This window comes from Martes martes, assembly GCF_963455335.1.
Source record: "Martes martes genome assembly, chromosome: 18".
Lineage (NCBI taxonomy): Eukaryota > Metazoa > Chordata > Mammalia > Carnivora > Mustelidae > Martes > Martes martes.
The window spans coordinates 31,937,427-32,063,898 of record NC_137906.1 but is presented as its reverse complement, the minus strand read 5'-3'; the positions used below and the strand labels follow the sequence as shown (position 1 = coordinate 32,063,898).

The following is a 126,472-nucleotide window of genomic DNA, read 5'->3' as shown; positions in this document are numbered from 1 at the left end:
ATCATGGGTGTGGCTTCCTCCAGCTTAGGGTCACATGGGCTGCCCCCCCCCCCCGGTGTCTGGCAGGCTGTGGTCTCATCCGTAGGCTTGGCTGGGGAAGAGTTTGCTGGGAAACTCACTCAGTAGATGTTGGCGGCGCTCAGTTCCTTGCGGTGTGGGTCCCTCCAATACGGCAGCTCACAACATGGCAACTTGTTTCATCAGAGTGAGCAAAGGGGAGAGAAGGAGCCAGGGGGCCGTGGGTCTCAGGTGTGTGTGCACCAAATTCAGCTGGAGGAACTGCTGAAACGCAGCCTGATGGGCTCCAGCCCCGGAGCTCCTGATTCAGTAGGCCTGGGCGGGTCCCGAGAATGCACATTTCTAACACATTTCTAACAAGTTCCCAAGTGACGCTGAGGACCACACTCTGAGAACTACTGAATTATAGGGGCCTCTTCCCCTTCATCTTTAATTTCCTCATGACATTTTATCTGTTGATGGGACATTTAACATTCCCCAGGTGAGAACCCTGATTTCAAACCTGGCTGTGAATAAGAATTATTTGGAAAGCTTAAAAAAATACACTTAAAGGTTCCCATTCCAGACCTACTGAATCAGGAAATAGGGTAGGGGGTTCTAGAGGGTTTTTTTTAAATGATTTTATTTATTTGAGAGACAGAGGTATGCATGCGAGAGAGCAAGAGAGAGAGAAAGAGAAAGCACAAGTTGGGGGGCAGGAGCAGAGGGAGAGGGAGAAGCAGGCTCTCCGCGGAGCAGGGAGCCCAACTCAGGGTTCGATCCCAGGACCCTGGGATCATGACCTGAGCCGAAGCAAACGCTTAACCAACTGAGCCACCCAAACTTCCCTGGAGGTATGTTTTTAAAGTTCTGCGTGAGATCCCTCCGGTGAAGCTAGGGTTGAGACCCACTGAGCTAGGAGAACAAGGCGATAGCCCTGGAAAAATCCCTTTAAATACCCACAGCTGTATCACCCTCTGATGGGGGTGGCACTCACACGACAGGCTCTGCACTTATATCTTCTTCTCTCCACTTCCCAAAGGCCCTGTGAGGTAGGCGCTAGGACTCAATACCCCCATCCCACAGATAAGGAGACTGAGGCTAACACAGAAGGGACTTGCCCAGGGTCACCCCATCTGGGGATTTTTAAATAGACCCACAAATTCCTTGACATCCCTTCCTTCAAAAAATGGAGCCTTCCCTCGAGCGTGGGCTTTGGTCTCAGTGACCCATCTCCAGGGAACAGAATACGGTGGGAATGAGGGAGGGTGACTTGTGTGACGAGCTCATATGAGGCGTCCTTCTTGGTCCCCATCTGGAATCACTCAGCCATGTTGTGAGGACGCTCAAGAACGGAGGCCTCCTGCCCACAGCCCGGTGACTGAGCCACGTGGAAACGGGTTGTCCAGCCCGTCGGCCCTTCCCGGGACCACAGCCCCGGCCGGCATCTTGTCTGCGACCTCATGAGAGCCTCTGCGCCAGAACCAACCAGTGGGGCTGCTCCTGAACTCCGGGCCCACAGAAGCCGTGAGGGAAAATGTTATCTGCTGAGGGTTGGGGTAGTTTGTGATATAGCAATAAACTTAAACATGCTGTAAGACAAAAATGGGTCTGTGGGACCCCAGCGGCTCCAGGCTTACCCCTGCCCCTCAGGGAGGGCCTTCCAAGGGGCAGGTGTAGGGGGTGGGAGCTCTGTGCAGTTAGTTTCAGGCATGGGTGTGCATGAGTCCTCACCCCAGCCGGGGGAAGACCTGGGAGCCCTCTGGCCCCAGCCCATGTCGCAGCCTGGCTGTAGACTGACCCCCACCCCATCCCGGGAGGTCTTCTCCTGGCAGGACCCTGCGTTTCCTGGGGCGCAGAACTGTAAGTGCCGTGGACACGAGGACATGATTGTTGGTCACCACTGAAGCTTGCAGGCACATAGTAGGTGTTCAGTAAACAGCTACCCCACGACTCATCACCCTGAGCCAGCTTCTATGGGGGGACGTGTTGGCTGATTAGAAGCCCTTTTTGCAGGCAGCACACTGGGGGACTGTCTCCTGTAGGAGACACACCATCTTGACACCCTCAGCAGGTGACACAAACCCCCAGAGTTGGGAATGTAATAATAGTAACTCTAGTGAGCAAGCTCGGCTGCGGGCTACTCATGCCTCCCGCGTAGATTATCTCCACAGCTTTCAGCAAGGAAGAGCTAGTACTTCCAGCTTACAAATAATGAAATTAAGACTCAGTAAAGGTAACTGGGAGGTGACAAAGCTGGGCTCAGAGGCAGCTCAAAGCCCTTTGTCCACTGGTGGACCACAGGCCTGGAGCGCATGCTGGAGTCTGCATCCCCTTTTGGTGGGAAGCCCCCAGCGGTCTGATCTAGAGAAGAGGGGTGTGTGCACTCAGGCTCAGCTGTGGATAAAAGCCACTGAGAGCCGGGCCTTGGGAGTAATTCCCGCCTGACCCCAAAGCAGCCCCGCCTGGGCCCAGGATGGCAGCTGTAAATAATGGATGACACCCAGGCGGGGGGGGGGGGGGAGCATTAGGGCCAATGACTCATCTCTGTGGCCTCCAACTGCCCTTGAGGGAGAGGATGGATAGACATTGCTACCAGCCTCTTGCCAGCTTCAGGATCAAAGGCAGGGGCCACAGGGGAATTGGGGGAGTGGGAAGGTCAAATGCACTGCCTGCCCCTCCTCCATTTCAACCTTTAGAAATTTCCTCCAGGAGAGACAGCCATTCCCCTCCCCAGGGACTGGATTCTGGAGGCTGGAGGCAAGGTAAAGAGATGGCTTTGATGTGTGATGGTGATGGGAGCATTCAAGTCCTCTGCCCCGTGCTAGCTGTGTGCCTTTGCAGGATTTACTCGCTCCTACTGAGATTCAGTTTCCTCATCTGTAAAGGGTGGGGAAGACATCTATTTCATGGAGTTGCCAGGGGCTTCAATGAGTTAATAACACAAATAAAGTCCTTGCCAAGTTACCTGGCACATAGCAGGTGCTCAATAAATGCTAGTCAGTGTTCTTATGCTATGTACCAAGCAATGTGGGGAACATTCTGCATACTTTAACTCATGCAATCTCCAAACCAGCCAAGGGCATTAGCCACTAGGACTCCTATTTTACAGATGAGGAAACTGAGGCTCACAGGCATGACAGGTAAAATCTCATGGGCAATCCATGAGAGAAGCAGAACTTGAACTCAAAACCCAGTGAGCAATTTCTAGTATAGTCAAGAGTCCCAGTGAGTGTACACCCCCCAAATACACCTGTCACCCTACAAAAGCTCCTAAAGTTACACAACCAATCCCTACCTCACACCATATATACAAAAATCGACTCTGGATTGAAGACTTAAAGGCCAAAAACAAAACCACTTAAAGATCTTTTGTAGAAATTACAGGTAAATATCCTTTAGAACTTGATGTTGGGAAAGATGAGAGATTATGAACTCCTATGTCTAGAACAATGCTTCAGAACCTTAGAAGAAAGTACAGGTGAATCTGTTTTATACCTTAGGTTGAGAAAGACATTCAGCATCATGAGTGATCACGGAAATGCAAATCAAGATCTCAACTGGAAACAGTTTTCTACTCAACTGGCAAACATTTTCAAATCTAATAATACTAAGTGCTGGAGAGAACATGAATCCTATGCCTTGCTGGTGGGAGTGTAAACAGTACGATGACTTTAACAAGCTATTTGCTATTGTTTCCTAAAGTTGAATGTTCACATATTCTCAGTCCTGGTGATTCTGTTTCTAGGTAAACACCCCAGAGGAACTCCCGCATGCATGTAGCCAGAGCCATTCACAGGAACATCCAGACAGCACTTCCAAGTAGCAGGCGCCTGGACGCCACCCAAAAGGCCATCCACAGGAGAGCAGCAGTACACTGATCTGGGGGAATACGACGGGACAGTTAAAACAAGTGAACTGGTATGGGTCGATCTTAGTTATGTACTATCACATGAAGAAATTAAGCCCCAGAAGGTTCCTACAACTCGATACATTTTTTTTTTTTTTTTGGTTGTCTGGATGCCCTTGTCATGGATGGAGTCGTGTCCCTCCTCTCCAAATATACTAAAGTCCTAATTCTTGGAACCTATAAATCTGATGTTATTTGGAAGTAGAGTCTTTGCAGATGTGATTAATTAAGTTTAGATGAAGTCTTATTGGGTTAGAATGGAACTAACCCATATATGATTGACTAGTTTTTTTGACAAGGTTGACAAGAATACCCAGTGGTGAAAAAAAGTCTCTTCAATAAATGGTATTGGGGGGCGACTGGGCATGTCAGATGGTTGAGCGTCTGACTTGATTTCAGCTCAGGTCATGATCTCAGTGTCCTAGGATCGAGCCCCATATCACGAGCCCTCCATTGGTGGCCTCCGGGTTCAGCTGGGAGCCTGCTTCTCTCCCCTTGCCCCTCCACACTTGAGCTATCTCTCTCTCTTTCTCTCTCTAAAATCAATCACTCAATCTTAAATAAATGAATAAATAAACGGTATTCGGAAAACTGGATATCTGCATGCCAAAGAATGACAACAGACCCCTGTCTTATACCACTCAAAAAAAAAAAAAAATCAACCCAAAATGGATAAAAGACTTACATACAAGATCTAAAACCACAGAACTTGTGGAAGAAAACATAGCAGAAAATCTCCTTGACATGAGTCTTGGCAATGATTTCTTGTATGAGATACTGAAAGCGCAGGCAACATAAGCTAAAATAAACAAGGGGGGGCTACATCAAACCCAAGAGCTTACACAGAGCAAAGAAAACAATCAGTAGAGTGAAAAGGGAATCTATCTACAGTAGGGGATCCTAAATATTTAAAGGACTCATACAATCCAAGAGCAAAAAATACCCAAACAATCCAATTAAGAAATGGGCTAAGGATCTGAACAGACAATTTTCCAAAGAAGATACATGAGTGGCCAACAGGGAGATGAAAAGATGCCCAACATCACTCATCACCAGGGAAATGGAAATCAAAACCACAATGTGATACCACCTCCCATCTGTCAGGACGGCTGTCATCAAAGACAAGACATAACAAGGTTTGGTAAGGATGTAGAGAAAAGACCCTTTGGGTGCACCATTGGTGGGAATGTAGATTGGTGCAGCCAGTATGGAAAACAGTGTGGAGGTTCCTTAAAATATAAGAAAAAGAACTACCATAGGCTCCAGCAATCCCACTTCTGGGTATAGATCTGAAGAAAATGAAATGACTATCTTGGAATGATATCTGCGTCCCTATGTCACTGCAGGATTATTTATAATAGCCAAGACATGGGGACAACTTAAAGGTCCTTCAGTGGATGCATGGATAAGGACAATGCGGTACAAACAAACACACACGTACACACGCGCACACGCCCGCTGAAATATCATCCAGCTGTACAAAAGAAGGAAATCTGGCCGTCTGCAACATGGATGAAGTCAGAGGGCATTACGCTAAGTGGAAGAGACCAGACAGAAAAAGACAAACACTGTGCGGTGTCACTTATACGAGGAATTAAGACAAAAGAGCGAGTTGCATAGAAACAGAGAACAGAATGGCGGTAGCCGGAAGCTGGGGGGGAGGGGCAGATGGGGAGATGTAGGTCAAAGGGTACAATCTTTCAGTTAGAAGGTCAAGAAATCCTGAGGATCTCACGCATACCATGATGACGACAGTTTCTAACTCAGTACTGTATACGTGCAAATCGCCGAGGGGAGACCTTAGGCATTCTTACCACACACAAGGACACACACACACACACACACACACACAGGGAAGCACACGAGGGGATGGATTCATTATCTTGATCTGGGTAATCATTGCACAATGTGTATCACATCATTATATTGTACACTATAAATACATATAATTATATTCGTCAGCTATTCCTCAATAATGCTGGGGTGGGGGGGGGGACAGGGCGCGAGAAGAACTCACGTGACAGCAGGGGCAGAGACCGGAGTGATGCATCCACAAGCCAAGGATTGCCAAGGATGGCGGCCAGCCACAAGCAGTCCGGAGAGGCAGGGAACAGATCCTTCCCCGGAGTCTTTGGAGGGAACACGGCTCTGCCGACCCCTTGAAAGCAGACCTCTGGCTTCCAGGGCTGGAAGAGAAGACACTTCTCTCTTCAGTCAGAGCCATCCAGTTGGTGGCCATTTGTCCCAGCAGCCCCGGCAAATGAAGATCCCCTTCTGATGAAGTTAGCAGGGAGAAACTAAAATTAAAAACACAGGGGTAACTTGTTTGATTGCGCTTTGCTTCACCCGCTTCACGGACACTGCGTTTCTCTCGGGAATGGAAGAAGGTCTGAGGCAATCGCGTGGCCAAGCAAGTCTACAGGCGCCATTTTCCCAGCAGCACCTGCTTGCGCAGAGTCTCTGCGTCCCATGGTGGTATTTCTTGCAATCTTTCAAACTTTTTCATTATTTTTTAAAAATTTCTCATTATTTTTCATTATTATTCTATTTGAATAACCTCCTGATCCGACTTGAAGGGATGAAGAGTTGCACGAGGACGAGCAAAGGAAGTGGTTTCCGAAGATGGAAACTACTTCCGGTGGAGGTGCCATGCAGACTGTTGAAAGGACAACAAAGGACTGAGACTAGGACATAAACGTAGGCGATGAAGCAGCAGCGGGGTTTGGAGGATTGACCCCCCATTTGGAAGGAAGCTCGACGCTGAGGGAAATGCGATCAAGGAGCATCACATGCAGCAGAGAAGTTGTTCATGAAAAGAAAAATCCATCCATGTGGCAGACGTCCTTGCTGTTTTAAGAACCCACCTTGGGCAGCCGCCTCCCAGATCAGTCGGCCACCGTCAACATCGAGGCAAGACCCTCCACCCGCAAAAGGATTACAATTCACTGAAGGCTCAGATGATGGCTAGCGGTTTTTTTTTTAGCAATATTTCCTTTTAATTAAGGCATGCGCATTGTTTTATAGACAGAATGTTACTGCACACTTAATAGACTTCAGTATCGTGCGGACATAACTCGGACACGCACTGGGAAACAAAAAAAATTTATCCGATTCGCTTAATTGCGTTATTTGCTTTACTGCATCGGTCTGGAACAAAACCGACCCTATCTCCAAGGTGTGCCTGAATACTTGTAGGAGGTACGTATGAGAAAACTGCCCCCACAGGAAAGTGGGGAGTGATGAAGACAGGATTTGAGGCAGGGGTGGGATGGGGGTACCTCGGGATTAGATGTTGGCCATTGTGAGGGTCGTAGCTTTTGATCGATGGGCTACGGGGTATCTATTACATGATTATAGTTCTTTTAAATGGACATTTTTTTAAAAGAGCAGGTCATGCATAGACCAAAGAGAATACACTGTGATTTGTATTACAGTGTACCCATAATTCTACGTACCTGAAGTTCATGACCTGACTTGTACCTGTCCAGCTCATGCTGTCTCCCCAGTGCCAGCACAGGGCTCAGCACATAGTAGGTGCCCAACAATGACTGGGTGGACGGATGATTTAGTGAATGAGTGATTAACGGGCTCTAGCAGTCAAGTGTGTGGGGGCCAGGGTGAATGCCACAGATGAAAACATCAGGCAGCCCAGGGAGGGGTGTAGGGGGTGTGCTGATACCCCTCCCTTGGTCTGGTCCTCACCACAGTGACATCACAGACCCCAGGAACGAAGACCAGAGCTGACCCAGGCCCTAGGCAACCCATGACCACCCAGAGAGCGTTTTCTTACGGAAAGAGGAGCCCGGGGGCTATCTCGGGGCCCTGCAGTCTGGGGATGGTGGGGTGCCTGAGCTGTGAGTGGTACAGCTCTAAGAGGCACCCCACCTCATCCAACCATCTGCCACCGGCCCCAATGCTTCCGTGTCCCTATACCCCCTCTACTCCCATCATACGCTGCTTCGAGGTGACTCACTTTTTTCCCCCCTAAATAGATTGATTTTAAAAAGGAAGGGCTATGTCACCACCATAAATGGAAAAGCGATACCTGTGCCACCAGTAGAAGGTGACTGTAAACATAAACAGGCAGAAAAACAACAGGCTGTAAAATTCTAGATCCAGAGTGTAGACAGAGCAAGATTCGGAGCCCAAGGCCCGCTCTCCCCTGGCTGGCAGGAGCTGAGCCAGCGCCAGGAGGGATGTCAACGCTGCAGAACAGTAAACGAAGCTTTCTCCCCTTGAAGGAGAATTGCCGTGTGATTCAGAGCTAGGTGGTGCCTTCTCTGGCACCCACCCTAACCTCACCCTCCAGGACTCACCAGTAGGTCGACTCTCAGCCTCTGGGAGACTCCCCTCTGGCCAAGCAGTTTTCATTTTGTTTTGAGGCCTTGAACCCTTACTGAGATGGGGGGGTGGGGAGCCTCGGGAGCAGAGGCCGGCCCGGGCTGAGAGCTGTGGCTAGGCAGGGAGGCCCAGCTGCAGGGAGGTTCCCCGAGGCTGGCCCGAGACTGCTCTACTCCCCAGCAAGCCCCTCCTTTGCTCCAGCCCCTCCGGCCCCCCAGGGGAAGCAGGCACAGGGCCGGGCTGGCATGGGGCAGGCCCAGCTGGGTCCCAGCAAGCCCCAGGGAGCCAGGGTGAACTCATCCCTCGCCCTTAATTATCTTCCTGGCTGCTGAACTTGTGAGAAGCTCCATGCCATCAACAGGGAGGACCCCTGGGATGCTCGGGGCTGGGAGGTTCTAAGGGCCAGATGTCACCTCAGAGGGAGGTGGCAGGGGCCCTGGGAGAGGAAATGGGCTTGGGGAGGGGAGCTCTGCTTCCTGCTTCTTCTCTGTAGGGGAGAAAGCTGGAGCCAGGCAGGCAGTTGAGAGCCGAGGTTAAGGGCAGGACTCTGCAGCCTACCATATGGGGATAAAACCAGGCTCAGAGCTCAGCACTTTGGGTGACCTCTAGTGAGTGCCATAGCCCTTCGGGGCTCCAAGTGTGGTTCACAAAGCACCAGCATCACTGGGAGCTTGTGAGGAATGTAGAACCTCAGACCCAGACCTACTGAGACAGAACCTTCAACAAGACCTCCAGGGGGCTTCTGTGCCTTGGTTTCCCCATCTGTAAAATAGGATTAAAATGTGTTTGTGCCTATGTGGTGCTTGCTGTCCGCTATTATCATCACTTAGCATTCTTGTTGTTATTGAAACAACTCACTCTGGGCAAGATGGAGGCTGGTCGCAGGTCGCCTACTCCCAGTCCCCCCACACCTCAGCCTCCCACAGGTGGGTTTCATGGGACAAGAAGCCTGGGGCTCAGACAGGTGCAGTGACTTGCCCAAATTCTACATGGGGAAGCCCAAGTTCACTCCACACCTGTCTGACCCTGTTACTAATGTTAACAGTGAATAGGGAGGTTTGCGTCCTCTACACCAGGCACTTGATGGGACTCCCAACCACCCCCTGATGGCGACCTTCCTCCTGCCCCCAACTTCAGATGATAATGAAGGACAGAGAGGGAGCGCTGCTTTTCCAAAGCTACCGGGCAGGAAAGGCTGGATCTGAGCCCCCTCTATGTCACGTGGCATTCCCCACCCCCCTGCCCCAACACACACACACACACACACACACACACACACACACACGCAGTGTCCCTGCCTCTCCAGTCATCTGCCAATCCTGGCTCTAGGGTTCTGAGCCTGCCCCTCCCACGTCCTCACCACTAATGAGGTCTTTGCCAACCTAACGCTGGGAACCTGGGAACGCAGAGAGCTCTGGAACTGGCTCCGTGGGAAGAACCTGCTCCCCCCTGCTCTGGGCTCCCAGGGGTGGCTGACCGGAGGGGAGCCTTTGAAGGCAGGGCTGGGCAGAGCCAGGAGCGGGCACTGTACTGAGACGCTTGATCTGGCCTCAAGGATAGCCGGCCTGGAGCTATCCTCCACAGTGCGTGGAGAGGGGGAATAATGACGGGAACTGCTCTTGGGTGGATATCTGGGAGATGAAGGGCAAGAATGTTGCAGTGGGACTAAGCAGGGCTGGCCAAGTTCGGGCTGCAGGGCAGGGGTGGGGGAAGGGAGCAGCTTGGTGCAAGCGAGTAAAGGAAAGAGGCCAGCCATGCTGGAGCGGAGAGAGTAAGCAGGACCTGGCCACCAGGCCTTATGAGCTGGGCTCTCCACCTTCTCCCAGAGGCTTTGCTTGAGGCTGGGAAAGACACGGGAGGCAGATGAATACTCAGCTCCCAGGATGATGGCTCTACCTGTATTCCTCCTGCCTTCCCAGCTGTGGAGGACCTGGGGCACAGAGGCCTTCAAAGGACCCACTCTCACCCCTCCTGAAGGCCCCAGCTGGCCACAAAGGGGCTGTCATCTCTCTGGACTGCCTTTCTGGAAGGACAGGTGGGGATTAGTGCACTAACAGGCACCTTGGTGTGTCCAGGCTACAAGGCCTGGCCTGGAATTCTGCCTCCATTACGAGGAAGCTGTGTACTTCAGCATTCTGGAGCCTCGGGTTCCTCATCTGTAAAATGGGTCGAGTGGATAAAATGTGTTGAGCCCTAGTACAGCGCGTAGCGGTGGGGGGACCTAATCACGGACTTACTAGGTTAAAGAGCCATGATTACAAGCGGCCAAGGGACTTCAAATTGCCCGCAGCCCCAGCCGGCACCTGAAGGAGAGCTCGGTGCCGGGAGGGTCCTTGTTGGTCCCGTTCGTAGCTGTTCCTCGGCCACTGGCGACCCCGGCACCTGGTGGGTGTTCCTCAGAGTGGAGTGAACAGACGCACGAATGTGGAATGAATGCATGAACGAACGAATGAATGACCTGCTCCGTTCCCAAACTAGGACGTTCAACTCCAAGGTCCCGCCTCTCCCTGCCCCCGCCCAGGGTTCCGCAGCTCCCCGTTTCCAGACAACACTCCTACCTGCGGCGCGCCTCAGTTTCCCTCTCTGTGAGCGAGCGGGAATAACGGCAACCTCGGGGAGCTGGAGGGAGGGCTGCCGCCGGCGCCCCGCACCCCCCCCGCGCCCAGTCCGCGCGCGCCGAGGCCGCGTCCGCCCCCCGCCCCCAGGGCCGCCAGCTGCACGCAGCCCCAGCCCCGCCGGGGCCGCCCCGGCCCCGCGCGCACGTGACCCCGCCCCGCCCCGCCGCCCCAGCGCGGGCTTCCATTGGCCGCTCCGAGCGGGCCACGCCTCCGGCCGGGGCGGAACCGGAGATGCCCCGCCCGCCGCAGAGCCGGGCTCCTGCGTCCCGACGGTGCGCGGCGGCCGGACCGGGCTGGCTGGCGGGCGGAGCCGGGCCCGCGGGGCTGCTGCGGGGCGATCGCGCCGGGCTGCGGGCGGCGCAATGGTGAGCACAGCCGGGCGGGCGGGGCGCTCAGGCCGGGCGGGGACTCGGGGGAGGGGAAAGAGCGGCCCCCGGTGGGCTGGGGGCGCGCGCGGGGAGGCTCGCCCGCGGGCCGTGGGAGGGGTGGGGAGGTGGGGGGTTGGGGGGGTGTCTCTGCGGCGGGGGAGGGGCAGCCCGGGCGGGGGCGCGGCTTCGGGAGGAGGGTCTGTTCCGGGGGGCCGCGCCCGCGGGCGGGGGTTCTTTGTCCGCTGCGCTGCGGCGAGATCGGGACAAAGGAGGCGGCGGGGGGCGGCGGCCGCTCTGCGGGGAGCGGGTGTCTCCCCGCCCCCCCCCCGTGCCAGCCCGCCACCGCGGCCCGCAGTTCCGCTCCCCAGGCCGGCCGCTGGAACGGGTCCTCGGGACACCTCGGGGTATTTAAAATCAACGGAGGAGGCGGGCATCCTAGCATCCCCCAGGGTGGTCCGGCGGGCTCCGGGGGTCAGGGGTAGGAGCGCGGGTCCCGGCGGCGTCTGGAGCCCATTTCGCAGGTGGGGAACTGAGGACGGGCCGCGGCGTTTGGTGCCGAGTTTCGTCGGCGGTGACTGCGCGGCGTGGGCATGATTGGGTATCGTGGTCCCCCGTCCTCCCGCGCCCCTCCCTGCCTCAGTCGGGCCGGCCGGAGTTGCTTCTCCAGCTGTCGCTCCCCCTCCAGCTGTCGCCCAGGGGGCTGAGCCCCTTCCTCCCTCTAGCCTCGCTCAGCTCCTTGGTAGAGTGGGGGAGACGGCGTCGCCTGGCAGGGTTAAATGAGAGGGTGCGTGGAGCTCGCCTGGCACCGCGCCTGCACGTCGCCCGCGCTCAGCACGCGGTAGCTGCCGGGGCGCCTGTCATCCCCGTGCCCCCAGCATCGAACCCTTGTCACTCAGCCTGCCCCGGCGGGGGCTGCACCGGGGTTTACCAGGCTCCTGGGCCTGAAGCAGGGGAGTAGGGAGGTGGGGATCAAGAATATGACATTTTTATGTCAGGGTTGAAATCTGGCATTTGGAATCCAGGCTGCCTGGGTTTGACTCCCTGGGCGGCTACTTTTGAGCTGTGTGACCTTGGGCAATTGACTTAACTTCTCTGAGCTACAGATTGTTTATCTGCAAAGTGGGCTTAATAATAACCCTACAGTTGTTTGAGGCTGGAAGGAGAAGGGATCCGTGTGAAGTGCGCAGCTTCTCTGTGTTTGGCACATAGAGTATCATTGGCAACTTTCGTTGGGCATCTTCTGTTATTACCAAAGTTGTTTGGCCAAGTGGGCTGACCCTGTGAGAATGGCCAGTGGCTGATTCACAGGGTGGGGGCATGAGCCGCAGGCTGGGCCCCAGGAGACCCAGACTGACCTTGGGGCAGTCCCTGGGCTCAGTCTGCACCAGCTTCCTCTTCTGCCCTCAGGGACCCTGGGGGGTTTCTGGTGTGAGCTTCCTCTTCTGGAGGATGGGGTGTGATTGGGCGGGTGATGGGAGGTCGAGAGGACCCTGGCTATATATATGGCTGTACACGGTCTCAGCCCCGTGATGCTTTTTCCCATCTGCATCCCTGCTGTTCTCGGTCCTGGTTTTTGGAGGGCGGGAGGCTTGTGCCATGCGTCCTTGGGTCCCAGCGCCTGCTTGGACCTGGCACAGAGAAGACGTCCCATCTGCATCCTGACTGTGCCCAGCAGTATCCTGTCCACCCTCTACCATACCATGTTCCTAATCAGAAACCAGGCAGGAGATGTTTCTGGTGTGTGAACTGGGGTCCCCTGAAGGGGCAGAGCCTGGCTTGTTGGCACACCTGGCAGATGTCTTTGTTGCCCAGGGGCATGGCTTAACTCCTGGGGGCACTGCTGCAAACCCCTGCTCCTCCGATCCCCAGGGAGGGGTTGGCTACCCTATAAATAGGGTAGTTCCAGGTGGAGGGTGGGAGTGGTGAGCTGGTGTCCTGCTGGGCACGGTGACACTAGTGATATGCCCAGTTAAGCCAGAAGGTGGCAGGTGGCCTTGAGGAAGAGGTTGTTTGTGGTGATGGGCCTGGACTGGGCTCTCTACCCTCCTGGGAGGCAGGTCCTTTGTGGTGGGAGGCGGAGGTGATGCTAAGGGCTCACTGTCCTCCCTGTGATACCAGGAAGGTGTGGTGCCTGGCGACATGCAAACCCAGTGCCTCCCCACCACCCATTCCATTTCCACATTTCTTATCACTGCTTATCCTCCCCGTAGCCTGGCTGGAGAGGTGAGGGACTGAGTACACATTTTGCACACCGAGACACCAAGGCCATTAGGAGCAGTTTGCTGGGACAGCCCGGAACAACTCTCTGTTCACAGTAGGGGCGGGAGGTGGGCTGGGGAAGTGGAGGGTTTGCATCTGCTCTCCTGCTAGCTGCGGCCCCACGGGGCCTGAGTGGGTAATGTCACCTGTGGACTGGGGTTAAGGCTCAGTTTCGGGGTCTCATAAAGAGGAGGTAACTGGGACCCAGTGTTACACCGAGGAAGACCTGAGCTGGGAACTCTGAGGGTCGGCAGGACAGTGGAAGGCATCTGTCTACCCTCAGCTGGCTGGTGGCTGAGGTGGGGACTGTCCTTTTGAACCCGCTAGTGGGTAGAGGGGCAGGGAGTGCGGAGCCCAGTGGGGTGGCCTCAGCAGACTGGCAAGACTGGGCTATAGAGCTTGCTTCTCCAGGAGCTGCGGGTGAGATCCAAGGTCAGGCCACCCTTGGCCCAGGGAGGCAGGACTGAGGGTCCACAGAGTTGGGGGGTGGAGGATCAGTCCTGTATGTTTTGGGGATCCAGATGGCCTCGGGCCTCCAGTGCTAGCCTTCACCCTAACGGAGGGGCTGGCCAGGAGCTGCTGCAGAGGTTGGGGTGGGGGCATATGTCCTGGTGCCCACCCCAGAGCGCCCGGAGCCTGCAGGCCCCTTCCTTTGCTCTCCTGGGCTGCCCTTCTGGGGTCACGTGCTGCATTCTGGCTCTTCACTCTCGGGCAGTGCACTCAAACTCTCTGTGCCTCAGTTTGCTTATCTGTAAAGTGGGACCGATACCAATGAGCAGTGTTCGCCGCGGGGTTCTTGGGAGGATGAAGGGAGTGTATGGAATGAGTGTTAAGCGACTTTGATGATTGTTCTCAACGGGTGTGGGTTTCTCGCAAGCCATCCTGGGCGTCAACCCAGCCCGGAGCTGTGGCCATCCCTGTCCCACCCTGGGCTCTTGCCTGGATCAGGGTGAGGGGGTCAGCTGACTTATAGGAGAAACATGGCTCAGAAGGGCATGAGGGACATCGGGAGAGGCAAACCGAGTGGGTAGGTTCCAGCCCGGGCCACGGGGGGTCAGGGGGAACCAGCCGGCCACCCTCATGCTTCAGATACCCCCTGGGGTCTGGTTCCCAGAGGCGCCCTCCTCTCCCTGCCTTCTAGCACGTGGAGACAGCTGCCCCTTCATGGGCTCGGGCCTGTTGGGAATCATCCTGCCCTCACCCTCGGGCAGCTTTCTGGAGTCTCTTGGGACAGGTGTGTGGACCCCTGCAGAGAGGTCCCGGGACTGGCTTTGGGTTGGAGAGCGGGCTCAGGGGTGGGAGCTGCCAGCCACAATCCCCATGAGGGCTGGGGCTCCTCTAACTCATCACTAGGTCTCTGGGCTTGAAACACTCAGCTGTCATTTATCGAGCATGATCACAGGGTTGGGGATCACCGTGGTCACAGTGGTGTACTGCAAGGCGATGGCAGGTGTGGGGTGGTGGGGCATCTGGAGCCAGGGTGGTCTGGGAAGGAACCCCACCCTCACCCCCCAGAGGCACCCACAGAGAAAGTCCCGAATGATAGGAAGGAGCCAGTCATGGGACAGTCAGGGAATAACATTCCAGGCAGAAGGAACAGAAAATTCAGAGGTTTGAGGTGGGAGGGCCTGAAGGGCGTGAAGAGGCCTGGGGAGGCAGGGAGTTCTGCTCCTCTGCTGAGGCCAGGGCGGGTTCTGAGCAGTGGATGATGTGAGCTGATTTTTTTAAACCATCATTTCTTGGGACATACTTGCTGAGCAAACGCGGGGACAGACAGTGCACTTGGGGGCGGGGGAGGGTGGCGCCAACGAGCACAGACCAGGCGTGCCCATGGCTCTGTGCACTTGGGGGTGAGTGTCCTTCTGGCCTAGGGGGAGGGCAGCAGACAGGGTTTTGAGGTCACCAGTCCTCTCAAAGTGTCCCTTTGAGCTGGGGCAGCCTCTGCCTCAGTTTCCCCATCAGTCCTAGGACCATGTGGCTTCCCCCTGGGCTGGTAGGTGCCTCCTAGGTTCCGTGGCAGGTTTGGCCCCTAGGGTTCCCCCCTGCCTCAGGTCTTGCCGCTGTTGTTTGATTTCCTACTTCCTGCCCCCAAACACACACATACTTCCCCTTCTGAATTGATACTACGTTGCCTTCCTGTCTGGGGGCCTGGTAGACGGGTAAGCACCCTAGCAGGCACTGGACACAAGAGGGCCAGGGGGAGGGACAAGGCAGGTGTCCTCCGTAGCAGGAAGAGAGGTTCACTGGGCACAACTGGCAGGTTGTCGAGGGGTGTGGGGGAGTACCTGTCCGTTCTGGAGGCCTGAGGGGACAGGCAGAGAGGGGCAGCCCAGCAGCGTGCAGGGCCCCTCCAAGAGTGCACAGCCCGATGGGGGAGGTAGGGGCCAACCAGATGGCTGCCAGGGAAGCCAGGGTTGCACACTGAAGCAAGTTTCTTGGTTGGTGGGGGGGAGCAGGTGTGGGCGCAGGACAAGGACCCCCTCCTGGGTCCAGGTTTGTCGCCCTCCGCACTGTTGATATTTGGGGCTGGATGCCTGTTAGTGGGTGCTGTCCCCTACACCATGGGATGTTTAGTACATCCTTGGTCTCTGTCCACTCCATACCACTAGAACCACCCCCCCCAACTGCCAGCTGTGACAACAAAAATGATGTCTCCAGACATTGACAGATGTTCCCTGGGAGGAGGGCATAGTGGCCCCAGCCGAACAAGGGTCGGGGGAGCAGAGCTTTGGGGCAGAGAGACCTGTCCGGCTAAAGGCCTGGAGGTCATTGTGGCCAGGGAGAAGCAGGGGATGGGGGTGCGGCCTCTCGGGCCCCGTAGGACTCGAGGCTTTTCCTCTGGGCGACAGGGGCACTGGCTCCAGTGGACCCACATGGGTGGACCAAGGAGCCTTTGGAGAGGGACAGCCTGACCCTGCAGGTGGTGAGAAGGGGGCAGACTTCAGGGATATCCCGCCCCCTCCTGCCCAGGACGTCTCTGCAGATGTGGGCACGGGTGGCAGGGCTGTACTCAGGGCAGGGGGCGGACGGCGGGTCCCTGGACAGACTCCAGGGACATCGACTTAGCGGTCTTTGACCTTCAGGCAAGCCGGGCCTTGGGTGGGTGGGGAGTCTCCTTGGTTTGTGTTAAGAATCACTTCTAATTAAGTTTGTTATTGCTCAAGGACGGCAGGTTCCATCCTGTATGGGCGGAAAGCCTTCCCTTCCACCACTCTCTCCCTGTGTTGACGTCCATCTTTCCAGAGAAATGAATTCAACAGCCAGCTCTTACGGAGTGCTGAGGGTGGCACAGGGTTTTCCCCACCCTCGAACACTTGGGTGCTCATTACTGCTACTTGCTTCCTGGGTGGTGAGGAGGACAAGTTAGAAAGTGCAGGGTCTTGGGACCCAGAGGAGCCTGGTTGCCTCAGTGACCTAGAGAGTCTGGGTTTTTTCAGTCTGCTGGGCCGCCCACTGCCGGCTCTCTGCGGCCGCTCACCAGCCCCATCCACAGAGGAGGAATCTGAGACCCAGCGAGGTGCAGAGGCTTGTCCAAGATGGGCCGTCGTGAGAGGGTGGTGGTCTGGTGCGTGCTTCTGGTGCCCCAGCTCCTGCATTGGCCAGAAGGCCCTTTCCTGCCTCTGAGCCTTCGCAGATGCCATTCCCCTGCCAGGAATGCACCTCCCCAGGGGCCGGCTCTTCCTGCCAGCTCAACCTCGGCCTCACCTCCCCAGACCCCTGCCTGCCCAACGTAGCGTCCTGGTCCCCTGTGTTCCTGACACGGCATTGATGCATTTGTAGTGACAGGCGTTGGTGTATTGATCTGTTTGCAGCCTGGGTCCTGCCCCTGACACTGAGCTCGGGGCGGGAAGGGGTCAGTCTGCCCCACTCTCTCGCCTGCCCTCCCCCACGCTGTCCCGAGTGCATCCGCGTCCCAGGACTGGGCTGCTGAGGGCTCTTCCCTGGCTGGTCGTAGTTTCCTTGTGGACAGAAGCTGTCATCGGCTGCACCCTCTCCCAGGTGTTCCAGAAGACTTGGCTGAGTTACCTATGTCGCTTGCCAGAGCGAGGGGCTGAGGTCATGTCCCTGCTTTCGAGTCTCACGTGTCTGGCCATCACAGAGATGGGCAGTTACTGAATACCTCGGCGGGCTGGCTTTCAGGACAGTCCCCTCGAACAGACCCTCTTCCAGCTTCCAGCGGGGCTGCGGTGGGCTTGGGGGTCATGGGCCCCCTTTCCTGCATCTCTGGCTCCCTGGCTGGGCAAGGGTGACTCCTTTTTGGTGGCAGGAGCACCGACGGTGTCCGGGGTAGAGGTAGAAGTGGGCTGTTGGGAGCCAAGAGAACACTCGTGATGTCCTGAGCTAGGAACGGTGAAAGCCGACCGGTGTGTTTTTCGCTAGGACGAGGGCAGGATGGTCAGACTGAATTAAGACCTGATCAAAAAGGTCCCCCAGTCCCGGACCCCCGAGCTTGGGAGCTGTCAGGGCCCCGTGGAGCCCCCAGTGGAACCTCACCCTGCTTTGTCTTTCAGGGCTCTCGTGTCCAGCCTGGGTTCCAGCCGCGCTGAGCAGACGGCGGCACGCGCTTCCTCCCGCGGAAGCCTCCCCAGGCGCTGACCATGTCTATTATGGACCACAGCCCCACCACGGGCGTGGTCACGGTCATCGTCATCCTCATTGCCATCGCTGCCCTGGGGGCCTTGATCCTGGGCTGCTGGTGCTACCTGCGGCTGCAGCGCATCAGCCAGTCGGAGGACGAGGAGAGCATCGTGGGCGATGGCGAGACCAAGGAGCCCTTCCTGCTGGTGCAGTACTCCGCCAAGGGACCGTGCGTGGAGAGAAAGGCCAAGCTGACCCCGAGCGGCCCAGAAGTCCACGGCTGAGTTGGGATGCGGAGGCCCCGAGGCCTGTCTGCCTCCAGCTGAGAGGCATGGGAGGGGCGACACCACAGACGAGCTGCGGAGGATGGTGTGACACCTGCTGGCATGGCCTCGCTGGGCTTCATCACCGCATGCACTGACTCCCGAGGTCTTGGCTGTCCTCAGTAGCCAGGAGGCGGCGGCCCTGGGTGCCCCCCTGGCCTCCCGGTGGGACTGCCCATTGCAGGCAGTGGGCAGGCCTGACCTTGCCGGGGCTCATGACCCCGTAGCGCTTTTGTTACTTGAATGTTTAGCTGAGCCTGTTTTTGATGGAGCTACTACTGTAACGCTGAACTCACAAACAGAGCTGTAAATAGGCCCTGGAAGCATGTGCTTAAGCCTTTTTTGCTGATTTTTAAAAAGACCGTGTAGAGCACATGGGACTGACTGTAGTCATGATAAGCTGACTCGAGGCTGGCGGGGGGGGCGGGGGGGAGTCTTAGACATGGAAGGCCCACACTGCACTTGGCAGGGGCCTCTAATATATATGTGGGGGGGGCGGGGGCGGGGGGGAAGCAGAGGACGTGACATGTCCGTGTTGTCTCGTGGCTGACCAGCTGGGGTGCTTCGATGATTTCTGCTTGGTTAGCAATGGATGCAAGAACCACGCCCCCCCTCTCTTTCGGTCCTAAATAACCAGTTCCTGTTGAGAGTGGAGTTATTGCAAGGAAGCCACCGCCACTGCTTGAAAGCCGGTGAAGGACGGGCCAGGGCCCACGTCCCGAGGGCTGCCAGGTGGCCTGGTAGCAGAGCAGTTTCTAGAGCACGCTGAGCACTCCCCCCACTGCTGTCCGCCCTCCACCCCCAGCCAGCATCACTTGGCATAGGCTTTGCTAGAAACACCAGCGCCTGTGGCTGCTACCTTTATCGGAAACCCAGCTGGCCCAGGAAAGAGGAAATCGTGTTGTTTGTTGTTGTATTTAATACTTTCTGCACTGGAGGGGCGGAGGAGGGGGCTTTTAGGGTCCCCCCTCCTCCTTTTCACACATTAGTTTCCTTTCTTCTCTGAGCAGCACCCACCTGCTGGGTATTGGACTTCACTTTTCCGGGCGGGTCACCTAAGAGAGTCTCCTGACCCTGCTCGAAGAACTCCGAAGGAATGAGCACCCAGGAGAGGCCCCCGGACGGTGGCCTGACAGCCCACCCTTAGTGGATCCCCGGGGAGGGCGCACGGCAGGGGCAGTGAGTTTCAGGTTAAGGACAGGGTCTTCATGGCGGCTCTCAGCCAGGCCCGCACCCCCACGGCCTGCATCTTCAAAGGCGTCCCTTGTGTACACGTCAGTGAACTCGCAGAGTTTGTTAATCCCACCACCATAAGCACACTCCACTATTGTGATGAAAACGTGGCCTGTGTGGGCACCCTTGGTCATAAACCAGAGGCCAGCGTGGGCTTATCACGGAGCTCCTCTGGGCTCACCCAAGTCTCTAACAAGCATGTTGAACTAATCATCTTCTTTCTGGAACCCCAAGGAGGGAGCTGAGGGACACTTCATCTTAGCAGCATACCCTTAAATGGGGGTCAAACACGAAGAATTAGCTTGGGAGTTGGGATTAGGGTAGCTGGTAGCAGTCTGAGCTGCCCCAGGGGGCTACTGAGGAGCCCCAGTAAGGCAGCTGGGCTTTGGCACAAGAGGGATGTCCCTGGCCCCTAAAACAGGGGTGACTGAACCTGAGAATCAGGCCAGAGACCCTCAGAGGGCCCATGGGCCAGAGGGGGCCAGCACTTTCAAAGGTGTCCCAGGGACGATCAGGGAGAAGGCTGGTTTTCTGATGAAGGACCCTTGAGACCAACACGGAGGGTGTAGGGATGTCTGATCCATTCCACTCGCATCTCAGAACTTCCAGGCTTTCTACCTCGACTTTCCGCAGCCAGCAGCACGCACCCAGGCTGCCTTCACCTGGGGAACCCAGGACCGCCCCCCCAGCCCCTGCCCCAGGCTGACCCTGAACGTGATCGCTTAACTGTCTAAGACGTGCCCTGAGGCGCCGGCGAAGTTGTTTTTGACATGACGAACCTTCACTTTCTCCCAGGTCTTGCTCCTGGAGGTTCCCTCATCCCGCCTACACCCTGGTTGCCAGGGGCAACGTCTTTGCCGGGTCAGGGTCCCAGCGCCCGTGGGGGGAGACCCACCGGTGGGGGTCTCTGCGAGGCGAGTGGGAGTGCCCGGAGAGGCAGCGAACAGCCACACAAGAGCGCTCAGTGTGCTTGTTGATCGATGGCTGCTTTTTTTAGCGCTGACGCCAGAGCCACACGCTCACATGGCTTAGTGAAGTTATGACCTCTCACTGAATTCTTTCTGAATGGCCCAACTGTTGTGTTCTGGTCTTCTGACGGGTCAGTCAGGAAATCAGCCTTTCATCCCGCATGTCATCACAGAAGCAACAGGCGGGGAACGGGGAGGGAACTCTTTGACACTGAGCCACGAAACTCCGGACTAACTTTTCAGACAGATGTTCAAATGGGCTGCGCTACTGTTTCTGTCTCAAAGCTACCAAGTTTGTGCAATAAGTGGAAGGGATGTCATCCCTGTTCAATAAACGCTGAATGACATTCAAGCTGATTTTCTAGACCACTGAGAAAATCTTTATTTACAATAAATTTCAATAAAATTTGCATAAATATATTCCCAATGTACAGTTCACCTCTGATTTCTTCGTGTCATTTTAAAAGTTAGTCTGTCCTGTTCTCATTGCTCCTTTCGGACGCCAGCGTGGAGCTGCTGTTGGAAGGCGGGAGGCTGCTGCCTGGTAGCCGGGGGGCACCCGGAGGCTCGGGCTGGTCAGAGGCGGCCTCCCGGGGGGGCGAGAGGGCTGCGGCTCCATCCCTGCCCTCCAGCTTCCGTTCCATGGTTGCCACCAGGATCTTGAGCCACGTGTTCTCGGTGAGGAGGTTTTCCGAGGCGTCAGCCAGCTCCTGGAGCTTCCGGGCCACCTCCTGGAGCTCGCGGGTCTTCTGCTCGTACAGGGCCTGCAGCTGCTCGCTGTGGCGCCGGAGCAGGCCGTGCTGCTTCTCCAGGGTCTGCTTCTGCCGAAGCAGCCGGTGCTCGTCCCTGCGCGCGCTCGACAGCTGGGCCTCCACCTGCACCTGTGCCCGCTGGAGGGTGCTGATTTCCGCCCTCAGCTTCCGGATCTCTCTCTCCAAGTGGGAGACGTGCCCCTGCTGGAAGACTGCCTCGCTCTGAAGACACTCTTTGGTAGGAGGGTTAGCTGAGTTCTGGGGGGCGGAAGCGGGGTCTGAGTGATGCAGAATGAACCTCAGCAGGTCAGGAAGGGTGATGGGAAGGTCTTCGGGGTATTTCACACTGCGGTCCTTTCTGGAGACAAAGGGAAACGGGTCAAAGGTGAGAGTCCCGTCAACATTCTTAGTCCAAAGCACACTGCTACCGAAGGCCGGGCTTCCCACCAAGAGACATGCCGAGGATTTTACTGAATGAGAGTCAGCAAGGAAAATATTTTCTGGGCAAAAACTTCTCTACAAAGCTGAGGATGTCGCATATGCTCGTTCTGTAATTAAAGTGGCTTATCTCAAGTATGTGTCTTCCTAAGGACAAAGAGCCCAGTTTCCGATAACCACCTTGCGAGAAGGACTAGAAGCTCCCAGGCCCAAGCCTGGAGCCGGGGATGGAGGTCACTGGCAGCACGTGGGCAAAGTGGCCTTCGCAAGCTCTGAGAGGCCCAGTGGCGTGTAAGGAAGGATGTCCTGGGGCAGGACATCACCTGCGTCACTCTGTGGCTGTTAACAGCACGTGATGCAACCGGAAAGACTGCACACTCAGCCAGATTTCTTCAGCCAACATTTATCACACATTATCCAAGGCAGGAGTTCTTAACTGGGGTAACTATAAGCCCCCAGGGGCATCTGGCAACATCTGGAGTCGTTTTTATTACCACAGTGGGGGAGGTATCCCTAAAGCCTGACCCCCAACAAAAAGACCAACCAAGGGACTCCGAGAAATTAAGGCTGCCCTGCCCTGAGAACACAGAATAAGGAAGGAAAGTGACGTATGAACGGGGCTCCCCCAAAGCTCTGTCACAAGTCCTGATGCAGAAAATTCCTTTCTAGAAGTTGTCATTTAACTGTCCGATGACCAACATTTCTAACACATACAGGCCCCAGAGCCGCCTGCTGGGCAGACTCACGAGGCTGCTGCTCACAGTTCTGAGCGTCCAGACAGGTGGCCCCTCTGTGCCCTTGCACTGCCTCGTCTGTAAAAGGGGTGGTAAGAGCACTGTTGCTCTCACGGGACTGCTGTATGGATGACACCAATTAAACTTCAGCTCAGGTCATGATCCCAGAGTCCTAGGATCGAGCCCCACATTGGGCTCCCTGCTCAGCAGGAAGCCTGCTTCTCCCTCTGCCACTCTCCTTTGTTGTGTTCCCTCTCTCACTGTGTCTCTTTCTATCAAACAAATAAAACCTTAAAAAAGAAAAAAAAAAAAAACCCAACCAAGAAACCACTCATTAAAAGCTTACACACCCTCTCCACACACAAAGCCAGTGGTCAAATATCTAAGAAAAAACAAAAGGTGTTCTACTGATGGACAGCTCTTTCCCAAGGAAATAAAAATCACAGGGAAATTAAAATCACACATACACCATTTTATACCCTTATGGAGACTTTCAGATACGTGGAACAGTCAAACATCTGGAGTAAGTATATAGCCACACCCTCCTTTAAAGCAGGTTTTTTCATCTGGAGAAGCTTGCTTCGAGTTGGGGCCTCCCAGCCTTTCAACAGACAACTGAAAACCTGGCCCTTATGAGGTGCGGGCAGGGAAGGACGAGCAGAGGCCGGCTCTGCCGCTGAGCTGTGCAGCGCAAACCTGGTCTCGTAGGGCAGAGGAACTGAACTCCCCGGGAGAGGGCTGCCCAGGGGCCTTAGCATGTGTGCAGACGTTTCCAGGGCCGAGAACGACCCCTGTCAGCACGCTATTCTGGAGTCCTGTCCCAGAGCCGTCTCTACAGGGTGTGCTGACCAGCTTCCCGACTTTCCAGAAGTAGTGAGAATGCAAGGTGTGAACAAACTTTCCAGAAAGGAATCATGTTGGAAGTGGAGCTGTAAAAGGCCCCGCGGTGTGACTCTGCTCTAAATTCACTAGGCGTGCGTTCACGCTTCTAGCACCTAAACCGCTAGATATGAACATGAGGAACAGGGTGTGAGGCCTCTACTCCAAAGAATGGGGTAGGAGAGTGGCGGTGGGCAGGCGGGCTGCTCCCCTCCCAGGCCCACACTACAGTAAAGCCACCGCACCCCCGGGATGTCCTCAGCCAGGCCTGGCCAGAGCACCTGACTTCCACAATGTGACGCAGAGCAGAGCGAGCAGAGCGGCTCTAACATGCTCCCGCACAGGAGAGCCGGGCCTGCCAGGGAGCACATCACGGGGAGGACAAGCCGTTCCATGTGGTTTCTCTTGTCCATGACCATAAAATACCGGCTCACCGGAGACCAGCTGCAAAGCAAACAAGCAGCATCCCTCCCATCACCGGTAATTCTCCTCCCAAATAACTGTCAGCGTCTTGACATGTCCCCTACTTACTGCACACATTTCAACCTAGTGGCATGAGCAAACTTCTATTTCATCAGAACCCATATAGTCTCTTCACTAAAAATAACCTATGCGTACACATCGTGAAAAGGCCTTTTCCATTTCCTCTCTTGTGGAGCGGTCAAAGCCTGCCCTTGGCCTATTTACGCCCTCTGAGCATGCCGACACTCAACTTGGACCAGCTGACAAGGAGCTTACTTCATTTCTGACTACTCTTTATTTTTAGGAAATAAGAAAAATTCCATTCCTGAGCAGTAAGCCCTTCGTTTCCCAAGCTCTGCGTGTTAACAAAGAGTGGGACACTCTCCTCATATCCGGTATGTACCTTCTTGACTTTTCAGTGGTGAGGAGCTGCAGGGAGCACCCACGCACATCCCACAGTGACCGCCTCCGTCGGCTTTCCGATAAAAGCTTTGTCCCCCACACAGCCCGACTCAGTCTCCCAAACACATGATTCTCTGTGTCTCTTTCAATGCGCACTCCCGAGTTCTAGCTGCTGAGAACGTCTCCATGCAAAGGCTCATGCTGGGTGTTATGACTTTACCACCTTCCCAAACTATGTTTGAAATTCTAAAACCATGCTTCATTGAACTTCGTGCCTGACCTCCACCCCGCACAGATGAAATTGTTAGGATTACTGCCCAGGATCCCTTGAACGTGTGGCACTTTAAATGCTTCTTAGAAAGAAAAAGGTTCATCACGACAGTTAACAGAACAGGATGAGTCACACTCCGTTTTTAGTGTGTGATGTGACAGGACCCTACCACCCCAGGAAGTATTCCAGCAAAAATTCCTTGACATTAAGAGGAAAAAACAAGGAAATGATTCAGTCTCTAGGAAGGAAGCACTCTCCTGGAAACACACAAAGTATGGCAGTGGCTACAATGAACAGAAGAAGTGAGTGCAGGAGATGAGAACAGGAGACATCACTTGCGGGACTCAGGAACCTCACTGAAATAATCCTGCAAATGCTTTCCCCCTGGAAAGATACCGTCAGAGCCGCGTGACTGGTCCCCGAGGACCCATTCTTTTATCAACAAAAGGGAATCTTTTTTTAAACAGGGAAAGTACATCTGGTTTATCAGGCTTTCAAAGGCCTAGAGTTAATTTCCCTTTTAGCGAAATATCCACATCCAACATTTACTAATTGCCAAGTCAAGCCGTCCCCTTTGCTTATGTCCCACCCCTGTCTGCTGGGCTTTCAAGGTAGCTGCTGTCATCACCGAAGCTGGAGTCTGCTTAGACAAATGTGAAGACATCAAAGTGACAGCCCCAGGGCAGATATTCACAGAAGTCTGCACACTTGGGGAGAAGGCTCCTTGAATCCCGGGAATGGGGTACGGTGGGGAGGAGAGTCTCCATTTCCAACTTGCACAAGAGGGACAAGGTCGTCATCAGCAGGACCCAGCAGAAAATGACACATATGAAAGCCTGGGGCAGGCAGGGTCTGACATCCGGGGGCTCAACAATGAGCACGTGTCCTGCCCCCCACCGTGAATGTGGGTCTTTGCTTTCCATCCACGGTACGTTCTTACGGTCAAGAAGGCAAACAAGTTCTGATGGCCACATTCGTATGCGTGAGAACACACACTCTGCGAGGGGCAAAATTCTTACCAAAACCACATCTGAGCTTGTGACACCAAAGCCCTTTAATCCTTGGTCCCCAAGGGCACATTTTTTGAACAATATATTTTATTCAAAACAGTTTAGTAATAGGTAATGATTTGCATTTCACTTCTGTGAAGTACCTTAAACACATTTCACTTTCGGCAAAAGAATCCCATCTGCCCAAATACAGAAAAAAAATCAGCTTTACCTGTTGCAGGGAAAAAATAAGACAGTGGGAAGACGGTCAACCATAAATTCCCAAGGAAGGTCGTTCTGAGACACATCAATCCTGGCAAAGGGAAAGATGAGAAAAAGTAAAAGATCAGCCCAAGACACTCCAACCTGAAATAACCTTCTCCAATAATAGAAGAGCCTGGAACACTTTCTGTGGCCACACTGACCAGCCCCTCTTAGTGGGTGCACGACCAACACAAGCTGGTTGCAACTCAGGCAAGAAGAACCAATGCTTCCAGAACATGCAACTTTCCACTACACTTGTGGAGTGGAAGTGGCATGTCCTGAGAGTAAAAATGAGCTTCCCCCCCAAAAAACAGTACAAAACAAAATACCTCACTGACACCTCAGGAGCAGTCCACCCACCTGACGGGGCCTGGTCAAGTACTTTAATTCCTGAATCAGCTCTGGAAAAAGGAAATCACTGCGCAAAATACATCAAGCCTCTGAAGACATAAGAAAGCTGGAAAATAAAGACTACAGACTATTTTATATTTTGTAAGTCTGGATGGGGCCACAAAACCTTTATAGAAGATTTTAGATTAATTTTCTAACACAGAAAATGATACCTTTGCTTAATTACCCACTCTGTGCTTTATTAATATTGAAGGAGGCAGCGGTCCCTCCTGCAGCCCACACTCAGCTAAGTGCAGCAGCCCCCCACCCCAGCCCGCAGGGATCGCTCAGGTGGTGCAGAAACAAACAAACAAAAAACAAGAAAACACCCTAAAAGGAGGGAGCAGACCGTGGAGGGCCACTTGGCCAGGTGGCTCTGATGTCTGTCATCACAAACAATGCACACAAAAGATGGCAAATTTTTGAATCATTAACTTGAGAGACGTTTCCAGAAAGTATAATGGGGGGGGGGGAGAATGAATCAGTGCCATGCATTTGCCCAGAAGGATGGCCGAATTACAATGGTTTTAAACAACTGAACAAAACAGAGCTCCTGCCTCTGCCTGGGACAGCCCACGTAAAATGTCAGACTTCTATTTTTTAAACAAGTGACACTGAATGCTTTCGTTATCATCAAATACTTTTCTTCTCCTGAGTGTTACTTCAAAAAAGCAAGAAAGATTGAAAGAGAAACATTATCATTAACAACCACTCGGAATTCCACTGGGCTAGTGGGAACCTTCTTTCTGGGATTCGCATTCGGGCTTGGCATGCAAACCTCCACGACGTGAAGAGCTGAAGAGCAGCGCTCAGACGTTTCATATGCGACTCCTTTCAATTAATGATGTGAAAAGCATTGTTCTAATAAATGGGTCAACATACCATCACACCGGAAGCCCCAATGTACTTAGCTGTTGCTCTCCTGCTACAATGACTGGCTCAGCTCCTCTCCAAATCCTAGTTCCTTAATTCCCCAAAGTGAAATTAATTGGGGCAAAACTGTGTAACCATTTTTGTACTTTCCTACAAATGTTGCTAACATGCTTTCCAAAAAGGTTACGCCCAACTCACGAGCTAGGTCTGACATTGCCAACTTTACTTTATCAACACAAGATGCTGTCACTTAAAAGCAACTGTTAGTAAGTGTAAATGATACTTTGTTATCATTCTAATTTACATTTATTAGACTGTAATCTCCACACTTAAGTTTATTTATACTCTCCTCCTCCAGGAGATCTTCAGTCTGACGCTCTCCCGACTGAGCTATTCCGGCCCCCCGCTCCTCCTCCAGGAGAAACCTACTCAAGTCTTTTCTTCCCCCAGGAGTCCCTCCCAGCTGTGGCTCCCCCTGCCCCCCCAGATGGTTTTTCAGTGTGGTAAAATACACACAAAATGTCCCAGCCTGACCACTTCCGAGCCCAGAGCTGAGCAGTGGTAAGTGCACTCATAATGGGGTGCAGCCATCCCCATCACCTAGCTCCACAACCATTTCTTCATCCTGCAAAACAGAGACTCTCTATCCATTCAACAGCCCCCCACCTGCCACCACACCCACCATCTACTTTCTGTCTCTGTGACTCTGACTCCTCTGGGGGCCTCATAACCTGGCAATCACACAGCATGTGTCTTTTTTTTTTTTTTTTGAAGATTTTATTTTTTGAAGACTTTATCTATTTGAAAGAGATAGAATGTGTGAGCACGAGCAGAGGCGGGGGCGAAGCAGACAACCCACTGAGCAGGGAGCACTGAACCAGGCTTGATTCCAGGACCCTGAGATCATGACCTGAGCTAAAGGCAGATGCTGAACTGACTGAGCCCCCACCCCACCTCCGGCGCCCATGCCCTTTTGTATCTCTGTACTTCATTTAGGACTGAGTCCTCAAGGTTCATCCATGCTGTAGCAGGTGTCAGAATGTTCCTCCTTTTCAAGGCTGAAGAACATTCCCCTGTGCAGACAGACCACATTCTCCTCTCGGCACTTCCTTAAACCTTTGTTCCTTCTCAGGGTCTGGAGTATGAGCACCTGATTCTGAGTCCTGGTCCCTTACTTACAGGCTGTGTGACTCTGGGCAAATTACCTACCCTCTCTGTGACTCAGTTGCCTCCTCAGTAAAAAGAGATCCTAAGACCTGCTTCACTGAGTGCTCCAGCAAGCAGGTCACGTTAACATGTATACAGAGAAATCTCACGGCACACAGTAGCTCCTCAAATCTGGCTCTAAACACCACTTACAGCAGATCCAGTGGGTGAAACACAGATGCTGTAAAATACAGCTACTGTTCTTTTTTAAAGCCTACTTTCCTCATTTCTCTCATTGAGCCCTTTCTTAGTGGAATCTGTTCGTCTTTAATTATTTTTTGTAACTGCTTCACTTTGCAAAGTTTCCATCTCTCAAAGGAACGAGCAAACCCAGTATTCTTTGTTCTGATATTCTGTCCTATGACTTAATCTTTTATGTTTAATTCTGTCTGGAAGGCTGAGGTCTAAACAAGCCCTGCCCCAAACAGTTTAGTACCTTTTCCAAAAACTCTTCATTTGACGCTTGTTTTTTACAAAACAAGGATTTAAAAATTGTTTTGCTTAGTACAGAGGCCACATCCAGTTATCCACAGAATCACAAAACTAGAACACATAGATATCAACCAACCCTTCCTCCTAATTTCAAGAGTGAGGAGGGAAACTAGACCTGGCGGAGAGATTTGCTCCAGGTCCCAGGGCCGGCTGGCAGCACATCGGGCACTGGGCCCCCTTCCCCTGTGCCAAGGCCGCAGCGCATGGAAGTCCGTGGGCACCCCTCCCATGCTGTTCTGGAGAGTCGGCCAATGCGGGGGTTGTCCTAGCAACCAGGTCAGCGCTGCTCCCACACTCACCCTCCTTGAATTCTATCAGGGCTAAACACACTCGACACCACGGAAAGAACGCATCAGGAAAGCTTCGGTTTCAGTGAGGTTTTGCTCATGGCTTCAAACTGACAATTCAATCGCAGCAAGTCTTACCCAAGGTTAACGAACAGCGGGCAGACCCTTGCAAACCATATGGCTAGGCCGTAAGGAGGGAAGACGGGCACAGGCCCGAAGCGCCGCAGGCTTCCTTACCTCGCCACAGTGAATGTATCCGTCGGCAGGAGGCGAGCGAGCTGGATAAAGACATGATTGAGGGATGGACAGAAGCCGCACCACGGAGCATAATAAAGCAGCAAAACGTCCTGGGGGAGAGAAAGACGGCTGTTATTGGCCCTAGGAAATGGGCTCATATCCTCACTGTGCTCAGAACCCAGCAGGCATTCAAGAAATGCTGCTTATGCACCAATTATGAAAAATTTCATTTTTAGATCTTTCCAATTACGTGCTTTCTTTAAGGACTTTTTGCAGTTAGAAAACCAGCATGTAACTCATGCGTGTTGTGCGAGAAGACTGCCATGTGATTAACCTGCATATCAAACCTGAAGGCTCGCCCCACAACCGTGGCTCTGGGGATTATTTCAATAGGGAGCAATGGTGTGATTTCTGCCTCTCCCCTGATTCCATACCTTTTTTTGGAGGACCACTTCCCAAAAGGTATCAGTTGTCACTTCAGTGATTAGATGCTGAGAAGGGAACTGGGCAGAGTCACTTCCAATGAGATGCCTTTTCAAGGGACTGTAAAGAACGCTGAAGTTTTGAATAAAAGACTCTAAAAATAAAGAGAAAATGAGATCAGCTCTTCGCCAAGTATGAGGAGAGTAGCTGGCCTACTTTAAAGGCTACATTTAAAAAACTGGGCTGGCTTCACAGGCTTACATTTTTAACACTTCACCTGCAGGTAAAACCCTGATCACAGCTGCCCGGCGTGGCACCGGGTATAGCTCTGAAAGGACTCCCCAGACAGGGATTTAGGTAACAAAACGCTATGCAGTGTCAGATGCGCTGGTATTTAGAGACTAGGAATTCTCTTTTTTTTGCTCAAGGGATCGGTCCACAGACAGACACCCGAGACTGCAAAGATCATCATGCCACAATCTTTAAGAGATTTCAATCTACAATCCCAAGACCTCTGAACATCACTACAAAGACAGCTACTACGCAAGCTGCCGCTAGTGGACAGGTGTCTCTCGTGCTCATTAGTTCAAGGACAGGGAGCTATGGAGCTGTGGTCTTTGTTTATTCGAGTTCTTCAAGTTTCCTTCTTGAAAGTTTAGGGAAAATAACTCAATTATATTTAGTGGGAAAACCTATAAATAAAACCCACACGCAATCCAAACACCTAACTTGACCTGACAGCTTTCCCCTCCCCATAAACTCCACTGTCCTCAGACTGCTTGGTTGTCCCCGCGAAGCAGGCCAGACCCGCTGCGTTCTCCCTTCTTTCTCCTTCTAAGTCTCTCCATTTTGAGGTCCTGATCAACAGTGATGTGTTCCACACAGGGAGGAGGAAGTGAAGGGTGGCACGCACATACTAAGGACAGGTCACCGTTGGCATCAGAGTTACTTACTTGGCTAAGTTTCTGAAACTTAAAAACAAATATTCTCTCCTCATGCGAACAAACCCTAAATCCCTAAACTGGCCCAGAGAAGCTGACTGAAGAGCCAACTCTGCAAACCAACGACACACAGGCATTTTTTAATGAGGACCCTTACAAATGTCACCGACTACAAGGACAAAGAAAAACTGCACTAGAGGTATGTTGCAGAGTAGATAGAGAAGATCACAAGAAATCCGAAGAAGGCTTCTTTCGGAAGACCCTCAATTCAAACTGAACACCATTATGAGCTCACTGAATGCTAAGTATATTACTGAATGGAATTATGAAGTCCAATGAAAAACCCTCTAAAAACAGGCTTGTTTCACTTTAAGAAAACTTGGGGAGGGGGTGGTGCCTGGGTGGCTCAGCCTGTTAAACATCTGCCTTCCGCCCAGGTCATGATCTCAGGGTCCTGATCTCAGGGTCCTGGCTGGGATGGAGCCCAGCAGCGGGATCCCTGCTCAGTGGGGAGCCTGCTTCTCCCTCCCCTCACCCCACCCCCCAGCTTGTGCTCTTTCTTGCTATCTCTAATAAGCAAATAAAAAAACCTTATTAAAAAAAAAAGGAACGGAAAGAAAACTTGGTATACCAAAATGTAACTAGAAAACACAAATCAAGGGGCACCTGGGTGGCTCAGTGGGTTAAAGTCTCTGCCTTCGGCTCTGGTAATGATCCCAGCGTCCCAGGATCAAGCCCCACATTGGGCTGTCTAGCTTAGCTGGGAGCCTGCTTTCCCCTCTCTCTCTGCCTCCCTCTCTGCCTACTTGTGATCTCTGTCAAATAAATAAATACAATCTTAAAAAAAGAAAACACAAATCAGGAGCAATTTGTAGTATCGATACAGAATGCAATTCAGAAAGGGACTGGTCAGAGGGTTCCTCTGAACACTCAAGAGTGTCACGTTTATAATATATAATTTGACATTATGTAAATCAACATTTACATAAGCCCCTCCAAAAGTGTCAAATATCAGAAACAAGCTTCACCTGGGCTTAAAAGAAGACAGTTAAAAGGACTATTATTTAGGGGTCTTCGAGTTTACTTTTGCTTTCATACCCTCTAAAACTTGGAAATAAAAGGTTTCCCTCCCTACAGAATTCCTTCTGTCTCCATTTGGCAAACACTGACTTTCCCTGTGTTTCCACTGAGGCTGAACTAACACGGCTTTTGAATTCTCACTTCCTTGTGTGGACATCAAGGATGTCAGCAAAGCCCTGGGAACAGGACAGCGTGGGTTAGTTTACTGCTGCTGCCAAGCGCCAAGGGCAGGTTCGAGATGCTTTCCCAGAATGGGTGCCCCCACCCCCAAAGTGATTTCTGCTGGTTTGCAACAGACACTTGTTTATTGCACTTGACACTTGTCTCTTACAATCTAGGCACCCAAGGTCAGAGCAGCATTTCTCAAGGAGGTAAAAACAGCAACCTAGCAAACTGGGTCTGGTGGCCTTGATACTTGTACATCCAGACCTGAGGCCAAAGGGAGGACAGGTGGTTCTACGTTTCACCACTTCCTGTTTAACCTCCTTTAGAATGGCGCTGCCATGGGGCTCCCGTTCATCAGCTCCCCGGGACGCTCCCAGCACAACAGCTCTCCACCCCACTGCCCTTCCGGCAGCCAGGGGCCTGCCCCACGCAGCTCACTCCAACTCAGAAATGGGACAGGCACTGCCCATGTGGAACATTGGGCTCCTATCCACCCCCCAGGGGTTACATGACAAACTTATCCCAAATGGGGAGTTAGGAAGTTTCTGTTTCCTTTAACAAAATTAGCTTCTTTTAAAATGGTGACCAAATACAGTCTAAAGATTTCAAGTGAGCTACAGAACTGACATCCCCCCAATACCAAATGTACTGAGATCCCTGGATAAAAGTTAGCGGTGTTAAGTTAAGCAATACTTGTAATGTTTGGGGAAGGAAACTGCCCACAGTACCTAGGGTGAACTTCCTAAGGGCTTGTTTTGGATCCAAGATATAGTGAGACTCTTCTTTCACATCAACAATTGCGGCAAACTCCTTCACCCGAGCGACGCTCGGAGCCCCCAGCCTCTCTGCATATAACCAAAATAAATTTGAATCCAAAAGGTAGATGTTCAGGGTCTTGTTGGTTCTGCAGCTCAGGCCTGTGAAGTCTGTGCTACTCACGTCCACTTCAGGAAAGAGATACCTGTTCTCCTCAATGTGAGGAACGGAGCCTGGGGGGTCGGCCTCACATTTCTTCTCGAGGGAAGAAAGCGCGATGGTCGGGGTTTCAAAGACACTGCGTCCAGCATCAATGAAGCCCGTCACGGCCCTGTTTATGGTCCTGCAACATGCAGTGTAGTAGCTGAAGGGGCTGTAGGAACTCAGAAAATTGCTGCACTCGATGCTGCCCGACGCCACGTGATAAAAGGTCTGCTCCTTGAGGTAGAAAGAATCCAGAGCTGCCGCCATCTCGAAAAAGCTGCACTGCGGCATGCCCACCGAGCTGGGCCGGACGCCCCCCGTGGTCTGATTGACACACAGCTCACAGACGTTGTGGGTCCTGGAGACGGAGTGCCAGTGAGGCAGCACCACGGTGTTACAGCAGGGGGACGCCGTGATCAGCGGTGGCTCGGGCAGCTGCGCGGGGGGCTCAGGTGCCAGAGGCCTGAACACCGGGCTGTCCACTCGTCGCAGGTGCTGAAGGAGCCGCTCCACCACCTGGTCCCCATGACAGTTGTTGTACTCCAAGGCCACTTCGGTGATCTGAAACACAGGGCAGAGCCATGAGAGGCGCAGCCATGGCGGAAGGAGAGACCCTCGGCCGTCGGGCCCAGAGAGCACCCTGGTCTGATTCACAAGAAGCCCCAGGCGGCTCTTCCTCTCCATGCATCCAAGAGGAAACCATTACACCAAGAGCTATTCAGGAAGAGGCTTGGATTATCTTTCAGAACATGTCACTCTCTTAACAGTGAGCCAACTGTGTAGAGAAGGAGGGGGCCTCAGAGGCAGACATCTCCGTCCACCACGCGACAAGAGCCAAGCTCCCCCTGCAACATACCTCCAGGCTGAGGGGCCGGGGACAGATTTTAAATCTCAGCTCCCAGGTGAGTGCATCTGCCCTCAGAGCTTTGTAACTCTCCCACAGGGATGACGTCTTCTTTCTTCGCCCTCACTAACGGTCTGAACACGTCCCAAACACCTAATGAGTGGGTCACAGTATTTCACGGCAATCCTGTTTCCAAATAACCCCCCACCTCACAGGAGGCTTCAAATTCAACCTGCTCCAAACCACACTCATCCATCCTGCCTTCCCCCATAACGTCCCCCTCCCCCTGTAGAAATCAGCATCACAGAGTGGGAACAGCTATCCCTCAAGCCCACCACCCTGGACTTCAGCAACAAAGCCGGCCCCTTCCTTCGAGTCCCCACGGCCTCAGTTCAGGCCCTCAGTCGTCACAGAACACCATAGCATGCTCTGCCCTGCCTCGCTTGGCCTCCACACTGTCACTATTGATTTTAAAATTACCACCCTAAGCTTACACAGCACTCTTCTGCCGAATGACATTCGATGGCTCCCTACTACCCAGAGGATACAACTTAACACAGCCTGGCCCGCATCTGCCTTTCCGGTGTCGCCCCACCTTCTTTAGAGCAGGCCTGGCCAGGACCTCCTCCATCCGACACACCTCAGTACTGCCGCCCAGGCCAAGGAGCAGGGTGGCTGCTTCCGGAGAGCTAACGTCCCCGCACCCTACCTCATCTGGGAGCTCCGCTCTGTATCTTCAGGGCCCCAAATCCCTTCCCACAGTCTCACAAGTGCCTGCTGAGACAGCCCTCCTCCCCACAAGCTTACAGACCCTCATGGGTTGGGACGCTGCTGGATTTCTCCCGTTCTCCCCAGAGCCAGGCACAGAACAAATGCACAAGATCTGGGGAATGAATGGCATCTCGGGGTAACATACACAACCCTACGTCCTGGGGAGATTAACCACTTTCCCCTCAGGTCAGTATCAGCCTGATTAGATTGACATTTCATTCTGCTTCCAAACTGAACACCTTTCACTACCCTCCCCCGGTTCATAAGAAAAACAAGCAAGTCATTATAATCCAAAGGCATTTACTCCATCTACTCTCTAAAATAGACTCACGTGCTAACTTGGATCAAATCTTGCCACTTAGTTAAAAGGTGTTAAGTCACTGGGGATTTTGTTTCATGAAAGTGTGTGTGTGTGTGTGTGTGCGTGTGCGCGCACAAAGCCATTTAATGAGTACTTTTCCAATTTGAAAAAAATCCCAATTCTATATATGGTATTCATAGAGATTGTTAATTCAAAACATATGCCTTTGTACAGAAAAATGAACGGAATAGTTCTCGGGCATAAAAAAAGACCACTTAAGAAGATAAACCAGTGTTTCATTTTCTTTCCTCCCCCCCCACCCCCCGCCACAAAAACATCTCAGGCCTTTGTGGCTAGGGCTCTGACAGCACACCACACTCACAAGGTCAAGCCCGTATGATTCATAGGAGCCCAGCGGCCCTCTGGCCCCATCTGGGCACTGTCTGACACCCAAAGACACCATGGATTACCATTCCCACCCGTGCCCCCTGCCCACCCCCCAAAATCCCACAAAAATTCAAGTATTTATGCAATTTTTTTACAAAAAGTCCAAGTAGGAGTATATTTACGACAGCAGGAGTCCTTAAAAGGTCTTCTCGGCTCTTTTCACAACATTGCTCATAAGCAAAGAAGCCATATAAAGGATATTTTTAATTGAAGAAACTATTTTGTATAGAGTAATGCTCTTAAAACGTGAGGAATTCTTATTTTTCTCCTATAAACTGAACTGGTTTTTACTTTTATGCCTCTTTCACACACTGGGCAGTTGTGGAAAGGCAAGTCCAGCTTCGTCTTCACATGTGAATTGCCTGAGGCCATACTTCATCTCCCATGAACTAATAAGGAAAATCTGGCACATAATTTTAAATGTGCTGCAAATGCTTTCTTCCGTCTTCTTTCATCAGACAAATTTTTAAGTCAGAACAAGACAACCATGACTTTGCTCACGAGGCTCGCACTCCGTGAGCGCCTCAGAGCAGCGCTGCGAGGGGCGCACGGACTCCTCACTGGCCGCAGGGAGCAGCTCTGCAGAGACGCAGGGGTCAGTGGCCTGACGCTGTGGTCTCCCGTGGGCGGGGGGCGTGCGTGTGTGTCAGCAGCTGCCGGGCCCAGACCGGGGCTCACAGCGGAGCCAGCGCACAGCCGTCCTCTGGTTTGTCCCCGCCACACTCCCCACTACGGCTGCCTCAAAACCCATTGCCTGGCAAGCTCCAGTGCTACTAACCTCATGTGACGCTGACCTCTCTCCACCATGTCAGCTTCCTCAACCGCCTGCCCCAGCTGGGCCTCCAGGTGGGCACGGGAAAAAGGCTCAAAGCGTAAACTCTCCTGTGGTTGAGGAGCTGATGAGTTCAGAACTCAGCCTGGGAATGTCCAGGTGCGGTGTTCAGGCGACCCAAGCCCGAGGGCTTCCTTACGTCTCTGCTCACACACCCCACTTCCCATCCCCGCCAGCGCCCAAGTTCCAGACTTTACTACTTCCCACACTCCTGGAGCAGTGCTGCCTGGAAAGTGTCTATCATGGGAACACACAGCTCAGCTGACATCTCTCCTCTGTCAGTGAGACTGTGCTAGCCACGATTAACCGTGAAGTCCTCAAAGTCACACCCAACCGCCTCTCCTGTTCAGGTTTCCAGTCTGGGTCTTCTCCAGGCGGCCCCTCTGGGGGCCACGCAACCCACACTACTTCCTAACATCAAACGCAGGAACCTCCCCGCCGCCGTGCCTCTGCTCAGGCCGTGCCTTCCCTTACGTTTCCCTCAACCCATCCACACCCTGGCGCCCCCCCACCCCCAAAGTCTGTCCCCCATACCTGCCCCGCCCACAGCCTCTCCTAATCTCGCCCCTGGCTGCCCTTAGCTTTCTGGGACACAGCCCTCTCTCCTCCAATTCCTCCTGAGCGGGGCCTGGGGCTGACCTTCCTCCACCTCGCATTAATTAAAAGCAAGCTCCTGCCGCGCTCCTGAACAAGCCTCTGAGACGGTGGAGAGTAAGGCTGCGTCTTCTCCATCTTTCTCACCCTCGGCTCCCTGACACAGTGCTCCATAAACATTTGCTAAAATGACCTCAAAGGAAGAGGGAAATGTACTGCACAGAACACTTTACTTGGCTAAGTAATTCGTAATACTGCTGAGATGCCATCTGGTTTTCAACAATCTCAACGATGCAGCGAGGTTAGGGGAATCCACTCATCTTGCAGGGACACTCTGAGCTCAGAGGAAAGGAGACACAGGAACGAAGTGGTTTAACAAAAAAAAAGAAAAAAGAAAAAAGAAGAAGCAGAAGGCCCGGCCAGAGATGGAGGAGTCAGGGCAGAGAAGAGAGACGCTAAGCCAGGGAGAAAGGCAGGAAAGCTAGCGTCCTCCCGCCAGAGGCCCGAATCCAACAACCCCCTAAACAGGGGAACTGGACTCCAGTCACAAAACACTACCCCACCCTGGTCCCTGACTTGCCCAAATTAGACAAGACAGAATTCTCCACAAAGAAATTTTAAAAGTCAAAGTAAAAACCCCAAACTGTAGCTGTGCCTTGGATGAAAACCCCACCTTTCCTACAAAGAGTCTTAAGGCCCTTAAGAGTAGATGCAGTAAAAGCCTAGGAAATTGGGAGAGTGTCTTCGTTCATAAAATACCTGCATAGTGAAGATTTTCTTCAGGAAATAAATCTTATTACTTCAAGTCCTCCCTAATCAGAGGAAAAGAAACAAAAGCCATTTCATTTCTCTCCTTTCTTCCTCGAAGCCAGGGTAGCAGCAGGAATAACAACTTTCACAATGAGGCTCCAGAGTATCAAAGTCAGGGGCCTGGCTGGGGAAGATCCCCGAGCCCCTGTCGCCTCCAGGCAGACCACCAGGCTGACGCAGAGAGGCCCGGGGAGAGGCCGTGTCTGGTTAGCCTGGCCAGTGCTACACTGGCTGTCTGAAATTGGTTTGGGCCCATTAAGGGATCCTTGAGGGAAGGAAAAAATAAAACCCCCCAGTAAATCCAATTTAGCAATCCCAGGCACACTCTGGTAATTGTTATTACTCTCTCTAAGTGCCTCCAAATGATCCGCATATAAAACAAACTCACACCCGGAGAGAGCGAGTGCACCAGCTGAAATAGGAAAAGCAGAAGGGAGGGGCAGACTCCTGACAGCTCTGTCTCTGGAAACGGCTCTGCTTATCTTCAGGACAGGAAAGGCTTAGAGAAACAAGGGAGCCCAGTATCCCCACTGTCGTTCCCTCGCTGCCTGCTGCCCCGCTGAGCTTGGCCAGGGCTTGCCGGCAAGCCCCCCCACCCCCGACAACAGCGTCTCCAAGTTCACACTGAACCCTGCCTGTGCTGCTCTCCATCCCCTCTATCCCACTCCCCCAATGGGTCACGGCGGGTCGGCGGGTGGAGAGACATCTGGTCCTACCCTGGGGAGGTGCAGCTTGGTCATGCCTGTTCACGCCGACTCCCCCAGACCCGAGCAGCCGTCAGTCAACGTGTCCAGTGAGGCCGCAGTGGATCCCATCTCCAGCACACACTCTCCTGCCCATTTGTGGGAGGAAGGAGTAACGCCACAGAAATGCAGCTGCCACTCCTCGCAGGCTCTTGGATCCTGGTGGAAATCACTCTGAACATGGAGTGAGACATCCAAGTTCATGAGGTTTTCCTGCTCCCTAGGAGATACCTTTTAACAGCAGGACTCTTACCTCATCTATTAAAGGGTGGCTTTCGGCTAAAGGATCGAAAGGTACAAACACAAGAAGCGCGGGTCCCTTCTTCAGTTCATTGTTCAGCAGGAGGCTCTTGCCGCCGTGTGGCCGCAGCCATCGGAGGAGCGCCTCTCGATTTTCTAAGGCCCACTTATGGATGTTCTCTGCTGTGTAGTTGAGCGCCTCCCTGGGAAAGACCTGCGAAGGACAACACAGGGAGGGCTGAAGGCAGGGCCGGCTCAAGAGGCCCCCACCACCCCACCGCCGCCCAGGTGCACACAAGAGGATGCCGGGCTGTGACCTGCCCCTGCTCCTCCAGACAGCGTTTCCTCCCAAGTGGCTGCGGAGAGCACGGGCAGCTCAGAGGGGCGACTCTCAGGTCACAGAGCCCTCCTGCTCCCTTCGGCAGACTCCTCAACCAAGGAAGAACTCTCCCGACCTGCTGCTGGCAACAATGGCCTCTTCCACCCTGGCCAAGGGGAGCTATTACATTTTACTGGGTTCTTACAAAAGAATTATTGTAAAAGGATCAATGAATACCCAAAGAATGGAAGTTATAAAGTCGAGGATAATTTAGATTTGTACACTGACTCCTCAAAACTTGGCTCGTAAGGGTGGGAGAAGATACTCCTTAGGGCAGAGCTTTGTATCTGCATCTTCTGGTCACCTGTACCCCAGTGACTAGAAGAACACCTGGCACACAGTAGAACTCAACTAATACTTGAACAAATCCACGCATGACCTAGAACTTGTACAAAGCCACAGATCACCCTTATGTGTATGGAATGAAGCAAAGAGACACGCAGATTTTGTGCTTTGTTTAAAGTAGGTCAACATAGGGGCGCCTGGGTGGCTCAGTCGTTGAGTGTCTGCCTTCAGCTCGGGTCATGGGCCCAGGGTCCTGGGATCGGGCCCCGCATCGGGCTCCCTGCTCAGCGGGGAGCCTGCTTCTCCCTCTCCCACTTCCCCTGCTTGTGTTCCGTCTCTCACTGGGTCTCTCACTGTCAAATAAATAAATAAAATCTTTTAAAAAAAAGGTAGGTCAATATAAAATTATGTTTGAAATTCCAATATGGATCACTGGGTTTCAAATGAAACTCCCCAAAAAAAGTGCTTTGGAGGGTTCCACAAAATGAGATCTTTTATTCTCTCCAAAACTGAGAATTAAATTGCCTCATGACAAGGATGTCCACCGGTTTTATTTGTTAAAATACTGGAATCCCCATAGTATTTCATTTGATAAAAGGAATTCTGGGGCACCTGGGTGGCTCAGTGGGTTAAGCCTCTGCCTTGGGCTCAGATCATGATCTCAGGGTCCTGGGATCAAGTCCCTCCTAGGCTCTCTGTTCAACGGGGAGCCTGCTTTCCCCCTCTCTCTGCCTGCCTCTCTGTCTACTTGTGATCTCTCGCTCTCTATCAAATAAATAAAATCTTAAAAAAAAACTATTAGAAGGAATTCTGCTAAACCAACCATCAACCTTCAGAACTACAGACCTGAAGCAGTAAGCCCAGTGCGTCTGCCAGGGCCATTCCCACAGCCCCAGCTTCTCTCTGTTTTATGCTCCTTCCTCAGTGCCCTCCCCTCTAAACCCATACGAGGTATGTTGGTTGTACAGCACGCTACAGGAGGAGGATGGAGGAAAAAGACCAACAGTGAAAGCAGAGGAAGTAAGAAGCAGCTCAGAGGCCCGAGGAGGGTGGGCAGGTGGCGGAGACACCAGCGAAGCAGTGACTCTCAAAGTGGGGACGGCAGGAGTTTGAAAAAACAAACTCAGACATCATAAACACATTTCTATTTGGAAAACACAAAAATACATCTGACTGCTGGAGTACAAATTACATGAAATACAGCATGGCATCTGGGCTCCTAGGGATTTTTAAAAACCAGGGGGACTGGCAACCAAAGAGGTGCCCCGGAGAGGGCCTAACAGTCCTCCTGCAGGCATGAGACTTGCACGTCGAGTCAAGGGGAGCCCAGGTTCAATGGGCTGGGTACACGGGTTACCCAGATACTGGTCTTCACTAAATCTGTAAGTCACACACACTGTCAGTGACATTAGAGACAGAATATACTTAAAAAAAATAAATAAACTCAGTGATAGGACTGAAGCAGCAGCAATACAGCAGAGGCAAAGGGTTACGCAGGGCACAGGTCAGCAGCTCAGAAAGAGCTGAGTTGGGGCTGCTTCACCGAAAGCAAATGAAATCAGGGAGCAAAGACAATGGAAAACCAAGGGCTCTCTGGGGTGAGAAGCCATCAGCTTCTCACTGTGACTTAACAAGAACCTCAAAATCCGTTTCATCAGCTAAGGAGAAGAGCATGCCACATGATTACTCCTATGAATGGAACAGATGAACGAAGAACATCACCTAATGGAAGCTTAACCTCTGAGAACATTATGCCCAGAGGAACAATTCTCCAACAGAATCATCCTGCAATTTCATCTGAGGAGGAAAGCAAACAAGGCCACACCAAAGTCGAAGAATAAAAACAAAGAATCGCTAGATGTTACAGCTGAAGAGCCCTCTAACGCATGGGTTTGCATACGGGGACTCGGGCTCTAGCGTGGGGTTGCAGGAACTCTCAATTTGCATACAAAAATCACATACACTTTCCTAGGGAGAGTGCCCATAGATCTTATCCAATTCTCAAAGAAGTCCATGACCTAAACAAGGTTAAGAACCACTGCACTAATATAAATGTGATTTCAAAATACTTACAAGTGATGTGTTGAAATGTCTATGTAAATACACACTTCCAGATTGTACTAAGGATACCAGTTTCGCAAGATGTTTATTTGTGATAACCCCAAATCGTATTGTTCCTAGGTAATCTGAAACAGAAAATTTGCCTTTATTAAAGAAAAAGCCTATGCCTTATAACAACCACAAAATGCAATGATCAAGTCTTGATGCACAAATCCCCAGAGCAAAGCTCTTTTTGGTCACCTAGCCTAGGCAGAAAAGGAGGAGCTGGAGAACCCTCCTCCGGAAACAGACCTCACATATCCTCCTGAGTAACAACCCTGACAGTCCCGCGCACTGTGTCTGCCTGCGATGATTTGACCTCATCTCCTGTGACCCCGTGCCCCTCTCTCATTTGCCCCACCGTAGAGCCTAGGGATATGCTGTTCTGTCTGGATACTTCCACTGCTGGCTCCTCACCATTCAGACCTCAGCTCCAGCCCCACCTTCTCCAAGAAGCCTTCCCTGACCACCCCACCTTAATGCAAATACTCCGAGGACGAAGTCTGTAAGGGGAAACAGGGGCTTCCTCTCCGCTCAAGCACTCTCTCTACCTTTACTCTATTTTTTAACAGCACTTATTAATATCTACATAATCTTGTTGATTTATTTTAATTTTCTTTGGTCCAACTTCCTCTTAACTTCTGTGAAGTTAGAAACCTTATTTATTGCTATTACCCCAGCACCTATCGCAGTGGCCAGGCATCTAAGAGATCAATAAATATTGGTTAAATGAATGAACCTAAAATGTACAAATAACTCACACAAATTAATAAGAAAAAGAAAGCAGTTAAAAATGCGCAAACCACAAAAAAAGTAAAAAGGCTAATAATTACATGAAAATACACTCAACCACCCTATTTCAGAAGAAAGCAAATTAAAACAAAGTACCTCTCTTTACTTCAAACTGCCCCAAATTTGAGACACAGGAAATACCAACTATAGGTGACCAGCAGAGAAAGGACACTCTGACATGACGCTGGTGGGACACATAAAGTGGCAGCCACTCAGGGGAGCAAGGGGTTGCACGTTCACAGTGAGACGTGGGCAGAGGCCGCGGCCCCAAACCCCACCGCGAGTCCATGCCTGTGTGCCCAAGGTCACCCGTATGGACAGTCACCAAGAAACACTCTGCAGGTGTTCAAAACAGTGGAGTGGGGCTACTATTTGACATGAACATTTTTCCTGACACATGTGAGGGGAAAAAGCAAACTAAAGAAAGGTAAAGTGTATCTTTTTGTTAAAAGAAAGAAAAACAACTCACACCTTATAAAACAACATACATGTTTTTCCTACAGGCATGTATGTTTAAAAAAAGTATAAGGACCCTGAAAGGATAATAAAAATAGTTTTGTGTGCGGGATAGAGATCAAAAGGGACCTTATCCTTAAGTGTAAGCTTTCTTTTCTTTCCCTCAAGGAGCAGATATAGTATGTGTAGCTAAAAATTGACTAAAATATCTAGTATTAGAGGCGAGTGGATAAGATGGTATAGGAAACGGTACCTTCTTTCCTAGCTCCCTTCTGTTTTATTAGCTGTTAAATAAGATACCGGTTACACTTTACAAATAACCAAGTTCTATCCAAGTAGCCCAAATATAAAACTACAAAGGTACAGAAGACACCAAGCTCCAGCTTCATCCCGAGCCCCACTCTGCAGCAGGGGTGTCACCTTGCTCTCGGAGGAGTGGCTGGTGGGGAGGGCCCAGTGTGGCAATCCCTGACACCACCTTTCATACAGATCTGACTAGTTTAATATGACACAAAGCCAAAGAAACACAGGAAGGATAAGCTAGAAAACAACAGAGATTGGCTACACATGGGGGGTAGGGGCAAAGATGCGAAAGGAGAGGTAATGGGGTCAGGAGAACAGGGGTGAGGCAGCCTGACCCTCCTCCTCCGGGGACACCTTTTCCTATGGAGGCTCTCAGAGCTTCAGCGATGTTTCACATCCTTCACAAACTCACCAACCAAAATCATTAAACCAACCAAGATGTGGGGGAGCCTAATGTGGAACACAAGCACTAACAAACAAGCTTCACTATCACACCACAGAGGAGGGCTGGAGGGCTGGGGAGAAAGAACTGAGTAACTGTAACAATATCTTGACTGAGTATCGTAAAACTAAGAGAAAAACAATGAGAGCCAGATTCTCAGGGCTGGGTGGGAAAAGTTACACACTAAGAGAGGAAAGCTACAGGCTGGTGTTAGATTGGAATCAGAGGAAATTAATATAAACTTATGGCTTTTCATGCACACACACACTCAGATAACAGAAAGGCAGCTACTAACCTATGTCGACGTGTGGGCGTCAATACATACATGTCCTGGCTCTACCTGTTGAAAGGGCCTACAAGTCATAACACCCGACACCAACCAGCACACCCAGCACCCTGATCTTGGTTTCTACATGCCTTTCTTCCATAAAAGAAACCAGGGCTCCCTGGAGAAGAGGCTGATTCCAGAGGTGGGGCAAGGGAAGTACAAAAGGAGGCGGGCCCACCTTAGTGTCACAATAAAGGACAGAGCATCTTCAAAGGGTATAGGAGCCGACCCCAGACGCTCTAATGGCCAAAGCTGGAGCTCTTTGAGAAACAAAGTGAACAACGCCCAGCCTTCCTGCGGGGCGTCAAGGTCACGCAAAACCTGGGAAGACTACGGAGTTGTCACCAGTCAGAGAAGACTAAGGAGGGGAAAAAAAAGAACTATATGTGATGTGGGATCCCAGACTGGATCCTGGAACAGAAAAGAAACATCAGTGAAGACACTGGCAAAATTCAAACAAGGCCTGTGGTTCAGTTAATGATACTGTACGGATGGTAATGTCTTAGTTTTGACCAAAGTACCGGCACAAATGGTTGGTTACATAACATCTTAACATTGGGGGGGGGGGAGCGAGGTGAAGGAAGAAAACCGAGGAAATCCCTGTCCTATTTCTGTAACTTTTCTACAAGTATAAAATTAGCTCAAAATTTGAATTTTAAAAAATGGTATAACATGTAAGTTCAGATCCCAAAGCCGTCAGAAGAAAAAAAGCAGGACATAAGAGAGGGTTCGAAGGCACCACTCTCCAGAAGAAGGCTGAATCTTGGTGGACGGCCACGGCTAAAAAGAGAGGAGGAGAAGGAAAAGCAGCCAGTGAGGAAATGCACTTGACAGTTGGCCAATGTCACCAACATGACTTATCAGAGCAGAAAATAAAAAGTGACAGGCTGATCCAAAAGTTGAAAGGGCCCGTTCAAAAACCTGTTTAACTACATTAAGAATGGACAGCCTGCTGCACACATTGGATCCGAACATGCCCAAACACGTCACAACTTTAAAACTTTACTTTTCACTACAGAGATATCTACGAAATTCACACATCTATTTTAAGTTCCTGCATGTAGCGGAAATCTTGCTAGAAGAAGCCACTTAAATCTGCACTGTCATGTGTACAAGGAGTACTTGAATTAGCAGAGGAAGTTTATACTGTAAGAAAGACCCAAAAAATAACACCTCTCACCTCCACATCTAGAACATTCTCTGTTAAGCAGGGCTCCAAGGCTTTCTACAGTAGGGGTCTCTGCCATTTCTAAAATGAATAATTTAATCCTAAAAGTAATAAAGCTTCAACATTTTAATTAAGGACTTTGAATTTGTTGAATTAAAAATAAATTTGGGGGACGACTGGGTGGCTCAGTCAGCTGAACATCTGCCTTCAGCTCCGTCGTGATCCCAGAGTCCTGATTGGGTCCCACATCTGGCCCCTTCCTCAGCAGGGAGTCTGCTTCTCCCTCTGCCTGCCACTCCCCCTATTTGTGTGCTCTTGCTCTCTCTTCTCTCTGATAGATAAATAAAAATCTTAAAAAAATAAAACTAAATAAAAATTAAAATAAATTTAGAATAATGCCTTCCCCTTCCCCACCAAAATAAGGTCCAACAACGACATACGTGATCCTGTTCAATTAATTTTTTTTTGAAATCTCAATAAACTCTTGTTAGCCAGGTAACTGGCCAGTTACAAGTGTCTATTAACCATCCAGTGAAAAGAGTTACAAAGACCGTTGCCTAATGTACCCAGACCAGGAGAGAACATCAGGGTAAAGGCAGTGGTTACAACCAGTTTCTGTAGCTGGTCAGACGGGAAACTAAAGAGGGCGAATTGAGCACAGCATGAACACTGGCGTATTGGCCACTTGGGGCAAAAGGTGCTAAGCCCTGGGATCTGGGTCCCCCAGCGACAAGGCAGCCCACCACACACTTAGCCACCATCTATGCCCACAGGGCATCACGGCCTCACGGCAGACCATCACTACTTGTGTGCTCTGAATAATAAAGAAGCTTGCTTCGATCTTAATCTTACCTACTTTCTGTACTTATGCATAGTTCACCCCTGGCTGTCTTTGAGGGTGGGGTTCTTCTCCACCACTAACCAAAAGCTCCACCCCTGCTTCCCACACTCCCCCTAGGTAACAGAGCTTCTGTTGACCTTCCATACAGCTCCGTCACTGTTCACCTCGTTGCAACCACCAAAGGCGCATCCAGGATGGAAGAATCTGAAATTCCATCTGGTTTCTACTCAGATGCATCTGGCTCTCTTTCTGGTTCGCATCAAGATTTTTCTTTTGGGGCTTTTGCTTAACATGTTAATATCAGATGATTTTATTTTGTTTAAATTTAATTTTTAACATCACGACTTCAGTTTACTATTGAGGTAAAACACACACATACTGAGGCAATATCAACTACCTCTGGGAGGCAAAATGTTAACATTCTCAAACATTCCAGAAAGAGTAACAATAGTTTCTCTGGTTAGGAAGGAGAACAGATTTTCAACTGCAGGGCGCCTGGGCAGCTGAGTCGGGTGAGCGTCTAACTCGATTTAGGATGAGGTGACGAGATGGAGCCCTGAGCCGGGTTCCACACTCAGCGTGGAGTCTGCTTAAGACTCTGTCTCTCCGGGCACCCGGGTGGCTCAGGGGGTTAAGCCTCTGCCTTCAGCTCAGGTCATGATCTTAGCGTCCTGGGATGGAGTCCTGCACCGGGCTCTCTGCTCAGCAGAGAGCCTGCTTCCCCCTCTCTCTCTGCCTACTTGTGATCTCTCTGTGTCAAATAAATAAATAAAATCTTTAAAAAAAAAAAAAAAAAGAATCTGTCTCTCCCTCTGCCCCTCCCCCCAACCTGGCTCTCACATATGCGCACACAACTCTCCCCTGCTCTCCCTCTCTCAAAAACAAAAACAAACAAACAAAAAAAACACCCAATAATAATGATAATAATAAAAATAATAAATTTGCCTGAAGCAAAATTACACAACTCACACTCACCACCTAACATATAACCAGGAACACAAATCTGAAACCATTTAACTCAGGGATGTGTGTGCAGGAGACTCAGTAGCTCAAGAAAAAATTGCTTTACCCTGGAACACTTGGATAATGAGGCCTATGTCTGTAGCTGCACGGTCCTACATGGTAGCCACCAGCAACATACAGCTAATGAGCACTGTTAATGTGAGGGGGGTGGTGGTGCCTGGGTGGCTCAGTCCTTAAGCATCTGCCTTTGGCTCAGGTCCTGATCCCAGGGTCCTGGGATCGAGTCCCCCATCAGGTGCTCTGCTCTGTGGGGAGCCTGCTTCTCCCTCTCCCACTCCCCATGCTTGTTCCCTCTCTCACTGTGTCTCTCTCTCTGTCAAATAAATAAATAAAACCTTTAAAAAACAAAAAAGTGTGTCCCCTCCTCTCCTTCAGAAAGGAAAAGGTGGGTCCCTAGACCTTGTGCCTCTAAGTATAAACTGCTGAGCTTCTGAAATTAATTCTCTCTCAGAGGCCTGAAGCTAACAGCACTCGGTGTACTGCAAAGTAAGATGGCCAAGGATACACTGAAAGAATGATGAGAAATGGTGCAGCCGAGCAGTGCGGAAATTTTTAGAACAGAACTAGCCATGTGCTAGCCAGGAGACATCTGTGTGAGCTAATCTCTCTAGGACCAGGGAACAAAACGGAGTATCAGGTCAAGAAAAATACTCATGAAGAGAACTGCTAATAAAAAGCATGATACTTCAAAACCAAATACCACTGGGTTAAGTCACGTGGCTTCTAATCAGCATGGCTAAGAAGTCCCGGACGCCCTGGGAAAACGTCTTTCACTTCTCTACCCTGGGAAGTAGTGACATTTCCAAAAAGCAAACCTGCATCGTGGCACCCTCCTGGAAACAATCCCCATTTTACTCTATACTCTGCCATTTTTATGAACTTCTGCTTTCCCACTCTTCTTTCCTAAGTTTTAGACAAGGCAGAAAAAGGGAAACAACACGATTACACAAAAAGGGTAACCACCCCCTCCCATGTTACTTAGCATTATGCAGTGAATCGTAATTCCTCAGTGGATGACTTCCCACATTTCCAATACTAAATACATTCACCCAGATGAAAAAAAAACCTTCAAACAAACCTAACAGACCACAGAAATATTTGTTTCCAACACATGAACTATAGCAATTACTTGCATTTTGTTACCAGAACTGTGACTCTGGTTTGTATATTTTCAAAATTCTTAATATAAAGCACAAAGCAATTATTCAGAAACTTTTCTGGCATTTGGGCACCACAGAGACAACATGCACATTCTGGTGCTGGCCACAACACTGCTAAATGTTAAGGAAACACAGAATTCCTTCAGTGGGACTTTTAATTTCTTATGAATCAGGGAGGAGAGAAATGTAGTTCCAAATACATTGTTTCAGGGGAACACAAACCGCAGAGCTAATCATGCACGGTCACTACACCAACGTGACAGTAAATCCCTCACACCGTCTGCCATTTCACCAAAGCACGGTATGAAAATGATCAAGTACTTCTCTTGTGTGTATTTCGATTAAAATTTTTTTTGTTTTTACACCTTCACGGAAGGAAAGACTTCAGCAAAGAAAGCCATCCGTTTACAAACGCCTCCTCCATCCCCATTTAAGGCTGTTCTTAAGGTCTAGCACAAAGGTAACGCGCTCTTTATTTTTTTCTTGCAAACAACCCTTAACAAATATAAAAGCAATTCTCACCTCCCAGGCCTACAAAAACAAGCCAAGGGCCAGTGCATTTTCAAACCGAAGTGTCTTTTAGAGGCGACTAGAGCACAGCTCCCTTATCTTCCAGACAGAGAACCTGAAGACCAGTTGGAAGGGGTCATGGGTAGGCCACGGTCACACAGGACACCAGATACTAAAATGACTTATTAAGGGACTCAGTCCGGGCCTATGGGAACTTCCCGTGAGGAAGATACTAATGAAGTTCAGGGGGAAATGAGAAAACAATGCTAGTCGCTAAGTGATGCCATGGCCACCTCGTGCAGCAGGAGCTCCAGGAAAGGACCGGTGGCGTGGAAATCTCCATCTGATGTCCGTAATGTGCCAGACATTCTATCAGCGAAGCAATATTTATAAACTGGAAAATTAGGGAGGTGGATATTAACTAGGGAGAGGCAATCTAGTTAAAGCAATATCATGAGCAAAGACCAGGAGGCAGGAATGACCATGCCGTCCCCTGCCCCACATCCGTGGAGAACAGAGCAGTAAACGGGAGCAACGTGGTCCTGGGTTCCTATCCCAGCTCCTCGTTTGCTCGTATGTGACTGCATTCGTCTGCTACCTCTGCTGTCACAAAATTACCACAAATTTAGTAGATTAAAAAGAGCTATGTTTATCTCTCAGTTCTGGAGGTCATAAATCCAAAACAGACCTCAGTGGACTAAAATCAAGGTGTCCATAGGGCGTGTTCCCTCTGGAGGCCTCCGGGGAGAATCAGTCTCCACAGGCAGCCAGCGCTCCCTGGCTTGGGGCCCCTGCCACCGTCAAAGACAGCAAGGGCTGGACAAGTCCTTCTCAAATTGTGTCACTCTGACACTGTTCTTTGCCTCTCAATTCCAATTTTAAGGATCCTCCTGGTGATACTGGGCCCACTCAGATAATCCAGGATAATCTCCCGTTCTCAAAGTCAGCTGATCAGCAACCCAATTCCTCACCCAACCTCAACTGTCCCTTGCCATGCGATGTACTATATTCATAGGTTCTGGTGATTAGAACACGGGCATCTCTGGGGAGCCACCCCAGTGACCTCGAGTCAGTTAACAGCCTCCTCACAGCCTGTTTCCTCACCAGAGAGAGTCACAAGGCCATATTCACAGTTCGTACTTCAAAGAGGGAAGACTGGATCATGCAGATAAAGGGCTTGACTCCCGGAAAGGCTCAGCCTAGTATCAGCTTACCATACTCAGCTTTATATAGAAAGTGGTGAAGTAGAGGCCAGAACTGGGTTTGGTGCAGAGTTGTTTCACTATAAGCTTGTGACTTTATTATAGAAGGTGATCCCTGAGAGTTTTTAAAGATTTTAATGTTTTTGGCTCTTTGCCTAGAGTCTTAGCTTCAAAACATCAAACACGCAAACCAAAAACCCTTAAGAAACAGGATACACACACACACACACACACACACACACACACACACAATCCTAAAAAGGACAATCCTCCAAAGGTAGAAAATATCACAAAACAGAAAGTAAAGATAGCGTTATTTTTAAAATACACAGGTTCAAAGAATCAAAGTATCTATAAATGACTAAATTTGATTCTGAGCTTCCTACATACCTTTTGCTTTCCCAGCCCCTCTCTATCTTCTCTCTCCTTGCTTGCACTTATCCGAAGGCTAACACCTCATTCTCCTGGGAAACCCTCCCCACGCCAGCACCATCTCCTCTGAGCGGTCAGTGATCTAATGTGAATGACCCGCCTCCACACTCCAACAACCTGGCATAAACCGGTCCCCAGACTTGCCTGTAGGTAAGCTTACCTGTCTGCCATCCTATCTGGTGGTATTACATGTTGGGGAACTAGTTTTATTCAAAGTTGGAGCACACAGTAGATCTTCAAATGTCTGTTCAATCAGTAAGTCGTGCTTCTGACTCTAACTTGAAGTGGGGGGCGGGGTGCCTTTGGCCTTAATTCTTCTCTAGCAGCATTTAGAAGGCTTAAGAGATAAGTCATAAGGGGAATAAAAACATCTCCTATGAAACATGGGGACATCTTGCTGTAACGACAGCAACATCACAAAGAAGTCAGTTTTGGGCACAGAACAAAAAGCATGGAATTTCTAACATACTTATTCTAATGTGTACTAATCAGTCCCCAGAGGGCCTCAGAACTCAAGGAGACAGCTAGGAAAAGATTTCCCTCTACAAGTACAGTGACAATGAATGTGATTATCCAAGAAAAACAAGTAATCCTGGAACCTGCTTCATTCACGGAGAACTGTTAAACCCAATGCCTGATCCAAACTCTCAAGAGTTAGACCCAGGAACTCAGGAAAAAAACCAATCTCAGAATGAACCTTACTTATCTAAGAAATCAGTCCCCTGTTTTCTCAGTACCTTTAAAAATGTCTGTCACTTACAGAATAAGAAAATCCTCCCCTCTGGACTTCTTGATGTTACATAAAAGTTCACAAGCTGGGCGCCTGGGTGGCTCAGTGGGTTAAGCCTCGGCCTTCAGCTCAGGTCATGATCCCAGGGTCCCGGGATCGAGCCCCACATCAGGCTCTCTGCTCAGCAGGGAGCCTGCTTCACCCCTCTCACTCTGCCTGCCTCTCTGCCTACTTGTGATCTCTCTCTGTCAAATAAATAAATAAAATCTTAAAAAAAAAAAAAAAAGTTCACGAGCTAACAGAAAAGCGCTCCAGAAAAAGCTTTATTCATGAATAAGGATATGGAGGAGTGCTCTGTATGCGCCTGGACTTAATTCTACCAGCAACACACAGCTCTGCCAGATGCCACCTGGCACAGTGGGCGACCCTACACTGGAATTAGCGGTTCCTCCACTAATAAATTCCTCTTTTACAAAATTCACTACTGGGTGCGTGGGTGGCTCAGTGGGTTAAGCTTCTGCCTTGGGCTCAGGGTCCTGGGATCGAGCCCCACATCAGGCTCTCTGCTCAGCAGGGAGCCTGCTCCCCCCCCCACCGCCTGCCTCTCCTCCTCCTTGTGGGGGGGGGTGTGTGTGTGTGTCAAATAAATAAGTAAAATCTTTTTTAAAAATTTTTTTTAAATAAAATAAAATAAAAAATTCATTACAACTGTAGTTCCCAAAGGGAGTTCCTTAGAAAACTAATGCCGCAAAGTTCCATAGTCAACTAACTTTAGGAATTCCTAACAGTGGCAGAAGAAAGTAGAAATGGCATCCTTAGTTAATGGTTCAGTGTATTTTCAAGGTTAACATTTAAGTACCATGAAATTTCAGTTCAGCTCATTAGGATTCCAGTGTCAGGGGACAGAAAGGCAGAAAGGTAGAGAAAGAAGAATGCATTAGGCAGGGGCCCACGCAGTCCTGTCATGAGCGATGCCTACACTCTGGTCTGAGGAACCAGCAAGGCCAGGCAACAGAAGTGGTGGTGGGAAGGAATCCAAGGCGGCTTAACATCTCACTGCTCCAATCGCTCTCACTTGAGCAATTTCAAGGTCAAGTGCCTTTATTATAGTCATTCATTCAACCTTTTAGCTACAACACTGGTCAAGCAGGGTGTTGAAGCTGGAGGAGGAGGAGGATAAAACCTGGGCCTCAAGGCACTCAATCAAAATATTATCTGAACAAAGCAGCTCATATCCTGGTGGGAAAGGTATACAGTCATCTCCACAGTGAGAAAACCATGCCATAGGAACAGAAAGTACAAGCAAAGGCAGGCCTGTGTCCACTGGTTGGTCAGGTTATACAATACCTTGTATAGAATTCTTTAAGGAAACATACATGATACTTAAAAGTGCTTTCAACCAAGCGGCTAATTGAGCTGCTACGGACATGAACACTATTACTTTATTCACAAAGTATCGTACAGAGGATGTAGCTACATAAAATAATCACTGACTATTCTCTCCACCACCTTCAATCTTACAGATACACAAACTCACACAAAGAAGAGTTCAATATTTTCTTCAAGTTTATAGCTCCTGTCCTTGGCACACAAAGGGTGCACACTAGGCAGTGCCATCTCCCAGACCACGGCTTCCCTCACTAGCCAGCACTCTGTCCCTCCTGTAGGCCAAAGGAAAAAAAAGGACTGAAATTGGTTGCAAATTTTCTTTTTTCAAAAAGTCACTACATCAGGGGTCTCTGGGAGGCTCAGAAGGTTAAGCAGCTGCCTTCAGCCCAGGTCATGATCCTGGGGTTCCTGGATCGAGCCTCGCATCAGGCTCCTTCCTCAGCAGGGAGTCTGCTTCTCCCTCTCCCTCCTTCCCCTGCTCGAGGGCACTCTTTCTCTCTAATAAACAAAAAATCTTTTTTAAAAAGTCACTGAATCACAGCGGAATATAACAACATTTTACCAGAACACGTTTATAGCAAATAATGAAATAGGCGTAAGATGGAAAAAAATCCAGTAAGCAACTTAAAAACACTGACCCCTATACCAAATTTTCTTTAGGAAAAAAAGAAAGCCTGCCTGCCAAGATCAAAAGTGGAAAGGTTCAAAGATGCTCTGCAGTCTGGGGAGAGGGGAGAACTCCAAGAGACTGGTTTCCCTCCCAATCCTGAAACACACAGAGAGACTGCTGGCCCACAATTAATCATTCGGCACTTTGAAATGATCAAACATTAATGAGGAATGTGTAAGACCTATTATAAAAAATTAAAAGGTCTGAATAAATGAATAATCATGCTGCAATCCTAGAAATGGAGGCGAAATGTTAGGAAGACATCCATCACCTTTAAGTCAATATACACCTTTAATACAATTGCTACCAAAACCAGCCAAATGATATAAAAGAGGATTCCATAGGACACAAGACTTAGGGGAGGCAATGTTCAGACTTTACCAGGATTATAATAACTTACAAAGCAAGAAATGAAATTATATTTACTCATACAAAAAGAGGTACCTAGACCAAAAGAAAACATAGAAACAAACCCGCTTACATGTGAAGTATTTTGAGATAAAACCGGCATTGCCAAGATGAGGGAAAATGGAAGCATTATTTTGTAAATGGTGCTGATTAGCCAGTAAGAAAGGGAGGAAAAAACTACTGTGCTCTGTATGTGAAAAAAGCCAGAGGAAATCCAGGTAGCATGAAGTGCTAAACAATTTTTAAAAATTAAAAAGAAAATGAACTAATTAGCGATCAGATTTTTAGGGAAAAAAAAAATCAAGAAAAAGAACCACAGATTAAACTACACGAAAATACAGAAGTGCTATATAACAAACGGTGACAGTAACACAGCTAGGAAAATAGTGGACAGAAATATGACAAAGCGGCACCGCCCACATCACCTAACAGGCAGGCCCCTGTCAACGGACAGATCAGCACCAAGACTGCGATCCAGGGGCGAAGGACCCAGACAACCGAGATGAAAGGCAACAATTAAAACCACAAAAAGAGAAAGCAGTCAGTATTAAGTGCTCAGGCGGAAAGCCAATTTTCCTTAATTTTCCATATGATAATGTATAAAAGTTATCAAATGTTATAGAGACGGTCTTGAGAGAGACAAAGCACCACGGAACCACATCCTAGAACTGAACTCACGCATTTCTGAGGCAGGCATGGACTCTTTTAGCACACTCCCCACACCCAGACATGAGGCTTCACGTCAGTACATTCTCAGAAGACTTGTCCACCGACGCCAGCTGGCTTCAAGACAAATGTCAGAGACTGTCCTGGCTATTTCTAAGACAATTAAAAAAAATTAAGGCAATGCAAAGAGAGGCTCATTTTGTAAACACTTGTGTCGTGCTGAACCAGGGCATCTGCTTTCTACAACAGACCAAGCACTTCTCTAGGTAAGCTCTCCATAAGCAACTGTTAAGTGAGGCAAATGTGTCTTAGGCTTAAATTTGTTGCACACGATCTAAACACAACCCTGACCTATAATTTGCATTTCAAACTATAACATTAAAAAAAAAAGTGTGCACACGTTTCTCTTACTAAACATCTACTATTCACAAGTAAAATACTGTCTGACTTCTGGGTATGAGAAAGGAAAGTTGGGGGGGGGGCGGAACCAGATGCTCAAAGCAAGATTTTAGTGCACATATTATGTATGGAAAGTCATCATTCTACACTTGTCTTTTTCCTCTAAAAGTGCTTCATTAAATTTAAGGGAGAGTTTACCCACAAAAATGAAGTGAAAAATGATGAATCAGAATGAATCTCAGCTCTTGCAAAGTTCATATACAGAAGGATTTTACCAGACCCCACTAGAGTCACAAGCTAGGGAAGAAATGTAGTCAAGGTAATCAGAAACTAGATTTATTCCGACAAGAAACTGCCTGGGATCATTTGTCAGTATTAGGGATTTGACCAAAAAGGTTCACTTTGTTCTTCCAAATAGTTTTTACCCATTTATCACCTTCCCTTGCTTAAAAAAAGAAAGTAAAAAACAGGGGAGAAAAGATTACTATCCTGTACTTGGAAAAGTTCTTCCAAAAAAGAAGTAATATTTTGGAAACTTCTGAATGAAAAAGTAATTTGAGAAGAATCACTAGCACACAATACAAGCTAACCAGATAATAACACATCCTTCCATCGTCCCGAAGTGTCCTCTGCAACTCAAGAACTTGAACACTACCATGAGGTCAATGAGTGGGTGACTGCAGACTAGCCTTTCACACACAGTTTTCACTTGAGATCTCTGAGGGGGCTTTCATTTCTAAGAACATTTCTGAGTATCGGCTTCTTAAGCTTTTTTATGCTGGCGGTATGCTGCTTTCAAAATTCAAACTTTAAGTCTTCGTAGTCACCTGAATCTGGGCAGCTCAGCGTCCTTCAGGTGGACAGACACATACTTATGTGACAACTTGATTTCCTCTCGTGATGTCCCCAAGGTGAAAAACACAAACGCAGTAGATACTCTATCCATACAACCCTAAGACAGGGTCTATCTCAAAACGGCCAGTCATATGATTGTTTGATTGTACTGGTATACTACTCTAATGCTCCTCCCCGCAAAATAATGGAAGCAATCTAATACCCAGTAATAGAAGGACAGTTATGTATTTTTGGTTGATCTACTGGGGAAAAGATGACACAGCCATCAATCTGATCGCTCACTTGGCAAAGAGTGCCTGAACCCTGCTATGCGCCAGATGCTGGAGGAAGAGGCACTTACAGAAGACACACAGGCCCCACGCTCAGAAATCTCACAGTCTGAGGAAGAAGACAGACATTAAAACAAATCTCATAACTTCATACATAAATACAATGTATGTTAAGTGCTATGAATGAGAACTGATAAGATACCCAACTGAGATCAGGGCAAACTGTAGAAGTGGTATCTGACCGGACACTGTAGGATGAATTAGGGTCTGACAGGTAGAGAGCTGGACCCTAGAGGATGGGGAGAACAGACCCTAATGTGAGGAAGAAGAGGCAAGAGGGGACACCAGCTGAGGGTCCACTGGTCTAGTCCAGGGGCCGGGGAAGGGGCCTGGAGCAGCGCAGCAACAGAAGACACAGACAAGTGAGCAGATGAAAGTGTATCCAACAGAAAACTGACAGGAGGTCATGACTGGTACAGAGAAGAACATGGAACAACATGAAAAGATGGGCAGGACACATGTTTCATCTAAAAGGTAGGCACCTCAAATAATACATGATTCACTTAAGTATAAATAAACAAAATAAAACAAAATTTTATATATATATATGTGTGTGTGTGTGTGTGTGTGTATGCTTATACTGTAATGTAACATGACTCTTATACTTGTAAAACTACTTCCCAAAGGAAATGTATTCCTAAATTATGGTATACCCAACTGGTAACATAACCACTAAAAACTCTGACCACAACTTGTATCTATACACTCAAAAAAGAGATCATGGCATATTAAATTTTCAGGCATAAAATACATATTTGCAGACACAGAATGATCAAGCTACAGTTTAAAAGGCTAAACATCTTAGAAACTGTATCTGAGATGGCGTAGTGTTTTGTTTGCCAACACAACACAAAACAGTATATTTTATATACATACAGAGAAAAAGAATTGGGACAACTAAAATATGTAATCATAAGGGTAACACACGTAAAAGAAGGTAACAATATACACACGTCTGCTGCAAGTACTAATGTCTGGATAGGAACCACTTTTACCTTTCTTTAGCGAGTGCAGCGCTGAAGTGAAGAAGGTCAGGTAACCAGGAGGCTGGGGCGAGCCACTGAACTCAAAGTAGCCGAGGACTCCGGGCTGTGGGAACAAGAGCAGAATGAGGTGACTGAGGGACCGGCGGCCACTGTGTCACAGGAATATTTTAAATCGGGATATGCCATTATTATTATTTGGCAACTGCAATTTGTTGTGTTTCATTTTTTAAGAAGCCTAACCACAAAATTGTGGGACAGGACAGAGCTTTCCCTCCATCTACACAACCTGCAGGGTAAGGGAGGGAAACACAGAGTGTTTCCAGAGGCACTGAGAGCTGAAACTTCCTTCCTTCTCCCTAAGTGGGTCTCTCCACCCTCAGAGCACAGTTCTCCTAGGTCTCTGACTAGAAACCTCACCATCAAGTTCAAGTACTCATGCCTTTTATCTAAGTGTCTCCAGGTAAACGAAATCAGTGATTTCTTCGTAACCTTTCTCAGATTTCTTCCTCAATCGCTTCCTCCCATTCACACCAAACATGCCTTCACACTTACGGAAATCAGGTTAAATGAGGTTGGCTCCACTGGTGTTCACGGTCATCCTTCCAGGGGCATTTCTCCCCCACATCCTGTACAATGGCAACCCTCCTCTCTGGTCAGGTCAGTCTGCAGAGGGCCCAACTCTTACCCTCTTGCTCCCCCAGTCCCACAAGCTTCTTTCCACCTGCTCATACCATTTCTCTAAGCTCTAGCACAGAACACTCCTACGTTCTGCCAAACCAATTAATTGTCCCCTACCAGACATAGTCTGCCTTCCAGGTCAGGATAATTGCTTCCTTCTCTGAAGGCCCTGTGGCACAAATTCTGTCTGAGATAATCATATCTGTCCAAAAAGCCAAACTGTGAGATCCCTGGGGAAAGAGTGCTGGGCCTGGAGTCTGACGCTGAATGGTCTTGGGTGGACGCTTCAATGGGAAGCCTCAGTCTCTTTCTCTGGCAAATGGGGACATTTCATCACAGGGTTATTGAGAAGAATGAGCTTGATAAAGCACTAGGCAAATGTAAAGACTCCTTTCTGGCCCTAAAACACGCTCTTAATAAGTAACTGAGCTGATTTGATCACTGGGACAAAGACAGATCCCAAAGGTAAAGCAGAAATTTAATCTGTTGGTAAAATTTTACATCAGTATATCGCAAAAAAAAAAAAAAAAAGGAAATTTCTGATCTGATCTGTAGTGGAACACACACTCTTTCAAATCTAAAGCACTTGCTTATTTTAAAATTCAATTTTAAATAAATCAACTGGTTTTTAGAAACTGACAGAGTCAGAATGATTAATCCTAACATCTAAAAAAAAATCTTTAGACATTCTAGTCAGTCAGTTAAATTGGGCATGAAAGATAACAAAAATGAACACAACAGAAAGACAACAAACTCATTCAAGTTTCTTTAAATTCTGACCAATCTTCCAAACCAAAATCAAGTAGAATAAATTCACCCCACATATTAAGAAATGCTCCGTGGCTAAAAATTAAAGGAGGTCAATGTCAGCCCTCTTCCCACTCACGTTAACAGGAGGGACACAGGGCCCAGGAGCGTGCACCTGTCTACACACATGGTACAGCTGCACGTCTCATGTATACATATGCACACGTGTACACCCAGTAATGGAAGGAAGGGAAATGTGAATTCAGAGTCTTCAAGGAAAACCCAAACTCAACGTTTCAAAACGAGTATGAGGCGGACCGACTGCAGGGGTCCTCTGTGCACACCGCCCCAGAGTAAGGGTTTACTCTTGTTGACAGCTTCGCAGCTGCGGTTTTTCAAGTGCCTCTGTAACTGGGATGAAGGAGCCTCATCTTCAAGACAACAGGCTTTGCAATTTTCAAGCAGTGTGGCCAAAGCAATCCCATAAAAACTACAAAGCAAACAATCTCATTTGCAAGGTTATGTTCACTTCTCTCTGCCAGAGAAATGAAGACCGTAAGAATCAACAACTTCAGGGGATGGTACAAAGCAACAGAAACTGTAAAAAAACTAGCCATTCCCAAGACAAGGAGCACGCAAAGTCTATTTCAAGTGTTATTTTTCAAATATTGATAATACCATTAGTGGTCTGTATTAAATTTTGAAAACTGGCAGGTTTGAGAACAAAACAAAGTATTTCAGACAAGAAAGTGCGTATTCACGCACAAGGACCTTTCTAGGTCCAGGCCCACAGTTTGCTCAGCAGCAAATAAACCCAGGGCCCACCACCAGGCAGACGACACTGTCCCGCCCTCGCACACCTGTGAGGCTCTCTCAGATGAGCCGGCAGGGCACGCAGGCCGAAGCCCTGCCCGTACACAGGCTGTGCCTCCTGACTCGGATGCTCACCAACATGTGAAGGTCTTCCTCCCCCAGTGGCCTACTGGTCTACTCTCCTGGATGCCTAACTGGCCCCCAGGGGAGCGCTCACAGGAGCTCAACTGCCCGCACACAACTGGTCAGTCAGGTGTACTCGGGACCCACGACAGGAGGATGCCTGTGTGACCTCCTCTCCTACCACTCTGCCGTCTGCTCCGGCTCCACCAGTCCGAGTCTTCCTTAGACCTCTAACTTACTGTTCCCTCCTCCCGGAGCCCTTCCTCGAAATTTCCTCAGGGCTGGTCACACACAGGCTTCACTGGAAGTTTCTGCTGCAACAGCCTTTCCTCAGAGAAGGCTTCCCTATCTTCTGAAACAGTTATACCATCCCTCCCTGCCCTTGTGCCTACCACATCACCCTCCCTGATTTCCCTTTGGGCACTGATCTGAAATGACCTTGTACATTAGTGTCCTAGAGCTGCCCTAACAAATTACCTCGAACTTGGTCTCGATCAACAAATCTGTTCTCCAAGTCCTAGAGGCTAGCAGTCCGAAATCAGGAGGGCAGCAGGGCCATGCCCTCTGCGGAGGCCCTGAGGAAAAACACTTCCTTGCCTCCTCCCCAGCTTTTGGTGGCTCCACACAGTCCCTGGCTTGTGGCTGCATCCCTCCCGTGTCTGCCCACGGTGTCACAGGGCCTTCAGGCCTGTGTCTGTGTCCTCTCCTCTTCGTCTACAGAACCAGTTATTGGGTTTAGGACCCACTCTAAGTCCAGGATGCTTTCATCTCGAGATCCTTAACTAACGACACCTGTCAGGACCCCATTTCCAAATAAGGCCAATTCTGAGGTTCCTGGCAGCTAGGAATTTTGGGAGGACACGACTCAACCCCCTGCACCTTGTCTGTGCTCCGGTCTATTGCTCATCTCAGTGTTTACCTCCAGAAAGCAGAGGGTCTCTCTAGTTCCTCACTACATAGCCGCTTCAGACAGTACCTGGCACTGAGCAGGCACAAAACAAACATTTGTTAACAAGTGACAGAATGGAGACAAAAAGATAAATGACACAAAGCTTCTCCTACAATTTAGCAAGAATAAAACATGAGGAGTACCGGCTTACAACCTGACCCAGTTTGCGTGCTTTTAATTCCATTCCGTGGGGGACAGTATATTCAGCACCTGCTCTAATGAGGGGGCTGGAAACGGGCTATTTATAGGAGGCCAGCAAATCCTCGTCAGCATAAAATATTTCTTCGCTAAGTGAACACCATTTGCAGCGCGGCTTGAATTTTAGCAGACGGTGTATACACCCTCTAGTGGCCGGAAGAACAGTGACCTCGGGGTGTTTCTACTCAACGGCACTTGAAGTGTTTCTGTACTGATGTTAACAAACACCTAGAAAATTCAAAACTGTCTAATTCACAGTGCTCTAAAACTATGAGTTGGCAGAGGCAGAGCAGACTTTCACTAACAAACAACAGGATAACAACAGGTGCCAGGCATTCTACTAGGTTTTTCTCCAAAAGGCTCAGGTTTTCTATCACTTGGCAATTTTCCTAAGCCCCTGCTTTCCCCTCCAAAAGATTCCCAAGATTCTTCCCCATCCCACTTCAATTTAAAACAACGTGGTTTTCCAAAACCGCTAAGAATAAATTAATGGATGTATGCAGAATCACTGATCTTAAGTGGATAAATTACAGAAAATTTGTGATAAGAATTAGGAACTATTTTAGCTACAAATACAAGATAAATGTTCTAAATAATACTGTTGGCATTTGGTGGGTAGGTTACAAGGCACAAATCAGATGATTCTGTCAAGTGCTTTAAAAAATAAAAAAGAAAACATTATTGATACAGAAGCTACTGATATCTAAGTCAAATAATTAAGAAAATACTAAAATGAGAAGAGTCATAGAACTCGTGACTTTGCAAGTGACATTTTCATCACTGAATGCTATTTCCTGCCCACTTGACTCAACACTCACCAAAATAACAACGACCCTGGCATATGTTTGTCTGTGTTGTCCACAAGTAATAAATGACACTTTCCTGTCTGTATCTTAAATAGGCAGGAAGAATCCTCGAGGAAGAGGGATTCTATGGTCGGCATGAATGAAGAAAGTAGCATTTCTTAACATGGTTTCCAACAAGAGGACTTCAAGCTCTTCTTCTCCCTCTACAGTATCCACTGGCAAGTTTACTTAGTTTTTAGCTGCATTCGCTATGAGGCAGGTATGATTTTATTTATTTACTTACTTATTTTTAAAGAATCTCTACACCCACCATGGTGCTCAAATTTACAACCCCCGAGATCAAGAGGCATATGCTCTACTGATTGAGCCCGCCAGGTGCCCCAAAGCAGATATGATTTCAGTGCATCTCTGAGAAGAAAAATCTAGACCTTATCCTGCCTCGATACTGTGATTATCACACATTGAACACCCAATCAATAACAGGAAATGGTGAAACCCTGCTGCTTTAACAGCAGGTCAACAGCCATGGCCCTATCTTCAATTACTATTTATTCTTAAAAACCATTCCTAAAAATGAAGGGGGAAAAGTTACAGTCAAATTAAGAAGCCAGCACCTTCAAAATTTTTCTATCCTGAAAGAGAAAGGCTGAAAAATGACATAAAATAGTTAAATGCCCAATGTTTTAACTTCTAGATCTACAGTGAAGTTTCAACTCCAAGACCTTCAACATTTCTTCGGATACAAGCGAGAATTTGGGGAGCCAGAAGCCCTGGGCTACAGGCCAGTCTCCACTGAGGGTTAAATTATACGCCTGGTGTCCCCCACCTTTTACTCTGTTCAGAAGGACCCATCATTTCTATCTCGCACGGCTATTAGGAAGATCAGAAGCAAAAGCACGTGAACACTGGAGGGCACTTTTGCAGTGCAGTTTACACATTCTTTGTTGGCTAATAATGAGTAAAATATGCTGGAATTTACAGAAACAAATATTTATAATATTTGCCCTGCAATGTATTTCTGTGATATTCCATAAATCAAAGGCAAAATCATTTTCCTAAAAATTGCATCCGGGCTCGGTGTCATCTTCTACATATAGAAAACTAGAGTTAATGATGAGCAAATGGGTTTGGGCAGGTTTGAGAGAGCAAGTCAAATACAATGTTTTACACTGGTTTACACATTTTACTGCTTTAGGTAATTCAATAACAAATCATCTGAAAGAAGCTTTTGGAAGGATTCATCTGTAGGACTTAAAAAAAATTCAAACCAAGATAAAATTAGAGCATTTTTCTTTAAAACAGCAACATAAGCATATGTACATATATGGTCAGGATACACATAGTAAAATAAAAATTTATGTTAAAAATTATTACTTTCAGATATCATCACTTCCCAAGTAACTAACACTAATGGCACAATTTTATGATGGTCCAAACTGCTCACAAATAAGTGGATTAGGGATTAATTAATTTACAATTATCAGTATAGTTTTTTTAATGAGGGGATAATTACCAAATGCATTTCCTCAAGGTGTCACAAACACACCTAGAGACATAAGCAAAAAGCAGTGCCATTCTAACAAACCTCAGAAGTGCCACAAAAACATGAAATCATTATTTTAGCCCAATTCTGGTAAACTTAAATTTAAATACACTTGATACTGAAATCCCTATTTAAAAAAAATATAAATTAGGAGATAAGGCTCTTGATCAAAAGATGTACCTTCTATAGTAAGATTTCTTTAAATTAGCAAGATCCTCAACATATCTAGGAAGCACGTTTTGCGGGGAGGGGCAGTAACAATTTGATTATAGGGCTGAACATCACGGACAGCTCTACTGATGACCATACAACTCATTCCTGTCTCTAGTCCCCCAGAGATAACGCTCTAGGATTTTCCAGTCAAGGCACTGCTTGATTTTCATATTCTCTCTGCCACTGTGATGAGCAGAAAAGCTTGCAACAATGAGGTTGTGGCATTCTGTGTGCTGCAAAAAAGATGTGTTTGTACTAACGCCTGTGAAGCATCTTCCTAAGGCCTCATTTGGGAAAACAGTAATTTACAACAGAGGTTCTCAAATGAGGCTATTTTGTCCTCCAAGGGGATATCTGGCAATGCCTGGCTATTTTTGGTTGTCACAGCTAAGCGGGGGTTGGGGGGTGCGCGGGGAGGAAGTGCTACTGGTATCCAGTAGGTGGAGGCCAAGAATGCTACTGAACATTCTGCAAAATGTGGGACAGCCCCACCTCCAAAGAACTACCTGACTCCCAACGTCCATAATGCCGAGGCTGGGAAACCTTAATTCAGAGGAATGTCCAGAAGCATACTGTGCTCTAGAGTGGGGCCTCTAAAAATTCCTTTACCTCTCCTCTTTATTCGACTCTCGAAGCCGTGGTGGGGGTTTCATTTCTGGATCCAGAATTTCGCCATTATGTTATCTTACAGAGAGTGTGCACGAAACCGAGACCATCTAGGCAGTGTCGGTATGTTTCACAAGATGAAGGGTTTCACAAGTGCCACGCTGGGCTTGCCTCCCGAGTTCTTTCACCATTAATCAAATATTGTCTCTTGCCAACCAGACAATTTCATCTCAGTGAGAAGCAGCCCCGTGAAAGATAATACTAACACGATAAAAGCTATCTACCACTTCAGGAGGAAGCCTTCTAAAGGCTGACAGGCCATACAGGGTCCCATCTTGGCCACACCCTCTTGGTCCTACTTTCAAGGGAGTCTAAACACTGCTGCGCATCATTCTAACTCAGCGGGCCACCGAAACACAACCTTCTGTAATGTGACCAGCACATCTATGAGTCTGATGGGAGCTCAGTGTCAAACTCAGAGCATCATCTCTGAAAGCACGGCTGACAAGCAGATTCAGAAAATGCAGAGGCTAAAGGTAGGAAACCAGCCTTGCTGCTCAGTCATAAAGGGGAACTCGCCTCTCTCCTGCAGGCCCAACCACAGAGACGCTACGGAGGCCATAAACAAAACAAGATCAGAAAGAGCTCTGATACGGATGTTCACGCGCATTGTCGCAAAAAAACAACAACAACTTCCCCAATCAATTACTGACGAACCTTCTTCTTCCTGCCTCTTTCCGCCTCTAAACCTCACGGAAGCCAAAACAGTCAGGAGGGATTACATAAGCCAATTCCCTACATTCGGAGATGAGAAATCTGTGCAAAACTCAGAAGTCAGAGACTTGCCTACGTCAGGGCTAATATCCAGGCCCCCAAAGTCCTAGCCGAGACTTACCCCTTGGATCACATGTCCCCTGCTAACAACTGGCTCAGAACTCTGGATACAAATCTCCAACAGGGCTGAAAATACTGAAGTTGCCTTTCAGTGCTCTTATTACAAGGCCAAATGATCTCAACTTTTTCCCATACGTTTCTTTGAAAGGGTAAACACATAACATACAGTGTTTATTGATGTGCCATTGCTCCTCTGCCATTTCTCCCTTTATTTTTTAGGAAAAACTGAGTGAAAATGTAATGAAAAAAAAATAGAGGGTTTCAAGTAAATCCAGGCACAGTGTCCCATGTCTTTCATGTCTTATTCAATCCCTGTCTATAGACGAAGGCACGGAGGCTTAAAGGGTTAAGCAGCCCATAGGCCACACAGCTAACAAGTGACAGAGTTGAGTGTCCAATTCCTGATTCTTCACCATTCTGCTCCACTGCCTCTGTGACCCCGTCATCTACGCAAACCTACGTGAACATCCACTTACCACACAACTACGGCAACTAAGAGTTAAATCCCCTGTTCCAGTGCCCTGATGCCACGCAGGTGAGTGATCTGGCCCTCGCCACAGAAGGAGTTAGTGTTGCCAAAGGGACCAGGCCCAGGCCCCCAGGGTGGTTCCCAGCTGCCAGCTTGTCCCGACATAACGAGAGACAAGCCTGTGAAGGGCACAGAAATCCATCCTGTATCCACGTAAGAGGAAGGACACATTCACTCTAATGTACACTTGAGAACTTACAAGCAGGATAACTAGACAGTGACACTGTTGCTTAGAGAACTTACAGACAGTTAACACACAGTGTTTCTAACATGGCTGAAAAGCTGTAAATGACGTCCCAGTGAAAGAAATTCATGTCCAATCTGCATAAACTCTCCCCAGTGCAAAAGGTAAAATCCAACCCAGTCACAATCACTAAACCCTCAGTGAGATCCGGGATCATAGGGTTTATGTCTCAGGTACCTATAGTCCTGTGTCTAAGTATCATTTTTACTTGCTGTACCCAAGTATGACTTACAATTGCTCCATTGAGTTTTTCTGTGGAACTGTACTTATAATTTATTTAGATTATTTTAAGCTTTACACTGGCCTCTCATTAATAAGTGGTCCTGAACACACACTGAAGATCCTATAAAAATAACTTATCAGGAGATGAAGCTGGTGATGGGAAAGCAGCAGAGAAGCCATGTTAGGAATCTTTCCATTAATAAGACCTGGAAAGGGTTATGCGCTTTATAAACCAGAAGGGAACATATTCCCAGTTTTTTTTTTTAAAGCTAAACTACAGCGGACAAGTAAAAACAACTATTCCGTAGTAACATGCCATAAAGCGTCAAATAAAATTTTTAGGAATCTGCAGATGCATATAACCTGTAAGTTAACTCTTACATGCTCTAAGCTCATCATAAGACAGACTGAAAGTCTTGGAAATTCCCAAACAAAAAATTCACAAGGTTTTATAAGTGTTCTATTCTCTTCAAACTCACTTGGTCAAACCATCCCTATGATCAAGTATCTCAAAAAGCATTTAATTGGGGCTTATCTCTAATGTAATCTTTTCATCGCTGTAAATCAGGAGGTATAAAAAACCCTTCCAATATACACAATCCAACACAACCCAGTGAAACCTTGGGGATGGGAGGAGATATGAAAGACAGGTACCTCGTAGTTTGAGAGAAAATCTAGTAACTCTGATTGAGATGGGATGTAGAGAAGTGGTTTCATCACCCGGCGGACAAACTTCTCAATGTAAACAGCACTCATGGGGCCTTTGTATTCGATTGGTCCAAAACTAGTACCAAAAAAATAAAAATAAAAAAATAAAAATAATACACCATGCATTAAACCTGTAACGTACAACTGAAATCATCAACCACAAGACGATCCTGACTGCTTCACAGGTGAGTAGCCTTCTGTGTCCCGGGAGGTGAATGGAGGGCCTGAGAATAGGCATCTCATGTGCCAGGTGGCACAAGCAGCCACGACTCTCCTGTGAGCTTAATTCAACCGCAAACTAAATTTCAAAGAACATTCATTCTAGCCTCTGGGGGGAAAAGGAAAAATTCTCATAACAATATTTCTTTAAAAAACAAAACCAAACAGAAAGGCGATCCTGGCAACTGACCAAATGCTAACGGATTCCAGGATCTTAACTACATAATCGATGGCGGGCGGGGCGGGGGGGGGGCAGACTTTCTTTTGCACATCATTCTGAAATAAAAAACAAGCTGAGCATTTGGCCCCTGGCCTACTAACAATTACCTATTAATATTCCCACAGGCACTTACACAAAGGATCACTAAATAACCTGAAACCTATTCAAAGCTTTACTTGAACAAAAAAAGATTATGGGAAGGGACAAAGTTAGGGACCTGCAAAAATGATCTTATTTCCCTTCCAGGTGTGCTTAAGGATACACAGGAATACGATTTAGCATTGCTAAGAAATAACACCGACTTTCAGTGACCCTCCTAATAAGCTAATCAGAATCCTCACATGGCTTTCTTCAGTCTTGCACAATGTAGTCGCTGCTCAAATACAACTGAATGGAATGTGGCAGGGTGGGGGAGTAAGGTGAAATTTAGTAACTCCATAACCATCCTTTTGTCTAAACAGAAACTGACATTAAGCTTCCTGTTAATAGCAACAATAAACAGAGCATAGTAAAGAATTCCATAAATGCTGTGATCCCAATACTATATGCTAACATAAATGCGCACACACACACATATAATGGGATGAGATACACACAATTCTTCTGGGTGCACTGAAAATATGATGCCAAACAAAAGAATGTTAGCATGAAAAAAGTAAAAACAGCGCTCTACATGCACAGCTGGAAGACAGAGTTAACATCTCTATCAATTCAAGACTTACGTAAGTTTAAAAATTACCACCACCACCAACCCCATCAGCCACCAACAATTTTTAAATTAAAGGAAGAAATCAAGGAGCACCTGGGTGGCTCAATGGGTTAAGCATCTACCTTTGGCTCAGGTCATGATCCCAGGGCTCTGGGATCGAGCCCCACATCGGGCTCCCTGCTCGGTGGGGAGCCTGCCTCTCTGCCTACTTGTGATCTCTCTCTGTGTGTCAAATAAATAAATAAAATATTTTTAAAAATTAAAGGAAGAAATAAAAAAAATCATCGGATAACTTATTTCGTTCGGCAAAAAAGAGGCAACAAATCTGGAAATCCCATCTACTCAGGCAAGCAGGCTCCTGGAGTGTCATTAGAAGGATCCCAGTGACTGGTAGAAGTTGAGAAGATCTCTAGAATGTAGGTGTAGAACACATTTCACCAACACACCACAGTCACGACCAGAGGACAAGCTGATCCAGGGCTGCTGAGCCTTGTAACAGAGCGTTAGAAGAAACCACTCCCTGCCTCAGAACCTTTAATAAACTTTCTCAGTGAGTGGTTATCAATACGAGCAAAAAAAAAATGGAATCTACTTAAAAGCAATATAGAAAGTCTATTAATTTCTCTAAGCAGCCACTAGTAAGTAAGCCATTACAAACACAGCAACAACAACAAAAACACACAGACGGGGGTTCCTGGGTGGCTCAGTGGGTTAAATAAAGCCTCTGCCTTTGGCTCGGGTCATGATCCCAGGGTCCTGGGATCGAGCCCCGCATCGGGCTCTCTGCTCAGCAGGGAGCCTGCTTCCCCCCCTACCCCCATCTGCCTACTTGTTGATCTGTCGAATAAATAAATAAAATCTTAAAAGAAAAAAAAAAGCTTTAAAAAAATCCCCACAAAACCACAAAGACAGCAATGGTCTGTCTGCCCCGTGATGAGGCTGAGGGGCCACATTTGTAAGCACTATCGATCAAGAGAACTTCAACACCACTGAACGGTCACAAAAGAGTTCAGTTAAAGAAACGCATTCATTCATATGTGTTATGGATAAAAGAGAAATTCTTAAATAGGATATGAAAAAGCTACCTTTCAGGTATCTCTGTGCCTTAACACTTGCTTGTTTTTGGTACACTAGAAATGGGGGATACTGAAATGAGTATTAAGCGGTCTGAACGAACTGAAAAAGTAAAACCCAATGGGCAAATATGAGGGGCGAGCACTTCGAGGAGACTATCAACCTCAAACTTCTCATCTGTGAAATGAGAAGGATGGACTAGATGTTTCTAAGGTTCCTTATACGTCCTTTCAATCTTTCCATAAATCTAAAAAAACAAACAGTATAAGACAATATACTGCAGAGCCATATACCCAAAAAGATATTTTGTACTTGATTCAAGGGAACTTTCCTGATTTTAATATCACGTTAAATCATGCCCACCTCTGAGCAGTGGCTCGGTTACCTACAGTGGCAAGGCCTATACTAGGCACCCGTGCCCTATTTCCTATCTCCAAATGCTGTCTATTTCCAAGAAGAGAACTGCAGGGACCTTCGTAGGGCAAGCTTATTTATCCCATTACAGAGCACAGAGCTTCAGCACCTTCAAATGCAACAGTTCACACTCTGAGAAGTACTCTTGTATCTAGAAGAGACTTTGAAGGTGGAGATGGGGTGACAAAGTGCATTTCTGCTCAAATATTATGTAATAGCTCTTGAGAAACAATACTACATGCCACACAACATTTTATGTTAGAAACATGAGGCGTGATGGAACGTGACAGATAACCCACAAATGAAAGGTTGATGTTTCTTATAAACCCTCATTGATTAAGGCCTAGGAAGTTCAGAGGGAGGGAAAAAATTAAGCATAAAGAGTAAAGCTCTTACTAATGAAACCTTCTTTAACATTTACCTTCATTAACAAACTTCGAGCCAATTCCATTGAACAAAGTCCAAAGACTCATCTGTCTTCAAAATTCTTCAAGTCTGATTTGAGACATTACTTAACACTCACAGCAAGGTCTGGGCAGGATTCCAAAATCAAACACCAATATTTCTGCAGCATAATAAACTGGCTCCTTAAGTGGGATAAAGACTAAAGGCAGCCTCTTGTCACTTCAGGCTAAGTGAGTGCACATGGGAACAACATTTATGAAAACCTTTTAAGTTTTCAAACCTCTTTGGATTTCAGGATTATGGGCATAGGACCGTGGACTCATAGTTAATTTCCTTCCCAGCTAAAAAGGTGCTAAAATTCCCTCCTGACTAGGTATGTTGCCAGGTAACAGGATAAGGACCTTTGTGCATTTTCATACAGTAAAATACTTCAAAATGTCTGAAATGTGTAGCCACACAAAGGGGCAGGGGGCACTATCAAAAACAATGCCATACATTGTAAGGGTATGAAAAGACGTTCACACAAGCAAGAAAAAGCAGTTTAGGAAATACTATTACTACACAATCCCATTTTTTTAATTTAAAAAAAGAAGGTGGATCTGTATAGTCAGAAGAGGATATATAGCAAAACACATAGCGATTGTGTAGTGCTGATAAAATACCCAGATTCTTTTATTTTTGCTTATCTGTATTTTCTCCATTTCCTACAGTGAATATTTAATACTTCAAAACAGATTTTAAAAATTCACTTTGGAAATTTACTGGAATTAGAAAACTAATTCAAAGTTCTTACCTCCGATGATACAGATATATCACAGGGAAATAAAAGAAGTGCTTCTGCTTTCTGCATTTCCCCTGGTTCCACCAACAGTTAATTGCCACAAACAACACCTGCAGAGCCAAAAAAGGTTTCAAATGACTATGAATAACAACTGAAAAACTACCAAGATTTTAAAGATAAAATCACAGAAATGGAACTGTTCTTCTCCGAAACAGAAAGCGAGAAAAAAAAATTATCGCCAGTATTCAAAGAAGGCCATCATCTACCACCACAATAAACAAGATAGACTCTCATCTATGGTGTCTAGCTAGGATTCCAGTATTTTACAGTCTAGTCCAAGAGGGAAATGATTTGCTTTGAACTCTAAAGTGAATGAGCACGAGTGAGCTTTTTCTAAGCATGATTACACTAAAACTCAATGGAAAGCTATCTTTTGATAGTCAAACTGAGCACGGGAGAAGGGGAAAAAAATGTTAGCTGCAAATAAAACGTCACAAATACCAAAGGACCATTTTTAATGACCACACTAAAAACCAGTAAGAATGAGATAATTAAAGCTATGCTCTAAAATGTAGTATTAAGCAGCAAAAATACAAACTAAACACCTATTTCTAGATAGATGCTTAAGTATTTAAGGAGAAGTGTCCCTAGGTCTCCAATTGACTTTGAAATGTACCCAAAACCAGATGGGTCATAGCTTAGAGGAGCACTTTTCCACTTTGGCACTACTGCCACCTCAGCCTTCCACTGTTACAGGGCTTTCCGTAGGTTTGTTTTTGTTGTGAAGAGCCATCCTACACACTGGATGGAAGCTTTAGCAGTATTCCTGGCCTGTACCCACTGTACGCTAGTAGCTCCCCCTCCTCAAGTAGTGATCCCCGAGAACAGCACTGCCAAAGGTCCCCTGGGGGAGAAAACTTCCTCTCGGTGAGAACCACTGACTAGAGGAATAATAAGAGGAATAAATGACAATAAAATGTCAGTAACAGGGGCACCTGGGTGGCTCAGTGGGTTAAGCCTCTGCCTTCGGCTCAGGTCATGATCCCAGGGTCCCGGGATCGAGCCCCACATGGGGCTCTCTGCTCAGCAGGGAGCCTGCTTCCCCCTCTTTCTCTGCCTGCCTCTCTGCCTACTTGTGATCTCTGTCAAATAAATAAATAAAATCTTTAAAAAAAGTCAGTAACATTTAATTGCAGGTATATAAAAAATTCCTTTACCTTTGCTATGTGAAAATATTTTCATAATACTACTGAAAAAATATGAAGACTACAAATGAAAAGTCACCTTCAGAGGCCTTCCTTCCACGCTGGAAACAGCAACATCGCTCAAAACTTAGTGGAAGCTCTTCAGAGCTCCTTTTAGAGTCCATTTATGTGAAAAGAAAACAACAATATCTTTACTTAAGGTGACATCTCATTTTTTTACTCAAAAATAGGGCACAATCAACCATGTTTGCTAATTTTACTAAAGCCACGTGGCTCAAAAGATTTTTGCCTGTTTCCAAAAATAAACCCCCTCCTTTTCCCTAGTGAGAACACAGAATAATAAGCACTCAATTTGGAAGGAGCTGGAAAAAAAATTTTGAAAAAAGCAGTGCCCGTTAGCTGTGGATGGCACTATAACCTTCACCACTCATCCTGTGATCCTTGGCCAACCGCTCCACCATCTAGGTCTGAGGTCCTGCTTCCAAGAACAGGGATGCCAGCACCAGTGTGCAGAGCTGTCATGAGAAACAGCACAGGCCCTGGCACACCAGAACGCCACTCCTGTAATCACTCGTGAGGATACAGCCGCTTCAGCTGACAATAAGGCAACAAGTGACTGACTCCTGCCCTAAACACAGTAGATTCCCTCCTTGCTCCCCCATGTTCTCTTAATTCAGAAGACCTGGGGAATGCCTGAGGAATGAAGTGGTGACATCTTTTATGCTAACCTATTGCTTGCCTCCCAGTGCTCCACTGGAGTTCCTGCTTCCTCCCTCGAAGTGTCTGCCAGTTTGGTTATTATTAGCCCTTTTTTTTTCCAAGTTAGCTCTACTGCCCAATGTGAGGCTTAAACCCACAACCCTAAGGTCGAGGGTCGCAGGCTTTACCAAACTGAGCCAGCCTGGCGCCCCTATTACTAGCCATTTTTAAAGGGGGAGGGGAGTAAAAGGAGCACAGGGAACTGATCGATCCCATGGGTCCAAAGTTGGAACACAAAATAACAAACCCCTCAGAACCTCCTAGGCAATGAGGAGTTCTAATGAAGAGCCAGATTTAAACAGTACTTTGCACCACATTCAGGGATCTATAATGGTTCAAAAGGCTTTGCTAGGTTGAGCAGAAAGCCTCACCAGCATTTATAACATTGTTTCTAAGAAAAACCTACCCAGAGTTCCAAAGAAACTTCTGGAACTCAGCTGCCTGCATCAGTTACCTCAGATGAGTGGTTTGCAGCAGCAGCATTTTAGAAATCCGTGGGATGCTCTTCTGGTTGTTGCAGTGCCTGGGAAGCTACAGGGCACGGGGTGGGAGACACTGTGGGAGACAGCCCACAACGCTCAAAACTGCTCTGCACAGGGAAGAGCTATGCACAGCACCTCCAAAGCAGTCTGAAATGTCCTGCCGAACAATGAGGCTGGGGAAAACTTGTCTGTTATTATTCTAACCCAGGATCTAATTCCATTTTATATGTGAATCAAAAGCACGTTTTTTGTATTCACCGAATTTCTTGGGAAGGCAACTCTTACATAAACCTAAGTCAGAGAATACTTTATTTGGTTCCAGCCTTTACCAAGAGCTGTCCACCATTCAGGAAACTCAAATAGTGAGAGCAGTGTCCCCGCAGTACCTGAGTCTCTACCACAACACACCTTCACCAGTCTGCCCTCAGCAGTTCTCCATAAAGCGATCAGGACCTATTCTGCCTAAGCATTTACATCCTGAAACACACAAGACCTGATTATATGTTACTTTTGTCTCCCCCCACCTTTATAATTAGTGGATTGACTATTTTGCAATTATATGCGTACAGAAGTTTTATATCTATGAATTCCTTTTCAGGACAGCAAAAGGCACCTCATAATGTATTTGTTTTATAAAAGACAACTAGGATCCACTGGGTTGAAAACCACTGCCATACAGATGACTCACTGCCCATCCCTCTGGCCTAGCACAAAGGTAGGCTTCATTAAGTACTCGATGCATACAGTTCTGGTCCATGTATTTTTAACAGGGCAACATGTTCCACTGTAGTCATGACACATAAATGTGTCCTACAACAGAGTGCCTGGTTGGCTTAGCCTGACTTCTGGTTTTGGCTCAGGCCATGATCTCAGGGTGGTGAGAGCCAGCCTTGCATCGGGCTCCACGCTGGGCATGGAGCCTGCTTGAGATTCTCTCTCTGCCCCTCCCTACCCCCTACCCCATATTCGTGCACGCGCATGCACACTCTCTCTCAAATAAATGATGTGAACATTAAAAAAAAAAGAAAAAGAAAAGAAGTCATCAACAAATATCAAACAGAAATTCAACTAGGCTTTTCAGCACTGAAACCCAAGAGCATGGCACCCTGAGATGAACACTGATCTCCATCCAAAGGAAACACAGAATCTGCTCCCTCTCCGGTCTCTAACCAACTATTACCCTCACCATCAGAAATCTTTTTTCTTTACAAAAGGCTTTACCATTTATACAGTTGGGCTCCTGGCCTTCAGCCTGGCTCAATCAGCCAGCTGGGTGAGGGGTCTCTGTGGGAGCAACCAGCCCCGCACACAGCGCTAACAGTCACCCGAGGGCAGGCGGAGGGTCAGCATTACCTGGTCGGAAAGCTGGCTCGCTGCTTGCTCAATCTCTGACCTGGCAGCGATGGACTGGCCACACCACGGAGCATAGAAGAAGAGCAGCACCACCTCCGAGTCCCGGCGAACATACTCCGCATAGTCCAGCTGCCCCTGGAAGAGGTCAAGAACCGGCGACCTCGAGGAGAAAAAGCTGACAGGTGGCTTTGCTGGTATTATCACATCTTTTGCTCGACTAAAAAAGAGCAAACACAAACAAGATTGCTAAGTTTATCTTCTTCTAACAACAGCTCTATGTGGAGGGAGGATGCAGCTTAAAAGAAACAACTCTTGAATAAGAAAATGGAGTTCCCAAAATATCACCCTGGAGTAAAAACTAGGCTGTGCTAAGGCAGTATTTAGCTGAGAAAATGCAATACGTGAATACTATGTTGAAAATGACTCTCTAGGGATGCCTGGGTGGCTCAGTTGGTTAAGCGGCTGCCTTCGGCTCGGGTCATGATCCCAGGGTCCTAGGATCGAGTCCTGCATTGGGCTCCTTGCTCAGCGGGGAGCCTGCTTCTCCCTCTGCCTCTGCCTGCCTCTCTGTCTGCCTGTGCTCACTCTCTCTGACAAATAAATAAATAAAATCTTTAAAAAAAAAAAAAAAGGATAAAGAACCAAAGAGGTTCAAAACTTAAAAAAAAAAAAAAAAGACTCTCTAATACTGTCTCCCCAGGTTGGGGCGGGAAGGCAGCAGAGAGCAGAGGAGAAGGATTCTTGGAAGAATCCATATTCTTGCCTCCTACACCCAAAACACCCCACCCTCATCTCTCTGCAGCCTGGCTCTCCACAGGAGCTGCTGGTCTCCAGGGCTTCGGAACAACCACTGAACTTGCTCAGAACTAAGGGGAGGGAGCTCTCACGGCTACCACTAACATTTCTATTGGAAATTCTTACCATCGACTCAACTTTGAGAAAACGTTGTTTATGAGCTGGAGTTGGCCTGTACTTATACAGGCAAAAGTAATGAATAATAGGGCACCTGGGTGGCTCGGTGGGTTAAGCCTCTGCCTTAGGCTCAGGTCATGATCCCAGGGTACTGGGATTGAGCCCCGCATCAGTCTCTCTGCTCGGCAGAGAGCCTGCTTCCCCCTCTCTCTCTGCCTGCCTCTCTGCCTACTTGTGATCTCTCTCTCTCTCTCTGTGTCAAATAAATAAATAAAATCTTTTTTAAAAATTGCCTTTGTCCAACGCAATAAAAAATTTATTTTAAAAAAAAAGTAATGAATAATAAGTTAGATTTCTCCAGATATATATTGGGAAGCCACTAAAATGGAGTTGGGAGGCCAGAAGAGGGAACCAACACTTCTCCATGTCAATTACATGAAAAAATGATCAATTACAGACTCTAAGGGAGAATCTTCAACAGGAAAAGGATTAAAGCCCCAACTGGAAAAGATGTAACAACTCCTACAAAAACACTGATGACTTCAGCAATCAGCCACTGAAAAACTGTCATCCCCCCCCAAACTCCTGCACCTCTCCAATGGACTTTCATTCACAAAAAAACCCTCCCATCTTCCTCCTCCGAAAAAGAATGCTGTTCTCATTTTTCTGTGGGACTTGCCTATGGTTTGCCATAGCCTGCATGTCCTGGATTGCAATTCTCTGCTATTTCTGAATAAACCCATTTTTCTGGTAAAATAATTGACTGTTTAATTTTTAAGGTTAACAATGTCATGATCCAGAGGTTATTAAGATGACTAACAAAGTAACAGCCCATTTTACCTGGAAAACAGTCTTCCTGAGTACCTGAAGTTCCCAAAAGGGAGAAATCAAGAGAAGATAGAAAAAAATGAATAAGTGGTCTCAAGTCACAAAGTTGCCACTATTTCTCCCATCAAGACAAAAACATCTTGGCTGAGGTTGCATCCCACCAGGTGAAATGAGCTTAATGAACACCTTGAGCTGTTCACACATCTGCGCTAACATGGCATAAAACTGTTACAGTGGTTTAGCCAAGAAACCAATAGAATAAAAATAGGGACCCTAGAAAATATTCAATTAACCCAAAAGGCAGAAAAGAACCAAGGAAGGAACAAAAACCAGAAGGTACAAATAAGAGAAACAGCCAGAAGGCAGGATTACACCCAACAATATCAATCATTACATTAAACATAAAAGGACTAAACCACTCAGTTAAGAGGAAGAGAATACCAGACTGGATAGTGAAGCAAGACTTACCAAACGCTGTCTAAAAGAGACCCAATTTACACATAAAGACACAGAAAGGATGAAAGCATAAGGATGGGAAAAGGTAAATTATCTAAACAGTATGCATAAGGAAGCTGGTGTGTCTCATTAAGTGAAAGAATAAACTGCTATATATTGTTATAATTAAATGTTATTCAACAATAAAGAACTGATACATACTATAACTGGATGAGTTTCAAAATTACACTGAAGAAGCTAGACAATAAAGAATACCTATAACACGAATGCATCTATGTAAAATTCCAAAACAAACAAAACTAATCTGTAACAAAATAATCACATCAGTGGCTGTCTAGAGTGGGAACTGGGGCAAGGACACTGGCTACAGAGGGGTACTGAGGAAACTTTCTGGGAAGAAGGAAACATTCTCTATCTTGACTGAAAGGATACAGGTGGTTAAATTTATCAAAAATCATCAACCTGTACACATAAAATGTGTAATCTTACTGAATGTAAAATATACCACCATGAAGCTGATGAGAAAACATCTTGGCTGGTGTGTCTCCTCCTCTGACAACTCTACCCAAAGGATGAGACCTCATTTTTTTTCTTTCAGCTCCCTGTTGGTTACTTTTATACCCCTCACCACAATTAGCAACTTACTGATTTTACCTATGATCTATTTACTTTACTATATCATTACCTCCCTGAGGGCAAGAACCCTATCTTTTTCACTGTTAGATCCTCATTGTTTATGGGTCCTGGTCCTCTGAAGTTCAATAATTTGTGAAACCAACAAACTGACCCTCCTATCTCACCTGAACATATGCAAAGGCAGCTTTAATATAAATCCACACAGACAGACATAATTAAGAACACTCAGAGTCAAAGTGTCAGAGGCCCATTTGCTTTACTAGGGATGACCCTAAGGGCCACATCATTATGTTCTATGCTCACATATGTGTTCAAACGAACCTGATATTCTGGCTTCTCAGAATACAGCAAGGTAGCAGGAAGGAAGAACAAGAAGGAACACGCTGCCAGCTCTGAGATACCCAGAAGACAGACAGGTATTTAGAACCAAAAAGGAAAATGTAAACACCCAAGACCCAACCTCCTCTAAGAGCCAGTGGGTCATTTAGCATAAAGGAAAGGATCCCATGCCCTCCTCTGCATCTAGAAGATGTTAGCTTCCTGAATTAAGACAGATTTAAATACGTTGCTTCCCTATTTTAACCAAAAACTATTAATATCATAAAGTAGCAGTACCGAAAGAGCCAATCTCCTATTTATCCAACCAAACTACCATTTTAACACTGCAATCAGGGAGCTCTGTCTATGCAAAAGATCTCCAGAACCTGAAAAACTGAGTCACTTATGCAGTAATTCAAAAAATTTCACTGAGCAAATGGGAGTATGCTTCAGAAATTGCCCTGCAGGCACCAAGGTGACAGCAGCAAGCACCATAATGTTCTCAGGGGGTTACTTTCTCAAGGAAGACAATAGGCAAACAACCAAACACGTACACAGCAAACCAAAACCCACAAAAAAATCACCTATATGGAGAATTTATATGGAGAATTTAACAGGGTGATGTGACAGGGGATCTTTTAAAGCAGAGACCCGAATGACAGGCAGCCATGCAGAGAGATGAGGAAGGTCGTGCGTGACACGTTATTAAAAGCTCCAAAATTCCCCCTTTCGAGATGATTCTTCTTCTAGTCAAACTGCGTGTTGAGTGTGAAATAACACAATCTGAGGAAAAATGTAGGTCTGTGACAGCCGAAGGATAACAATCCACTTAGTATTACTGCTCCCCGTTGTTCAGAGCTATTCCTAAAGTACACTGGCCAGATAAAATACGTGGCCCATGGAAAAGCAAATATTAACCAGGGAAAAGAAACACCTGCCTCTGCCCCACCAGAAACATTCACAAGTTTCCCTTTAACTCTTAAACTTGCTACAAGTTTTTGAGAAACTCTATCTAGACCAAAGATCTCCTGCAGCTTTGAACGCTCAGTCTGAGGTTTGAGAAACTCAAGAGCTGGTTACAAGCAAAAAGGGCTGGTTGCAACTCCTGATTTTTCCGTGAAATGCATACCCTACACCTCCTTCTGGAGCGGATCTGAAGCAGCTTTGAATTCACAAAACACAATAAAGCAAAATGAATATATGCACCATACATTTATAGATACACACAACTTTTTCCCTCCAAAATCAGGGTGAAAGCAAAGGGGAGTAGGATGCCATCAAGGATTCAATGCCTAGAAAGGCAGGTAAAATAAAGATTAAAGGCCCCAAACTGCACAATTATTGCGTCTCTACTACAAATCAACCTCTTTTATATTATCTGGTTTGAACTCAGCTAAGCAACCAACACGGAAGACGGCTGTCCGTTGTTTTAGGCCCGGAGCTATTAATAAAAATAACATTTTGGAAAAAATCCTATTGTCCTCATTAATGCAACAATCTTAAAAGTAAAACAGAGGGGCGCCTGGGTGGCTCAGTGGGTTAAGCCTCTGCCTTGGGCTCAGGTCATGATCCCAGGGTCCTGGGATCGAGCCCCGCATCGGGCTCTCTGCTCAGCAGGGAGCCTGCTTCCTTCTCTCTCTCTGCCTGCCCCTCTGCCTACTTGTGATCTCTGTCAGTCAATTAAATAAATAAATAAAATCTTAAAAAAAAAAAAAAAGTAAAACAGAAAAAGGGGGCCAGAAAGGTTCAAGTCTGTATCAGTATCATGACATCATTCAATCAAGTAAGAGTAAAAAATCAATCTCAGTCTATTGAAAGACTGTCCAGATTTGCCAGGGGCACAGAAAGAAGAGGGACAGGCAGGCAGCCGTTCACTGGTTCACTCCTATTCCGAAGCAGGCAGGGATCTTGCTCTGCCTGCTCCAACAACTGAATTTACACTCCTCCTCCTTCCCCAAATCTCAAAGGAATTTCTTAGCTTTTTAAAGCCATATTCTTTCAGAACAAACACGAAGCATTATTTCTATAGGTGAACAAACAGATGTCAGTAAGCCCTGCAGTGGGGTGGGGGGGAACCTCTCTTCCTGATTTGAACCCAAAGACACCTGGCAACTGCACGCTGTAAAATCCTCTCTATGTATTTCCTTTGCACAGCGAACGATAAAGAGCGAGGTTAAGCACCTTGTTGTACCTGACAATAAAGGATTCAAACTCCAGCTCAGCCACTTAGCAGGTGGGCGTGATTTGGGGCAAGTTTTGTAACATGACCAAAGCTCAACTCCTTCATCTATAACCCGGGAGGACAAGAGTACACCCAGACACTACTGCGGATTGAGATTTTAAAAGTCCACACCAGGCTCTCAGTTTATGTATTAAATGAATAAATGCACTCAAGGAAGCTACAGTGCTCAAGGAAGCAGCTTCGTTCCCCAGGCGGCACCCAGCAATGTCCGCAGACATTTTTGGTTGTCATATCTAGGGCTGTGTGCTATGGGATTTAGTAGTACGTGACACCGCTCAACATCCCACCAGGGACAGGACGGCCCCTCTGCCCGAGTGCCAAGGATGAGCAACTGCACTGGTTCTTGGCAAATGATCAATGACAGTTATCATAATTCTTTTCTCTTTCCACTAAAATTCCCAAACCTCTGAGAACAGAAGCCACACACTACGCCCGGTTAAAATGTTCCAAGCTGCAATCTTCCTCTTGGCTAATGCACCAGTCAGCTGCAACACAGACTTATAAACTGGGGAGTCCCAGAAGATACACTGAGGACTTGAGGGACCAAAAGTACTCCTGAAGTTTAAAGAACATTTCGTATGTGGGTACCTTCCCCCAAAGAGGCACAGTAACTTAAATTTTTTTTCCTGTTCTCTAAGGTCCAGCCTACCCAGGTCTTCTTTGCAGTTCCAGGAAAACACCCACCTCGTCCAGCCTTTGCACTTCTGGCTCCCTCTACCTTGGACACTCTACCCCCCCAATCTTCCAGGCACGGGGCCCTTCCTCCTTCTGGGGTGAGCTTCCTCTGTCGCTTGGTCACCAAGGCCTTTCTGCCCCACCCTCATCCCTTCTATCCCCGCAGCCTTTACAGAAGTCCTTTAAAATTACAGTAAGTTGTTTACTTAAGCCTGTCCCACCCACTGGAAAGGAGGGTGGGGTTTTTATCTTCAACGCTCACCCGGATGAGTGTTACCCACCATAGCACGTGTGGATAAATAATCGTTAGATCGATGCGGGCACGAATTCTCGAAGGGGTCTGGGACTCTAACAGTCGTGAATCATCACACTCGAGGCATAAGGGAAACAAGATGGGTGTTAAAATGAGGGTCCCACAGCCTGGGCACAAATGACAGGTGCGCCCCCCATTAAGCCTCAACAGGTGCTCAGAACCTGGCCCACTAACTTCGGTGCTAAAATGGGACGAAGGAAGGGTCCCGAGCGGCACCCGAAAACCTCGCCTGGCCGCTGGCTGGCTGGATGCCCGGGAGAAAGTGGCGGGCACGGCCGCAGGCAGAGCAGGGTCGGGTCGGTGGCTCCAGGGGAAGCCAGGCCCCACTTCCCCCGCGAAGGCCTCTCCAGCCCCGGACCCTGCGGGCCCCGAGCCGGCCCTGCGCCGCTGGCCGGGGCCCCGGGGCTGCGGGCCGCCTCACCTGCAGGTAAACTTGAGGGCGACGAGCAGCGCGCAGCCGAGCGCCACGGCCCCGCAGAGCAGCTCGGGCCGCCGGCGCGCCATGAGGGAAGCGCCGCGCAGCCCGCGGCGGAGCCGGCCCGCCGAGGACGCTCCGGCAGGGGCCGGGCTGAGGGAGCCGGAGCCCGCGGGGCCGCCGCCGCCGCCACCCTCGTCCTCGGCGTCGTCGCTGCTGCTGCTGCTGTTGCCGCCGCCGCGGCCTCCGCATTCCGACATTACATGCTCCCTGTCGCCGGCTTTATACCGCCGCCGCCGCCGCCGCCGCTTCGGGCCCGAGGGCCCGGCCCGGCCCGTCGCTCCCCAATCCCGCAGCCCCGCGCGCCCGCTAACCCGGACCCTCCACGTCAGCCCCACAGCCGCCGCGGCGCCCGCCCCCGCGCAGGCGACTCCGCCCCCATCCACGGAGTCTGCGCGGAGGCTGGACCCTCCCGGCGGCCCCGCCTCCCCGGCGATCCCGCCTCTCGTTCACGGAGTCTGCGTGGACGCCGACCCGCCTGACAGCCCCGCCCCCAGAGGGCCACGCCCCTCGCTCACGGATCCGGCGCGGACTGCCTCCCCGCGTGCGCCACCTGCGGCCGCCAGCCGCCTTCCCACAGGCCCCGCCCTCTGTCCGCGGAATCTGCGCAGGCGCGGGTTGAGCATCCGGCGGGTCCACAACCGGATCCTCCCAGCGCGGCTGTAGGGAACGTCGGGCACCTGGGAGCCGTCTCTTTCCCCGCTGAGTTTTAAATGCTGTGATGATGATGATGGCAGTAGTGCCCTCGAGTCCGCACAGGCCCGGGGGGACATAGGTGCCGTGTATTATCCCCGCTGAACCTAAGGAGAATACGTGCAGAGACGAGAGGTGCCCGGCGTCCCAGGAGTGAGGCGGGCGGGAGCGGTCCCTCGGCCTCGGTTTGCACGTCCGTGAAGTGGGAGGTAATACCAGTACCTCTCACACAGGGTTGTTTTGAGGATAAATGAGGTGATTTATGCAACGTGCCGGGCCCACAGTGAGGTCTCACTAAGTCTGTTACTGTAGTCTCCCAGCGTCCACGATCTGCTTCATTTAAGCGCCGTGTGCGCCAGAGCCTCATCTCCCACCACCACGGCTCTTGGGGGACGGTCTGTGCTGCCTGCACTCACCCCACAGAGGGCGAGAAAAACCGACGCTTGGAAGAGTCACCTGACCGAGGCTGCAAAGCAAGCAGGTGGGAAATTCAGACTCAAAGGCAGGCTGCCCTGGGCGCCAGTGACTCACTGCTGACTCTCTCCGACGTCTCCGGTTCTAAATGTGAGGTCCTTCCTGAAGTTTTGTGATTATAAAGGACAAGCCAGTAAGGGATGAAATGCGGTTTGAGAGTGACAGAAAGGAATTGCTTGCATGAGAGAGAGATGCCATGTGTATCTGGGGCGAAGTGAGGTCCATGATTACGCAGCTGCTGGGGCCCCAGATGTCTGTGAAAGGGGGCAGATGAAACGCGGAGGGGACCAGGGCAGGGTGAGTGCCGGCAAAAAACAAACAGAAAGCTCCGGCGCGGATCACCTGGATGGCTCAGTGGGTTAAGCCTCTGCCTTCGGCTCAGGTCATGATCCCAGGGTCCTGGGATCAAGCCCGGCATGGGGCTCTCTGCTCAGCAGGGAGCCTGCTTCCGCCCCCCCCCCCACACACACACACCTCTGCCTACTTGTGATCTCTCTCTCTGTCAAATAAATAAATAAAATTTAAAAAAAAAAGCACGGGCAGGGGACAACCAGAAGCTCAGATAAGACCTCACCTGTGCCCCAGGGCAGCTGCCTGAGCCTGGGGCCTGGCTTCCAGGGATGGAAGGTGTGGCTGCCCTTCCCTACCTTGCTAGGGAGCTAGGACATTCCATGTGTCAACATCTGAGGCCCAGTACTTGGGCAGTTTATTTACACCTACAATTTTTGCTCATTGTTTTATAGCTGTCATGTCCTTTTTGTTCCTTCTTTACTTTGTTCATTTGTATTAAGTGGATATTCTAATGGTGAGCACTCTGGATTCTGTATTAAGTGGATATTTGCTAGTATCCCATTAATTAATGGTTTTAAACCTTTCTTTGGTTATATCCTTAGCAGTTGCTTTGGGGATCACTATATAAATTTTTTTCCACAATTTCTACTTCAGATTATACTACTTTTTTTTTTTAAGCTTGTATTTATTTATTAGAGAGAGAGACAGATCACAAGCAAGCAGACAGGCAAGGACAGAGAGAGGGGGAAGCAGGCTCCCCACTGAGCAGAGAGCCCAACGTGGGGCTCGATCCCAGGACCCCGAGATCACGACCCAAGCCAAAGGCAGAGGCCCAACCCACTGAGCCACACGGGTGCCCCAGACTATACTACCTTAATTGCAGTAAGAGACAGAAGCTTCAGCAATGTAGCTCGGTTTCCTCTTCCCGTTCCTGTGCTCTTTCACTTTTTCATTTATTATATTACAAACTCGCTAGTACAGTGTTTTCATACTGTTTTACATCTTTTTTTTTTTAAAGATTCTACCTATTTGACAGACAGAGATCACAATTAGGCAGAGGCAGGCAGAGAGAGAGGAAGGGAAGCAGGCTCCCTGCTGAGCAGAGAGCCCAATGTGGGGCTCGATCCCAGCACCCTGGGATCCTGACCTGAGCTGAAGGCAGAGGCTTTAACCCACTGAGCAGTCCAGGTGCCCCCATAATCTTGTTTTTATAGATGCTGAGGAAAAAATGTATTTCTAGGTTTTTTTTTTTAAAGATTTTATTTCTTTATTTGACAGAGATCACAAGTAGGCAGATAGGCAGGCAGAGAGAGAGGAAGGGAAGCAGGCTCTCTGCTGAGCAGAGAGCCTGATGTGGGACTTGATCCCAGGACCCTGAGATCATAATCTGAGCTGAAGGCAGAGGCTTAACCCACTAAGCCAACCAGGCACCCCAACATTTATCTATTTTTAAATCGATTTGCCATTGGATAGATCTTTTGGTATCTGATTCCTTCTCAATTATATATGTTGCAAATGCTGTCTTTCTGTTTATGGCTTATTATTTCATTTTATTGTACCTTTGAATTATAGAAATTTTTTTTAACGATTTATTCATCTGATGCGGGGCTCGATCCCAGGAGCCTGGGATCATGACCTGAGCCGAAGGCAGAGGCTTTAACCCACTGAGCCACCCAGGCGCCCCGTCTAGGTTTTTTTTTTTTTTTCAAAGATTTTATTTATTTATTTGACAGACAGAGATCACAAGTAGGCAGAGAGGCAGGCAGAGAGAGAGAGGAAGAAGCAGGCTCCCCGCCGAGCAGAGAACCCGATGCGGGGCTCGATCCCAGGACCCTGGGATCATGACCTGAGCCGAAGGCAGAGGCTTTAACCCACTGAGCCACCCAGGCGCCCCCCGTCTAGGTTTTTTAATATTCACCCTATTTACCATTTCTAGTCCCTCTGGATTCGTCCATATGGATCTGAGTTCACTGGTGTATTACTAAGGAAAACAAATATGGTCAAAAGTCACCAGTCTCCGTTCACCGTGGGTTGCTAGGACAGAATTCACCCTACACTTCTATAAGACACCTGTCACTGGCACAGGCCTTGATAAGGTCCAAAGAACTTGTGCTGCCTGGGGGTTCTCTCTTCAGACCCAGAATACCTTATGGCAATGCAGGGTGACACCTCAAAGGCCAGGAAATAGCCCTGGATTTAAAAAGGCAGTTCATTTCCTCTTCTCTATCTAGACATCTGGCTGCTGCTCTGACACCAGAATGTGCTTCTGAAACTGATAAGTTCATTTCTGAACTTACCACCAGGCAGTCAGGGTCAGACTGCACTGTCCTTCAAGGCCAAATCAGCCATAACTTGTCCACATTGACCCATATCTGAGCTTTCATGGTCACTTTTTATGCCATGATCAAGTTGCCGGAGTTTGAGAAGGGGGCGGGGAGAGCATATGTTACTTCTGTAAATCCTTTCTTAGAACCACAGAGAAATAATGCTCATTAACTTTTAAAGCTTCTAAGCATTTACTTAGCAAACAGGATGTGCCCGAGAAGGTACAGGTTGGCGGGTACTGCGGGAGGGAAGCCTACGCCCTGAGCCTGGGCCATCTGGACAATGGTGGCTCTGCTTCTTGGAGACGTTGTATCAGGAACCCAGAATTGGCTTTCTAGAAATTGGTATTCTTCCCCTGCTACAAATAACGAGAAATCTATATTCTGATCTCTCCAGGCCAACTAAAGTGATCCTCGACCACTCACAGGATCTCAAACTAAGTTTCTAGCAGGTATTCCAAAAGTTAAGACAAGCGACTTTTTCATCTGTTAACTGAAACAGAGCACCAGAGACCACTTTTTTTTTTTTTTAAGATATCATTTATTTATTTGACACCGAGAGACACAGCGAGAGAGGGAACACAGCAGGGGGAGTGGGAGAGGGAGAAGCAGGCTTCCCGCGGAGCAGAGAGCCCGATGCGGAGCTCGATCCCAGGACCCTGGGATCAGGACCTGAGCCGAAGCAGACACTTAACGACTGAGCCACCCAGGCGCCCCAAGACCACTTTTTAACATCTGCTTTTTTCCCTGGAGAAAGGAGTTGGGAAGAAAGTCCAAAAAAGAAAAAATGTAATGAAGGCCATCTTTCTAGACTAGACAGACCTAGTAGAAAAATAACACTACCAGTCTATTCTACAGAAAATGTCACCCATAACAGATTATCTATTTGGCAAACAAGACGCACTCCTAATGCATCCACCAAGTATGACCGGTCCCAACTGCCTTCCCACACGTGGAGAGAAACCAGTCTCCCCTGTCTTCAAGGAGTCACAGGCAGCCTCTGGTTCTTCTAAATGTTCTCCTTGTCTCATCTCCCTACCGGCAGCTATGCCCTCCTCTCCACGGTTGTTGGACTCATATACCGGAACAAAGACCCTTTTTTGTTACCCCCCTAAACCCACCCATTCAAGGTTGTCACGAGGAAGTGACTTTGCATGAGGGTGTGGAGGCTTGGCACATCACAGCCCAACAGATCCCTGCCTTCCAAATCCACCCAGCACCCCCCCGAACCCCATCCCCAACAAGGGCACAGCCCTGGTAACATCCTCTGGGCGTAGCAGCCCCCCACCCCCACCCCGCACCCTGCCGACAACTCTTCCCCCTAGCTCACTGCATCCCAGCCTCTCAAGCAGGTCAGGGGCCCAGGGGACATCTTAGCTCCGTCTCTGTCTCTGCCAGCCATCCCGACCATGCCGTCTGTGGTCTTTGAACAACCAAAACGGCCCTACTGAAGAGTGTTGTGCCAGTCATCTGTAGAAACCCACGTCCCATGGCCCACATCGTAGATGGTTGTCTGTCTCCTTCCTAGTCATGCATCTGAATGAAACACAGAAGAGCCCCAGGAGAGTTACCATGACACTGAACAAGAGAAGCTGCTTGTCAACCCAAATCTGGGAGAGAGCGGGACAGAGTGAAAAGCCACTTTTGTGTCTAATTTACATACTATCACTAATTGCTTAAGTAAAGGTGTTTAAAAAACAAACAAAACCTTGTGATTTTTAGGGCCCAGTTTCAATAATTCTCTGGGGGGAAAGGACCACACCAAAAAATGAAAGACATCTATATATAAAGTGTTTATTACAGGCAATATTGGTCCATACACTACACAATACCAACAGTACAAGTGTAATCTCTCAAAATCATCATTTAAACAGCAAAAGACCAAGAAATAAAATTTGAGTCAACTGATTATTTTTCAAAATAGTCTCAATGCACATTATCCTTAATTCCCTTATTATAGTGAAACATAAAAATACAGAAAAATACCCCATTTAACATGTACTAGTGTTAAATGGTTATTTGGCTTAAAATCTGAGTTAAGAAAATCCTTTTTAGCAACCTACATACAGATAAGTAGCAAACTTTATTATATTAAACAATTTTGTTCCATTTAAAACGTGAAGAATTTCATCCATCATGTCTTCTGACCCCTAGCGCAAGTGTCTACTCTCTCCCCATGATGGTTCTTATCTGAAGGACCAACTCAAGGAGTCGTCTTAGACATAACCTTATCCTCTTCCCCAACACACTTCATCCAAAAGTCTGTTCAACAGATGGCAACCGGGTAGCGGTCACTTCGCCATCTGATGCCAGTGGTGCCACGAGAGCATATGGCCAGACCTGTTCAACAGCCCGTTTTCCTACCTACTGTGGGTTGCTGCTCAGGAGGTACGATAGACGCCAATACAAGCAGAAAGTCTGCAGCTCCTCTGCTACGTGCCTTGGAACACTTTCAATTTTTCTGGTCAATGCTTTGATTAGGTAACGTACATAAAAGCCAGCATATTAGTTTAAATCTTTAAACAAAAAACTATATTTTCCAAAGTCATTATCATTTGGGGCGATTAAGTGATCTTTTCTTGCTTTGTTGAGTTTCATCTTTAGGGCATCCCTTCTTTCTTCCCACTCATGCAGTTCGGCATTCCCGTGTGCAAACTTACAGCCGTTCCCTTCTGTGCAGGTGCCGTTCATATACCTGCAGGGCAAGCAGCTTGGTGAGCATCCGCGAGTTATTTATATAAACCCAAAAAGTGCACGCTTCACTGGCTTGGTGATTGGCATAAAACTTTTAGTTCAAAATCTTAAGCCTAGGAAAATGAATACTACATAGCCTTGACATCCGCAATGGGAAATAAATCAGCACTTTTAAATAGATGTCATGAAAAATACTGGTTGATTGCCCGGGGGCTGGTGGGGGCAAGAGCACAGTCCTTCTGATGGAGGGGAAAGAAATCAAGTCGCGCTCTGTAAAAGATGTCTTGGGTAGTATTGGGTGTCACGTGGATCTAAATGGGGAAATTACATATAGACCGTGATCTTGACAAAATGAGGAGCAATTCAAAACTCTGTTTTTTTGCAAAAACATTTTCTAAGGCAACTTAAACAAAGGAGCGATAGTAACATTCTCCTTCGGCCTGAGCCGGTTCCGTATATGCACTAACAGCCCGTATTCACATGGCAGTTTCAGAACGGCAGGGTGTGCTGTGGTTAGCCACTCACCCTTGACCGCTCAAAGACAGTTTGGGCAAATTGGAACAAACATTTCTATCTCCTCAGTGATCTTAAGACATCTCACACCCATACGGGCAGACTAGTCAATCTTTTCATGTAACCACATGTTTTCATGAAGAAACATCCAAGGAACAACTAACACTTTGAGCCCAAATCCTCATCACCCACATGACCTCTGCCCACGACAGAATGACTGTGAGTCACGTGACCGGAGCCATTCTCACGCAGGAGTTGGCGACAGCTACGTACCTATCACAAATACTAAAATACCCTGTTGGAAAGCGGTGCTGCCAGCAGTACTGGTCGTCCTCGGTGTGAAAAACCTTCTCCTTGTGCTTCTCTGAGGAGATGTGGCCTTGCCACTGCTTCTCACTGTTGCAGTTCTTCCCGCACATCCAGCAGTGGAAGTCCGCCTAAAACGCACCAAAGACACGCGTCCCATCAGTGGGCGTCGTCTGCGTCCCTTGACGGGCCAAACCCGGTTCAGGGAGGGCAGCAGAGCTAGAAACCACTTGAACTCAGACCGGGACTCTATTCTCGGGGAGCCCGTCTGGTGGGGGGAGCCGGGCAAGAAGGTAAAGCTCAAAGTCAAAGTCAGAAACAGGACCAAGGAAAGGATCCCAGCCCCGGGAGGGGAGCCAGAGCACAGGCAGCAGAGGGCAGTGGTGATGGATTCGGCCAGGGTCCAGCAAGTCTCTGGCAGGGAGGTGATGGGGGCTGGTGCGCAAACGAGCATGTCTGTAGGGAGAAGGGGCCAGGTTCACAGGAGGACCCTAGGAAGGATGAATGCTGTGAGGACCCGCAGAATGGACAGGAAAGCCCAGAGCTCTCCAGCTGCAGAGGACAAGCAGCCGTGCCTTTCAGGGCACATGAGATGAGCTCCTACTATGGGTCCAGGACTCACGCCAGGGACCAGAGAAGTCCAGATGCTGGGAAGACACTGTCCCCAGGGCACAGACCTACACAGAAGGAACTGCGTTCTGGTCCGTGGAAGGACCACCACAGACGCAAGTTACAGGCGTCTGGGCAGGGTTCCCCAAATGCCCTGGGTAAGAATCATTTGTAAGTGAGTAAGAACAGATTCCTGGAGACTTGCCATGAGACTATGACTTGCTACAGCTAGATGGGGGGCAGATGAAAATCCACCTGATTAAACAGCCCAGGTAAATCTCACAATCCAGCGGGTCCAGGTGACCCTGCTTTGGGAACACAGGAACACTTGAGAGGTGGCAAGGGAACCAGCGCTGTGCCTTGGCAGAGGAGACGGAGTTCAAAGGGCACATCCCTGGGACACACGTGGGGGCAAGGCCAGGCCAGAGACATGACCCAGATCCAGCGGAATCAATTACAGGGAGGTACCAAAAAACAAAACAAGAAACAAGGAGCAGGGTAACGAATGCGCCTATGTCCTCTTTAAAAACATAGCTCAGGAAGAAATGTGTCAAAGACAGGTAAACGTAGCCTGGAAAATTCACACTGGATCTTGTCCCTCCGGGATGGGGGACAAAGGGGGTTTCAGCCCTATCTGTAAACATGTTATTTATTTCAAAAAAGCAAACACAATGAACTGTTAACATGGTGGGCTCAAGATGTTCATTATATTATCCTCTTTACTCTTGTAAAAATTTTTAAAAGAAAACCCAAACAGTAAAAAACCACAGGTGACTTAATATCTTCACAGGACCCTGAGGCAGAGGTCAGACACCGGCATGTAAGGGGGAATGGGGGGCGGGGTTTAGCACCCACATTTCCAGAGCATCTGCTGAGACCCAGCATTGGCCAAAGTGTCCAGGACCCAACCTCCTTCACTTACCCACCACAACCCCTCTCAGGGACGCTCAATGACCTGCCCAGGGCCACGGGCTGGTAAGGAGAGACCCCAGCATTTAGGTTCCAAATTCTCTGGCTTCAAAGTCAGCAAAAGGATGGAGGGAAGGATTTGCTAGCATCGGGGGACTTAAGCTAACAGCCCAGGGCCACCAGAGGGAGGTGGAGAGATGGGAGGAGGGCAGGCAGCCAGCCAGGGAGCCACGCTGGGAGGAAAGGGAAAGGAGGGCTCTATCAGTGGAGGAAGGAAGGGGGGGGGCGGTGGCGTGACCACCGGGACTCACGGTAACTTCAGCGTAATCTGTCGGCATGTGAATTTGTTTTCCGTTTTCCTTGTTTGATTGACTGGCTACGTCATCACTTTTTTCATTTTTTTGACTCTTTAGCCAGAGTTCATAAAACTGCTCCATATCTTGTACTAAAGAAAAACGAATCACTTTCAGCGGCGGAGATTTAACTACACTACCGACACACACACAAGATCACGCACACCTTTTGTATCAGTCGGCATATATTTTTGAGAGGAAGGCGAGAGGGCAGAACGGAGACAGACTGCATTAGGTATTAGGCGAGGAGAGGGGCCCTGTCCCAGCAGGAGGTAAACTCTCATGGCCTTGAACCTATTAACTCCCGGTGTTTGCAAGACTCTTTGGGGGTGTTGAAAAGTCAGAAACCATTAAAAGGATATTGCTTTAAAAAGAAAAAAAAAAAAAAGCACCTCCCACTGCTTCGTGCTGCCCCCAGGAAGACCCTCGCTATCACCCCCACAACCACATGGATTATTTAACACAGTCAGGGTCCTACGGCAGATACGCTCCTGTGTACCGAAAAAGTCGAGAAACTCACTCCCCCTGCGACCAAGATTCTGACCCTGATGGGAACCCATCAGTCGAGCCCCTGTCCCAGAGGACCCACATGCTGGAGTACAATTTACAACAGCACAGCCGGGACCAGGTCCGGGGCAGTGGCTACAAGCTGCTTCCTACAGTAAGACCAGGTATGTTCAGCATGACCGTCAAGTGCAAAGAAGCCAGGTTTCTGAACCCCACGGCTGCTGACAATCTGGCCCGGCTAATTCTCTGCTGGGGGGGGGGCTATCCCGTGCATTGGGGATGTTTAACAGCATTCCTGGACTCTCCACACTGGATGCCAGTAGGACACCCCGCCCCCCCGAGGTCATGACAACAAAAACGTCTCCAAACACTGCCCAGTGTCCCCAAGGTAGGCAGGTGTGTGTGGCAAAATTCATCCCCGGTTGAGAACCACTGTGCTAAAAAAAAAAAATCTGGTAGTAAGGTAAAGGTCAAAAACCGGCTTTGTTGCCTACCAAGTGTTTCTAACACGTCATCAGACTAAGAAGAGAGGTCACCTAGAAATCCTTCTCCATTCAGACCAGCGGGAGCAGGAACCATTGCTATAGCCCTGCTCGGCAAGGACATCTTCGGGAAGGCCCACCAGTAGGCCCCTCCTCCAAGCAAGACAGCGAGGAGTCCCGTCCACACACATCACCGCCTGTGGACACTGGTCAGACCCGGCAGGTGACATGCTTCGATCGGACCGCAGATCTTCAACAGCTGGTAAATTCCCATCACTGTACTAGCGATGCAACAACAACGATCCCCGTCCTTGCAGGAAAACCTCTCTGGTCAAAAGTGAAAGGTTGTCTCGGGCTCCTCTCCAAGACTCCCACGGTAAACTTGCCGTTTGACCAAGACAGACATTCCCTCCTCGGGCTTCTGCCTCTGCGGCTGTTCTACCAGTAAGACCTCCTTGAGGAAGTTCAAGTCTGACCTGATTTTTCGGGGGTGCCTACTCACAACAGGAGAAGGACTTAACTTCCCGGGCCACCTTTCGGGAACGTGTCTGTGTCATACACATACACCTATGGATTTGTATCCAGCTCTGACCTACGCAAACACGGATCAGGTGTCGGGCTCTCCCCTATTGACAGAATGGCACAACTGTTTCCAAGGCAAACTGCTTTCTGGGTTCAAGGTGAGCTGGCATATCTACGTACAGAGAGAAAGGCAACTTCCCAGCAAGCTCGACTGCACAGACGTCAAGCCACAGTTAAGACGGCAACTTACTCCCATTCTCCTTCATGTAAGTCCACACTTCCCGCTCCTCAGGACTATGAGCAAAGGAACAGTTCCCGACATACTGACACTTTTTCCCAGAAGCAATATGATTGCACAGCTGTATAAAAAAAAATACACGAATAGGCTTTAAGACAAGGGTACAGTTAGTAAAACTGCCTACTTTTTACACTTAAGCAAAATGAGCATTATTATCTGTGCTAACACTGAGTGACACAATTATTACACAGGATGACTTTGAATGAATTCAAACTGGCTCTAAGCCCCACAGACATGAGATGATATTAAGCTTTCTCTCTCAAAATCCTTCAAAATAAAATCTCCAAAGGGGGGGAAAAAAAAAAAAAGGATGGAACTAGGATGTGGAATATTTTCTGACAAGAAAATGTCTACAAACGCCCTTATTCGGAGTATCGGCTTTTACCCAGCAGGGCACTGGATCTCCACAGGGCAGATCTCTGGCCCCCTCTCAGTCTGACAAGCTCCTGCTCTCCCTGCCTAAGGCCCACGAGACCTCCCTGTCAGCTCCTGGGAGGTAGTGAGGAAACTGCAGGCTGCTCCAAGGGTCCTACATGGTGTCAGGAAAAATGTCAGAATTCAGCTTCCTCATATAGCCCATACCGGCCGCTAACTGCGGCCGTCGTGCGTTCGATATGCATTGTCTGGAGACAATGATGACGCGAGCCAGGCCATCTCGTTATACAGCGTTCAAATAACATCTCTTCTGCTTATTTGCCTCGTGTATTTACTAAGCAAATGCGGTGCAACGGGGAGGAAAATAAGGTGATCGCAAGCAGCCGAACGTAGACGGCTCCGAGAACCCCAACGAGCAGGAACGAAGAAAACCTCCATTACCGAGCTCATTCTCAAACAGCAATATGCCTGTCTTTGTAGAGCATTCTAGTACGATTAACTGTTAGCTCACTTCGTGTTTCAACAGAGGCTGGCCCTATGTATCAGTTTATGCAATGTCAGAGGCTTAGCGTCAGTTTCTGCTATAAATCTAAAAGCGGTCGGGCCACCCCAAATACTGCAGGTTTCCTCCCTTGGCCCAATGTCAATGCCCCCCCCCACTTCCAATCCTCTGCATAAAGTGAAACCCCATTAAGTTCTTAGGCAGGTATTACTAGGGAAACATTTACCATAGTCTCTCCAAGTTCAACGATAAGGAGCAGGGAGAAGAGAAGATAAAGGGAAGGGCCGGCCACTGTGCTGGGTTTTTACGTAACACCACCTCACGTAATCTTCCCTGGGACATAATTATTCCCATTTACAGGTGAGCAAACTGAGGCTGAGTAACGTGACCAGGGCCCTCCTGGCAGATTCTGAAGCCTGGTCTCCTTCCATCCACCTCACCATACTGTCTACACACACACACACACACACACACACACACACACACACACAAAGTATTATTTCTTCTTTTAGGAAAAGGATCCCTTAGCAATACCTAGTATGGTAGAAAAAAAGAGGCACAGTGCACGGCAATGCAGCACGTCTGAGATTAAAGAATAATCAGTCGTCCCGGCAGCTGAACTAGAATCGCTCTCAGCCGCCTTTGTTTTAACAAAGAAAGAGGATGGGAGCGCCTGGGTGGCTCAGTGGGTTAAAGCCTCTGCCTTCCGCTCAGGTCATGATCCCAGGGTCCTGGGATCAAGCCCCGAGTCGGGCTCTCTGCGCAGTGGGGAGCTTGCTTCCCCCCCTCTCTCTGCCTGCCTCTCTGACTACTTATTCTCTCTTTCTGTCAAATAAATAAATAAAATCTTAAAAAAAAAAAACTTAAAAAGAATGAGGAGTACACACACCCTCTCTTCTTTTAAAGCCTAAGATATCCGTGGCTCCAACAAACCTTCTTCCCCACCTATAAGTCCCACCAATTAAACCACTCAGATCCCAAGTCTAAAACCACCGTGAATGAAACATACACACTACCTCCTTCAGAGACTGACCTTGTAACCTGGCTACGTTCACAAAATGCAAGGTACCTTGGGTGACAGGAAATTAACCTGCCTCTTCCTCAACTCTCTCGGGCAAGTCAGAGGGGACACAGTTTCCGAGGGGACTCTGCAAGCCACCTGCACGGCTTCTCTAGGCAAACGGTTCTCTCCTCCTGTCCGCCAACGGGGCAAAAAAGTTTACTGCCTGTCCATGCTCCAAGTGCCTCTGTTAGCTCACACAATGACTTCCCTCCAGACCCTCTCCCGTGGAGAGTCAAGTCCAGGGCCGGCCCAGGGGGTCTGCTCAGACCTTCAAGACCACGGAAGGCAGCAGAGGCTACGGAGCAGAAACATGCCACCTCGTGAACGAAAAAGTACCCTAACTTTCAGCGGGTCTCGTACTTTCTTTCCAAAGGTTTCTGAAGAACGATATGCCTCGAACAGTGATCATTTTTCCTTTGGGTGACTTTTAGAAAAATCCTAACAAGTGGAGTATCTTTTAGCTAGTACCCGCTGCTTGAGTCAAAGAAACTTATCAACAGCATTTGTAGTAACAGAAGGCCTTGAGTTGGATGGCAAAGCCTAGGGATGAAGTTTAAATGAAATCCCCTCCCACTCACTCCCCAAGTAATTCATCCGAAAAACAAGGTCGGTCATGCCCGTGACTACTTCTGGAGTTCACTGACTAGTTCCTTTTTTCCGAGTAACTCATACAATCCCAGTCAATCTGAAAACTGTCACAGAAGCACACATACAAAAGGGGAAGGAAAGCAAGAGGACCATTTAAAAATTTTGGTATTACGACGAGCATTGAAAGGGCTCCAAGTTTCAATCTGAATCACTACTACTTTCTAATGATTTGAAATGCCTAATAAAAAAAAAAAGTGGCTTAAAAATTACGTATGTACATCAAACTGTAAAGGCATTTGTTTCTTTGTGGGGAGAGGACGGATGTTCATCCACTTCTTACGTTCGATGGACATCACTCTCATCGCACGCCGATCTCTGGTCCACCTAAGAAACATGGAGTTCAGAAAAAACAAAGACACACTGGCACAAGGCATAATATAAAGGGACAGGTACAACGTTCGTACCTGAAGGACCAGAGATTTTTTTTTTCTCAACCCTTCTAAAAGAAATGCCTTCTGATTCTGTCATTTCATTTCCGTTCATATTTGTTACCAGACATTCCCTAGGAACTCTGAACAAAGAACTGATCCAATTCAGAAAAGACACTACCAAATTTTGTTGAATTCTTCTCTATGAAATGGTAAAAATCCCTTTCGCTTTGCAATTACTCCTACGTTATCCACTTTGCTCTGCTCTCTTCAAAGTCAATCGTTTTTTCTTCTACGTTTGATTTTATACCCATGTAACAGAGAATTAGGAACCTGGCATTGTTTACACACACTCTCACACGCACACAGACACACTCACACACTACTTACGAGTGCCTTGCTTTCGCACTACAATATTTTCTGTTTTTGTCTGGTTCAATGACTTGGCCATTTCTCAGACACTGAGCACATACAAATTTTATCTTCATGTTAAGAGATCCAGGCATTATCTGATTGCCAAGCACCTGAAACAATTAAAATCCAAGTTTTACTTTTAAGAGAACGCCAGTTTTCAGAGAACAGAATACTGAATTGCCCTGCATTTCTTTTCTCGTGACAGCACATGATTTCTGGTAGTCTCTGGTGTGATGAGTTGGCCGTTACGTACACTACCAGAGACACTGAGTACATAACTAAATCTCCAATTCTCCCCCCAATGCAAGAGAATGGTGAGAGATTACAGATGCCAAAGCGCACTGTAGGGAAGCCAGCTCTGGAAAGTGACAATTCGGATTTTGTTGCAGGGGGGTGGGGACCTGGGGAGGCAGTGGATAGAGCAGTGTTGCCGGATGGGAAACAGCCACAGACGCGGTCCACGTCCCTCACTCCCAGGTTCCCCACAGCCCAAGAACCAACTGTTTTGCCAATTAAACTGAATAAGAGAATTGACTCCTATAGGCTTGGCAGGTACTACAGGATACCTGCTTTTTTTAATGATGATCAACTAAAATTTGGGATTTTTTTCACATTAAGAATAAGTCAGGGAGGGCACCTGGGTAGCTCAGTGGGTTAACGCCTCTGCCTTCGGCTCAGGTCATGATCTCAGGGTCCTGGGATCAAGCCCCGCATCGGGCTCTCTGCTTGCTGGGGAGCCTGCTTCCCCCCCCTTTGCCTGCCTCTCTGCCTGCGTGTGATCTCTGTCAAATAAACAAATAAAATCTTTGAAAAAAAAAAAAGAAAAGAAAATACCTGAGCTCCAGGTACATTTGCTTCCAAATTCTGCCAATACCGTTTAGATTCTTGGGCGATGGCATCGTGAGAGATCCCTGGAAATGTACAAGCCTTCCTTTAGGTTCCCCCTCTGCGCATGGACAGTCCACAATCTGACCACAGACTCAATTCCCTCCTTGTCCCCCACGTAGCACAAGCCCCACCAGCGACGAATGCATGTCACGTCGCTCTTTTCCACCACGGAGTATTTACAAACGCGGCTCCCGATGCCGCCGGAGGAATCGCTGTTCCTCACCAAAGCAGGCTACGTGAGTGAACTGGTCCCAGCAAGTCACCGCGTGGGGCTGTCCGTCAAAATAAGCCACTCCAGAAATGAACGGTGACCGTTTACAGCTAAGGATAAAATCAGCAGTGATGTCACCACATTACGATGACAGAGGAAAGTCTGCGACAGGGTTCTGCCAAAGCCTGCCTGCTTTTGAAGAGACCTTTGGGTTTCATTTAAGGGTTTTTGTTTTTGTTTTTGTTTTCAATTCCAGATTTGTTTACGGGGTTCCGTTATTTTCTGGCACACCATCCAGTGATTCGGCACCTCATTGCATGCCCCTGCGCTCATCGTAAGCATGCTCCTTCATCCCCGTCCCCTTTCCCATCCGTCCCCCGCCTGCCCCCTGGGGACCACCAGTGTGGTCTCTGGAGTGAGGAGTCTGTTTCTTGGTTTGCGAGGCGATGTCTCTCCACGCACAAACCTACCTGTTTCATTCTGTAATATCCAGACTTTCAGTTCTACAAGACTATGTGCATAAAAGCACTCATCTTCCCTTAAACAGCCATATCGAACCTCATGTCGACATAAATCAAGCTGACACTGGCCGTGAAAAGAGCGTATTTTGGAATATTTTACCGTTGTCTCTCGTAAAATGTGGACAAGGCACCTAAGATACAAACGGAGTGATATTTTATTGTTCTGCCACAGTTTCTCCAAAAGAAAACAAACAAAAATATATATATGTACATCAGGTCAAGTTCTAGACTGAAAATACATCTTAAATCTTTCTCGAAAAAAATAAATCACTTTACACAACTGTTGGATTAATGGAAGGGGGACGATAACTACACATTAAGCCATAAGATACTTAAATCCTTGTCATAAGGAGCTACAAATCAATAATGCTTTTCTGTATTAAACATCAATTTAATAATCCCTTTAAAAATTCCCAGCAAATACACTAAGAGACATCTTTAAACAGTCATCGTCTTTCAAAACAGCAACAACAAAAGCATAGGCCTAAAATGCCTATGGAGATACTACTCTGGTTTTATTTGGATCTAAAAACAGAATCTATTGCGTCACTATAAAAATTAGAAACTACCAACATACTTATTGTCTTCAAACTCATGCTTTGTAACCGGGTGAGAACAAGAAGTAGAATTATCTTTATTTCTTTTACTTATCATTCTAGGCTTATGATCAAAACATTTCTGGAACAGACAGAGAAGAAGAGTTACCACAACAGCGTAATGCAAAACAGAACTTTTGTACCATACTTTTGCACATAGTTATACATTACACACTTCTACTGATAGATATTAAAAATGAGGTTTTTTGGTATCCTTTTGGATCCTAGTCGTAACGGCCGGAGGCTGAGTGAATGGTCCCCATATGGCCAGACCAGCGCTCGGCATTTTCTACTGCTGGGCTTGCGAGTCAGAAACTCTCACTGATTCTACAGTAGAAAATAAGGTTTGGAGACAGTACCTCACAAAGGAATATAAATTCTCCAAGATGCTCTTGGAGAAGTTTGAATACGGTGAGGTTGATTGTCCCATTGCCACCAAAGAAAGCCTCCCTGCTGAACGCCCCTTTCCGCTCCAGCGTCCAGATGTCGATCTCTTCTTGGCAGTAGGCGAACGTACAGTGGCCGGAGTACCTACATTCCTCCTCAGCGGCCACGTCTAGAAAGACAGACAATTGAAAGATGGAGAAAATGTGGCCGCTGGTTTTTCAAAGCCAGTGACTATCAGACACGTTTAGGGCACCCTGTGAATTTCTTGGAACAACTCACGGACAGCTTTAAGCAAGGATACACATCTCACTGTTGGGGGGCGGGGGGGGCAGGTTTTAACCCTAAAACAACAGCCCATGAGCCTGAATTACTGTTTAATCTCTGACGGGGGAAAAGGCTCTGATTCCCACATGTGCTCACCAATGTTTAAAAAATCACTTAAGGACATTCGAAGCACATTCAGAGGAAGTGGTCTGACAAAAATGAATCCACGAACTTCTCTCAAAAGCAAGCTAGAAGAGTAACCTTCTCAAAGCCTTAGTTCAGCACTCTGATTCTGTTTACACTAAGTCAGGGAACTCCAAGTGTGAGACGGCTTTCTGTGGGGAACGTGGTCAAAGCCTGTGTCCATCAACATGGAGAAAACGCGGCACCTGATGGCTTAGCAGGTTAAGCAGCTGACTACTGATTTTGGCTTGGGTCATGATCTCAGGGTCATGGGATCGAGCCCTGTACTGGGTTTTATACTCAGCAAGAGTCTACTTAAGATTCCCTCTCTGTCTCTCTCTCTCTCCCCCAACTCGCCCCACCCCCCACTCACACCTGCTTACTCTCTCTCTACAATAAATAAATATTAAAAAAAGAAGTTAAAAAAAAAAGGTAAAAATAACAGAAAAAAATACAAATGTCTCAACCCAAGGAACTTGCTGTTAACTCGACCTACACACTTCTGGTAACAGGAATATGGGAACCATTATAATAAATGTAGCAAATAATTTATCACTTATGTCATGCATGCCAATTAAGTAATTATAGTACGTACCTTTACATATATAATATGGGCCTTCATAATTTGTTTTTGTTGGTCTTGGACGTATTTTTTTCCATGATTTATCTTCAACATTCTTTATTCTACCAATTAAAATATCTTTCTTACATTTATGATCCATATTAGCATGGTAAGTGAAATCCATTAACTTCGGGCCTGGAAAAGACGTGAAGAAGGATTGCTCAAAGGCACAAAAAGTAACGTTTCATTTCACAGGCACATTTACAAGCAGATGTGAACAGATGGTTACTGATTATTACATTCCCACAAAAATCCCATTTTTATAACTCCCAAATGTAAATAAGCTACTGAAGCAATTTGTGCCTCTTATCTGCTGTCAGAGAATACAAAGTCTTATTCGACACTAGTGGCCCCAAAACAGACCATCATTTAACTATGAGGGCAGGAATTCTGATGGCTTCTTATGCTAAATAACACTGTTAAATACACAACTAAGAAAGGAAACGAATTTAGGTCCAGTTTAGGATAAACTGTGTTTCTAGCACCTGACTTATGGGTAAAGATATGAAACAAATCAATGAAAAGACTTTAATTTTATAAACATTACATCAAATACTGGTGTTAGAATGCTTTTACTCTAGTTCTTGCTTTATTTGAAAAGGATCACATTCTTGGGGCACCCGGGTGGCTCCGTTAGGTTAACCGTCTGTCTTCAGCTCAGGTCGTGATCTCAGGGTCCTAGGATGGAGCCCCACATCACTGTGCTCCCTGCTCAGCAGGGAACCTGTTTCTCCCTCTGCCTCTCCCCACCCCCATTCTTGCTGTCTCTCAAATCAATCTTTTTTTTTTTTTAAAAAGATGTTTTATTTATTTATTTGACAGACAGAGATCACAAGCAGGCAGAGAGGCAGGCAGAGAGAGAGGAGGAAGCAGGCTCCCTGCTGAGCAGAGAGCCCGATGCGGGGCTCCATCCCAGGATGCCGGGATCATGACCTGAGCCGAAGGCAGAGGCTTTAACCCACTGAGCCACCCAGGCGCCCCTCAAATCAATCTTTAAAAAAAGAAAAAAGAAAATGATCACTCTCTTAAACATGGATGGGGAACGTAAAGAACCTCATAAAAATTTCGAGATTTCAAATCAGGTAGATATTGCTTTCCATATAATTCTATAAATGAAATCGTATCAAATAAGAGCAAACTTATCTTATTAGACTCCAGTGGGCCCATATCAGTAATTGCTGCTTGCTAAGAAAAAACTCAAATAGGGACAGGGGCACCTGGGTGGCTCAGTCTTTAAGTGTGTGCCTTCGGCTCAGGTCATGACCCCGGGGTCCTGGGATCCAGCCCTACATCAGGCTCCCTGCTCCGCGGGAAGCCTGCTTCTCCCTCTCCCACTCCCCCTGCTTGTGTTCCCTCTCTCCCTGTCTCTCTCTGTCAAATAAATAAATAAAATCTTAAAAAACAAAACAAAACACAAAAACCTCAAACAGAGATGAAAGAATCACAGTAGCTGGTGTTTTCCACGCATATTTACTAATTCCTAAGAACTCTCAGACTATGGACTAGCTTATTAATACCATCAGCGCCTTTGGTCCTGACCTGATTTAACAAAACAGATCTGACACGCTTGTCTCAGTTCATGGGTTCCTTCGAGGGGATGTCGGGGGGTCACTGATGAAGGTGGTTTAGTAACTGCACTTCCAAAAAAGTTTCCAAAGTCATTTCTGGGGTGACTTGAAATTCCCAGGAAACTCTCAGAAGCAAACAAGTTGCCTGGTCCATTCATCTGCAAGAAGAACAAGAAAAAAACAAAAAACAGGGAAAAAAAAAACAGCCAACAAATATTGCACTATCACTAAAGAAGGAAACAAATTTGTGAAAAAAACAAAACAAAACAAAACAAAACACATTCTTCCTCTGCTGAAATCAGTGCTAGTCTGTCCTTGCTGCGCTTCTATGTAAGAAAACGGTTTCTTTCGGTTTCCTCTCCTTGGGTCTCTAGGCCCCTCCCCCACTGTCTTTGATCCTCCTTGCGAGTTGTTAAAAGTAACAGGTAACAGTTCTGCTTTGACAGCACGACAGCGCGCGATTTTTATCTGCCCTGATCTCAGCTCCCCTGTTTTTGATTCTGCTCCACTACAGCCTCTTACAGGGTCTGCGACAGACCCAGGCTTAAACACAGAGCATTTACGACCGGATGTCCCAGGAGACTCTTATTTTAGCATTATTTCCCCCAGCACGTCCATTCAAATAAGTCAGTTACTTAAGCAAAAGGCCTACGTTCAAGTTTAAGCAACGAGGTATTTACAAAAGAGGAAGTGACACTTACAAGTAAAAGGGAGGAATTACTGCCGCTAAGCGCTGTTCCCTCTCTAGAAGTTGAGGTGGACAGATCTAAAATAATAAAAACACTTCAACAGACCTTCTCATTCTAATCATGTGGTAAGCACATCAGGGCTCAGGGGCTGACTACGTACGACTTCCCCACGTTACTTCCCCATCCCCGTTCCAAACTTTCCTGCTCACTCTCGACACCCAGACTGGGCAGGGGACCTCCCTCTGGAAACCAAGGGCACACATAACCCTTAGACAAACTTAAATAAAGAGTTGTTTTCGGAGCCATAAGCCAAAGCAGGGCCTACAGAGCAGGACCAGTTAAAAAGACTAAGAAAATCATTCATACTCCAAAAGGGAAAAGAGCCTCTCCTTTTCAAACTACAAAGCCAGAACTCTTCACATTAAGGAAATTAGTAAGGACGGGATGACTTTCTTTGTCTCAGTCTACCACTCGATTATTCGTTCTCGATTATTCGCTCTCTGCCCTTCTGTTTCACACAAATTTAAGTTTCTCAGGTATCAATCTCTTGAAATTAATCATTATGATTTTTCTCCCTTTAACCATGTAACAGCGCCTTGGAAAAAATATGAAGATTGTTATCATTACTGTTTAAAGTATATACCAAACCCGGAATTACAGAAACAGGAGTCAGACCAAACACTCAGCAACCCTTTGTAAAAACTAAGATACCAGGCAGTCCAGTTGACCTCTACGAATGGAGGCTGAAACAGGAAACTCGAATTCTAGAAGTCTAATTCTGAAAAATCTTCACTGGAAATTAGTCTTAACTATCTGCCTCATTCAGAATTTAAAAGGGATAGCCTGTCTTTAAGGCTCTTTCAGATGGGGTACTCCTTCCTCACCGGAAACAGTAGAAGTCATTCTGCGCCCTGGCCCCCCAAAAAATAGACACCCCACTTAACACGCTATCTTGTTTAAGAAAGCAAACAAAAACGAGCGCCACGTACAACCCTATGTATTCCTATGCTCCTCGAGCTCCTGAATGGCACACGGTTCAGGCCAGGCCAGTTAAAACTGAAGACTGAGTTTTCAGCCACCCTGATAATAATCCAAGTACCAACTACCTAGAGTTAAATCACTGCCAAACACAGGTTGTCTTTTTTTAAAAAAATGAACTGCGATTATTTACATGAATGGCTCGATTCTTACCTCGCTTGGCATCACTCATTGAAAATGAATTTAAAGAAGAGCAGAAATCTTCCAAGGATGAAGTCAAAGGCGGGTACAGCTCTGAGAAGGAGGGCGGAGGAGCATACCTCGCACCGATGGGCAAAGTGCCCAAGAGAGATGCCGAGAAGGGTATGCTGGGGGGGACGCTGGCTGCTGGGAGGGCTCCTCTGACTAATGCTGATGGCTAGAGAAGAAAAAGAGTCTGTTAAAATCCGGGAAACCAGTTACAAGTAGGCTGAACGGCTCTGAACATCAGCACACAGACACAAAGTCTTACACCTTACACCGGGCAATTATGTAACAAAGTTGAAATCAAAATCAAGATTCCGTAGAAGAATCGAGGATACAGAGCTTAGTTCTTTGCAAGACCGCTTTTCTTCTCTTTCTTTCTATATATATATATATATATATATTTTTAATTTTATTTATTCGACAGAAAGAGACCACAAGTAGGCAGAGCAGCAGGCTGAGAGAGAGGGGGAAGCAGGTGCCCTGCTGAGCAGAAAGCCTGACGGGGAGCTCGAACCCAGGACCCTGGGATCATGACCTGAGCTGAAGGCAGAGGCTTAACCCACTGAGCCACCCAGGCGCCCCAAGACCACTTTTCAAAAAGGATCGGGATATGATGTCTGGTACTGTTTCAAGCCAGATGTTCCGTTCCCATTTCCTTTCCCTCTGATTTCTTTCCTTCATCCTACCGCGAGACTCCTAAGAGGCGGCCTTATTCCAGAGCAGTAGTGTGGGGGCTGGGGAGGAAGGCGCTCAAGCGAAGGCTGCTGCAGAAGCCAGAAACCCTGGACGGTCCTTCCTGGGGATGTGAAGGTACCATCTCCCCAGGACAGATGGAACGCTGCCTCTCTCCTCCCCGCTCACTGTGACAATTAACTGAGAGGAAAGTTACGTACTATCTATGTGAACCAGTTAGAGTCTCCTAGATACATCCTACCCGACGGCCACGGCCACGGTAGAGACCAGGAAACCGGCAGTGAAACAAGTTGCTGAAGACCAGAGGTGGGAAGATGCAAACCCCGGGGTGCCCGCCCTCTACCCCGTTCTTCCTCTACTTCAGCCACACCGAAACCAGCCCTGAATTTCTCCGCCTCCCCCCACCACTGACTGTTGCTGCCGCGGCCGCTATTTCAATATACTTTATGGCAGAGGTCAGTAACCTTCTTCTGCCAAGGGCTCAATGTTAAGTATTTGAGGCTTCGCCCACCACGGTGTCTGTTTCAACTACTCCACTGAGTGGCTGCAACGCAAAGGCGGCCACAGACACTACTTCAGGGGCCAGTCGTGGCTGGGTTCCAATAAAACTTTATTGATGACCCTGAAATACGAAGCTCATATCATTTTCATGTGTCACAAGATACTGTTCTCCTTTTTTTTTTTTCCTTCCAAACATTCAAAATTGTAAGCACCCTCCCCCCCATTCTTAAGTTGCAGGCCAGACAAGCAGCAGCCTGGGTCCAGATCTGGCCTTGGCTTTATTTACAGTTAGTTGCCCTGAGGCATTATCCCTTAAGCCCTTAATCCAAAAGACATATTTTTCTTTAAATATCAAATGCCTATTCTTTTTCAGGATTTCACTTATTTTTAAAAGGATTTATTTATTTATGTATTTATTTATTTAAGAGAGGGGGGGGCGCCTGGGTGGCTCAGTGGGTTAAAGCCTCTGCCTTCGGCTCAGGTCATGATCCCGGGATCCTGGGATCGAGCCCCGCATCGGGCTCTCTGCTCAGTGGGAAGCCTGCTCCCCCTCCCCCCGGCCGCCTGCCTCTCTGCCTACTTGTGATCTCTGTCAAATAAATAAATAAATAAATAAATCGATCTTTTAAGAGAGAGAGAGAGAGTGCATGTGCACAAGTGACCAGGGCTCCATCCCAGGACCCTGGGATCATGACCCGAGCTGAAGACAGACACTTAACCGACTAAGCCACCCAGTCACCCCTCTTTTTCAGAATTTTAAACACACCCTTTCCATGCTATGTGATTCCAACAGGTGTTGAGGAAAACTGGGTCATCACTAGATTAGCGTTCCTATTTTATTGAAAAAATAACCACATGAGCCTGGAACAACCAGAGAAGGACAAAAGTAAATTCTGAAGGTAAAAGACCCAAAACTTAGCCTACAGATAATACTGAAAATACAGTTACATGGCAATTTTTTTAAAAAAAATTAAGCCTGGGGTGACTGGGTGGCTCAGTTAGTTAAGCATCCAATTCCTGATTTCGGCTCAGCTCATGATGATCTCAGGGTCGCAGGATCGAGCCCCGCAGTGGAGCTAAACATGGAGCCGCCTAAGACTGTCGCTCCCGCTCCCTCTCCCTTCCCCTACCCAACCCGCTCACGCTCTCTCTAAAAAATAATAGTAACGGATAAATAAAAATGAGACCTGGCTTCCAAAGAGAAGAGTAACGTTGACATTTACCATAACAGTTTCACTGGCTTCAGGGGCTGAATCAAGAAGGTCATCTATTTCATCTCCGAGGACCATGTCTCCATCATCCAGAAATGCTTCCGGCATAGTGAAGGGGGCCTTCCCTCCGTTCGCCAGCGCCGCCGACGGCAGCGAGCTCTCTCCCGCTTGCAGTGGCAAAACAGAAGCTAAGGGCATCATGGGAACGGACGCCAGCTCACTTCCAACTTGGTGAGAGAAGCTGGATGCAGGCACAGAGACGACGGGAACGGCTTCCTGCCTCGGAGTTAATAAATCTGGAACACGGACAGAAACGCACGCACTCGCCCTCAGTGGACCCACAGAAGACGAGCGTCAAGACGCAGTGACAGAGAAAGTGCAGGGCTAGGTGACACTAGGAAAGCGATTATAAAAAGAAATGGAGAGACGAGAGGAAAAGCCATTCAAATCAAAGGGTGAAAAGAATTCTAAAAGTCATTTGCTTGACCCAGGGATAGACATATCCCGTTGTGAAAACGTATGCATGTTTCTCACGGTGCCTGGGCCCCTTCTGGCCAGGGCTGTGAGATGCTGGGGGGGCCACGGGAGGTGCTCAGGGGCCGCCTACCGACTTCCAGTAAAATCCATCCCTTGCCCGCACAGCCAGCAGCAAAAGGTCGTTTTCGAAATTATTCTTGCTTTAATACCAACCACCACACGGTAATCTCATCTGACGACACTACGAGGTACGCAGTGTCTAAAGCTGGCACTTTCTAGATAAAGGGGACAGGTGAAAACGTACCTGGCTCGATATCTTCCACAGAACAGTTCAAAGCCTAGAAATTAAACCAAAGAGCGGATCATAGTATCGGCAGGATTCTAGGCTACAAGCCGTCTTGTCCACGTCCCTCTAAGAAAGCAGCACAAGTTCGCACAGAAAGCGGACTTCCTTCCAGTTAAGATCCAAGGAACAAATGGGAGGTTCGGGGCCACGGGGCTAAGCAGGGCTGGTCTAGGGGCACCACTGACTGCTGCTTGTGGACACTATTTCTCAACGGATCCTCAGGACCATGACCGTTCCCGTGGGACTCGCCCAGCCACCGCTCACTCCCCAACTTTACGATGGCATCCTAACTGCTCCAAGAAGACTTATCTTTAAAGAAACAACTTGTTCATTGTGTTAAGCCCAATGACTCCCCAAATTAGTAAGTGGCCCTGAGCCACTTTTTCTAAGAAAACCTAACATCTATGAACATCCTGGAAAACGCTCCACTGGCCTTCAGGAAATGCTGGTTAAAAGATACTACTTGAGCTGTTTGTTTCTTCTTATAGGACAGGAAGCTCTGGCCAATTATGTGTCTGAGGAACAAAAAGCCCTCAAAAATAGACGCAAACCAAAAATATTAAAAGCAGAACTGCCAATGCTTCTATCTGTTTTCTTAATTTTTTTTTTTTTTTTTAACAAAAAGCTATGAGTCTTACAGAAGGAATCACTTTACCTTGGCAGCCCCATCCCCAGGAACTGATTTTAATGAAAGCTGAAAGGAAATAAAGACACGAATTAAAAAAACAAACAAACAAAACATGAAAATCAAGTTAAAAATAGAACTGACTCTTAAGTTACAAAACAAAATGAAAATCCCTCCTGGAGAGAACTCTGGCTTACCTCGGCCCTGACATACGCTTTTCTTATCTTAAATCCCAATTTCTGAGCTAGTTCTTGAGTTAGTTTTATTACATGTTCATCCTGGGGGTGGGGAGGGGAGAACAACGAAAATATTAATGGAGGCTTCTATGTACTGACTGTGAAGACGAATAGGCAGAAAAGCAATTAACCTATTTTGTCCAGACACTTGCTTTCTGAGTGCTTTCTGAGTGCTCCAACTGAGCATGCGGACAGCTGGCTGGAAATGTTAACTCTCTCAATGCCACTTGTCCACACGGAAGCAGGGAGACGGTTACGATATAAAACAATGAACCGAAGCACGAGATCCGTACCTGAGGCACCGCCAAGGAGCACTTCGCTACAGAGTCATAAGCCTCTCTGTATCTTCCCAAGTCGCTGAGAGCCTTTGATTTCCGATAGAGAGCTTTGCAGTTACTGGCATTTAAACTGAGGACGGCGTCGCACTCCTCTAAAACTTTATCGTGGAAACCCTGGGGTGTGAGACCAGAGAAAAGTTAGCCACAGCTCATTTCTTACACTGGTGGCTTCCTGCAAATGCAAACCAATGGAGACCCAGACTATTACCCCCAACCCTTTTAAACACTTGAGTCTGCAGTATCATTTTTCTTTCTGAAAATTATCTTCATTATGAAATTTCAAATATGCAAAAGTACAAAGAAGACCACTCCTCATGTACCCATCCTCCGGATCAGATAAACATTAACATCTGGCCAGAAAGGCCCCAGATCTTCAGGAAATAAAACTTCTCAGACACAATTGATGCCCCAGGTGTCACTCTCCTGTCCTACTCTCTCCACTAGTTACCGTATGGCAGAGCTCGTGAAAATGTCAGCTGGAGGGGGCACCTGGGTGGCTCAGTGGGTAAAAGCCTCTGCCTTCGGCTCAGGTCATGACCTCAGGGTCCTGGGATCGAGCCCCGCATCGGGCTCTCTGCTCAGCGGGGAGCCTGCTTCCCCCCTCGAACCCCGCCTGCCTCTCTGCCTACTTGTGATCTCTCTCTGTCAAATAAATAAATAAAAATCTTAAAAAAAAAAAAAAAGTCAGCTGGAGGGGGCACCTGGGTGGCTACCCTGGTTAGGTGTGTGGCTCTTGGTTTGGGCTCAGGTCCTGATCTCAGAGTCATGAGATCGAGCCCCACATCAGGCTCCAAGTTCAGCAGGGAGTCTGCTGGAGGTTCTCCATCTGCCCACCCCCCATCCCCGTGGGCACGCACATGCCCCCTCTCTCCCTCTCTCAAAAAAATTAATCTTTAAAAAAAAAACATGTTGGGGCACCTGGGTGGCTCAGTGGGTTAAAACCTCTGCCTTCAGCTCAGGTCATGATCCCACGGTCCTGGGATCGAGCCCCACATCGGGCTCTCTGTTCAGCAAGGGAGCCTGCTTCCCTCTCTCTCTGCCTGCCTCTCTGTGGTCTCTGTCAAATAAATAAATAAAATCTTAAAAAAAAAAAATGTCATCTGGAAATGTAACTCCCAAACAGCTGGCCGATGAGAATCCACTACGGAAAACGAATCTGTGAACACCTGTGTCTTCCGGCATCAATTTCTGTTACAAACAGACACAGCCCAGAAGCCAGACTCACATGGCAACTCCAAGGACCAGTCCAAGAAACAGAGTATTTCTAAAATCCCTAAACATTTAGCCAAAGCTGATTTTTCAAAGCCTCGAGCCACTCTAAAAGTGTCAGTATGTCTTTCTTCAAAACAGAAATTAGAAAATTGACTTTTAATGTACTATGTCATTGAAAACGTTTTTTTCTCTCTAGAAACGCTGTTTTAAATGAAATCACAACTCACCATGTTAGAATAGCAAGCAATGCGATTTATATGCAGCTTTTCAATTATTTCTTTAGGGATGACAATTTCTTCAGACTTTGCATAACCAGCAATATTCAAAGCTTCTGTGTACTGGCTTATTGAGTTGTTCCAATCACGTTCCCGATAAACATCATTGCCTTCATTAAAAAGATTTCTCACAAGAGCACGTAAATATACCTTAAAAAAAGAAAGGTACCACTTGAAGCCCTTTACGGAACAAGTCCAGGTTATAGGAAATTTTCATTTTTGTACCAAAAACTTCCTGAGCCGTCAATGAGACGTAACAAGAAACACAACTCTAAGAGACTGGGAGCCCAGAACCTGCCGCCATCTCAGCGAGGGCTTCATCTTGCTCGCTTTTTAAAGAGGAAATTCCATTTCTCATGGAGAGAAATGCAGCAACATATTTGTTCACATCCCCAACTCTGTGCCTATGAGAAAGTCCTACAAGGGGAAACTCTAGGTCCCAAAGAATGAGCATCGTAAGCTTCTGACTAGTCTCTCTGAACTGCCTTCCAAAGGGGCAGTAACACTGAACACATCTAGTGGTTTCCTTCATGGCACCCCCCCTCCCAAAACGGGGTAGGATGTGTGCATCTGTGTATGTGCACACATAAAACCCCCCTCCGATTTCTAGGAAAACTGTCCCCTTTCTAATTTGCATGTCTGATTACCAACGATTACCCATATTCTTTTGTTGTTGTTGTTTCTGTATCTTTTTTGGTTTGTTTCAGAGGTAGAATTTTGTGATTCATCAGTTGCAAATAATGTCCCACATTTTTATGGACCACTGTGGGGATGGTAAACCTTTTCCTCACCAAGGAAGTGTAGTATATACATTCTTCCAGAACGTATAAAAGTTCCTTCGTGATTTCTATCAGTGCTTTAATGTTTTTAAAAGTCAAAACCAGATAAAAAGTACAAGAACAGACAAATATTCAAGTCTCCAGTCTCATTTTGCAAAATTCCTGTCTAAGCTGACAAAGATAGTAAAGAACACTGGACAGATCAACCTTTGACAAGGGAGGTGACTTGTGACCTGCCACTTCACCTCTCGGGAACCCAGTCCCAAATGTCAGGACTAGAAAATGAACTGTAAGATGAACGGATTGTTCTGGGTGTTTCCGAGCCATAATACTGATCCCACGTCTGTTCGGAGAGAGGGAGGGAAGGGAGAAGGAAAGAAGCAGAGAAGGAAACAGAGATGAGGGGGAGAGAGGGAGGCAGAAAGAAGGAACATTTAGAAGGATCAAAACCCCCAGAGACAAGAAGCCACAGGTGAACAGTCCATACCAGGACCTTTAGTCCAAGACCCAGGGAACCAGGCTTTCACTGTGTTTCTAACTAGCTTCATCTCTAACTCTCCCCTCTTAGGGTCCAGGCACTCTTTCCTCCTGTTAGATCCTCTCTTCTCCTAAATTAAGAGCGTGTGTGTACTTTCCTTTGCGACATAATCTGTCCCCCTTATTTTCAATGAGCTAAGAGGTAGGCTAATGGTAATTTTCAAAGGTCTCAGAAGAAAAATTAGTGCAAACTACCCTCATGGAGGAAAGACAATACAGGACAATCGTCCACCTGTACCAACAAATACCCTTGTCCCGTATGTGTATAAGACTGGCAAACTCTCTAAGTGCCCAGAGAGTAAATGTTTCAGGCTTTGTGGGCCAGATGGTCTCTGTCTCGGCTACCATACGTCATGCAAGCAGCCACAGATAATATATTAACAAATAGGTGTGGCTGGGCTCCAATAAAACTTTATTCATAGCAACAGACAACGGGCCACATTCGGCCCACAAAGTCGTCGTCAGCCAACCCCCACTAAACGTGATAGTTCTCAGGCTACTTGCAGAGCTTTTAGGCAGACGTTCCCCATCATTACCGCATACTGTTCCTGTGTTCCTGGGTACGACAGTGGTGACCTAGGAAGAAGAAACCAAGTAACTGTAATTATTGGGCTCTCATCAGGATTTCTTGATCCAGAAGTCATTGTAAAACAGGTTCTATTAGCTTGCCACAGGTCCAAAGCACATCTGAAAGACCTACCTCTCTTTTAACACCACGACTCACATATAAGGTAGGTACGAGGGAAAGAAGAATCTGTGACTCTCCCTTTATGCTCTCTTTAGTAAGTGTCACGCTGTCCTTCTCCAACCTACCCCCACTAAAAGAAGGCTTAATTCCTCAAATGCCAAAAAAGCTGTGAAATAGCATCGAACCACTAACAGCTGTGACTGAGTCGCTGTATACAGAGAAGGTGGTCTCCAGGTCCGCCCAGGCCCCGGACTGTACCATCCCGGCCACACTCCGCCACCCTCGAGAAGGCTAGTTAAAGCCCAAGCTTTTTAACAGAAATGTTTGATTACAAAAGCCCTGCGTACAAGTTCATTCTCAGTCACTTTCTAGTCTTTGGAAGTGTTCTGATGGGATTAGGTTCCAATTCCTCTCGGTCTAATATTTTCAGAGACACTGAAGGATTTTAGCTCTAAAAATCAGGGACAGTAAGATACACTTCAGAACAAGAAACCAAAAGTATAAGAGCAAAAACTATTGCTGCATAAAAATACCTCATTTCAGACCTGAATTAAGGACACTTATAAACTAGACTTGAGATTTCTTAATCTGGGGCGCCTGGGTGGCTCAGTGGGTTAAAGCCTCTGCCTTCGGCTCAGGTCATGATCCCAGCGTCCTGGGATTGAGCCTCGAATCGGGCTCCCTGCTCAACGGGGAGCCTGCTTCCCCCTCCCCCCCACCCCCACCTGCCTCTCTGCCTACTTGTGATCTCTGTCTGTCAAATAAATAAATAAAATCTTAAAAAAAAAAAAGATTTCTTAATCCAATATAAAAAGTACAGTTGACCTCTTGAACAACACGGGCTTCAACTGCGTGGGTCCACTTATAACTTTCTCTTTTTCGACAAATAGAATATGTTACTGTAAATGTATTTTCTTTTCCTTATGACTTTCTTACCACTTTGTTTCTCCAGCTTGCTTTACCTTAAAACAGAGATAAGACATATAACGTACAAAATGCGTTCATTGACTGTTTATGTTATTGGTCAGGCTTCTAGTCAACAGTAGGCTACTGGTAGTTACATTTTTGGGAGTCAAAGGTTATACGTGGACTTTAAATTGGCAGGGGGGGGGCGGTCTGCACCCCCTCCCCCCGCGTTGTTCGAGGGTCAGCTGCACCACGTGCCGCGAACGCAGATGCGAGTCAAGCCCTTACTGTATGAACCGCAGTCCCGCCTTAATGTTCTGCTGCCTCTTCCTTCTCTCCTCGGACACACTGGACATGTTACCCCACACATCCACGTTCTAAATGATCGATCTGGAAAGAAACAAGCCACAGGGTTACATCAGGCATAGGGCTCCTGGACCCCAATGATAACACCCATAAGCTGCGGGCCTGCCACGCAATTACTCGTGGCCACGTCCCTCTCTGCTGCCTTGACTCTGGAGTCCCCGATGCCAAGAACCCTGGCTTATCCGGATGGTCTGGGCCACCCAGCACACGGAAGCATCGGGTCCTCACTCTCTTTCAAGGTTCAACAGCCACGCTAATTGGGCATGCTCCTCCTGGACAATCACCATGAAAAAGTCATGTTCCCCCACCCCCCCACCCCCCAATCCCCCCCCCCACCTTCAGCTCCAAGTTTTGTTCCTTCCCTTGCTATATGCACGCACGCAGAAGCTGCCGCTACAACAGTCCTGGCCTTGTTTGGCTTCTGGAAGCTCTCCAGAAGTGGAAAGGTTTCACATCCGCTTGCCTGGGAGGGAGTCTGACTTCCTGGTAAGCAGAGCGGAAACCCTATACATATTCTGTTGTACAAACTTTGAAATAATCCTTGTGGATACAACTGATAGAATAAAAAATCTGAATGAAGTCATTCATTTGGAATTTTCTAGAAAGTAAGGGTTTACTGGCAAATGTCAACACCAGTCAAAGCTATTTGTGTCTGCCCCCGACCACCACTGTTCATTAAGCAATTCCCGGCAAGTTAAGGGAGAACCACAGGGAAGAGATCAGTGATAAAACACCATCTCCCAGCATCCTAAACCAGGGTGTCTCCAGCTCAGCGGTTCGGGCCAGACAGTCCTTTATTTTGGGGACCTCCCTGTGCACAGTAGGATGTTAGCAGCGCCCCTAGCCAGCACCTACTGATGCCGGTAGCGCCCCTCCCCCAGCATGACAACCAGAAGTACCTCCAGGGTTTGTTAAATGTCCCCTGGCAGGGGTGAGGAGGGTGCACAGTTATCCTGCATGACTGCTGGGACCTAAGCCTCAGAGGACATCTGCTCACACAAACTGCGCCCGAGAACCCATGTGGCGGATGGGGAACTTGCACCCAGGCTTTGTAGCAGAAATGTTTTAGTTTCACTATTGCTTGACATTCGTAGTTTTATTTTTAAATCTACCTGTTTCAAAGTGTAGGGGTAGGGATGAGCTCTGGAATGTCCCAAAGGTAGGTAACTGGTGATCACTTTTTTCATCTTTTAAATACTGTCAGTTCTAAATATTTTGATCTTCTGCCCAAGTTGTTACTTTACTGAAGTCTTTATATGTGAAATGATCTATCTGGGGTTGGCTTTAAAATATTTCAGCAAGGGGGTGCCTGGGTGGCTCAGTCAGTTAAGCATCTGCCTTCTGCCCAGGTCATAATCCCAGGGTTCTGGGATAGAGTCCCATATCAGGCTCCCTGCTCAGCAGGCTCCCCACTGAGCGTGCTGCCCCCCTCCCTCTGCCTGCCACTCTGCCTGCTTGTGTTTCCTCTCTGTCAAATAAATAAAACCTAACTTCCTTTAAAAAAAAAAATTCCAGCAGGGCACCTGGACAGCCTAATCAGTTGAGCATCTGACTCTCGATCTCAGCTCAGGTCCTTTTTTTTTTTTTTAAAGATTTTATTTATTTATTTATTTGACAGCGAGAGACACAGTGAGAGAGGGAACACAAGCAGGGTGAGTGGGAGAGGAAGAAGCAGTTTTCCCGCCAAGCAGGAAGCCCGATGTGGGGCTCGATCCCAGGACCCTGGGATCATGACCTGAGTTGAAGGCAGACGCTTAATGACTGAGCCACCCAGGTGCCCCTCAGCCCAGGTCCTGATCAAGTTAAAGCCCCATGCTGGGCGTGGAGCCTACCTTAAAAAAAAAAATCAAATCAGGGGCCCCTGGGTGGCTCAGTGGGTTAAGCCTCTGCCTTCAGCTCAGGTCATGATCCCGGGGTCCTAGGATCGAGTCCCGCATCGGGCTCTCTGCTCAGCTGGGAACATGCTTCCTCCTCTCTCTCTGCCTGCCTCTCTGCCTACTCGTGATCTCTGTCTGTCAAATAAATAAATAAAATCTTTAAAAAAAAAAAAACAACAAATCAAATCAGACCAAATATTCCAGCAACCAGAAAAAAAAAAAAAAAAACAAGAAAGGAGTGGGGTCGGAACGAAATAGCAGAACGTGGCCAATGGGTGACAAACACAGGGAATCTTTCTACTTCGTCAGTATTTGAAATATTTCCAAAATAAAACGTTTCCAAAGCCCATGACATGGAAAGCAAATGGTATTACTTCTGGAGTTTGTTTTTCAGGTGATCGAGCTTAAAGGGGGAATGAGTGGGTGGAAATGAAACAAGACTGCCAAAAATATGGACCTCTGTCCCAACTGGCGATGGGAGGTATACGGTGGGGGGGGCTTCTCTGCTTCCACCTCTTCATATCTGACCATTTCCTGAACAAAAAAAGTTTAAAATCCTACTTGCATGTACAAAGTTATTTAAGGAGGCACTATTTGTAAAAGAAAACGATAAAAAATGTACTCTATCCCTATCAAGATGTAAGTGGATTGTGCCAGGAAAAAAAAGGTGCTGGAAAAAAAAGACAGATAAGATCCAAGTGTCCACAATACAACCCAGTTGTGATATTTTTAAAAAGGGTGGGGGGAGACTATATAGTCACATTTCCTTGTACATCCGTGAAACGGCTCCAGATGGAATCATGGCACTGGAAGAAACCTGGGGGACAGGCCCCTGTCATTGTGTACCTTTAAAACTTTCTTCCTGAACCCTATAAGTGAATTACGGCAGAGAAAAAATATTCGGTATTTTTTAAAAGTCTCTGTAGCCTCTGACCCCTTCCTTGAAAAGATGACATAAGGGATCACCAAGCCTTTTTTCTCTTTTATTTAAAGTGCGGCCAATTTGGGGAAGACTTGGTGGCTCATTCAGTTAAGTGTCTGCCTTCTGCTCAGGTGACGACCTCAGGGTCCTAGAATGGAGCCCCCCAAGGAGCTCCATGCGCAGCGGGGAGTCTGCTTTTCCCTCTCCCTCTGCCATTGTGCTCTCTTTCTCTACCAAATAAATAAATAAAATCTTCAAAAAATAAAAATAAAATAATAAAGTGGGACCACTATAGTGCAAGAGCTTACCGCTCAAAGGCACCCAGAATAGCACTTGGCAGGGTGAGGTGGAGGGTCACAGCAGTCAGGCCTGAAAGTCAGTAACAAAAGAAACGTCTACCCAAAGCAAGAACTCTTCAATGAACAGGACCCCTTCCTCCCAACCCACAGGGAAGGTGGGGAATTAGTCTGAGGTCCCTGTTGGCCTAGAAGGGACTCTGGGATCAGGATAATCCGCTGAGTTAATAGTCTTAGAGCTATTTCCCCAGAAAAGTGCCAGAAAACCTTGAACCTCGACCTCTTAAGGACAAAGGGCAGGTGGCAAAGAGCTGACAACTCAAGCAGGCGATTAAGAGAAAATAAGACGGCAGGCTATGGCAGGCTCTTTTAATAGCGTGAAACACATGCCTCCTTTACATGGTTAAAGATTTGGGAACATTGTATCAGGTGACAGTCAAAGGCAGTAGGATAGGGGGTCTCATGTTCTTCTAGTTCTCTCCTCCCAAAACTGCACTAAGACGAACCGTACACAGAACTGGGTTACAAATCCTTCTCAATGAACACCACACACCTATGTTCTATAGTGAATATTTTGCCGTTGATCCCATCTGCCCGTCTTTGTCCATCCGCCCATCCCTCTGTCCATCCATCCATCCATCCACCTTACTATTTTGATAAACTGCAAAGCGGCAGACGTCAATTATAATTCATCAGTACGCATGTCAGCATGCACATCATCACCCTAGATTTCAATGTTTGTTTACCGTGTTTTCAAGGTAAAATGCAGAAACTTTTTTTCCTTGTAAAACACAAATTTCAAAGCAAGTTCTGAACAAAGGATACATTCCTGTCATCCAGCCCCAGCTCCCCCCCCCCACCTTGATATACACCCTTACCGTCACTCTAGGAAGTTCCCTCAGGCCCCTTCCCCAGCCAATCCCTGCCACGCCCCTACCCCTGGCAATCTCTGTCCTGATTTTCTTCCATTCCAGCTGAGTTTCACCTGAGAAATACACCCCCTCCCTTCCCGTTTTTGAAAGAAAGAAAAGACAGGGCGCCTGGGTGGCTCAGTGGGTTAAACGGCTGCCTTTGGCTCAGATCATGATCTCAGGGTCCTGGGATTGAGTCCCACGTCTCCCCTAGCCTACTGCTTCCCCTGCCTGTGCACGCACTCTCTCTAACAAATAAATAAACAAATAAATCTGAAAAAAACATTTAACAAAAAAAAGATAAATGTTTTATACATCATCTTATTTTTGGATCTAGTTAAAATCTGGCCTCGATTTTAAAGTGAGGAAGGATCTGATAAAGTTAATCCAACAGCTACTTTTCTTATTCAAACTCAGCAGAGCAGGACAGGCATCCACTCCCTCCTTGAGACTGGGAATTCATCTCCAGCGGGGCCTCCAAACAGGAGAGCCCTGGGGCTTTGCTGGAGTCCCTCCTCTTCCCCAGCCGAACCCCCACCCCCACCTCCAGCACCACCCTGGGCTCAAGACCCTCCTCCACCCCCCACCCTCCCCCGCCCCTCTGGCAGTTCTCCTAGGTGTCTCCTAGACATCGCGGACTGTTTAAGAAGTAAGATTTAATACTAGGACGGTGAAAAGGAATGTCTCCTCGCCTGTCACTAGGCCACCCATGCGCCCTTCCTCAGGGCAACCACCCACTGTTACGGTCTCTTCCGCGTCCTGACAAAGAAGTTCTGTGAAACAAGAGAGCATCTTGACTGCAGCGGTGCTCCTGGATCCGTGAATCCACGCAGGGGATAAAATTGCACAGAAAGACAGACAGACGCACACCCAAGTACACGGACAACCTGGTCAGAGCAAGAGCCCGTACTCTGGTTAACAGTATTCACTAATCTCAGTTTCCTGGCTTTGATCCTCCACTACAGTGACATGAGATGGCACCGCTGGGGGAAATGGATGAAGGGTTCGTGGGCCTCTAGACACCACTTTCGCAATTTCCTGTGAGCTTGTAATTATTTCAAACTACAGAGTTCAACCCACCCTGTACGTCCGTCATTTTCTATACCAACTGGGGCTCCCGATGTGTTCTGCACTTGCTTCTGTCTCTCCGCACCTAACCTCAAAGGTCACTCCCTATCAGGGGACACGAGAAGCTGCTTTAACCGCTGTGTTCCGGGATCCGGTCGTACCATCGCTTCTGATGATGTGCATTTGGGTCATTTCCAGTCTCTACAGTTCACCAGGCACCCGGGTCTTTTCATGTACGTACGTGTGTGTGTGTGTGTGTGTGTGTATGAAAATATGCACTCATGCGTATCTTCAAAGAAATGCCATGGGCAGCATGCATTTGTTTATTTCACCAGCCACTGCCAAGGTAGACCACGACCTACCCCACATCTCACGGGGGCCCCGATTTCACCATTTCATGGGCCACTCACCTAGTGTTTCACTCCTGCCAACCGGGGAGGTAAGAAACGTGTGACAGTGGGGTGACAATGTGATGAGCTTTTTGTCTCAGCCCTTCTGTCACTAGGGAGGCTGCTCTAAGAGTCATGTCACTTGTACGTCCTTCTCCATGAACTGTCTGCTTGGATCTTTTGCCCATTTTCCTTGCAGGTGGAGCTTTTCTCATTCAGGAAAGCTCTTTACAGAGTGAGGAAAGCAGACTTTTGTGGTGGTGTTATTGTTCTTCCCAATTCGATGTCATTCCCTCCTGGTTTCCTATGCTTTCTGACAGAAGCTTTTATCTCTAAGTGGCTGGATGTATCAATATTTTCTTTCATGGCACCTGGATTCAGACACACTCGCGTACACCTTCACCAGTTTGAAATGATAACTCTGCATGTTTCCTCTGAATACTCTTGTTTCATCAAAAAAAAAAAAATTTTTTTTAAAGCGACCTACCAGTGGACTGTAAGAAGTGATGCAGGGATATGTCTAATTCCCTTCCAAAGAGCTACCTGGTCTCCAAGCAGCGTTTCTAAGACCACCATCTACGTCTATGCTAACATGCGTAAGGCCGTGACATATATGAATTTCTGAGCCGTCTATGATTTTCACTCAGCACTTCTGACTTGAACGGTCCCAATTCTAGGCCCTCCCGCCAATCCAAACCCTTTGCTCAATCTTAACTTTTCAGTAACGAAACCCACCTTCTCGCCCCTTGCTCAAATCAGACCCCTGGCACCACTCTCCTCTTTCTCACCCATCCCACTTCCATCAGCCCCTTGACAAAGCCCACAAGTGACACTGCAGAGTATGTGCAGGGCCCCCCAAATCTGGCCACGGCGCAGGCTTCCTCCGCCACCCCACGCCGGATCACAGATCCACAGGTCGTACCACTCACTCACGTGGATGTCGCAATATCCTCCTTTCCTTGCCTCGGCTCTGAGCTCCCAGTCTTCTCCACTGTCCCCTCCCCCCTCCACTTCCCACACTAAACTAAAAGGAATGTTCTTTTAAACACACAAATCAGTTGTTACAGCCCTACTTTAACTCCTTCAGTGGCTTCCCTGGGCACTCAGAATAAAAAATCCAGAGTCCTTGACAGGACCTATCATAGCCGGGAGGATCCTCCCAACCTCTTTTCACCCACCTTCGTGCACTCACACACTCAGCTCCCATCACACTGGCCTTCTGTGGGTTCGCAGATGAGTCAAGGGCTCCCTGTCTCTGGGGCATTGTGCTTGCTCATCCCTCCACCCAAAACACACTTCCCAGAACCTCACAGAGCTGGTTCCTTTTCCCCTGGAGTCCGGGCTTAAATATCACCTTTAAAGGCCTTCCCTTGTCCCCTCAATGGTTGCCTTATCCCATGTTCACTGTGCTGTTTGCTTCCAGAGGTCCCTTGTCTTTCTTAGTCCTGATTATCTACCAACATCTGGATCCAGGTCAATATATTTGAATGGAAGAATGAATGATGGGGCCAAGAATAAAGGGAATGCTTCCTGGGTGGCTCAATGGGTTAAGCCTCTGCCTTTGGCTCAGGTCATGATCCCAAGGTCCTGGGATCGAGCCCCACATCAGGCTCTCTCCTCGGCAGGGAGCCTGCTTCCCCCCTCTCTCTGCCTGCCTTTCTGCCTACTTGTGATCTCTCTCTGTCAAATAATAAAATCTTAAAAAAAAAAAAAAAAGGAGAATGCTTCTTACAAGAGGCTCGAGAGTTAACACCCAACATGAAAGGGCAGGCGTGACAACGGAGGGTCCCAGGGAGGAAATGATCAGGCAGACAGAGCTGGCTGTGATGGACTCTGTCTCCCACCCGTTAGGGGAACAAGGTGGGGAGGAAATCAACACAACGGGGATCAACCAGAGACGGCGACAGAGAGAAAGACCACAAGCGACCCATGAAGGAGCGCAGTGATGGGTTTCCTTCACTGCCAACAGCGGAGAAGCACGGCAGACACACTTCTCCCTAAATAAAAGGGAACAGGAATGGGATAGTGCACTTTAAAGCAAGAAACTCAACTAGATATAAATCTCATTGGATTATCCAAAATTTTACAAGCTGGAATATCCTCATCATCTCATCTTTCTTCCATCAGCTGATTTTAAATCTGTCACTCATTCCGAAGTTTTAGGTAAGGCGGAAAGGTGCCCTCGGTCTTCATTACAGTTCCTTATTTACTCAGTGCCTATACAGTGAAACTGATCATACTAAAGTCTGGTACAAAGCACAACTGCTAGAAGCTGGACACTGTACTCATATACGTGGCATTTTAGCTTCACTAGACAACCTGAGAAACTAGCTCCCATTAAGAAAAGACACCCCGGTAACTGATACGTGATTGCAACATAGTGTAGAGACGGAACAATAGCTAACACTTAGCGCCCTTACTGGATGCCAAGCATTGTTCTACGTGCTGTGCATGAATTAAATCATTTAATCCTCATAATAGTCTCAAGAGATAGGTACCATGAGGAAATTTTGCAAAGTGAAGTGACGCAAGCAGTCCAGGATCACAGCTAGGGAAGTGGCAGAGCTGGATTTCAGAGCCAGACAGGCTGGCTCCAAGCCCGAATTCTTATCCACCAGGTTATTCCGAACTGTAAGCGGCAGTGATGCCAGGAGGAGGGCGAGTAGTCTAAGTCAGCCCCGGGCTGGGCTCTGAAAGACAAATACAGCTCCGGCAGACAGGTGGGCATTTTAAGGACACTCCAGGGGCACAGAATAAACACACCTCTGCACACTCACACACACACAGTGACACGCTCAAGGAACACCATTTAAGAAACATAGAGCAGAGGGTTTCCACGGGGATGCAGCACACTCAAGGAGGTAGGATAACAGTCCAGGGAAAATCTGCATCTGGAAATATGCTTCACCCATAACATAATGTGTTTAAACACAAGAACTGGGGGCGCCAGGGTGGCTCAGTGGGTTAAGCCTCTGCCTTCAGCTCAGGTCATGATCTCAGGGTCCTGGGGTCGAGTCCCGCACTGGGCTCTCTGCTCAGCAGGGAGCCTGCCTCCCTCCCCCTTCTCTGCCTGTCTCTCTGCCTACTTGTGATCTCTCTCTCTGTCAAATAAATAAATAAAATCTTAAAAAAAAAAAAAACCAAACACAAGAACTCAATACTAAACAGTCGTACAAGACATACACAGCAAAAAAGAAAGTGAGCAGGGTATATGCAGTGTTTGTATTTTCTCCTAAAAAGGTATTCCTAGGGGCACCTGGGTGGCTCAGTGGGTTAAGCCTCTGCCTCCGGCTCAGGTCAGGGTCCTGGGATCAAGCCCCATATTGGGCTCTCTGCCTGGTGGGGAGCCTGCTTTCCCCCTCTCTCTCTGCCTGCCTCTCTGCCTACTTGTGATCTCTCTCTGTCAAATAAGTAAAAAATAAAATCTTAAAAAAAAAAAAAAAGGTATTCCTAAATTTCAAGTGAAAAATTATAGTTACCAGTCTGGATTAAATTGTATCCTCAGACTCAAGCCTCTCCACAGAAGAGCATAAACAAACAAAACAAAAAGTAGTTAAAGTAACTTTCCTCAACCCTGTCTTGCAACAGTTAGCTCACTCTGTAACACTTACAGAAGAGCTGGACTCCATTGTAACTCTCAGAGACTACAAACCCAGGCAGTGAAACATCCCAGATGTTCCAACACTTTCTTGAAACAATGACTCTTCCACTGGACACTTTGTTATGAGACAGACGAGAGCCCCCAAGCAAAAGTCACAGTAACTCAGAGAAGGCCTGAGCTTTCCAGTTCATTCTGGTGGCAGAGGGCCTGGAAACTAACATGCTCTTTAGAGAAGGCACCCATGAATACTGGAAATACTCATCCTCCATAACTCACGATCTCATTCTGATTCTAACCCAACCTGTTTCCAGACTCCAATACAAAGCAGAGAGAGAAACTCTCTCAACAAAGAAAATTTTTAAACTTGTATTATTCTGCAAATTAGGACAAGAGCCTCATTTGCAATCAGCTCAACACTTCAGTTCAGCTCAGAGTGAGAAGGTCCAGGCCGGGGCTCCTTGAGAGCCTTAGGGGACAGGAGGCCACATGCCATCAGGGGAAGCAGGAAAAGATAAGCAGATGGCACAGGCTCCCAGCCGCCCTGCCCCCACTCAGATGCTCTTTTAGAGCACTGGCCAATAGCAGTATAAGGCGAACCACAGATGTAATTTCAAATTTCCAAGTTGCCACGTTCAACAAAAGTAAAAAGATACCGGTGTAAATAATGTCAACGATTTATTCTGGTTGACCCGATTAGATTCTAAGTATTATCATCTTAACATCTTAACTTAAAATTATGAGATCTTTTACTGTTTGGTTGGTTTTTCCCTTTCCATACCTAGCGTTTAAAATCAGATACGTCTTTTTCAGCCGGGGCACATCTCAGCTGGGTCCAACCACGTAACTAAGCGCTCAGCACGCCCGTGTGGCCGGCCGGCGGCCACCTTCCCGGGCAGCTCGGGTCTACTGCAAGCAGATGCCCGCTCTCTCCGTACCTAGCACAGGTGCCTTCTTCTTTGATCTCTAAGCACTTGGCGGGGAGGAGGGTGGACGGGAGAAATACCCGAGCGCTGATGAATTCCCCAGCCCGGGCGCAGGCGCAAACTCTCGGGCCCCGCCGGCGCTTCCCGGCTTGACCACACCCCTGCGATGACCGTCCCCAGCCGTGCCTTCGCGCTAATGAGAACTGACAGGTCTCCATTCCTCCCCGGTGGGGAAAGAAACCCAAAACCCGGCAGTCCCCGCATCCCCAAGAAAGACAGGAAACCCTCCGCCGCGCGTCCTAGCTGGGCGCCCGGCGCAAAAGCAACGGGGGGGGGGGAGGGCTGGTTCCCCCGAAATAAACGAGCCACGCACTCGGCGCGCGTCCCTCCCGCCCCCAGACCCAAGACACTGGATTAGGGGACCGAACAGACACAAACGACGGAAAAAATAAACTGGTGGAGGATTGGGGGGAAGGGGGGTTAAGTAAGCAGAGAGGAGGTGCCGGGCCAGCGGGAGCGCGTGCAGGCGTGGATGGCGGGGAGCGGCGGCCCTGGGCGCCCCGCTTCCCGCAGACGCGCCTCGGGGGGCGCCTTGCCGCGGGAGGGCAGGGGAGGGGGAGGGGAAAGGAGGGGACGGGAAGAAGGGGTGAGGAGGGGAGCCCCGGGGACCCCGCCCGCCTGCGTCTGCCGGGAGCTGCCGGCCCGGGCGGCGGCGCGCGCTCCGACCGCCCCTCCCTGGGGGGCAGCGACCCGCCCCCACCTCCGCCGCCCCGGCCCCTGGGCGCCGCCGCCCCTCCCCCCGCCCGGCGTCCGTTAACGGCCGCGCGCGAGCACGAGGCGGCGGCGGGCGCGCGCCGGGCGGGGGCGCCGGGCGGGGGAGGGGCGGGGGCGCGGGCCGGGCCGGGGGCGCGCGGGGCCGGGCGGCGCCCACCTACCTGCGGGGACGGCCGCGCCGGCCGGCGGGCGGACAGCGGCGCGCAGGGGAGCGGGCGGCGACGGCGACGGCGACGGCGGGGGCCCGGGCGCTCGCTCGCTCGCTCGCAGCTTCCCTCCGCGACCCGCGGCGGCGGCGGCGGCTCGGCTGCGCCCGCGCGGCGCCCTCTAGCGGCGGGAGGCCGCGCCGGGCGCCCGGGAGACGCCGCCATTGGCTGCGCCCGTCAGTGTCGTTGCCGGGGGCGGCGGCGCCACGTCGGGCCGGGCCGGGCCGGGCCGGGCCGGGCGGCAGGGGGGCCCCGCGCGGCGCGACCACCGACTGCTGGACGCGCGGTTCAAATTCCCTGGCGCCGCGTGCGCTCCCCGCGGGCGGCGGCCCCGGAGCGGAGGCGCGGGGGCTTAGACCGGCGTCCGACCGGGAGCTGACCCACTTTCGGGGTTCGGGCAGCCTCCCCCGCGAGGCTGTTTACTTGTCCAGACCTCAGACCTCCTCCGGTGCTTCGTACTCTGCGAGTGGAAACTCGGGAGCCCCGGAGCCACCATATTGTCCCCGGTCTTTCGGACCGAGGGGGCACGGGCGCCCCGGGGGAGCTCCGGGAGGCAGGGCCCGCCTCGGCCTGGCTCCGTGCGCGGGCTCCCCGGGGCCCGGCTCCTGGGCCTGCAGGTACCAACCCAGTGCCACGTCACCCACTGTACTGGACGCGGCCAGGTGCCCCTGTGGGCCAGGCCCGGCCCTGTGCTCTGGGGCTCCACAGTGCACAAGACAGAGCCCCCAGCCGGGCATGGGCAGGGGAGCAAGGTGTAGAACAACGGGGACACAGACCATTTACAGCAGTGCAGACCAAAGACACGGAAGCCAGGTGCCATGACCGAAATGGAGGGCCACACTGAAGGTGTGGGTGAGTCACTAGGAAAAGCCTCAGAAGGTGACAGCCACGCAGAGATGGGGAGTGTGCCCCGGGAGGAGGGAAGAACCAGTGCAAAGGCCCTGAGGCTGCAGCTTGGTGTTTGGGGAGCAGGAAGGGTCTATATGGTTGGTGGGAAGGGTCAGAAAGAAGAGCACGGCCATGACCTGGAATTTGGAGTTTGTTCTATGTGGCATGGCAGTTCCTCGACAGATCTGAATTGGGAGTGCCATAATCTTGATTTGCTTTCTAGACCATTCTCTCGGGCTACTGGGCAGAGCCTAGGTCATAGGAGGGACAAGACGAGGAACAGGGAGACTAGCTACGTGGCTCTCTCACAGTGGTCAAGGGGACGTGGATTTACAAATCAGCCATATTAGTCTTCGTGGGCTAGCCTAACAAAATGCTCCAGACCTGGCGACCTAAAACAAGAATTTTCTCCCAGTTCTGGAGGCTGGACATCCAAGATAAAGATGACTGTATGGTTGGTTTCTGGTGAGAACTCTCTCCTTGGCTTGCAGGTGTCCACCTTCTCACGGTGTCTTCGTGTGGCCTCTTCTCTGTGCACACACATCCCTGGTGTCTTTTTCTAATAAGGATGCGCCTCCTGCTGGTTTAGGGCTCTCTCGCGCGACCTCTTCCTTATCACCTGAATCACCTCGGTAAAGGCTTTATGTCCAGCTAGTCACATGCGGGTCAGGTCTTCAACATTTGGATTTGGAGGGGACACAATTTGGTTTACAATACCAGGTAAGCACTGTGATGGAAACATTCAGGGAGAGCTGCCAGGGCCTGTGGCATCCGGGAAGGCCTTTCTAAGGAAGAGGCTCTTAGGGCCAGAGGCGGCTTACCATTTGGGTCTCAGCTCCAATGGCTGGCTGCTCTTGGAGAGGCCTACCTCGCAGCCCATCTAACGCTGCTCGGGAGTGTTGGGTGCAGGGTGCAGCTTGGTCCTGACAGCAGCCCTCGCTATCTGGAATGACTTTGGTGAATCATCTGGGTGCTTACGGCCCATCTCCACCCCACTAGGGCAGCAGAGACCCTGTTTTGTTGTGGATTCCCAGTCCCTAGCAGAGTACTTCATAAATACTTCTTGAATGGATATCTACAGGAACCTTGGAGCCTAGATCTGTAGGGTGCACAAGAGGCAACTGGCTGCAGGGGTTTGTGAAGAGAATAGGAAAATTTAAATCAGAAGATCCTGAAAGGCCAGGGTGGCCAAACCCCAGAGTGCTGGATGGGGTACCGGGGAGCTGAGACGAGCAAGGGCCAGGCCCTGAAGGCCATCGTAAAGCCTTGTACTGTTTTTGCCAGTACAAGGAACAACTCGACGGGATTGTATTACTTTGCTATTGCTGCTGCAACAGATCGCCACAAACTCAATGGCTTAAAACAACTCGTATTTATTATCTGACAGTTGTGCAAATCTGGAGTCCTAAGTGGGTCTCACTGAGCTACAGTCAAGGTGTCAGCAAGGCTGGTTCCTTCAGGAGGTGTCAGGAGAGGATCTCTTCTCTTGCTGTCCCCAGCTTCTAGAAGCCGCCCGAATTCTGTGGCTCCGTGGCACCTTCCCCCAACTCGATGCATGGCTCTGACTCGGCTTCTGTTACAACTTCTCTGGCTCTCCTCCTTTCTCTCCTAAGTACCCTTACCTTTCCCTAGAGGAGTGACTAATGAACGGAGTAAGCTTTCCAGCATCATCTTTGGAGTCAGAAGCGGCACTTGCAAGCCACTGCACCTCCAGACATTGAAGCATATTCCCTGGTCCACAGTTACAGAAACTGTTCCCAGGGGTGTAATGAAGGGGTGACCCCTCTCTTAGGGGCACTGAAGCAGAAAAATGCTTGAGAATCACTGGCTTTAAAATGGAGCCTCAGGGGCACCTGGGTGGCTCAGTGGGTTAAAGCCTCTGCCTTCCCCTCAGGTCATGATCCCAGGGTCCTGGGATCGAGCCCCACATCGGGCTCTTTGCTCAGCGGGGAGCCTGCTTCCCTTCCTCTCTCTCTCTCTCTGTCTGCCTCTCTGCCTACTTGTGATCTCTGTCTGTCAAATAAATAAAATCTTAAAAAAAAAAAAAAAAACGGAGCCTCAATCTTGGGACCGTTATCACTATATTCAGAAACGGACTGACCAGAGGGACAACATCAAATAAACAATAATGAAAATGAAAATGATCTGTTTGCTACCATTCTATACCTGTATCAGAAAAGGAAAATTTTATAGCTCTCAGACATGAAAGACACGTGCTAAATGTTTGCCAAGGGACCACGTGATAATTGTACAAGCCACATGCGCTGACTTATGTCAACGCATCACATGAAATTCTGTGCTAGACCCTAAATGCACAGCATAAAACAGCTAATAGCACATTCCTTCTTATGAATAATGAAGCGAATTGAACAATCCCCTTGAATCCCCCAGGCTACGCTGCTTTCAAATGAAGCTTTGATGAAATGCTGAAAGTGTAAGAAAGTTACAAAATATCAAGTAGATTCCTTTATTTCCCGTAGGCTGGTTGCCTGCACATCAAGTTTAATGTTTAACTAACTGCAAGCTAGCTACCAAACATGAGGTAAAGCAAGGGAACAGCAATTATTCAAGGAGGAAAAAAAAAAAAGGAGATACATAAATATTGTGGGGGATAATAAGACAGACTTTGTGTTTTTGTTGTTTTTTTTTTTCCCAGTAATTTTTAGGAGCCCTCCTGGAGGATACTCTGCACACTGATAGGAAAACAGATCTTTGCTTCTGAAGGACTTTCTTTTCCTTTTGGAATTGATACCGAGTTCAATGTCACGGTGTATCACGGTTTCCTGCTTGTATTTGGGGAGACAATACATTTGCCAGAAAAAAAGAACTTAATTCTTAGTAGCTTCTGAGAACGGAGGACCACAAGAAATCAGAACTCCCTTCCTGGACCCAGGAAGGGTCCCTACTTTCCCCTGCTTTTTTCTTTATCCTTTCTTTCCTTCCTTCCTTTCTTTCTTTCTTTGGCCCCAGAGTTGGAAATATAGGATCCCTTTTCCATGTGTCTGTCTTTCCTTGATAGCTATTCCCAGCTGATTTTTCCTCCCCCAACTCTCTGATTATGGAGTTAATCCTGCCCATAGTCTCTACTGCCTCCAGCCTCTGGAACCGAGGCCACTTGGAACTGGTCCTTCTGGGACCATGGATAGAATCCAGGGAGCCTCCTGTATCTTTTCAACAAATACAAGTGCCAACTATGTTCAGGGCAGTTTGCTGGATTGCCAAATCGGCCAGTCACGGTGCCTCCACTCAAGATCCTTAGAACTAAAAAAGCTGTTTGAAGATCCTCCAAGATGTGGGTCTGGGAAATGGACTAGAGAACAGGAAGGAGCAGTGGGACCCCTGTGATGAAGCAAAACACAGATTAAGGGAACTTGATCTATTGGAATGCTGGGGCCAAGATCTTGTTCTTTTAAGATGTGAGATTGTGGGATGTGTATCAATGAGGAGAATTAACGTGACATCTGAAGGTAACTCACCACCAACGCTGCAGTTGAAAAGAAACTTCCTGTCTCAATCCAAGGACACTGCTCTCAGGCTCCTTTAATCCAACTAATCTTTTTTTTTTTTTTTAAATCATACTCAAGGATCATAAATTTTGCTCAATCATTTATATCCCTTGGCAGGGTGCCAAGGCTTATTAAGAAATTCACAGAAGCCATAAATATAAAGAGTACACAAGTCCTCCCTTGAGTAAACAACATGAATGTTTCCGAAAATATGTCCAAAGCCATTTTTTCCCTTCTGTGAGGTTGTTACAAAATGCACTTAGCACAAACTTACGTCTGCTGCTCTAGTCTGATTTATAGCAAAATTTAAATCACCGTATTAAAAGACAGTTGCCAAGAGGAATAAATGTGAACACATTCTAAATCTAAATCATGGTTATCGGGTTGTGCTATCAATTT

At 48.2% G+C, this 126,472-nt stretch overlaps 3 protein-coding genes across 6 annotated transcripts; 1 reads left to right on the top strand and 2 right to left on the bottom strand.

Annotated features, from left to right (window-relative positions):
* The first annotated feature begins 11,137 nt into the window (after positions 1-11,137).
* On the top strand, positions 11,138-18,767 carry SNN (stannin). Of its 2 annotated transcripts, none has more exons than XM_080831025.1 (2): positions 11,138-11,231; positions 18,005-18,767. In XM_080831025.1, exon 2 carries the CDS (start codon positions 18,092-18,094, stop codon positions 18,353-18,355), a length of 264 nt encoding a protein of 87 aa, XP_080687151.1. In that variant the 5' UTR covers positions 11,138-11,231; positions 18,005-18,091; the 3' UTR covers positions 18,356-18,767. The 2 variants fall into 2 exon arrangements, with proteins under 2 accessions (XP_080687151.1, XP_080687152.1); XM_080831026.1 differs by lacking the exon at positions 11,138-11,231 and adding an exon at positions 11,486-11,638.
* Positions 18,768-20,949: 2,182 nt separating this feature from the next.
* TXNDC11 (thioredoxin domain containing 11) lies at positions 20,950-80,348 on the bottom strand. 3 transcript variants are annotated; one of them, XM_080831022.1, is made up of 12 exons: positions 79,971-80,348; positions 73,170-73,386; positions 69,383-69,480; positions 65,495-65,624; positions 56,285-56,378; positions 41,160-41,272; positions 38,436-38,636; positions 32,609-33,401; positions 29,706-29,848; positions 29,272-29,381; positions 25,755-25,835; positions 20,950-21,705 (listed from the first exon to the last, which is right to left on the bottom strand). In XM_080831022.1, the coding sequence occupies exons 1-12, from the start codon at positions 80,222-80,224 to the stop codon at positions 21,063-21,065; spliced, it is 2,877 nt and encodes a 958-aa protein (XP_080687148.1). In that variant the 5' UTR covers positions 80,225-80,348; the 3' UTR covers positions 20,950-21,062. The 3 variants fall into 3 exon arrangements, with proteins under 3 accessions (XP_080687148.1, XP_080687150.1, XP_080687149.1); XM_080831024.1 differs by having other exon boundaries at positions 73,170-73,304; positions 79,971-80,336; XM_080831023.1 differs by lacking the exon at positions 65,495-65,624 and having other exon boundaries at positions 79,971-80,282.
* A 5,232-nt stretch (positions 80,349-85,580) lies between these two features.
* On the bottom strand, positions 85,581-121,784 carry ZC3H7A (zinc finger CCCH-type containing 7A). Its single transcript, XM_080829903.1, has 23 exons — positions 121,635-121,784; positions 110,635-110,736; positions 109,289-109,328; positions 107,389-107,586; positions 105,905-106,063; positions 105,573-105,653; positions 105,406-105,444; positions 104,709-104,742; positions 103,940-104,223; positions 101,490-101,694; positions 100,311-100,375; positions 99,581-99,767; positions 98,015-98,176; positions 96,945-97,141; positions 96,567-96,667; positions 95,939-96,120; positions 95,204-95,280; positions 94,346-94,479; positions 93,806-93,911; positions 90,952-91,060; positions 89,149-89,282; positions 87,287-87,450; positions 85,581-86,501 (listed from the first exon to the last, which is right to left on the bottom strand). The coding sequence occupies exons 2-23, from the start codon at positions 110,700-110,702 to the stop codon at positions 86,312-86,314; spliced, it is 2,916 nt and encodes a 971-aa protein (XP_080686029.1). The 5' UTR covers positions 110,703-110,736; positions 121,635-121,784; the 3' UTR covers positions 85,581-86,311.
* Positions 121,785-126,472: the final 4,688 nt, after the last annotated feature.

Bases quoted from the DNA above. Each gene is read 5' to 3' on its own strand.
- ZC3H7A (XM_080829903.1), bottom strand. From the start codon at position 110,702: ATGTCCAGTGTGTCCGAGGAGAGAAGGAAGAGGCAGCAGAACATTAAG. The intron at 105,654-105,904 runs GTACGGATCTCG...CCCCACCCCCAG, and splicing joins GCTCCTTGGCGGTGCCTCAG to GATGAACATGTAATAAAACT. The intron at 89,283-90,951 runs GTAAGTTGCCGT...GTTTTTCTTTAG, and splicing joins TTACATGAAGGAGAATGGGA to TACAAGATATGGAGCAGTTT.
- TXNDC11 (XM_080831022.1), bottom strand. From the start codon at position 80,224: ATGTCGGAATGCGGAGGCCGCGGCGGCGGCAACAGCAGCAGCAGCAGC. The intron at 65,625-69,382 runs GTAAGAACTTTG...TTTTGGTACTAG, and splicing joins ATATATCTGTATCATCGGAG to TTTTGGACCAATCGAATACA. The intron at 33,402-38,435 runs GTAAGAGTCCTG...CCTGTGTTTCAG, and splicing joins GCCACCCTTTAATAGATGAG to ATCACCGAAGTGGCCTTGGA.
- SNN (XM_080831025.1), top strand. From the start codon at position 18,092: ATGTCTATTATGGACCACAGCCCCACCACGGGCGTGGTCACGGTCATC.